Source organism: Squalius cephalus (assembly GCF_949319135.1).
Source record: "Squalius cephalus genome assembly, chromosome: 12".
Classification (NCBI taxonomy): Eukaryota; Metazoa; Chordata; class Actinopteri; order Cypriniformes; family Leuciscidae; genus Squalius; species Squalius cephalus.
In genome coordinates this window covers 18,608,472-18,752,650 of record NC_137133.1, presented here as the reverse complement: position 1 = coordinate 18,752,650, position 144,179 = coordinate 18,608,472, and the positions used below count along the sequence as shown (strand labels likewise).

The 144,179-nt window shown below is 38.7% G+C and overlaps 9 protein-coding genes across 12 annotated transcripts in view; 4 read left to right on the top strand and 5 right to left on the bottom strand.

Moving 5' to 3' along the window:
- The window catches only part of ttc13 (tetratricopeptide repeat domain 13), a 25,580-nt gene extending 12,882 nt beyond the window's left edge, over positions 1-12,698 (bottom strand). For both annotated transcript variants that reach the window (XM_079888930.1, XM_079888931.1), the window contains exons 1-12: positions 12,491-12,698; positions 11,409-11,503; positions 10,223-10,298; positions 10,041-10,111; positions 9,517-9,582; positions 8,130-8,222; positions 7,914-8,030; positions 7,087-7,197; positions 6,814-6,896; positions 6,587-6,728; positions 1,466-1,640; positions 1-54 (exon numbers count right to left, since the gene is read on the bottom strand). The exon at positions 1-54 is cut by the window's left edge and continues 103 nt beyond it. In XM_079888930.1, coding sequence (XP_079745056.1) covers positions 1-54; positions 1,466-1,640; positions 6,587-6,728; positions 6,814-6,896; positions 7,087-7,197; positions 7,914-8,030; positions 8,130-8,222; positions 9,517-9,582; positions 10,041-10,111; positions 10,223-10,298; positions 11,409-11,503; positions 12,491-12,659 — 1,252 coding nt within the window. In that variant the 5' untranslated portion in view covers positions 12,660-12,698. The remainder of the gene's footprint in view (positions 55-1,465; positions 1,641-6,586; positions 6,729-6,813; positions 6,897-7,086; positions 7,198-7,913; positions 8,031-8,129; positions 8,223-9,516; positions 9,583-10,040; positions 10,112-10,222; positions 10,299-11,408; positions 11,504-12,490) is intronic.
- Positions 12,699-12,783: 85 nt separating this feature from the next.
- On the top strand, positions 12,784-18,917 carry arv1 (ARV1 homolog, fatty acid homeostasis modulator). Its single transcript, XM_079888932.1, has 5 exons — positions 12,784-12,948; positions 13,421-13,540; positions 13,982-14,135; positions 15,611-15,832; positions 18,020-18,917. The coding sequence occupies exons 1-5, from the start codon at positions 12,853-12,855 to the stop codon at positions 18,145-18,147; spliced, it is 720 nt and encodes a 239-aa protein (XP_079745058.1). The 5' UTR covers positions 12,784-12,852; the 3' UTR covers positions 18,148-18,917.
- Positions 18,918-23,214: 4,297 nt separating this feature from the next.
- On the bottom strand, positions 23,215-26,511 carry fam89a (family with sequence similarity 89 member A). The gene is made up of 2 exons (XM_079888409.1): positions 26,075-26,511; positions 23,215-24,853 (listed from the first exon to the last, which is right to left on the bottom strand). Exons 1-2 carry the CDS (start codon positions 26,324-26,326, stop codon positions 24,578-24,580), a joined length of 528 nt encoding a protein of 175 aa, XP_079744535.1. The 5' UTR covers positions 26,327-26,511; the 3' UTR covers positions 23,215-24,577.
- Positions 26,512-30,400: 3,889 nt separating this feature from the next.
- sprtn (SprT-like N-terminal domain) lies at positions 30,401-37,504 on the bottom strand. The gene is made up of 5 exons (XM_079887871.1): positions 36,949-37,504; positions 36,197-36,296; positions 34,726-34,854; positions 34,014-34,305; positions 30,401-31,671 (listed from the first exon to the last, which is right to left on the bottom strand). Exons 1-5 carry the CDS (start codon positions 37,251-37,253, stop codon positions 30,596-30,598), a joined length of 1,902 nt encoding a protein of 633 aa, XP_079743997.1. The 5' UTR covers positions 37,254-37,504; the 3' UTR covers positions 30,401-30,595.
- A 1,036-nt stretch (positions 37,505-38,540) lies between these two features.
- Positions 38,541-42,196, top strand: exoc8 (exocyst complex component 8). The gene has a single exon (XM_079887784.1). It carries the CDS (start codon positions 38,710-38,712, stop codon positions 40,762-40,764), a length of 2,055 nt encoding a protein of 684 aa, XP_079743910.1. The 5' UTR covers positions 38,541-38,709; the 3' UTR covers positions 40,765-42,196.
- Positions 42,197-43,562: 1,366 nt separating this feature from the next.
- On the top strand, positions 43,563-86,306 carry trim67 (tripartite motif containing 67). Of its 2 annotated transcripts, XM_079887790.1 has the most exons (11): positions 43,563-44,414; positions 64,558-64,653; positions 66,809-66,931; positions 70,899-71,009; positions 74,055-74,208; positions 75,104-75,172; positions 75,385-75,545; positions 76,608-76,746; positions 77,957-78,260; positions 83,466-83,628; positions 86,066-86,306. In XM_079887790.1, exons 1-11 carry the CDS (start codon positions 43,650-43,652, stop codon positions 86,108-86,110), a joined length of 2,130 nt encoding a protein of 709 aa, XP_079743916.1. In that variant the 5' UTR covers positions 43,563-43,649; the 3' UTR covers positions 86,111-86,306. The 2 variants fall into 2 exon arrangements, with proteins under 2 accessions (XP_079743916.1, XP_079743917.1); XM_079887791.1 differs by lacking the exon at positions 75,104-75,172 and having other exon boundaries at positions 43,576-44,414; positions 86,066-86,175.
- A 5,650-nt stretch (positions 86,307-91,956) lies between these two features.
- Positions 91,957-100,283, bottom strand: fsaf1 (40S small subunit processome assembly factor 1). 2 transcript variants are annotated; one of them, XM_079889476.1, is made up of 7 exons: positions 100,088-100,283; positions 99,364-99,611; positions 95,246-95,308; positions 94,135-94,230; positions 93,264-93,350; positions 93,112-93,149; positions 91,957-92,304 (listed from the first exon to the last, which is right to left on the bottom strand). In XM_079889476.1, exons 1-7 carry the CDS (start codon positions 100,173-100,175, stop codon positions 92,166-92,168), a joined length of 759 nt encoding a protein of 252 aa, XP_079745602.1. In that variant the 5' UTR covers positions 100,176-100,283; the 3' UTR covers positions 91,957-92,165. The 2 variants fall into 2 exon arrangements, with proteins under 2 accessions (XP_079745602.1, XP_079745603.1); XM_079889477.1 differs by having other exon boundaries at positions 99,475-99,611; positions 100,088-100,261.
- A 634-nt stretch (positions 100,284-100,917) lies between these two features.
- gnpat (glyceronephosphate O-acyltransferase) lies at positions 100,918-131,066 on the top strand. Its single transcript, XM_079889301.1, has 16 exons — positions 100,918-101,254; positions 102,019-102,210; positions 103,575-103,751; positions 104,712-104,841; positions 109,281-109,408; positions 111,223-111,298; positions 111,800-111,951; positions 116,719-116,849; positions 117,398-117,621; positions 118,930-119,181; positions 119,267-119,346; positions 119,531-119,671; positions 123,801-123,900; positions 124,095-124,188; positions 126,158-126,219; positions 129,382-131,066. The coding sequence occupies exons 1-16, from the start codon at positions 101,225-101,227 to the stop codon at positions 129,423-129,425; spliced, it is 2,013 nt and encodes a 670-aa protein (XP_079745427.1). The 5' UTR covers positions 100,918-101,224; the 3' UTR covers positions 129,426-131,066.
- Positions 105,680-107,568, bottom strand: LOC307168979 (zona pellucida sperm-binding protein 3-like). Its single transcript, XM_079889302.1, has 8 exons — positions 107,000-107,568; positions 106,800-106,918; positions 106,624-106,727; positions 106,376-106,553; positions 106,174-106,291; positions 106,012-106,094; positions 105,844-105,935; positions 105,680-105,776 (listed from the first exon to the last, which is right to left on the bottom strand). The coding sequence occupies exons 1-8, from the start codon at positions 107,522-107,524 to the stop codon at positions 105,724-105,726; spliced, it is 1,272 nt and encodes a 423-aa protein (XP_079745428.1). The 5' UTR covers positions 107,525-107,568; the 3' UTR covers positions 105,680-105,723.
- Positions 131,067-144,179: the final 13,113 nt, after the last annotated feature.

Here is a 144,179-nt window from a genome sequence, read left to right as displayed (position 1 = left end):
CATTATACTCCGCAACAGGTACATCCAGATGAGAGTGTAAATAACGGGAGTATTCTATCACATGACAGAGAAACGAGGCATATTTCAACTCCAAAATTATATTGAATCTGGACAAAATTTTTACCAAATTTAAATTCTGTCATCAATTACTCACCCTAATGTCATTCCAAACCCGTAAGACTTTTGTTCCTCTTTAGAACACAAATGAATAGATGAAAGATTTCTGTCCCTCCATTGACAGCTACGCAAATTTTGCCTTTAACGCTTCGAAAAGTTCCATATGAATTAATTGAGCAGATTAGTTCTGAAGAGACACAACCGTTTTATATGATGAACAGATTGAATTTAGGCTTTTATTCACATATTAACATTTATTGACACCGACATCAGTTTTGGTAAACGGAAGCTCAAGCATGTTTGCTTGATGTGTGAGAACCAATGAGGTTCATTCTCGTGTTACGCAGCACGTTTGAGCTTCAGCAAGAACTTAATTTCTCCCAAAATACAGGAAAGTAAGTGACTACAGAACTGGGAGAAGAATAGAGTAAACTATATAGTTACTTATACAATGTGTATCTGATTTGAACAAAACACGTTGTCAAATTATAATTGAAAATATTATTATTGCCATTTCCATAGACATCAGTGTGTATTTAACAAACTTTAAATGTATTTATTTTTTGCTAGTACTTATGTGTATGTAAAGCTGCAGTCCGTAACTTTTGCCGCTCTTAATAAACAGAGCTGTATGTGTCCTCCAAGCTACTTCTCTCTGTTTATGTCTATGAGTAGTGATTCAGAATAAGACAAAAACACGGTTTGGAAAATTAATTCATGATTTACTCTCTTATATAAATTTTGCACAACACAAAAAAATAATAATTACGGACTGCAGCTTTAAATGTCTGAAACCTAAAATAAACATGTGGTTGAAAACACTTAATAGTTGTGATATGTGACAAGCGCTGAGCGCGTCCATCTCTGGCTCAGCGCTAGCCAAAACATGAAAGCACATTTGAATTTAGCAGTTGATCACGTGATGTGATTGTATGCAAAGGGTTAAAAACATCTTCATTTGTGTTCGGAAGATGAACAAAAGTCTTACGGGTTTGGAACGACATGAGAGTGATGACAAGTTTTTCATTTTTGGGTGAACTATCCCTTTAAATATTTATTCCCCTACTACAGGACTCAACAATAAAGATTGACAGGAGTCAGTGTGATTTCCAGATCGTTTCAGGCCAGTTCATTAACGTTCAAGGATGATAAACATTAACTTTTCTGAGATGAAAAGACTGTATGAAAAATTGTGGTTGCAAATTCTGCAGATTTATGTCACCAAGGTAACATTATCTTGTTGGCTAACACAGATACTGAAGCTCCTGAGAACTAACTGATCTGTTAAGCACTGTGTGGTGTTTGTTAATGATATAATGAAAGTTATTAAAGAGCTCTAATTTCTCACCTCTGAGATATTTGACTTTGAGATACTCAGAACTGGCTTTCTGTCCCAAGAGAGGATCGTTGAGCATGACTTTAGTCTGAGCTTTAATGCCCTCGTAGAACTGACCCATGGCCACGTGACTGAGACCCTTCATGTACTGACACACCTCATTATAAGGCTCCAGTTGCAGACATCTCTGAAAGACAACACGATAAAGACACTTCTGAAACTAACAAACAACCACAAGACTCGTGACGACACACATCCACCTGTGAACGGTCAACATCTCACCAGAATAATTGAAAAACATGTTTGTTTTGTGATTCAAAACAAGAAATTAATAAAACAGTACAAGAAATACAAGAATGAGAAATACTGTGTTGAAATAAACAAGTGACATAATGACAATTTTAAAATCAATGTTATTGATGTTGCAATGAGGGACTTTGGAATTGCACAACTCTACACAGGTCATCCTGACTAAAGATAGTCTAGCTGATCTTCAATAAATAAGTGACGCAAGTGAATGTCCATTTAAATAAACAAAGAGAGTCTGTAAAACAACTGACAGCTCACCCAAAAATTCTGTCATCATTTACTAACCCGTTCATCTTCAGAACAAAAATGAAGATTTTTTAACTTTCTGCGAGAACAAAACGAACTGGTTCTTATGCGTCAAACAAACAACGTTTGAGCTTCAATTTAACATTTGATGAGCTCTATGTATGCGTGTTGATCAATGTTTGTGTGTGAATAAAAGCCTAAATTAAATCTGCTTATAAAATGGTCATGTCTCTTGGATTACAATCCCTTGATTCATATGGATTACCTTTAAGATCTCTTTAAGAACTTTTTGAAATGTGCAAGTTTTAGTGGAATGGACTTTCAATGGAGGGAAAACTATCTCTCAGATATAATTAAAAATATCTTCATTTGTGTTTTAAAGATGAATGATAGCCTCGTGGGTGAGTAAATGACATGAGAGTGAGTAAAGGATGGCAGAATTTTCATTTTTGGCAGAACTATCCCTTTAAACTGTAAGGAGAGCATCTATGACGTGTTGTCTTTTACCACAGAAGATAATCTTGACTTGTCCCTTAGATTATAAAAACTAAGAAATGTGAAGCTTTGAGTTTTGATTTGAAATGTGAAGCTTGTAAGATTATATGAAATTATATTCTTCTGTATATTAATTCTACTGTAATATAACATTTCCAACTAAAAGTAAATATTTACTGGGAAATAATGTACAGCAGGACTTTCATCCATCATGGGATATGTGGCCATGGTTACATCAGCAGTGAAAAAAAATGTATTTCAGAGGCATACAAATTCTACAAAATTAAATAGTCTACTTCAAATCAATTTATAGTTCATGTTGTTTTTAAAGACTAATATTGCCAATGTAAAGGTAATCACACCATGGTCTGTCTGAATACTCGACTGTGATTGGCTGGAAGGTGTGCAATAAAACGGTTTAATGCACAGATAGTTCCAGTCAGTTTAATCACGTTCTGTATTAATGCACTGCTTTCATTGAAGCGTGCACACAGAGATAGATCACGCTTCGCACAAACAGAAGATTCATGAGCACAGAAACTTATCAATGCTGCTATTAATAAAATCTCAGCAACGAGTGGGTAAAATTGCTGTTTTTGAAGTAATTAAACTCACAGCTTCAATGTTAGTAGAGAGAGAGAGAGAGAGAGACGCTAACCATCAATTTAACCCTTCCGTCAAAATTCTGTCAAATATTGTGCTGCAAACATCAATAACAGCTTTTATATGTCAATGCTGGCAAATGACCATGGTATAACCGGGATAATCCACGGCTAGCTGTGCATTAAACTATTTAAATCCATCGCGTCGGGCAGTTCTTTAAGTCCCCCTGACATCACAAACTACCTTGTAACCAATCAGGTCAACCTGTGATCGTCAACGAGTGGATCTCTGAGCTGGTGTGAGTGAGTGAGTGGAGGTGGGGCTAATTTGCATATTCATAGAACTGCGTTTACTAAATGAGGCAAGGGTGTAGAGTTACATTCAAGCTATTTTAAGGCATAAATAATTAAATTTTTTAAGGCATAAATAGTTACTTTTTTTCAATTAAAAAACTTTTAAATATGTAATTTTGGTGATCTAGATTAAAGACACATCTCTTTGACCTAGCATTCATTTAATACATAGACTTCTATAATTCAATGTTAGGCTGCATAGATTAGGTCAGCTGGAACCGGGAACACTTCCCATAAATCCTGATGTACTCGTTACATCATGAGAAGAATGGCATCTACGCTAATTTTAGTGTCTTTGTTTATCCCGAGGTTTTCCCGCAGCCTGCCGGATCCAGGCCGTATCCAGATCTGATGAAGGCCCTTCGCCTGGACCCGATGACAACGCAGTGCTGAAGTGCCAACTAGTCTCTCCCTATGGAGGATCCCTTTCCCACTCTACAGATAAAGCGTAGTCGGAAAATTCGTTTCGCGTACCTGCCCCGAAGTGATAAAATAAAATAAAATTCTGTATCAAATTTATAAGGAAAGACCAGTACTTTGTTTAGGTTTGGTTTGTAGGGAATTACAAACCTGCGCACATATATTCAAACGCACATAACTATAGAACCAATTCTTAATGCGCATGTGAACGCCATCAGCGTTTATCACAGGTTCGCATTTAAAGTCTGTGTAGAGAGAATGATGTCGTCTTAGCGGCCCCTAATTATGACCGCCGCTAGCGTAGCTAGCGAAAGCGGTCATATAGGGATTGTCAAAGTTTTTTTTTTTTTTTTTTCCCGTCACCTTACTGAATTTTTCGTCAACGATACCAGGGACACCGAAGCACCGGGGAACATGAAATTTGGTGGGCATGTAGCCCCACTAGACTTCTAAGGAAAAATTTCGTTTGGTCCCCGGGGGCCACTCCCCCCCCGCGCTGGGCCCCCCTAAACCCCAAAAAATGCAGTTTTTCCTAAATAACTACCTGAACCGTGGCACCGAGGATGAAGAAATTTTTATGGTATGTTGGTCTACTAGACTTTTACGGAAAAATTTCGTTTGGTCCCCGGGGGCCACTCCCCCCCCCGCGCTGGGGCCCCCGTAAATTTTTCGTCAACGATACCAGGGACACCGAAACACCGGGGAACATGAAATTTGGTGGGCATGTAGCCCCACTAGACTTCTAAGGAAAAATTTCGTTTGGTCCCCGGGGGCCACTCCCCCCCCGCGCTGGGCCCCCCCAAACCCCAAAAAATGCAGTTTTTCCTAAATAACTACCTGAACCGTGGCACCGAGGATGAAGACATTTTTATGGTATGTTGGTCTACTAGACTTTTACGGAAAAATTTCGTTTGGTCCCCGGGGGCCACTTCCCCCCCCGCGCTGGGGCCCCCGTAAATTTTTCGTCAACGATACCAGGGACACCGAAGCACCGGGGAACATGAAATTTGGTGGGCATGTAGCCCCACTAGACTTCTAAGGAAAAATTTCGTTTGGTCCCAGGGGGCCACTCCCCCCCCGCGCTGGGCCCCCCCAAACCCCAAAAAATGCAGTTTTTCCTAAATAACTACCTGAACCGTGGCACCGAGGATGAAGAAATTTTTATGGTATGTTGGTCTACTAGACTTTTATGGAAAAATTTCGTTTGGTCCCCGGGGGCCACTTCCCCCCCCCCTGCGCTGGGGCCCCCGTAAATTTTTCGTCAACGATACCAGGGACACCGAAACACCGGGGAACATGAAATTTGGTGAGCATGTAGCCCCACTAGACTTCTACGGAAAAATTTCCCCGGGGACCAAACGAAATTTTTCCGTAGAAGTCTAGTGGGGCTACATGCTCACCAAATTTCATGTTCCCCGGTGTTTCGGTGTCCCTGGTATCGTTGACGAAAAATTTACGGGGGCCCCAGCGCAGGGGGGGGGGGAAGTGGCCCCCGGGGACCAAACGAAATTTTTCCATAAAAGTCTAGTAGACCAACATACCATAAAAATTTCTTCATCCTCGGTGCCACGGTTCAGGTAGTTATTTAGGAAAAACTGCATTTTTTGGGGTTTGGGGGGGCGCGGGGGGGGAGTGGCCCCCGCGCTGGGCCCCCCCAAACCCAAAAAAATGCATTTGTTATTGCTTTGTAATTTGTAATTGTAAACATTTGTAATTGTTATGGTATGTTGCTCTTAAGGGCCCACATCAACCTAGCCCATAATCACTCATTTGTGATTTGCGCCCCTCCCATAAAAAATGAAAATGCAATATTATTCTGCTTTAATCGCCCCTATCTTCAGTGGAGATGTTCAGAACTGCACCATATTTCATGTGTATGATTAACTTGACATCCTCTGGGGGTATCCTCTGCTAAGTTTTGTAGAATTTCATCCATGGGGGGGTATAAAATAAATTCATTTATGTGCACATTTAGTGACTGTACACTCATCGGCCTGTAGATGGTGCTGTTGAGCGAAGGGTTGCTGGTTTAGGATGATACTGTCACACACACACATGCAGGAATACAAACAAACGCAAGCATGCACACACACTGACATCCACACGCACAGACACACACCCATACACACACATACAAATCCACATGCACAGACACACACACACAAACACACACGCGCACACATGTACGCACACATACATACACGCACAGACACACACACACACACACACAGACACACACATACACACACACACAGACAGACATGCACATACTATTACTTTTTTTAGGTATATACATAAACACGCAATACAGCCAAATTACTCCACGTCATTTATTTTTGTGGAAAGCCAGTGCAGGCCTGAGCGGCGGTCATATTTTGTACCGCGATGCGGTACATCTAGTTTAATAACAAATGATCGTTGCGACGGAAGCGAATCAATCATAACTAACTTTAGCTGGAAAATAACTTTATTAAAGAACCGCTATAAAGCCAAAACAATCTCTGTTACCCTAAATAATACGTTTGTCTCTGTAAAGCTGCTTTGAAACAATCTACATTGTTAAAAGCGCTATATAAATGAGGATGACTTGACTTGACCAAAGATGAGTTTTAAGGAATAAAATGATTGACTAAAGGGGGTTTAATGCACAGCTAGCCGTGGTTATCCCTTACATACAGCACATTTGTCACACACAAGACTGATTTACCTTAAAGTTGCCGATGGCCTCTTGCAGGCTGCCGTGGTGGTACAGCATCATTCCTCTGAGCTGGAGCGACTGGATGTGGTTCTGATCCAGTAAAAGAGCTTTCTGGAAGCTCTCCATAGCATTCTCAAAATCACCCAATTCCCTAAACAAACACACACGTAATTGGCTCCAGCTGAACATTTGCAAAGTCTGACTGTTAAAATCATCATGTGTCAGTAGAACCACACCTGTAAGCCTGGCCCAAGCTTTTGTATGCATCTATGAAGTCCGGCTTCAATTTGAGAGCTTCTTTAAACACCTCTATAGCCTCCTGCATGCAGAAAACAACATTTTAGTAGTAGCATAGACTGTAAATGTCGTCAATTACTGTAAATATAGTCTTCTGCACAGTATAAAATGGCAAATCTCTTTAAACTTTAGTCTAGATCTCACATCTAAGTTTTATGATTCAGGGCATTGTGTAGTGCAATTTCTTTTTTTGTGATATAAGGGTTTTTTACTTTAAGGAGGCCCCTGTGGAAGAAGGTCAGCCCTTTATAGAGCATAGCGATAGGCTGGTTCTTCTTCAGCTCTAGAGACTGCTGGAAATCATCCATGGCTGCCATATAATCCTGAAAAACAATGAGAGAAAGGAAGACACCTGTAAATCTTATTCATCAATGAGCTATTAAAATTATACTACCATTAAAAACTTTGGGGTCAGTAAGACTTTTTTAAAGGAATTATTTTTATTTAGCAACAACTACTTTTATTCAGCAAGGATGCATTAACCTGATCAAAAGTGACATTAAAGACTCTTAAAATGTTACAAAATCAATTGTATTTCAAATAAATGCTGTTCTTTTGAACTTTCTATTCTTTAAAGAATCTTGAAAAATGTTACGTGCAAAAAAAGGTCCATTGTCTATTGTCAGTAGCGTGGCGTATTCATTTCTGTGATGTCACAAAATCACATAAGTTAAGAAGTCATTCTAGCAGGTTGAGAGAAAGTTCTAAAAGTTTCATGTTTTCATAGTACAGTGAACTTTTATCTCAAAAGATACATTTGATTCCTTATTATAATAACAACCCTATAGTAAAAAAAAGTATCTCTTTTTATATTGCACTGTATTCATGCATCAATCATAATTACTGTGCACTTGCATGATAAAAAAAATATCTTCAAGTGCTGAAGCTGACAAACAAGTGATGTTCCTGGACTCCGTACCCACGCCACATAGATACAGTGCTATCCATGGGATGGACACTATATGAAGTGATCTATATGTTACAATAACCCTTAGATCCATTAAAGCCAAAACCAAAGAGCATCATGACAGATGTGTACCTCTGATATGAAGAGCAGTGTTCCTCTGTGCCTGTAGAGTCGGGCTGAAGGCTGCAGCTGTATGGCTTTAGTCAGGTCTGACAGAGCTTCACTGATGCGGCCCAGAGGAGACAGGATCTGAAATCACATGCTTCATCATTAACACTAAAACCATGGTCGTTTTCTTTCTGAATAAAACGTTTTTATTATGAAGAATGTCAATCCCTGGTTCCTTACCTCGGCCCTCTGCTCGTACACTTCTGGTCTGTTGGGCTCCAGTGCGATCACTCTGCTCAACTCATACAGAGCCAAGTCTGCGTTCTTTATGTCCTTTAGAGAGAGTGAGAGATACCTTAAAATTATAGTTCACTTAGTTAATTTACTCACCTTTGGCTTTGTTCTATTGCCATATGCCCGTCTTTCTTTTTCGGACCACAAAAGGAGAAATGAAAAAGAAAACTCCTGCTCGTCCATATAATGGCAGCACACATCGAGTAATGGATTTTCATGAAATAATACATTAATTTCAGTTTGTTTTTCACCAAACCCTATCGTATACGCCCAGAACACTCAGAATTTAAACGTGCCACATGGCATCTTTTTTTAGAAGCTTGATGCTGGTCGTTATTCACTGCCATGATGTGAATAAATACAAGGGGAGATATATTTTTGTTTTTGTTTTTTTCGTTTGTGGTACGAAAAAGAAAGAAGGGCATACAGCAATAGAACAACACCAGGGTGAGTAAAGTAGGCTGAACTTTTCTTTTAATTTATATGTACAGTCATCAATATATTTAGTAGTTTTTGATATGGCAACATGCATACACAACTTGTCAAAATGTTTGGGATCTTTTTTTTTTTTTAATGTTTTTGAAAGAAGTCTCATATGTTCTCCAAGGCTGCATTCATTTGATCAAAAACACAGTTTAAAAAACAAAAAAAAACAGTAAGATAATGAAATATTATTACAATAAAATAGCACTTTTTATTTGAATACATTAATTACTCCAGAAGTGTCACATGATTATTTAGAAATCATTCTAATATGATGATTTGCTGCTAAATTATTGTAAATAATTATTGGTGCATAAATTAGTAATAATGGTTATTATCAATGTTGAAAACAGTTTTCGCTGCTTAATGTTTTTGTGGAAATCATTATTTTGTTTTTCATGATTCTTTGACATATTTTGACATACAAATACAATGTATGAACAGCATTTTTCTCAAATAGAAATCTTTCATAATTTTGTTGTTGTTGTTAAGTCTTACCCCAAACAATTGAATGATACAATAAAAATACAATAAGTATTAGTAGCACAATTGTTTTGAACATTGAAAATAAGAAATGTTTATTGTGCAATAGATGATTTCTGAAGGATCATGTGACACTGAAGACAGGAGTAATGATGCTGAAAATACAGCTTTGATCACAGGAATAAATTACATTTTAAAGTATATTACAATACAAACCAGATATTCTAAATAGCAATAATATTTCACAATATTACTGATTTTACTGTATTTTTGATTAAATACATGCAGCCTTAAGAGTATAAGAGACTTCTTTCAGAAACATTAAGAGATCAAACTTTTGACCTATAGTTTAAAACAACTGACTTGCCTGCAGACTCTTTTTGCCGTATGCTATTCCCCTTCCATAGATGGCACTGACCAGTTCAGGATCTCCCTGAGGTTACAGAGGACAGTCCTTTTGTAAAAAATACTTACAATATGTCCATTATCACTGCACACAATATTCGCCGTTAACTACTACCACTCAACCTTAGTTAGAGGCCTGGTTTCACAGACAGGGCTTAGATTAAGCCAGGATTAGGCCTTTGTTCAATTAGGACATTTAAGCAGCTTTTATGACAGGCTTTAGAAAACAAAACAATGGTCTATATTTATGTCAGTGCAAGTTTCTTTCAGTTAAAACAGCTCAACATGCAATTTAATCTGGGACTAGACTTAAGCCTCGTCTGTGAAACCAGGGGAGAATGTTTCTGTTGGTATACTCGCATTCAACTGTATGCATTACTGATACAGTGATATTTCAACATTAATTGTCCTTTACAACTTTCACTTCTAGAGTATGAATTCAGGACATTCAACAAGAAAAACTAATAAAAAAAAAAAAAAACTGACCTGCAGCAGTAAGGAGAAGTGTTTGATAGCTTCATCATAGAGGCCATTTCCAATGAGAACGTAACCTATAGCTGAAATAAAAACAAAAGAGTGTTAGAGGTTCACATCACGTAAAAAAAAAATATATATATATATATGCAAACGACACAGTGTCCAAATTCAAAACAATATTTGACACACACCAAGTTCTTCATTGGTATTTTGGTTTTCCACAGCGAAAGGAAACCGTCGCTGTTCGACAAACAACTTTGCCTGATTCTGTGGTGACAGAAAGAGAGAAAGAAAGAAAAACACGTCAGGAAGTCTGTCAACCTCTTGCAATCAATCCAAACCCACCAGTGGTTAAAAACAATACAGAGATCCATAATCTATAGTTACAGACTCAGAGGATGTGTCTGAGCCAAAGAGGAAGTGTTTTGGTTTTGGCTCGACACTCTTCATTCGCGTGTCTACGTTTTTAAAGAGCAGATGTTGAAAGAATAGTTCACCTTAAAATGAGAGGTCATCATTTACTCACCCTCACATAGTTTCAAACATATATGACTTTCTTTTTTCCCATAAAGAGACAAAAGGAAACATTTTATTAATATACCAGTGGCTCTTTTTCACCCATTTACATTGAATGGGGACTGGAACTTGCAAAAAATATATATGTATAAAAAAAACACATTTTATAGTGTTTTTTTGTTGTTGTTGTCATTTTAGATATTAATACATATTTTATATACATGTACAAATCTGTGTTTGTGCTGCTGCTGATCCAGAGAAAGCAGTTAGGCTATCTAGGTATGAAATGGTATTTTCAACCACAAAGTATCATCATTTCTGTGTTACAAATATTCATATTATCATAGAAGAACTGGGATGAAAGTGTATAGCTCAGATATAAACACTGATGTCCACTGAAGCGATCACAGTGACTGTTTAAAAAATTGTGCTTGTCGTTGAATCATTCACTCAAGAGATTTGTTCAAAAAACACAGATTCATCCAGCAATGAATGGGTGATTCATTGAATCATTCATTCAAACCATTTTTTAAAAATAATTCATTCAGATTCATTAACCATTTTAAATAGACTCCAGCAATTAACATTTATCAGTACCTCTAATAAATTACATGTTATTTTGTTTAGTTGTCTGTTCAGAATCATGGGAGAATCGTGATTTTTGAAACCAAAAAAATCCTAAATTCCTATAAATCCTTAATTTATCCAGAACCGTGCAGCGGTTCTGCAGCTAAAGTTTGAAACGACACAATTAAATAAATAAATAAATAAATAAATAAATAATGACAGAATTTTCATTTTGGACAGAAGTTACTGAACTAATACTTTAACACGGTGCAATATAAAGCAAATACAACTCACAAGGATTTTCTCTGCATTGAGTGAAAAGATGGACTCGCAGGGCGGGTTGCTCCCCTCTTCACAGTCTGGATCCTCCAACTGCAGAATAGATGACTCTGAGGGACCAAAACATAAAAATAAAAAAGAAAGGTTACTAGATATGTCTCAAATGATGCACTATATACTATGCACAATGTACTCACAACTTTTCAGAGTGAACATAGGCTACTATGTGCACTATTCATACTACAAATTAGCATAGAATAGTGCAGGAAGTAACGTATGCATTCTTAAACAATCCACCAACAAAAGTATTTTAGGCATATTATGATTTCAGACACAAAAATAACATAGGCTAATGTCTTATTCTATAAGGATCAGGCCTACTGTTAGTCTAGGCAAACTGAAATGAGTACATTAGTTTCTTTCATGATGGATTACTTAGGATACCTCTGGATCAAAACAAAACCTGAAACAATCCCAAGTCCCAAGGTAACAATAGTTTGAAACAATAGCAGTTACTTCCTACAGTTATTGTTACTACTGAAAATAGTGGACCTGTGCTATTTGTGTCCCAATTTTAAACCATGGTACTAAATGCTTAACATATTCAAAGACCACAGGATTGACATATTCCTACATGTCAGTTAGGCTACATGTTAGAATACCATGATATTACCATAGTATAATTTCCAAATCACCACGCTAATGCCAGGCTGCATCTGCTGAAACTAAGCGATCATGAACTCATTGACACCCAATTAAAGTTTTCCTACAGCATGTTTATATGGCATTAAGAAGGATATGCATGAGGCACAAGAGTTTGAGATGCATTATTTGAGTTTCTAGAGGCATTTATAGAGTTATTGCTGAGTGTCTGCATGTATGATGTGAGTTTCTACATGTATGATGTGAGTTTCTACATGTATGATGTGAGTTTCTACATGTATGATGTGAGTTTCTACATGTATGATGTGAGTTTCTGCATGTATGATGTGAGTTTCTGCATGTATGATCCCGTTAGGCTCGTGTCACTGTAAGCGGAAGAGAGTGAATCACATTGAGATATGCATCAGAAAGATCAAGACGTGGCAGAAGCTCACCGCAGTCCGCCGCATACTCCTCCCACTCGGCTGGAGAGCTACAGCCGTGCTTGTGAAGGTCGCTGTTGAAGAAAGTCAAGGTGGAGAAATACTCGCTGGATAAAATAGCTCCGCATAAGTACAGCAGCGACAGAGCCGCCAGCACAACACCCCCGCCAGCAGGTGCCATGTTGCGAGTAATAATGTTATGAGCAGGTGAGAAACAGTGTAGTCTGGGTAATGTAGTTGCGTGGAACTAAATCCCCACTTCCGGCATTTGGTGATTGTGGTGAAAAAACTACATTTCCCATCAGTGGCGCTATAAGCCCCGCCTCTAATGGAGGATCAGGAAGTAGGCGTGTTTTCGTGCTGTCATACGGAGAATGGCATCGGGACTGTTCAAATGTGTCGAGTGTAACGAAGATGCAACCGAACTGTACCGAGACTACAGCCATGGCATACTGAAGCTCACCAGATGTGTGAGTACATAATCTTTTCTAGTTTAGTCTGGTTTTATCTGATCTGTTGAGGTTAGCATGCTCACAGTTTAGGGCGGCCTATTGTAATGCACAGGGAAACCCGCTGATATCTGTCGCTGTCCTTTTATATTTATTGCTGTATTTATATTTGTTTTGGCTGAAACCCCCACCTGTTGAGCACATCCAACGTTAAAGCCTGGCAAAAAAAAAGAAGAAAAAAAATACAACGAATATATGGTGAAACTGCTGTTTATTGACAAGTACCTTTAAAGAATTTAAATTAATTAAAAATGCAATATTATCTGATGCTGTAAGTCCATCTTCCACATCTCTGCATTTGAAATACATTATAGGCTATTTAATGCCTTAAAAAAGACATAATACAATTATGAAATTTATGTTTTGTCTAATATTGTCACTAATATCTGTAGATATGTTTTTTGTAAATTAAATTTTTTATTCCCTTTTGCAGAGCTCATGCAAGAAGCCGGTTGACAAATACATAGAATATGATCCAGTTATTATTCTGATAGATGCCACTCTATGCAAAATCCAGGCCTTTAGACATATACTCTTCAACACTGAGATCAATGTGAGTAAAACGTATTTTTACTTTTATTTTGGAAAAAAAATATGTGTACAGAAAGTTACCCTGATAGCACAAGTAAATCTCCGAGACAACTATTTGATGTCTGCATTTACATCTGCAAGATGTATTTTTTAGTGTTTGCTCATCTGCAATACGTCTCTAGTTTCCTGTTAGATGTCATATAGACATTTAGAATATGTCTTTAAGATGTTTAAGATTTAGAATATGTGCAAAACTGCTTTCTAAGACGTTATTTTAGATGTTTCAGATGTTTTTACACAGCAGATGCTTTCCAGATTAACAGATCTTTAGCAGAGACATCTTACAGACGTACCTGTGATTTCTACCAATTGTCACACTGTGCACAGAATACAGACTGCATATTGCATAAATAGTAAGCATAGTATTCCACTGTAAACACAGCCTCTGTTACTCTCTCTCTAGATCCACTGGAAACTGTGTGTGTTCTGTCTGCTGTGTGAGGCGTATCTGCGCTGGTCCCTCCAGCAGGGGTCCCAGCCCAGCAATGACCCCGCTGACATCATTCGTTACACCAAAGAATGGGAGTTTTATTGCATGTTTGCACTGGCTGCACTGGGTAAATCAGTGTGTTTGGCTCTGACTAATTGGATGGAATTATTGAGAAGCACTAATTGAGTTGTTGGGTAACACGAAGTAGTGTACAAGTTCTGCATATTTTGAAGGTATTATGAAATACAGTATTTAAGGGTGTATAGTCAATGTAACTATAAACAGTAAACAGTAATATTGTGAAATATTATTTCAATTTAAAATAACTGTTTGCTATTGTAATATATTTTAAAATGTAATTTATCCCTGTGATGCAAAGCTGAATTTTCAGTATCATTACTCCAGAAGACAGTTGTGCGGCACGGTCCAAAGATCGATTAGAATCAAAGAATAAAATAAGATGTTAAATGTCATCAGCATGTTAAGATGAATCCGGTGTACCAAGTTTTATTTTTCTAGAACGAAGGGTTCAAAAGTTATAACCGTTTCAAATGTGAATTTTTGAACTGGTAATGGCACAATAGAGTTGGTCCTAGAGACTTCAAAATTGTTCAGATTACCATTCATTACCATCACTACAAGTGTGCCCATTTTCATAATTCTCCCACCTACAGTTCATAGGGATGCCATAGACTCCCATTTGGGAAAATATTAATAAAATAAACAATTCCTAAAGGGGCTACAGTCCTTTCGGGGCTTGGCCCCTAATAATATACGTTATAAAGGTATTTATAATGTACATTATAATTCATTATATCTATATACATAATCGGAGCCAAAGTTAAAATGCATTGTAATATTTGCAGATTTCTTGTTACATCTGAAATTGGTTGTGTGTCATGTGTTTTAATGCATTATACTTTCTAAAGGTGTAACAAGAAATAGATAAGTATTGTAATGTATTATAACTGTGGTTACAATTATTCTTAAGGACATACAATGCATTGTAAGGTGCATTACAAGGCATAGTTAATGCATAAAAATACTTTTATAATGCAATTTATTATAATACATAAAAAACAACTTCATGCCTTAAAATAGAATTACACTGCTCTACACCCTTGCCTCATTTAGTATACACGATTCTATGAATATGCAAATTAGCCCCGCCTCCGCTCACTCACACCAGCTCAGAGATCCACTAGTTGACGATCACTCGTTGATCTGATTGGTTACAAGTTAGTTTGTGACGTCAGAAACACCAGCGATTTTAAAACCGTGTTTTTGAGACTGTCTTTGGTTCCCTGCAGTTTTAAGAAGAAAATACTCAGCAATGGTGTTGACTTATGAATTTACACATGGTTTGTCTTAAAGCATATTAAAAACACCACATAGACATATAAACAACATTTAAAAGCTTGATTTTCACCACAGGGAGAAGTAAAGTGTTACCTACTATTCGTATTCTTATTACTGTAATGTAAAAGATTGCATTACAGTAATTAGAATATTGTTTGAGTGGAAAATGTGCTTAATTATCATGAAAATAATGTGCTAATGCAGCGATTCACCCTAACAGCCTGTGCTTTGTTTGGTTTCTAGAATTGACCGTGTTCTGCACAGGTGTGTTGGTCATTCTCTGGACGGCGAAGCTCTTCTCTGGTGCTTCTTTTGAATTCACTCCGCTGTTAAAAGCACTTCTGCTGTCCGGCTACGGCAAAGTGCTGTTGATCCCGGCTGTCATCTGGGAGCACGATTTCTCCCCGCTCTGCTTCGGCCTCATACGACTGTTCGTTCTGACCTCAAATTCACAAGCCATAAGAGGTAAAGATCAACAAACACCTATATTCATGGAACACATACAAGTTAAACGCACTCACTGGCAGCACAAGATAAGCATACACTCTCTTTCATTCACGTAAACACCCAGAGGCAAAGCGAAATGTGCGCATAACACTCACAGAACCAAAGTAAATACTTTCTCTCCCTCCCACGGGCTCAGTTTCCCACACACATGCGTTCACACGGAGGGTTAGATTGTTTGCGTAAGGTCCTGGAGGTACAGGTCACTCCCAGAAGTTCCTGTGGTCTGAACAGATGTTTCACCAACACTGTTATATATAGGGATATCAAATGTATCAGTGTATTAGTTCTAAATTGAAACAAGCTTTTGTATCATAACAAACCAACATGAATACTAACAGTCAGTGTTGGGGAAAGTTACTTTTAAAAGTAATGTGTTACAATATTGCGTTACTCCCAAAAAAAGTAACTAATTGCGTTACTTTGTTATTTTTTATGAAAAACAATGCGTTACATTACTTTTGGTTACTTTTTCTCACCTGGGCTGGGCTTGCTTGTTTGTTTTTTAATAACAACAAAAAAATTATATTTTTGGCAAATGTAAAGGCCCTTTCACACCAAAAGTGAAATAAATAAGCCTCAGGCTGAAGGAAATGCATATTTACGTCTGTACAGCAGAGGGCGCCGTTCAAACAAACCTTTCAGCTGTGCTGCTGTTCTGGATTAAAAAACAAATAGGATACAGGAGAAGGAAGTTCAACGCTCTTATTTTTAAATTTAATCTAAAGTCATTTTTGCTTATTAGAATGGTTGAATTAGATCATTGAAGGTCAGCAGAAAAGACATTGGTTAATAAAGTGAGATTAAATACATAAAGTATATTTGTGTAATTTAATATAATTAATTATAAGTTTTGCGTAAAATTCAGAGATTGCATTTTCTGTTTTTATTCATTTTGAGGAATACTGAGGGCCCTATCTTACACCCGGCGCAATGCAGCGCCAAGCGCAACGCAAGTGTTTTTTGCTAGTGTCAGTCCGACGTAGTTATGATTTTCACGTCCTGCACCACGTTGTTTAAATAGCAGATGCATTTGCGCCCATTTGTGCGCCCATGGGCGAGCTGGTCTAAAAACGAGGTGTGTTCAGGCGCATTGTTGGCGCGTTGCTATTTTGAGGCAACAGAAATAGACTGCGCCATTGACCAACTTAATCCTGGTCTAAAGTCAATGGCGCAATATTTTTTTGTTATTTAATGAGCGCCTATAGGTGGGTCCACAATGCGCGTACACTCTGCTTATTAAACACACAAACATGCCAAATATTTAAAATAAAAGGATTACAATGTAAAATATTATTATTGTGTACATAAAGATATGGTGGAATCCGGCTTGTCCCGTAGATGGTCTGCTTGCGCACATTTACCTCACGAACGAGCAGATCCGTTTACGCTCTGGAGACGCGTTCGGTCTTTCCACTATCAAATTCTGTCATGTACATAGCGAATCTGCCATGGCGCGAGCGCAACTGGCATTTAAAGGGAATGGGAGATGAGACTCTGATTGGTTTAAGGCATGTAAATCCAAAAACACACCCATTACTCATTAAGAGAATAGGGACAACCCTTTTAGAGCATGCGCCGGGAGTGCCGACCATTTTTCCTGTCGTTAAACTAGCAAAAGTGGATTCGGACACGCCTTATTATACGGTTATCTCTGTAAAGCTGCTTTGAAACAATCTACATTGTTAAAAGTGCTATATAAATGAAGATGACTTGACTTGACTTGACTTGACTTAAGTGAACTTGCGCCGTGGGCTTTAGACCATGCGCTTAGATCCTTAAAATAGGGCCCTGAATGTTTTTGTGCAAGTGAGATGAGTAAATGCATGTGCACATTTAATCTAGAACATAAATAACCATCATGTTTACACAGCGCACACAACACCTCCTCACTTTATTTATCTCAACATGAGGACAAGAGCTGTCAGTCAATAAATGTCAAAAAGTAACTAGCGTTACTTATTTGAAAAAGTAAATTAGATATTTTGTTGTAAATTGAAAAAGTAATGCGTCACTTTACTAGTTACTTGAAAAAGTAATCTGATTACAAGTTACTTGTAATGAGTTACCCCCAACACTGCAAACAATACATATTTACTGGCACGTTTTAATCTAGATTTTTTTTAAGATACATTCTCCATGTTCCAGTGATTCTGAACTGCAGTCGGCGTCTGTCTCTCCTGGCTGTGTGTGGAGGCTTGCTGTTGGAGATGTGGGTCGCCCAGGCTTTTAAAACACTGCAAGTCTGTTCACAGGACTATCTGTCGATGCTCTAGATTAGAAGAACATGAGGACTTCACCATCAGGATCGTCTCAAACCTTTGACCGGATGTATCTAACAGTCCTGTCTTAATATAAATGGATGCTCTGAATTGATCCAAAACATTTTTCGTGAAAGATTCAAGAGTCAGTGAGACAGAAGGTTTGATTCATGAAACTGTTTACCTTGTTAAATCTCAGATGTGGATGTAGAGACATTCTTGTCATTACTTCAGAGATGTTGTTTGATCAAGATGTTTTGTATAAAGGAATTTATTGTGAAACTAAATGAGGTCATCGAGAGCAAATTTTTCATCTTTACTATGGTTACCACATAGTTATGAGTTTGTACATGCATATGGTATGTACTAAGCTAACCCCTTTGAAGACCGGTGACTTGTTTTCACTTGAGAGTTCTCCTTATACACAGAAACTAGTCTATATAGGCAGAAAAGGAGCAGGCCTGCAGTTTCCACGAAATCCTGTATGTTTATGAAGACTTTGAAGGCACAGCTTCACATTCCTGAGGTCATTTGTCAAATTCCTCCATTAGCTGTGCTGACAGAAGACGTTGACTCAGATATACTGCAGATGGCTGTTGACATGATGTGTTTAAATACTGTAATGATCTGAATGTCTGTTTTATATTGCCAGGTTTATGTATGGACTTGTGTAATTTATCTATGTTACATAAATGTGGAGTGTGGACTTTCAGTATGAACTTGTGCAACTTGTTCTGAACAAACTCAGGGAATAAATCTTGCATTTCTTTGTGAAACCGGTGCTTAATGTTTTGTAACGGTTTAGTGTTTCTGAGGCAGTGCTGAGGGGGATTGTGGGTATTATAGGGTATGTTAAAAAATAATATATTAACTGAATATACAGTATATTATAATATTTATTACACATGATGCAGTGGAATTGAAAAATATAATTACAATGAATTAGATAGACGCACAGACAGACAGACAGACAGGTAAACATAGATAGATAGACAGACAGACAGATCAAACTGCATTTTTTTACACCTGTAGATTGTTATGACTAAACACAGGTCAGTGTTGAATGTCCACAAGTCAGAACAGGTTTTTTAATATCTTTGCTGAACGATCATACTCTGGTATCTTGTTGTACTACAATCACAGTGTGCAAGTCTGAAGGATCTCTGTGTGTCCACTTCACGGGTCAGTATTGTTTAGGAGTCAGATGGCAGGCTAAATTAATCCTGAAATGAAGTTATCCAATAAGAAGAGAATGCAAGGTTGGGCTCCACTCTAAATTCAAGTCAATTACTTTCAGTCATTCTTTGAATACTTGTGTTGTGTTTTTCAGATGCTATCTGGGTACATTTAAAAATTCAACATCATTTTCAGTAGTGAGTACAAGAAAACTTAAAATATGGCTACATTCAATCCCACTGATATAAAATATTATTATTATTATTATTATTTTTTTTATGCATAGTTCCTTTACTGGATGATGATTGGTCAATACAGCGTTCCAGTCATGCTAGAATGCACATGAAATGATGTAAAAGAGTCAGTCTCACTATTACATTCTTAAATTATTTTATTTATTTGAATAATTTTCAAGAAATTTTACATTTATTATATGTAATGTATTTATATTATACTGTATATTAAGAGGACAACTACTAAACAATACAGGGCTGGTATTTTCTAACAATAAAAAATAAGATGTACAAAATAGCCGAGATTTTGATACGAGTTGTAAATCATTTAAATAACTCAATTGATTGTGGTTCCTGTAATGTGATAACCACAGTTCTGTGCACAAGGATATGATTCACTTAAAACAAAATTTAAACTTGCTATGAACAATGACAAAGAGTATGGAAATGCTTGTCAGACAGTTATTGAACAATGCGAGAGGCTCACATTGTGAGCGGACCTTTAGAACTCAAATGATGTTTTGTTTAAGATGTTCAAATGATGTCATGTTTAAGATGTTTTGTATATATTGTGAAACTAAATGAGGTCATCGAGAGCAAATTTTTCATCTTTACTATGGTTACCACATAGTTATGAGTTTGTACATGCTTGTCAGACAGTTATTGAACTTATAGAATTCAAATGTCAAAAATATTTGACCACAAAAACCAAACCAAACAACATGGATTATAAGAGTACACTTATTTCACATAAAGTATGTAATACTGCACCATTAATGTCACAAAACTGCAACAGTAATAATCATTGTTTTCAAACAGTTTTTCAAACACTCCCCCTATATTCCATTGGTCAACCAAGCGGATAGACCCGCCTCAAACTCACACCATAGGTTGAGCCCATGTTGCTCTTTAGACATCAAAATATTTTGTGGCCTGAATGTCATTTAAAATTAAAGGGATAGTTCACCCAAAAATGAACAGTCAGTCATTACAAACCAATGAGGTTCATTCTTGAAAGCACATTGAGCTTCTGTTTACCATATTTAATGAGCTCTATGTGTGTGCGTTGATCAATGTTTACATATGAATAAAAGACTAAATTAAATCTGTTTATCATATAAACCGATTATCTACAAGACTGATTAAACTGCTTGATTCATATGGATTACTTTCACAATGTCTTTATGAACTTTATGATGCTTGAAAGTTTTTGTGGAATGGACTTTCAACGGAAGGACAACAATCTCTCAGGTTGCATTAAAAAATGTCTTAATTTGTGTTTCGAAGATATGTGAAAGTCTTATGAGTTTGGAACGACATGAGGGTTTCATTTTTGAGTGAACTATCACTTTAAATCCTTGATTTCTTTAGAGAAATTTCCAATAGTTCCAAAAGGTCTACATTATTTGTTTCAAGCTAACAACAGACATATGGCTTCTTTACCACGTTCTCTGCTGCATGGGCAACACATCTTTCCCTTGTTGCATTTTGAGCAGGAAAATCCCTGGTCAACGTGACGCGGACGCATTCAATAAAGATTACAGTAATCCGACTCAATCTCCTGAACAGGTGCTTAGGCCCAAACTCAGGTGTGGATTTCCATTTAGAGATTTAGCGCACAGCAATAAAACACCCTCACTTGGAAACAATAAAAACCCACATCTAGCCTCCCTATTGCTGAAGAACTGTAATTGTATAAGTATTGACACAATATCTATTAAATGTACTGAGATATCAAGTTCAAGAAAGTACAGTTAGACCTGTGAGCAGTGGAATATCATAATATAATCACTCAGACTCGCAACTTATTCATCTCCTCAATATATGGCATGGTTTTGTGACTTTTAATCTCGTTGTCATTTTGTTTCTGCCAGATCATATAACTATAATAACTTACTTTAGCTACAACATAAAGCCTATATGTTTATGTAGCATAGCATCTTGATTTTTCATCTTGAGGTCCTATTATATGCACATTTACAGGTTCATAATTTTGTTTTTGGGGTCTACTAAAATAGGTTTACATCATTTAATGTTCAAAAAACTCAATTTCCTTATAATTTACATTGTTGCAGCACCTGCTTTCACCCTATGTCTGACTCTGAACGCTTTAAAACCTGCCTTCCAAAAAGCACAAGCGGCTCTGATTGGTCAGCCGGCCCCGGTCTGTTGTGGCTGGTCGACCGCACATAGCATGTGTCGGAAATGTAATGCCCCTTAAAGGGTTATTTCACCCAAAAATTCAAATTATCCCATAATTTACTCAGCCTCATGCCATTCTAGGTATAACTTTCTTCTTTCAGCCAGCTTTATATATATATAAAAAAAAATCCCTTACTCCTTAAACCTACCTATACCTTACCCTTATCACACCACAATATAAGCAAAAGTCATCAACAAAATAAGTACATTGTACCTAACAATACTTTTTTTTATTTAAGTATATAGTAGTTAAAGACACCTAGTATAAAGTGTTACCAGTAAGGGAAACCAGCATTATTCAAACAGTAATATTCTACATGTATACTCATTATGCTGCATGTTTAAATGGAATCAAGTTATAATCTTGGAAATAAAATGGTAATTTTGCATTTTTATCCCGATCTGTGTATAAATGCCTTAACATTTAGCAGGTAAATCAAATAAAAAAAGGATATAGAAGGCTGTATGGAGTGCATTGCATTATAGGAGACGATAATCCACACAGTAAGCTAATGTTCATTTATGCATGTAGGTCAACCTGATATTATATGCATACAGAAAATTTGCATACTGTGCTGCACAGTAAACATAATATACTACAGTATAAGCACAATATGCACATTTTCTCCATATAATAAATAAATCGAGATGAATGACCCAAAATATTACTTTTTTCAAAGTAGTATAAAATAATTGAATGTGTGAAATACTCTATCCAACAATGCAATGCACTGAATCTGACTATCCATTTCCAGTGTGATGGATGAAATTAGAGCAAATCAGCCACAATTTTTAACATCCTGATCCATTATTAAACAGGCTCCCGGAAGTTACGATATTTGTATACAAAACTGCATTAAGATGCAAATTCAATAAGATAACCAGACAACTGAATTAAGCAATCTGAAACGTTTATTGAGGTATATATATATATATATATATACTGTATGTATATATATATATATATATACACATATATGTATATATATGTGTATATATATGTATATGTATATATATATATACAGTATATGTATATACATATATATAAAATTCTAAAGTGACAGAAAAGTAGCAACAAAAACAGAAGGACAATACATTATATTTATTTTATATAGCTAACACACACAATAAAACATACAAATTGTATAATTCCTGTATCAATTATTAATTCAAACACATCTGACAACTTTGAAAAACACATTCGAGAACATGGACTGACCAAAAACATCAAAGCCAAACACACAAAAGCCATCTAACAGAATAATGTAGCATCTTTGTATACAAAACAACTGCAGAAATCATTTCAATGCCAACCACAGAGATCAAAGGGGCCAACAATTACTTTTACCGACTTCTATGCAAATTACAAAAACCGAGCGGGAATTTCCGAGCAGGATCACAGTAATATAGCACCGCGGGGTAGAAGATAATGGGGAGACATTTTTAGGGTGGAACGTTCGGCTGTTAATGAGAGGGACTGAAATGAAGATGCTGGATGTAGATATGAAATTATACGATAACAAAAGGGCCAGCAATGGCAAAAAAAACACCTGGATTCAAAGCCGAGGTGCGTCAAGGCACGACGTGTGAAGTTCAGTGCTGCTTTTGGTCAAAGCACCTAAAGCCTTGTGGTTGCATAACAAGATCCTTGTTTTGTTTTTCTCCCTCTCAGAATTGAGCCAAATAAGCAGATTATAAAATAGAAGAGTGTTAAAGTTTAATCAGAAATGCTGGGAATTATAAAGCGGCTTGATTGTGTCTGCTGGTGCAAGAAAAAAAAAAAAAAAACATTTCAGAGCTCAAACACACAAGAGGTAGAACAGATTCTCTCTCTGCTGATATTAATATTTTTGTAGATGAAACATCTCTGAAGATTCTCAGTCAGAATTAGATGATCCATAATGATGCACTTTTTGAATTCCAGGCATTCGATTCACCCACACATCAAGAAAATGCATACATTATGGCATGCTGCATACCATTCACAATATGCATAACGTTTGGTGGATTGATGGCCATATGCACTTGCTAAAACAGTTTATTACACATTTTGATTACAGGTGACCTCATGTACGTCACATGACATTTATGCAAAAGGAGACACGATGATTCTCCAATGATATGCACTGAAAGTGCAATGGAAGACTGAATCCAAGCAGCAATCATAAGGAAATAAATAAAACATCTACAATACATGATCTAGCATAGGTTTACATAAATTGGGAGGGAAACGCTATGGAAATGTTATGGAGCTGGTTATCGATTTACTTATGCAGTATATAAATATGTTCATAATGAGTTAATATGTTTGTAACGCAATACAATAGTAACCTGGAAGATTTGAGTTTTGTTTTGGTGATGCTGTCACAAGCTCTTAGTGCTGGTTATATCCTGGATTACATTTCAGCGAAGAATAGGTAGCACTTCCAGTATATTATTCAGAATTCATATTTTTAATAAAAACAAACCCCTGTTTCCTGTTAGCACCCAGCGAGCGACTGCTCAGCGAGAAATAAGACTTTTATAAATCCGGAGGGGTGAAGCGCCAAACCGACAGCTATAAAACCACCAACAGAAGCTCAAACATGATTTACTGTAAACATCATTATGAAATGATATGCTTCTCCCCTTATAAAATGATCGTATAAAATTTCCAATGTTGATTAAATCAGGAGAGAAAAAAAATACTATGTTGTATATTATACAATAAATAATAATCCTCATTTATATTTCCTATAGAAAGAGTCTGCTGTGAAACTAAATGCCAGCAAACTAAATTATGGCACAGCTTGTTTTCATCAAAGAAAAAAAATAAAAAATAACAGTCAAGCGTTTTATATTGTGATATGGAACGAGTCATGTATCCAGCTGTCCTTGGATGTCCCGTTTTTAGGAGACGTGTCATTTCCATCTGGCGTTTCGGTTGGCGTCAGACCGGATTCAGTGTAATATTCCTCATCTTCATCGAAATAGCCATTCTCCATCCCGTACGGGCCATCGGCACTGGACACAGCGGAGAGGTCCTGGCAGCTGCCTTTGTACTCCTGGATGGACTCGTGAAGGGACCAGAGCTGACAGAGCAGGGACATGTCCTGCTGCCGCAAACCCACCTGCGCAAACACACACTGGAATGAGTACTTGCAGAGATCAAAGGGACAACAAATTGCATACTAGAACAAACATTTACTTTGAAATCTACCTGTGGTATTTAGCAGAGTCATATAATGTATATTTTGAGCTTGCATTCCAAATCTTATGTTACCTTTGTTCTGACATTGTAATGGTAAACAGCACAGAGTTCAGAACATGGGAACCGAACATTTTTGTTCATCAAAGGCGCATTTTAATTCGAACTGAACATTTTTAGGCATAAAGGAAAGTTATTAATGTACGAACCGAACAGTGTTGGATATCACAAAAGTGTTCAAAACATTCAAATCAAACGTTTTTAAACATTACTGTCTTGTTCAAAGCAAAAAAAAATTGGGCATCGCAGACTAGTTCCGAACATTCGAATCGGACATTTTGGGCATTAGAGGGAAGTTAAAAACGTACGAACCAAAGTTGTTTGTTCATCACAGGCGCAATCGGAACATACGGATCGAGTTCGAAACATTCGAATAAAAAAATATCAGGGAGATGTTCAAAACATTTGAAGCAAAGCTTTTTGAGCATATGTAAGTTAAGAACCGAACATTTGTGTTCAACACAGAAACATTTAAATGAAACATAGCTGGGAATCACAGGATGTTCAAAACATTCAATATGTGTGTATGTATAATGATTTGAATGTTTTGAACATCCTGTGATTCACAGCTATGTTTATGTGTCAAACACAAATGTTCCATTCATCAAAAAAAGAAATTAATAATTATATATATATATATATATATATATATATATATATATATATATGCTAACATTTTTGGGGGCATTTTTTAAAAACATTTATATCGATAATTTTTGGGCATCACAAGCAAGTTCTGAATGTACGATCCAGCCATGATTCGAATCGAACATGGTAGGAAATGAGTGTTCGAATCTTTAGTCAAACATTTGAAGAAAACGTTTTGTTTTTTTGCCATCAATCACAGACTAGTTCCGAACATTCGAAACGAAAAATCACAGGCGCGTTCAAATATTTCAAAATGAACATCAAGTTCGTTAACGAACTTTTGACACCAATGGCGTTCCATAATATGTTCGATTCTCTCCTATGATGTCCAAAACAAGCTGTCTCGAGTCTCGTAAGCTCACAAGCACTGACAAGTTAAATGAACGCCTGCAGTCAGAGGAGAACAGCTGTTGCTTACGATTCCGTACACACTCACCATCTCTTTTCTAAGCAAAGCCAGGGCGGCATCCAGGTTAGCTGGTTTACTCGCCAGCAGACTGTCCGTGTTATTCCTTCCTCGACTCAGGTCGTCCTGAATCATGGTCTTCTTCACATACATCCTCTCCATGTCCCTCCACGAGCCGCCGCTGGAGTTGAGGAGTCCGCTCAGGCTCTTGGGCAGAGGCGGCAGACCCTCAATACAGGCCAGCACACCGCCCGCTGCTCCATTCCCAACCTTACCATTCATACTAACATTCACCAATAACAAGCTCTGCTTACAGTCGACGGTACAGTAACGGCATATGATGGTTTTCTTAAAGACCTTTACACCTTGACGTCGAAAAACCCATGTAACAGCCACCGCTCCGAACAACACCTATAATCTGTCGGGCTGGAACTCGCACTTCCGTTCGCTTTAAAGAGACCCAGCGCAGACTGGGCGTGGCCAATGACGGAGAGGAGGGTCACTGAATATTCATGAGCATTAAGTTCTGATTTAATCTTTTCTTCTGATCAAAGCGCAGCCGGAGCTATTGTGTGGTAACCTACATTTTCATCACATGTATATTGTTTTGATTTGTTACTGACGTGTTTTAAAATAATAATAATAATAACACACACACACACATATATATATATATATATATATATATATATATATGTGTGTGTGTGTGTGTGTGTGTGTGTGTGTGTGTGTGTGTTATTATTATTATTATATATATATACTGTTCTAAAAAAGAGATACTTATATATTATATTCACTTTAAGAAGTGTTAAAAATAAACATAATTTTATAAATATTCACATTTGTATAGCGCTTTTAACAATACACATCATTTCAAAGCAGCTTTACAGAAAATGCAGTCCACATTACACTTTAGAGTGATCTATTATCAGAGGTAACTGTCTAAGTTATGTATTTCAGAAATGTACTTATAAAAAATCAGTTAGCTAAAAATGTATTAATTTAAACAATGTAATAATTTAAGGCAGAAACAATGAGCTCATTGAAGTAATGAATACTTGTTTGTTAACAAATGATTATGACATTTAGAAAAATGTAGCATCGGTGCATGTTGATATAATATAAATGTGTTGCGTGCATGTATGCGTGTTATATTCTAATTTAGCATTGTAATTGTGATTACAGGGTGAAATCCTCTAATGGCAGCTCAGACCTTGGCTTGAAGAACACATGGGCAGGAAATGGCCAGATGACTGAGGGTGAGGTCAGGGCCGGGATCCCAACACGGAACAAAGGTGTCAGTGGCGGGCAGATGGTGACCGCGATCGGCCATGGATCCGCCCCTCTGACACACACAAACACACACACCCTGCTGCAGCTGGACACAAAGCATTGACATGAGGCCATTACAATGACAGCATGTGCACACAGACACACAAAGACAGCTCAGATGCTGCTAAACTTCCCTGCCTTCTTTACCAATGAACTGAATATCTACAACCTGGCTGAAACTTGTTATCTGTGTGACTCAGTGAGTTGGGATAAAGATCCGACCAGTGACCACAAGGTCGTTTTGTCATGTTCAAAAACAACAATGTAAAACAATTAGCTAAAAATTAACAATTAGCCAAACAATTCCAAAGTATCCTTTCTTTATCGGTCATTTCTCTGTTCTGTTCCACATCAACACATGTTGTCCACACTAAGTGCCTTACAGTGAATGCTATCACTTTGATTCATTCATTATGTACATTATACATTTTGCCCTTATCATATATCTTAACGTAATTCAATCATCCTCCAGGAAGTGACACTAATATGAGGAAAAACAGCACAGACATGCGATTACTTGTGGTATTAGCTGATGTGTCAAACTAAAACATTCCATCCTGTTGGACAAAAATACAAAGATTAAATTAACACCTATATTTAGTGGTTAATAGCTAAAAAACTTTAGCTATTACTTCGAGAGGCTGCCAATGGGCGGAGCTTGACGTCCGACCACACTTTAACTCTATCCCCAAACCTAACTGTTAAGCTCCACCCCTTTGATCCACTTTAATCCTGTTAATTATTTACACTATGACATGTCATTTTAATTAATAATAAAGTAATTAACAGCTATTAAAATGTCAAAGCTTATTTTGTAAGGGGCCGTTCACACAGAATATGTTTTGGTATTTCACTGTGCCGTTTTTCCATTGTTTCTCTATACAAGCGCACTAAATGGGAATGTTTGACCGTGTCTTTGCATTCCACTGCACTGCTTTTCCATTGTTTTTCTTTGTAAACATCTGTTAGATGGACGTCTTTGATCGCAGTGTTTGCGTCTTTTGCGTCTCACGCACAACATGCTGTTCTTAATTGCAACACTAAAGTTAAAATTAGTACTGTCAAATTGATTAATCTAACATAAACGTTTGTATGCGTGTATATAAACTTTTATGTTAGACGTGATTAATCGATTTGACAGCACTAGTTCAAAATGTTCTTTTTATTCCACTGCTTGTGTCTCACGTATTTTCTCGCCGTCAGTGTCTAGTGGACTTTGTTTTCAAGTGCTCAATTATGCGCAAGACCCTCCTGATGACGAAATTAACGTCACGGACAATGCGCGGACCATCACTAAACGCAGACGACTGAAGTATGCTTTGGGCTTTAGGGTGTGGGTTAGGTGCTAGTTTCTGTTGTAGCAATTCACCTTTCGGCACGCCCATTTCTTTGACCTGCAGCTACCCGTTTGATTTTTTTTGTAGAAAAACGCGAGACGCAAGCAGTGGAATAAAATAAAAAACCTTTGTGAATGGCTCCTAAGTCTACTTTATCCTATAAAAATGCTTGCTTCATTAAGTTACAAACAAGTCTATTCTTTTTTTAAATGTTACAGTTCAAAAGGTACCAAAATTGTCCACATGTAAAATTAGGTATGAATGAAAATAAATACCACCTAGACTGTTTAAAGAAGACAAAGGGATACCAAATTAATTAATTGAACATTTATTTCAACAACAAAGTGAAAGGCAACAGTCAAACATAAATCAGGCACGATTTTGAGGTTTTAAACACGATAGAAAATCCACTTAACATTTTAATAACGAAACATTAACATTTAAAACACACAAACATTTGAAACCACCTGAAGGGATTGTTCCACCCCAAAATGAAAATTCTGTCATCATTTCCTCATGTTGTTCCAAACTCGTATAAGTTTCTTTCTTCTGTTGAACACAAATTACGAATGTTAGTAACCAGACAGTTGACGGAAGCCATTGACTTCCCTTATGTATATTCTTTTCCTTCTATAGAAGTCAATGGCTACCGTCAACTGTTTGATTACCAACATTCTTCAAAAATAGAAAGAAAGAAACTCGTAGAGGTTTGGAACAACATGAGGGTGAGTAAATGATGACAGAATTTTCATTTTGGGGTGGAACTATCCCTTTAACAAACTTCTCAATTTTTTATTAAAACAGAGTATGAATCAATATAAAACCATTTTTAAAACAAAACGTCTGGTCCTAAATTGGCCAACAGTAAATTGTGCAAAGTTTTCAGTCCCAACAGAGAATGATGCATCACCATCACAGTTTTGCCTTTATCAGAACCTGTAGTGCATGTTAAAACCACATGCACAGATTATAAGTTACGTCACTGCCTGGAGCATGACAAACACTAAACAAATCACTGCGTCATGCAGGTAAATCAAAATGATGTGCTTGGGCCTATAAGTGAACCACGCCAAAATTAACATCTGCGTGTTCTAGGTGTAACATGAGCAGCGTGACCTCGTCATCAGCCATTGTTTACCGAGGCGTGCCGCTGGATTTGAAACACAACAATACATCATGACTCTAATCACATGGTGTTATCCTGCACGCCTTAATAAATTCCCATCTGGGTGGGGTTCATTTTTTAAATGTGTGCATTCCTCTAAGGCACAAAGCATATGCAAAATTATTATGCAGAAGGCAGCACAAGCTCCGCCCCCCACTCATGGGACAACCTAACAGAGCTGTTATTGATGACACCGAGATGAAAACGACCTTGCAAAGCCTGATCCGGCAGAAAAGCTAATCACATCTAAATCCCACAGCGGACAGCCAACACGAGCGAAATTCAGTACTGCTGAATCGGCATGAACCGCGGACATCAACCCACACAAGGACAGTGACGTCTCTTCAAACAACTCACTCGGTTTCAACTAAGCTGTCAATCAGTCCTGCTGACCACACCCAATATTCTTCCCATGATGCAAAGAATCTTTTTTTTTACAAAATTGAGGTAGAATAAGTCAGTAATTGGAGAAGTACAAAAGGAAATGTGGTACTTTTTGTGGGCTATTGCGCTGCTAACGACTTCTAAATGTATTTTAAAAGCCGTGACTTACACAGTTATTGCATTGGAAGTAATGTTTCTCACCACTATGATATTAAATAATATGTAATCTTTCTATTTACAGCTATACCTGAGTTTTGAGCACAGGAATCCCATAGAAAACACCTCTCCTAGCTTTAGTAAAGCGCTATGGCCTGTACTTGATGTTTTCAGAGATTACAACAGACAGGAATCTAAATGTTCATTGACTGCAGACTCGGGTACTTTGATCTGGCACACAGGGCAGTGGACGGTGATCTGGAATGGAGGATTGTTTGGAACGCCGTCTCCGACCTCCTCTCTCTTCTGCACTGCGGACGTGGCGGACTCACCGACTGTCCGCTGGAAGTAATCAAAGATATGTTCGGAGTTATGCTCGTCCCGTGATCTTTTCTTGGCTCCTGAAGGCGTAGTCCCTGATGTCCGGGGGCTGCCAATTTTTCTAGGACTCGGAAAGTTGGATTCATGCTTTCCGGAGTGCTTGGAACTGGACCCTGAAGTAGTTGAAATGTGTGAACTTTGGGGAGTGCCAGTGTTTCCGAATCTTGAGCTTGCAGCATCTGACCCTAGTTTTTGGTTACTTCCGAAGAGCGTAGAAACGTAACCTGATGTGCTAGTTGAAGACTTTTGAGGGCTTCCGAAAGCTTTCGACTTTGAATCTGGGAATTCAGTTTTAGCACTGTTTCCAAAATATTTGGAGAGATACGACTCTATAGAGTCAGGCTTTGGCCCTGTGGTGGTGGATGAATGATGGTTATTGATCAGGCTTGTTTTCCCAAAAGGTTTTGTGTCTAAGGCACTAGATGAAGATGCTCCATTACATTTAGCAGGGTTTGCTGTCGTGGCATCTGTGGCAGGCTTGGAGGAACTGGGAGAACTGGCTGCTCTCTCCGGAGATTTGAGGACTATGGCCTGGAAGAGATCTTGCACTGACCTCTGCTTGCCTCTTAAGTCTTTGACTTTGGAAATCCTCACAGGTGAGCCGTTGACGTTGATAAAGGCATTAGTGTTGCTAACAGACTTCCTGCGGGGAACATTCGATGCATCTTTGCTGACTCTTTTGGGCAAGTTTGTCTCAATGGGCCATAGTCTTGGAAGGAGCGGAGAGTCAGGGTCGGAGTCAGAGTCAGAGTCAGGTTGCGCTTTAGGAGGACTCTGAGTCAGCTTGTTTGTGGAAGTCTGCGTGTTCCCTCCAAGAATAAACCCTCTCCCACTGAATGGAATGACATTTCTGATGTCTTGTAAGCCAGAGCCTGAAACACAATACATATAATATAATTGTCCAGAAAAGCAATGTGGCAGTATCAAACCAGTGCTCTTTGTTTGTGCAAGTGGCCTGACATAGCATCACTGGCTCAACCAATGCCATTTGTGACGGATCTACCGAATTGTGACTCATCTGTGTTGGAGTCGGCCATTTTATTAGAACCAGGAAGTTATATTGGGGTAGGACCATCTGTAAGTTTGACCAAACAAGGGCAGTTTTTAGGAAACCTGAGGTGCCCTAAATAAGACTTGCTCCTTTTAACAAGATTCTGACTTGTTAAAAGCATTTATGTCCTCGAAGAGCTTGTAATTACAACTTATAAACTTGTACCATCTGACCGCTGCAACATCACGTGGAAACACTGTAGTAAAATGTAGTTAAGCCATTGATCAATGGCGTGCATTGGATTTAGTTGTAATACATTTTTGCACCACCAGAGACCGCTAGAGCGCTCCCAGACATTTGTAATGTCCACAAGAAGTAGTCATGACCAGTTTTCTAATATGAAGCGGGCAAAGAAAGCGCGCGTCCGAGAGTGAAGGCTGTGCGCGAGCCAGAAACAAACATAGTATCCGCGCCACAGCTTTACCCCAGCAGTTTCACCCCGCGCATGCGCAGTTTCATCACAACAGTTTTACCCGCAGAGTCCGTTTACCGTTACATTAACCCATACAATTTGTATTATGCATTTCCTAAACATGTACTTGCTAATCAAACACTTTATATGAACAAACTACTAATCTATAAAACACAATCGGTCTTCCGACCTTTTACTATTGTGTTGATATGCGCGAGGGAGAGAGAGCAATACAGCGCTCGTGTTGTTTGAAGGCGGTGAGAGTGCGCGCGCGCGCGGCCGGGGCTCTCTCTCTCTGTTTGTTCTTATGCGCCCTGTCCACTGATCTAAATAATTAGTTGTTACGACGACTTATTTGTTCACTCGTTTTAATAAATCGTGGACACGTACTAATTCCCTCCCTCATTTTGATTTAACGAATTACAACGTGGCCAAAAACAGTTTGATACTATTAATTAGTGAATGCTAAAGACCTATTTTTGTGAATTGGTGAATATTCAGGTGAATTATTTCGTGGCCACGAATTAATAATAATTATTAAACTGTTTTTCTTACCTGTGAAGATAGCTCTTCAGTGAAGGCCGACTATTCTCGTACAGTTTTTTTTATTCCTAGATCGCCTCTTATTTAAAAAACGAACGAATGAATGCTCTGCTAGTTAACTGGAGATGTTTTGTTTATTTGTATTGGTACATTCGTGCCGCGAGATGTTTCAAAAGTGGTGGGGACATGTCCCACCCGCAAATTACGCCTATCTCGGGGTTGCGGCGCGCACACTATGGTTAACCGAGTATTAACCGCTAAGGGCCTCGGTTAACGGTTAATGAAAAACTTGAAAACGTGCAGCCCTAGTTAAAATACCTTTGTTTAATAATTAGGAATTAAGGCTCAGTTATACTTAAAGGTGCAGTCTGTAAGAATGACAAAATAGGTACTGCAGTCCAATTCAAAATATTAGAGATTGTCGTTTCTCCCGCCACCTGCTTCTCAGACTGGACGGCGCTCACACGGGTTGCCAGTTTAAGCACACGCAACAGGAACGAGCACAATGGACAATAAAATTTTGCAAATTGGCAACATGCAGCATCACAGACCAAAACAAAAAAAAAACATTCCAGCCGGGAAACGCACATTTCAAAGTAAAATAACTGGCTGTGTTTTTCAGAGAAAGGAGTATATGAACTTAGCATGTTTCCTCAATATATCCAAACATATTATGGTATTGTTATGCTTTAGTAGAGTGAAAAAGTTACATACAGCACCTTTAATTTTCTTTGTTCCACTCTGTATGGCGCAATTTAGTAAATTTTGACAGCAAATTTTGATTTAGTTTTAGTCATAGTCTTTTGGCTAAAAGGCCAAGTAGTGTTCATGTAAACCTAGTTATTGTGATTGAATCTCTTCCCAAATCAACCCTATCTAACATTTTCATTTCATTCTTATTCATTGATGAAAAGGTCAATAGATTTTCCTCAATTCAACACAGATTCATTTTTCCAATAATAGTGTTGCCATAGAGTACCATACTCTATTTGAACCAATTTTGAATCCTATTTGAAAAATCATTATTCTAGCAGAAGTGGTATAGAAAGTTCAGACCTTTTTTTTTCTATTTATGTTTTCTATTTAGCATTTGCTCTTAAAGCTAGTCTAATTTACTTTTCAGTGTTATTTTTAAAACTATGCACATTTGTATGAATAAAAGTCAATTTATACATTGTTTAATAATGTGGTAATAGCGAATGGATCACCTGTTGTGCTGCTGGGAGGCTTTGAACTCTTGGAAATCTCACTGGAAGGATTTTTGTCTTTCTTTTTGTCACTTTTGCCTGTTTTCCCATAATTCTCTGGCTCTTTGATTTTGGTGTATGTTCCACCGCAGGTCCTTTGGTGCTCAGCCCACCAGAGATCTCTGGCCGAGGGAGGTCTGTTCATCGCACGCTTTACGTAGCCAAAGAACGGTCTGCGATTCTGACAGGGTCCATTACAGCGCCACCAGTGCTGCCTGTACACGTCAACCTCATCGTGAAACGAGTGATATATCTGTGAAAAGAGAAGCAATACAGCATGGAGATTGGTGTCATAATGTTCTGCTAGTTAAGTCATGACGTATTGAATACCGTTTCTGGGTCCAAACCTCTTCTCCATTTCAACTGAGAATACTTTCTCAACAATCATTTATGAGCACTATTCATTTATAACAGATCTATAAGCTAAGTTTACATTACAGTCTTCAGGCTCATGACATCTCCAATATTTTAACAATTCATAAAAGACGAATCACTGTCTGGTCAACAGAGATTTCGGTATAGAGATAAAGGTTAGATCACGGTGAGTGTATATCGGCACCGTTTGTTGTTTGCTTTTGGGATCTGATAGAGAATTTGGACCAGGAAACTGACACGTGACGTCAGACTTAACAACTGGATATTGTTTAATAATCTGATCTGTTCACAGTCTTACAGTGATTTTGGTGCCGCTTGCTTGGTTGATTCTGTCCATGTGTTTGCAGAACTCTGGTCCGTGACCATCTCGATCTCTGTTGTTTTGAGTCACAAAGAGAAGAGCGTGGATCATCTCATGAAGAAGAGTCTGTGGAAAGAAACAGTAAAATTAAAATCAAGCTGCAACTGATCATGAAATACATTTAGGGCACTTCATTTTCAATTTTCCTCACATAAATGTATAAGATGGAACATGTTATTGTAACATATAACATATATATGATTAATGGTATAGAATACAAAAATGAACTTTTTTTCTTTAGAATAGGGTGCATTGTTGAATTGTGCACAGTAAGACCAAAAGCCTGTGCTAACCCTGTAATGCCTGACATATGAAATAATTTAAATCTATTTATTTATTTGTTTTAAATGGAAGAGTTTATTGAACCTTTACACAAAATATAAAAAAACTTATGTGTTTTATGTTGAGTATCACATTTGATACAATATGGCTTTTATGACTCATACCCAGACAGCAACATAGTGTCAGCTCAGATCCAGCCCACATCTGGTAAGATCCACGTGTACCAGATGTGGGCCGGATCTGGGCCGACACTATGTTGCTGTCTGGGTATAATACAATATAGCTAGTGAGTATACAGAGTTCACACTCGATTCAAGGAAAATAATACCTCAATTTTATTCAGAGGCTCAAACTAAGCAAAAATTTGCAATTTGTCATTAGCAATTATGAAAGCTTGTAAGGTAAATAGATGAGATTTGTATAACTGTATGGCAGAATACTTGCATAAAATGCATATAAATATCAGTTGTCACTCTTTATCTCCCAATACCATGAAATATGATGTTTAAATGCTTAGTTTTACAGCCAAAGCTCTTTAGTTTTTTACATTTTCACATGATTTTTCTTATATATATGAAGAGTTCAGATGCAAAAGCCTCTAAGTGCTAATTTTTATCAAGCTTGTATATTTAAATTCAGTAATTTCACTTAAATGGCAATGAAAATTACCTATTTTCATTGTCATTTAAGTGAAATTACTGAATTTAAATATATGAGCTTGATAAAAATGATCATTCTAGAAGAAAATTTCAGATGGAACTCTTCATATATGTATAAATATATATATATATATAAATAATCAAGTAATCTAAGTTGCTTAATCTAGTAAATATTCATCTTGAAATATTATGATTACAATATTGAAGTTATTCTTACGTTATTGTATAAATATCATCAAAGATTCAATTTCACAGCACAAAGACTTGAAGGATGACATTTTTATAATACCTTTTTGTAAAAGGTCTTTTTCTTGCTGAAAAGTATAAACTATCAATCGGATGACATGTAGAAGATTGTGCACAACGGGTTTGCCAGTAAAGTAAAGTTTAGAGGCTTTAGAAATTACGATACAGTAGGCTTAGGTTAAGGAATTTTCATTTTGACTTTAAAGTCACATTTAACCAACCTGTACGAGATCTCTGCGGGGTCTGAGCTTCAGGAGAGGTTCACTGAGTCGAATAGAACACAAGCCTCCTCTTCCCTCATAAGAGCAAACACCAGCACACCTGAGGAAACAGACATTAGACAGTGATTACACACGTCAAAGTCATCTATCTATCTATCTATCTATCTATCTATCTATCTATCTATCTATCTATCTATCTATCTATCTATCTATCCGTCTATCTGTCTATCTATCCATCGTCTGTCTATCTATCTAGGCCTAACTTTATCTATCTATCTGTCTATCTACCTATCTATATATCTGTCTATCTATCTATCTATCTATCTATCTATCTATCTATCTCTCTCTCTCTCTCTCTCTCTCTCTATATATATATATATGTCTGTCTGTCTGTCTATCTATCTATCTATCCAATTCAATTCAAATTGCTTTATTGGCATGACTGTAAAATTTAAATAATACAATATTGCCAAAGCTTAGAATACATAGAATATTAAAAACATCAATATTATAGAAGAAATTATTACAACATAACTTAAATTTAAATAAACAGTGTAACTAGGTAATAATATATACACAAATAATATTCTACTAACTATCTATGTATCTGCCTGTCAGTCTATCTATCTATCTGCCAATCTATCTATAGGCCTATGTCTATATATGTCTGTCTGAGTATATATCTATCTGTCTATGTATTTGTTTTGCTGAGCATTAGACAGAATCCTGTCCGTTGGGTTTGTGACTCTTACAGTGTCATCCTCGGGCTCCACTTCACCTCCACCCCGCTGAGTTTCCCCCAGAAGAAGCTGTCGTTAAACTGCAGGAACATGGCTCTCACGTCCGGACTGGGGTCCAGCGTCTCCCACGACTCATCCACGATAGACAGCGATCTCTCAGGTCTGGGGCTGGGCTGAGAGAAGGGAATCACACCAGATGATTCGATCTTACGCTTTTTACTGGCCGGACAGTCTTCATCACTCCATCCAGCAGCCGATGTCTCCTGATCAAACTGCTCTTGTAAACGAAGAGCGAGTAAAAAGTCTTCATCCTCCATCTTCAGTCTTCTTTAGTGCGAATAACGTTAGATCAACTGGATGACACCGTCAGCCAGCACAAAAACTCCACATATAAGTTAAACATTAATCAAAACCAACGAAACTCCCACCTCATACATTAAAGGGTTTAGTATAAAGTTCGGGCTAATCGAAGGTTTTCACGATACTGATTAACGTCTCAATTTTTGGAAGGAATACTGTCAGAGCACTTCCACTAGAGACCTTTGAAAAAAATAATCGTTGGCCAATCAGAAAGTCGCACAGTGTAATGGAATGCTGGGAAATGTATTTCTATTTTTAAATTTGATAATATACATGAACAGCGAAACACGGGGAATATGTGGATATTACGCCGTGCAATGCCCAAACAGATTAAATAGATTTACAAAAATAGAATAAAAAATAACAATGCTGTGTTACGTTATTCTTACGTAAAATGTTGACCGATCAAAACAGTTGCATGGAGTTGATGTAGCTGATCAAACAAAAACAAATAGTAGAATTAGTCATTTCAATTAGAATTCCAGTCATTTTAAGCCAAAATGGGGGTCAACCTTGAACAAATTGCAACAGAAGCAAACTCAACTGATTTTGTATCCTCAGTATGTCCTGAGTAAAGAAAAAAAAAAGTCCCGAAGAATCCCATTAGGGGGAAGTTACGATAAAGACCCAAATATATTTTACCCTATTCACGTAAGAAAAAGAATGAATAGACATATGAATAGGCTATATTTGGGTCTTTTTCGAAACTTTCCCCTAATGGGATTCTTCGGGACTTTTTTTTCCTAACTCAGGACATATTGAGGATAAAAAATCAGTTGACTTTGCTTTTGTTGCAATTTGTTCAACCTTTTAAATGACTGGACTAAATTAGTCTTTTGATATTTAATTATTCACCCCGATATTAAAGTGTGGTCTACAAATATTTTCCTTATAAACACGGGGTAATTTATTCATTTTACTCTGTTAAAACACTTCCTACAAAGGAGGTGGTGCTGATTTTTGGTCTTGCTGTTTTACTCAAATTGGCACAATGACATATTTAAAAATATCTGTATACTTTATATTTGTGAGCTATGTAATGAAGTGTATGAATTAAAACATATGTGAATATGTATGTTTTTTAATCAAACTATTTATTTGTTAAATCTCATTATAGGCATATTAACATGGACAACAACAACAAAATGCATGTAAAATACACCGAATGCATAAATTCGAATTTTTAAATTATTCAAATATATAAGTGCGTGAATCTATGTTGTTGTGTATTTTGAAACGTTCGCTCTTCACGTGATGTGAGTGACGTCACGGGGAGGTGTCGCGAGTGTCCTGTTGAGGAAGCGCTCTCTGCAGCTAAACTGCAATGACTAGCACTGCTAGCTGATTTACACAGAATTAAATTCTCATTTGTGTTTCTTTTATACATCTTATTTCGCCGTGACATCCAACAAAATGGCAGACACTGGAAACCGTTTGCGTAAGTTGCTGGAATCCCCTAATTTTGACCCTCAGTCGTACGTGAAGCAGCTCTCGCAGCAGTCCGACGGGGACCGAGATTTACAGGAACACCGTCAGAAAATACAAACACTCGCCGACGAAACCGCACAAAACCTGAAGAAAAATGTTTATAAAAACTACAGGCAGTTTATTGAGACTGCCAAGGAGATTTCATACCTGGAAAGTGAGATGTATCAGCTCAGTCACATTCTTACTGAGCAGAAGAGCATAATGGAGAGCATTACACAGTCTCTCCTGTCCACGGACAAAGACGAAACAGCCAAAGAAATGCTCACAGCCTTCCCAAAGGAAACAGAAGAGGTCAAACAAAGAACCCTAACCACGCTTTTGGAAAAAGTGGAGGGATGCAAGAACATCATGGAAACCCCCGGCAGATATCTGGTCTACAATGGAGATCTTTTGGAGTATGATGCGGACAACATGTCGCAGATCCAAAAGGTCCATGCGTTTCTGATGAACGATTGCTTGTTAATTGCAACCTGGTTGGCGAACAGACGCGGCGCTGTGAAATACAAGTACAGTGCGTTGTATGACCTGGAAAGCTTTGCGGTTGTAAACGTAAAAGACAACCCTCCAATTAAAGACATGTTCAAAATCCTCATGTTCCCAGATAGCCGCATCTTCAAAGCTGAGAACAGCAAGATCAAGAAAGAGTGGCTGGAGATCCTGGAGGAAACGAAGAAAAACAAAGTGGCGAAAGACAAGCACGTAAAGGAAGAGGAGGTGCCGAAGTCGCCGGTCAGGCAGGACGTCTCCACGAACCCATTTGAAGATGATGAACCACTAGATTCAGAGGAACTGGTGGATCTGAGTCCCGAATGGATCCAGGAGCTTCCGGAAGACCTTGACGTTTGCATCGCTCAGAGAGACTTCGAGGGCGCTGTTGATCTTCTAGACAAGCTAAACGAATATCTGAAGGAGCAACCGGTGAGCCCGCGGGTGAAGGATCTCAGGGGGAAGGTGGAGGAGCGCGTTCGACAGCTGACGGAGGTTCTGGTGTTCGAGCTCTCGCCCGATCGCTCTCTCCGCGGAGGACCTAAAGCCACACGGCGAGCCGTATCCCAGCTCGTCCGCCTGGGCCAGTCCACGAAAGCCTGCGAGCTCTTTCTGAAGAACCGAGCCGCGGCCGTCCAAACCGCCATCCGCCAGCTTCGCATCGAAGGAGCCACGCTGCTATACATCCAGAAGCTCTGCAACATCTTCTTCACGAGCCTGCTGGAAACCGCCAGGGAGTTCGAGACGGATTTTGCGGGGAACACCGGCTGCTACTCCGCCTTTGTGGTCTGGTCTCGTTCGGTGATGAAGATGTTCGTAGACGCCTTCAGCAAGCAGGTGTTCGACAGCAAAGAGAGCTTGTCCACCGCCGCCGAATGCGTGAAGTTCGCGAGCGAGCACTGCAAGCAGCTGAGCGACATCGGCTTGGACCTGACCTTCATTTTACAGTCTTTGCTCGTGAAAGACATCAGGGCGGCGTTGCAAAGCCAGAAAGACATCATCATAGAAGCGACCAAGCATCGCAACTCTGAGGAGATGTGGCGCAGGATGAACCTGATGACTCCTGAAGCCCTAGCCAAACTCAAGGAGGAAATGCGGAGCTGCGGGATCGGCGGGTTCGACCAGTATACGGGAGAAGACTGCTGGGTCAACCTGAGCTACACCATCGTGGCCTTCACCAAGCAGATGATGGCGTTCCTGGAGGAAGGGCTGAAGCTGTACTTTCCAGAGCTGCACATGGTGTTTCTGGAGAGCCTGCGGGAGATCATACTGGTGGCGGTTCAGCACGTGGACTACAGCCTGCGCTGCGAGCAGGAGAGCGAGAAGAAGGCCTTCATTCTGCAGAACGCTTCCTTCCTGCACGAGACGGTGCTTCCCGTTGTGGAGAGGAGGTTTGAGGAGGGAGTGGGGAAACCAGCCAAACAGCTCCAGGATCTGAGGAAGAGCTCTCGGCCTGTCAGAGTCAATCCCGACAGCACCATGTCCGTTGTTTAGATGTGGATCAATGAGACTGCTGATGCACTACCAATGAGGGCTTAAAATCTCAATGCATTTCATGAAGTACTCTCATATGACTCGTTTTTGGTGTCGTGATGCACTCCTAACTCTCACTGGAAATACGAATTGTGTCATTATTTACTTGCCTTCATGTCAAACCTTTGTTGTTGTACATGGAAAACAATATGAGAATTAAAAAAATTCGAATGGGCGTCAAGCTTAAAAAAAATCCACCTACATATTTTTTTAAATTTCATCTAAAAATCAATGTTAATGGCACTGAATCAATGTTACAATGTGATGTTGGTTCAACAAAAGGAGAATTAAAAAAAACTTAGAATTTTCAAATGGGTGTCAAGCTTCAAAAAATGGCAATAAAGCACTATTGAAAAATTAGTCCATAAAGTCTTAAAACAACAGCATATGGGTTTGAAATAAAATGAGGGTGTGTAAATAATCACAAATAGCAACTTTATAACACATTCATTTCATAATTGCATTAATTGTGCTTTATGTTGTTTAATCATTTATAATAAACTGTATATTATTAAAGTAAATGGAAATTAATATTGCCATACAATGAAAAAAATATTTTCATCCACCCTATTAAAAAATGTACACCGAAAAAATGTTTTCATTCATCCAATAAAAAAAAAAAAATTGGTTCACATCTATATTTTATAACTTAAACCAATGAAAAATACAATGAAGTACTCTCATATGACTCAAATTTGGTGTTGTGATGCACTCCCAACTCTCATTGGAAATAAAACATTCTGTCATTATGTACTTGCCTTCATATCAGACCTTCATGTTATTATGTATGAAACACAAAAGGAGAATTAAGAAAAATCTTACAATTTTCAAATGGTTGTTAAGCTTCAAAAATGGCCTTAAAAAAACTATTGAAAATTAGTCCATAGAGTCTTAAGACAACAGCATATGGTTTTGAAATAAACGAGGGTGAGTAAATAATCACAAATAGCAACTGTATAACACTTACATTTTATAATTGTATTAATTGTGCTTTTTTTTGTTTTTTAATCATTTACAATAACGTATATTATTAAACTAAATGGAAATTAATATCGCCCTACATGTTAAAATATAAAGAATATACCACTTCATTTGCCATTTCAGTCAAGCAAAAAAATTCAATAAAAAATTGAGGTAGACATGAAAACACTTATTTTTACTGCTCTCTTTTGACAGTTTATAAACTTGTAAATACATTATTTTGCTTTAAAAAGCAAGGTGCGTAAAACCCGCTTAACATGAATATGTTGTGTTGATTTGATCCTGTGCTCCAGATGCCTGAGCTTGTAAATGTAGTGCCCCCTGCTGTACAGGGAATTGTTCAATAAAAGTAAGGCTCAGTTCAAAATCCCAAAGCCACAGTCTTGACAACAACCCAGAGTTATTAAAAATATTCCCCTTTCATCTGTTTCTCTTTCACACTGCTGTTTCTGTTCTCTGTCAGACTGCATATGCTTGATCATATATTCACAAGACCTTTTTGTATTATGTTTCTGTTGTTTTTGAAACCCTCCTGACACATAGACAGGATGATAATATGAGGAGAAGGTTTGATGTATATGAGACTTCGATGGATTTAAAACAAGAACTTTAATGCATCAGTAAAATCTAACCTGGTTATTTGATCCAGTAGGCTATGCATCAGCCTCTGGGTTATGACAGGAGATGATTTTTCCTTTGGCAAACCTCCAGCATAATCTCATGGATCAGTCTCGCGCCTCTGAACAACACGACAGGCGTGTGTGAAAGAACAATAACGTCTGCTGTCGCTGCCCTGATTGTCAAACCAAATACTCTGCACTGTTCTACTATTAGATTAGATTACACTGGACATTAGTTTATTGAAAATTATTTAGTGATTTATGCATTTGATATCTTTTCTCTCAATTTTCAATTATCTCTCTTTATGTGTGTGTGTGTGTGTATATATATACATATATATTTGTATTAATATATATTTATGTATCATGTATATACAGTAGACACGGAGAGACATAAAACATACAGGCCTATGTACACATATATAAAGACAAACCTTTATGTTAGGCGTTAATCGGTTTGACAGGAGTAATATGTGTGTGTATACTGAAAATGTTATACATATTCAATCATAATGTAAACTATTTTAATCTAAAATTTTAAATAATAAAATCAAATATAAAATAATACAGTGAAAATGGGTTATATATATCTAAAGTGTAAGATATATCTTCCACTTTAACTTACCTTTTTGCCTATTTCAAGAAAAAATATGCTTACTATAACTGCTTCTATAAATACACAATAGCCTATTTATTTTTATATGAACGCAGTAGCCTAATTTCCCCATTACCATTCAACCCTCATATAAGGTGTGTGTAGGATTATGGTGACGTGTGCGCGCTGAAGTGCTCATTAATTGTGTGCTGTAATTAGACTGTGTGGGCAGAAGCAGCTCGATGCTCGCTGTGATACATTCCTTGCACTGATTATTTACGGCCTCTCTCAGAATCAGGCGACTGGTCAGCCCTCTCTCAGATGCCTTCACAATTACAACGCCTGTCCTCCTTTGACGGGGTTGTTTACACACGGGCTTCTTTAAATTGCAAATTAGGCTTTTTTCCCCCCTCAAACCGATGACCCTGGAATACGGGACGATAATACAAATTCTTCTCGCCGCATTTAATTAGCGGCATTAAGGGAGTTGTAGTTTTTAAGAGCTCAACTGAAACGGCGGGTGTGGGCAGAGTGACTACAACTACCACAACCGTTCTCTTAGTGCGCATGCGCGGAGCGCGTAACGGAGCTGTCCGCGTCTAGTAGTGCTGCTCTGATTTCATTCAACGGCTGCGCGTGTGAGCGGGTTTATGGACGCGATGGAAGAAGAACTGAAATGCCCGGTTTGCGGTTCTCTCTTTAAGGAGCCTATTATTTTACCGTGCTCGCACAATGTCTGCCTGGCGTGTGCCCGGAATATCATCGTGCAGACCCCGGAGGGAGAGACCCCTCCGCAGAACCGAAGCTCCGGCACCTCGGACTATGATTATCTGGACATGGACAAGATGAGCATGTACAGCGAGACGGACAGCGGCTACGGCTCATACACACCGTGCCTGAAGTCCCCCAACGGGGTGCGAGTGTTCCCGCCGGCTCTGCTGCACCGGCACTGCTCCATCACCTGCCCGCTGTGCCACCGCAGCGTGTCGCTGGACGAGCGCGGGCTCCGGGGACTCCAGCGCAACCGGCTCCTGGAGGCTATCGTGTCCCGCTACCAGCAAAACCGCGCCGCCTCTGTCAAGTGCCAGCTGTGCGACCGCAACCCGGTGGACGCCACGGTGATGTGCGAGCAGTGCGATGTGTTTTACTGTGCGCCGTGCCAGCAGCGCTGCCACCCGTCCCGCGGACCGTTGGCCAAACACCGGCTGCTGCCGCCGACTCACGCGCAGGCGGGCATCGCGCAACCGGCCGCAGCCTCCGCGCGCAAACAGGCGACGTGCGTGGATCACGAGTCGGAGAACTACAGCATGTACTGCGCCAGCTGCAGGAGCCCCGTGTGCTACCAGTGTCTGGAGGAGGGCAAACACGGAAAACATGATGTGAAGCCGCTGGCCGCCATGTGGAAACAACACAAGGTAAATGACACATTGTGCCACTGTGACTGTAGTACAGTAAAACCATGATAGCTACTGAAATTCATGTTACTCCAAGGCACTTCTATGAATACCACGGTACTATCATGGTACGTGTCTTCCAAAAAAACAAGAGAGAAAAAAAAAAAAAAAAAAAACCTTGGTACAGTAGCAAAAAAAAGTTCCAAAAGAAATGTTGTTATATTGAACTAAGGATTCATATTTAGAGCCCCTTATAATGGGAGTGAATGGTACCTGAGATTTTGAAGCCCAAAAAAGCACATCCATCCATTATAAAAGTAATCCATATGACTCCAGGGGGTAAAGGCTTTATTAGAAGGCTTTAAATTTATAAATAATAGAGGCTTCAACGTTATAAACTATAATCACTGGCTTCCAGTAATGGCTGTACATGAGTCTAGTTCCAGTGGTGATTATAGTTTATCAAGTTATAAATACACAAGCTATAAAAAATAGATATTTTTCTTACAAAAACGCATTGCTTCGCTTCAGAAGGCCTTTATTAAACCATGGAGTCGTATGGATTACTTTTATGATGGATGAATGCACTTTTTTGGGCTTCAAAATCTCAGGCTTTATTTACTCTCATTTTAAAGCTTGGGAGAGCCAGGATATTTTTTAATATAACACTGATTGTGTATGGCTCAAAGAAGAAAGTCATACACACATAGGATGGCTTGAGGGTCAGTAAATTATGGGATTATTTTCATTTTTGGGTGAACTATCCGTTATCATTTTTTGAAAAAACGTTTGTGTAATGGAAAGTTCCCATGAATGTTAAAGTTTTCTTCATGGAACAATCAATATCAATAAAGAACTTTTATTTTCAATAGTGTAAGTGAAAAGATTGTATATTGAACCTTTTCAGGATTCCAAACATGAGATCATATTTTGGCCTAAACCTGTATTTCTAAAAGTGTAGTGATATTTATATTACCTTGGCATGCAATATGGTGATCATTCATACCAAAAGTACCATTGTATTTCCACCTTATACTATCACTATATCATTGTACCACCACAATACTTTTAGGGTTTGCTCTTCCCAAAAAGACAAGACAAGACACTGATCTCATACTTAGTGTAGCCTAGTTCAATACATATAGCTGTGATTTCATGCGAACAAATGCACGTGCTGCAGGAGATTCTTCACATTTTGGTTTTGACTTCTTAACCATCTTCCAAAACACTAACACAACCTTAAGTTAGATTGAATCTAAGACACACACACACACACACACACAGAGTGTCCACTCTGGGATTCTACTCGTGCTTGTCTCTCTCAGACTCTCTATGTGTGTGTGTGTATGCGTGTGTGTGTGTGAGAGTAGGTCAGTGTAAGTGACTTATGCTGTTGTACAGTGTGTGTGCGCGCTTCTGTGATGTGGCAGGAGGAAATTGAGGAAAGCTTATGTGTGAGAATCACAGTGTGTGTGTGCAGTTTTATTGTAGGCGGGGAGGAACTGTGTGAGTGTGTATGAGTCAGTCTAAATTCTACCCTCCCGCTGGGCCTTTTTTTCTTCCTCATGCACTTTAATGGATTCAGATGGAGCCGGAAGAACAGATAATTTGACACATTTTGCATGAAGCTGTCAGATTGATCAATGAAATGAGAGCACACCTTTAGCCCTGAGTTTAGCCTGGATCTCTCTAATCCCCAGGATGGTGCGCTCCGGGGTCTTTATCGTTTAAGTGGTGTTTGTGGCATTCTGCTGTCATTACGAACCAAAAATGGGCTGTAAATTATGAGGATGAGATATATGTTGATTTTAGTGAATAAAACATCAGGTTGGAGATTTAAGTATTGAATGATTCCCATCCATTATGCTATTTCAGAAGAGAGAGATTAAACATAATAACTTGCTGTGCTCGGGACACATACTGAACAAAGAGAGATGTAAAGATACAGATATATACATAGAAATATTCTCTGGTAGGTTGTATAGATGCCTCTTTCAACCTTAGAGTAAAACATAAAACAGGTGATTTTGAGACTGTTTAAAATAAGAAGTGAATGTGAGATACATAGTCACAATTACAATTAATAAAGTCACATTGTGAGATATAAATCCTCAATTGGGAGATATAGCCTAAAGTCACAATTACAAAAAATACAGTCACAATTATGAGTAATAAAGTCACAGTTTGAAAATATAAGGTCAAAACCCAGAGAGCAACATAGTGTTGGCCCAGATCCGGCCCACATCTGGTACATGTGGATTCAACGTGTACCATTTGTGGGCCGGATCTGGGCCGACACTATGTTGCTCTCTGGGAATTAGGCTGAAGGTGCAATTATGAAAGAAAAAGTGACATTGTAAGATCTAAAGTTACAATTACCAGAAATAATTACAAGATATAAATTGCAATTACAAAAATTAAGTTACTGTTTAGATATATAAATTCACAATTATGCTAAATAAAGTCACAGTTGTGAAAGATAAAGTGACATATAATGTGAGATATAATGTTATAATTACAAACAAAACTTGCAATTACAAGATATAAAGTCACAATTATGAAAAACAAAGTCACAATTTGGAACCATAATGTCACATTGTGAAATATAGTTACAATTATGTTGAATGAAGTCATAATTGTGAAACATAAAGGGACATTGTGAGAAACATATTACAATTACAAGAAATAAAATGCATAAAATTTGGAAAAGTGAAGTCACATTGGGAAATATAATATAAAGGCACAATCTAGAGATATGTCACAAGTTTGCTAAATAAAGTCACAATTGTGAAAATAATGAGACATTGCAAGATATAATATACTTATTATTTTTTTTACTGTGGAATATTTGGAATATTGCCATGTCTGAATATTTGCCACATCGTATTTTATTTATTTTTTTACTTGTCTTCACCTGTCACCACTTCAATTTGTCTACAGTGTATTGATTAGATATTGACTTATTTATTTCCCTGTGCAGTGTATTTGTGTTGTGTTACTCTGGAACTCTGTTGATGTCTGTACACACACTCTTATAGTAGATTACTATTAGCTGACCCTTAACTCCTGAACCCTGACCTCTTCCCTAAACACTAGCCATCACCCTGACCCTGACCGGGAGAGAGACATCTGTCCCCTAAATAGTGCTGAGAGTCAAGAGTATTCAGAAATGTTCATGTCGCTCTATATGTGTGGTGCAAGCAGATGGCTTTATATATGTGTGTGTGTGTGTGTGTAAATATATGGGGAGGCCGGGGCTAGTTGTCACCCTTTTGTACACCCGTGAGTACTAAAAATCCTAGACACCTTGAAGTCTTGGCTAAAAAGCTGCTGTTGCACACAAAGAGACAAAAAGGTCACATGATGACCTTACACTAAAGAACAACAACATAAATTACTGTAATTTATTAGTTTTTCACAAATTATATTTATGCTTTGGGTTTAAACCTTAGACCAACATTTTGATGTAATATTAATCGAAATTATTTATTTTCCCACAGACATTTTTTCTATGAAGACCATGTACCATGCTTAATATATTTTTAGACATAAGCCAAATTGTTACTTACTAGGTTAATACTTTTAATTTCATAAACAAAAGCTATACTATTAAAGTAGAATTTTAATTTGAGATAAAACTCATTGTTTATTTGAGTTAATTTACCATAGATAGTTACTTACTATAACATAAATGTGATGTCTTTTGCTTCATATTTTCAGTTATGTACTAAATAAATAAATAAAATCCAACAATTATTTCTACTGTCATTCACAGATACAGAATATAAATATATATATACTATATGTAGTCTCTTGTCTGTGGAAATACCAATGGACGTCACTAAAATAAAGTATAAACGAAGTAAAAATGACTAACACACCGACACGTAATGCAGGAATGCCGTCTCTTTCCGCACATATTCATAAAGCCAATGTGTGGGCATAGCTGTGACCTCCTCCTCCACACACACATTTATGACACGCAAGGATGGTTTTGCCTCACACACACACACACACACACACACACACACACACACACACACACACACACACACACACACACACACACACACACACACACACACACACACACACACACAGCAGATCGAATGTAGGTTAGATGTTTCAGACTGAAATATGCAGTACCACTCCTCCATATGCCATCACTGTGTGTGTGTGTGTGTGTGTGTGTGTGTGTGTGTGTGTGTGTGTGTGTGTGTGTGTGTGTGTGTGTGTGTGTGTGTGTGTGTGTGTGTGTGTGTGTGTGTATGTAAGGAGTCTTTTTCACGGTTTTTCCTGCCGGCTATCTGTGACCAAGGAAACAGCTCAGTAAACTCAGGCCACTGACTCAATCTTACAAACCAGACTTTCAGCAAATAAGACACGCACAGTGAGGCTGTAACGTTTCTTAAAAGAAAATTAAACTATCAAATAAAGAAACTTTTTTTTTTTTGTAGAAATCATACAAAATCACAGAATTAGCAGTATACATTTATCTTTTGCTGGCTTTTCCTGTATTTTTTATGAATAGGTGCACATCAAAAGAGTAAAAAAAAAAATGATCAGCTTTTCTGAATACTGCTAATTCCCCCCCAAATATTGACTCTTTTGATGTGCATCTATTCATAAAAAAGACAGGAAAAGCCAGCAAGTGAGAAATATATATATATATATATATATATATATATATATATATATATATATATATATATATATATATATATATATATCTTGCTGGCTTTTCCTGTCTTTTTTTATGAATAGATGCACATCAAAAGAGTCAATTTTATATATATATATATATAGAGAGAGAGAGAGAGAGAGAGAGACAGACAGAGAGAGTGAGAGAGAGAGCTCCACACACCCTCCTACAAACATGACCCGTCCTGTTCAACGCCTTACAGAATCCTGTAATCTAGCGAGTTTCCATGGTTACACATGAATATTACGGCAGTGTTTCATTTTCCCTCACAACTGGGAAAAGAACCATCACTGACTGTGGTTTCTTCAAACTTGCTGAACAGACAACCTCTCACCTCTCCTTTTGCTTCATATAAACGCAGAATGAATTTCACTTTGTAAACAAAAAAATGTCCAGGTCACATTTAATCACGCACACACACACACACACACACACACACACACACACACACACACACACACACACGCGCGCGCACGCACGCACATTGTGCTCAAAATTCTGTAATGTATTAACATATATTTACTTTTTGTATTTATTCTAAATGTTAGTAAAACATTACCATAGTTCATTATAAACAATATAAATAAACATGAATTAAAACAGTTCAAGACTATAAGTGTAAACTATAAATACTTTTTAATTTATAATTTAAATAATATATAATTACTGTTAGCACTACAATAAAAAATTGTCATGAAAAACATATGGCTTGGAACAACGTGAGGATGATGGCAGCATTTTAATTGCTAGTTCCACTTAATTTGTACGTATTTCAGATCTATTTTCATACTTACTTCTTTAAATATATTAGAGTGATGAGGATAAACAAACCTCAGGGCTTCCCTTACTGTCTTCAGCATATTACACACATTCCCGATTCCCTCTGACTGCAGTTAATGTCCAGCATCATGAGGAAAAAAAGCGGGAAAATGGCCAAAGAATCGACATGCCACCTTCATTTCAATGTTTAGAGGAAGATTTGCTCCACACTTCTTAGGATGATTAGCCTACAATGTTCTGTCAATTATTCATTTAAAAAAAAAATGATGATGCCAATGACTTTCTCTCTTTCTATTTCAAACATCAAAGCAGGGAGATAAATGGAAGAGAGCGGCAGAGAGAGGGATGGTGTCATCAGTAGGGAGATTTGTGTGAGCCGGGTGGGTCAGATGGGTGATTGGTTCTGCTGACCTCCAGATGTACAGCATTAATCACTCAGTGGCCCGCAGAGACAGAGACAAAGACAGAGACAGAGACTCCAGAGCCTAATGAGCTGCTCACGCTGCAAAAATCATTTTCTTAATCAGTCATTTTTTCCCGTTTTCCATTCAAAAATATCAAAAGATTCTTAAAACAAAATACATTTACTTGAAGAATTAAAAATGGTGTAAGATATTAAAATATTTTTTCAGAGAATATGTCTTGATTTAATTCATTTCCTATTTAAATCCTAATATCTTACTTTATTTTTCTTCTGAAGTAAATCAATCTTGTTTTAAGATGTTCAAGCCTCGTTGTCGGTCCAAATCCGTGTGCATGTCCGATTGAAATCCGAGCAGATTTTGCAAGTGTGAACGGCAACATTCGAGCAACATTCATTATGTGGTTTGTATAAAAGCAATTGGTAATTGCAATTCTGACTTTATAACTTGCAATTTCGGATTTGTTTATCTCGTAATTCTGACTTTATAACTCAAAATTGTGAGGTTATATCACGCAATTCTGACTTTTCTTGCAATTGCAAATTTATATCTTGCATTTCTGACTTTCTAACTTGCAATTTCAGATTTGTTTATCTTGCAATTCTGACTTTATAACTCACAATTGCGAGTTTATATCTTCCAATTCTGACTTTTCTCGCAATTGCAAATTTATATCTCGTAATTCTGACTTTATAACTCGTTTATGAAAAAAAATTTTTTTCTGGAAATCAGTTTCAGTCTGACTGATCTGATCAGATTTCACGTGGTTTATGTGACTTTCTCACGCCACGTAAATGTTGCATGAAACATGCAGAAAGTCGCTTCTGAAAGAAGTGTTGGACGATAAATAAAGTGCTTTGCACCATGCTAACACCAAACTCCTCTGTCCTCTATAGTTTTGTATGTGCATGAGGAGCACTAATTTGCAACCATTTTACGTTTTGACAAATTGGTGGCAAATTTGTATGATCTGTTTATGTTCCACTGAAGGTTAAAATTTGGTCACTGTAATGAAGTTCAAGCTCAGGGAAGAAGGAGGTGGAAACCAGCGAACATTCAATGTAAAGTTTCATGATAAAATAAACAAGTAAGAATCAGGGGTGGTGATGGCGCAGTGGATAAGACACAAGCCTTTGGTGTGAGAGACCCGGGTTCGAATCCACTGTGAGACACAATGTGTCCCTGAGCAAGACACTTAACCCCTAGTAGGCTTGGGCGGTATTCGAATTTTGATACCGTCAAACCCCCTCCCTATTTTACCGGGGTATACGGTATTACCGTGACTAATTAAAAATTATGACATAATGGGCTCAGACGGCGTCACCAAACTGTTGGTTTGTGCCTACACAGTTCAGAAACTGAATGCCAGATCGGGCAAAAAAAACAAATCAAGCCGTGCACGTTGTGTCTGAGTCCGGTCGACGGCATTAACTGTTATTATGAGCCCGAGCCCACCATTATTCAACATAATACTGTGTGCGTGCAACAAGCAAGAAGTGCCTTTGTAATCCGGTGACGCGTGTCCATTTGATTTTTATTAATAAAGCTTTTCTGCAAAGGTGGAAGTTGACGATCGCCATCTCTGTAGTGAGCGCGCATATAGAGAGAAATGCACATCATTGATTAATCAGACTATATTTCTTTTCGTTTTGAATTGTTTCGTTTAAAGAAATTGACGATCACCATCTCCATAGTGAACGATAGAGAGAAATGCGGTTTGTATGGTTTCGTTTGCTGAAATTGATGATCACATCTCCGTATGAACGCGCCTAGAGAGAAATGCACATCATGGATTAAATAATCAGAGTGGCCTTTGTCTTTTCGTTTTGAGAAATTGACGATCGCCATCTCTGTGAACGCCATAGAGAGAAATGCACATCATGGATTAATCAGAGAGTAGGCTACCCTATATTTCTTTTCGTTTTGAATTGTTTTGTTTAAAGAAATTGACGATCGCCATCTCCAAGTTTCGGTTAATTTATGAGATTTCAATGCAAGTGACCGCGGCATGCCATCGCCCATCATGTCATGATTATATTAAATATATAGGCAATTGGTTGATGAAAAATTTATTAAAATTAAGATACAATTTATACAAAACGAAATTCGTTTTAAAGAGGCCTTTTACAAAACTAAATTTATTGAAGTGGTCAAATCGTCTGACTCCCGATGCATCCCATCTTATTTGTGCTGTTCACTTTTCATAATCAAGAAAGATGGAAAAAATAACATAATAATATTTTAACAAATACGAAACTTAATGCGCTTATTTAATGAACTCGAGAACAAAATGCATCCTGGCAGCAGTGAGTGGGTGGTAGTTTCGGAGATGCGACATTAGGTTAGAGGTGTTTACATCTCTCGCTGTCACCTTTTTATGGAACAGTTTACAAATTGCCTCGTCAGTATTTACCGCCTCTCTCTTCTCATTCGGTTGGAACCAGAAATATTGCCAAACTGCAACCACACATAAGCATTTTTTAGGCAATAAATAAATTATATATATTATATGCTATATATAAGTGCCGGTAATGACGGTATTGAAACTGATACCGGTGCTATTTTAAGATCCCGCGGTATCCGATATTACCATAATACCGCCCAACCCTAACCCCTAGTTGCTCCAGAGGCGTGCGACCTCTGACATGTATAGCAATTGTAAGTCGCTTTGGATAAAAGCGTCAGCTAAATGAATAAATGTAAATGTAAGAATCAGCCCCTCCCGGATGACTGCTGCATATAAACACAACATAGAATGTCCCAGGCCTTCACAGATGTCATTCACAGTTGTCACTGCTCCTTTTATCCTTGTGGAGCTCCTCCGTGGGACTCGAGACCGGTGTGTGGCACAGATGACGCGCTTATTAAAGGGATAGTTCACCCAAAAAAGAAAATTGTCATGATTCTGCCTTCTAGTCTTTGATTTTCCCTGGTCTTGAGGCAGGATCATGACATACCCATGTTTTATGTTCACACACATGGCCTTTTGCTGGGCCATGTGCTTGTGTTGTCTCGTTCCTCGCCCCGCCCCCTTGTTATCCTCGTTTAGTCATCATTGTTTTACCCTTGTCACCTGTTTCCCACATTAGTTTCTCCCTATTTAATCCCCTTGTGTTTGCTGTCCTGTGCCGATTCATTGTGTGAAACAATCCATGAGTAACCTGTTGAAAGTCTTGTCTAGAAAGAAGAGTTTGATCCTGTCTTAGCTGTTAGTTTTTTGTCTGATTCCTAGTCTAGTCTTGTCAGTCTGGAATAGTCTATCCTGTCTTGTTTTGCCCCCTCGTGGGTTTTGTTTTCTGTTTTTGTCATTAATAAACCTTGTGTGAAGTATTTACTGTCTGCGATTGGGTTCATCTCCGCATCATAACAAAAATTCTGTCATTTGCTCACTCTCAAGTTGTTCTAAACCCGTACGAGTTTTTTTCTTCTGCTGAACACACAAGAAGATATTTTGAAGAATGTTGATAATCAAACAGTTGATGGACACCATTGACTTCCATAGTATTTTTGTTTGCATACTATGGAAGTCAATGAGGACCAGAAACTGTCTGGTTACCAACATTCTTCAAAATATCTTCTTTTGTGTTCAGCTGAAGAAAAAACCTCATATGGGTTTAGAACAACTTGAGGGTGAGCAAATGATGACATAAAATTCATTTCCCTTTAACATTAGCTCCACTGCGGCTCTTGGCCCGCTCTGCCTCATGAGTCAAATCCAGTCATTTTAACAAGAATCCAAGCAATCAGGAATTTCGTATGAGAGCGAAAGATTTCCCTATGCACATTTCACAACAGGTTCAGTTGGTCACATGAATTACCCACGCTGACCAACAGAAAGCGGCTTGATTTGAAAGTCACTTCTGTGTGAGCTGTAATTCATACATCACTACTGACAACAGACACTTGAACGTTTTTGCCAACAAAATGGCACAATGTAATACAAATCAAATATTAAATATGAAAATGCCAACTCACATGACATAATTTAACATAACGACATAATATCTAACATCCAAACAACTGAAGACTGCTCAGTATTTATTGCATTCTAATCTGTTTAGCATGTACAGTAAGTATCAGTCTCAGAAAGGACAGATTGCAGTGGAAAACAAAGATGGACGTGAAAGAATCAAACCTTTTGTGTGAGTTGTGTGAGTTGTATGAGAGCCCTGACAAACAGACTACATTTGACAGCAGGGGAAGGATCAAGGAGGATCAAGCTAGCATCAGCTGACTTATATTTGTTTGCTTCAGTTTCAAACAGTCAGTTTCTAATTCATTTCATTGGTACACATTTGTTTCACTATATTTCTTACTAAGCTAATTACAATATCTAAACCACAAAGTTGAATTCCCAGACAACAACATAGTGTCAGCCCAGATCTGGCCCACATCTGGTACACATGGATTCCACACGGCTCAGATTCTGGACTGACACTATGTTGTTGTCTGGGTTGTTAGTCTGTCCAAATCTTCAAATATTTATGTACTGTCAATATCTCATTATTTGCATTGGTGTGACGTTTTAAATGTGTTTATTTTTAAAAACCAAGGCATTGAAGTTGTATGCCAGTGAGACAAAGTCAAAGTGATTGCATATCAAGTGCATTTCGCACTTACTTCTGTCAAGTAGTGATTGTCCTTTTTATAGCTACGCATACATAGCTGCAGGCGTACACTGACTTTGCATCACATTTCTTTTTTGTTTGCAGTTGGGTCAATAGTTACTGAAATCTCAAATAATATAAGCTAATGGAGAACGTCCCTCCCGGTAAAAGTATGTGACCCAATTTCTGGGTGTCTATATCAGTTAGGATGCTGCCTTAAAAAGGTCTCAGCCTATCAAGAGGTACCTCACTACATTTCGGAACAGAGTCAGAAAGGGAGGTAGGTTTGGATGTGTGTATGGTGAAAACGACCCACTCTTTAGTGCGTACTCCCCGAGGACTCACTATCAAGGTCACTACTACATCAGCACAGATTTGTATTGTCTTCTATCACTCACTCACTCACTCACTCACTCACTCACTCACTCACTCACTCACTCACTCACACACACACACACACACACACACACACACACACACACACACACACACACACACACACACACACACACACACACACACACACGTTAAACAAACAGCCAGCCTCAGTCCAGAAAACATGCTGATAAGCTAAGTGCCCAATTGCCTTGTCAGAAAAATCAACCAGCAAGTTATTGAAATGTCCCTGTGATGTCACACGCACGCACGCACGCACACACACACACACACACACACACACACACACACAAACACACAAAGTGCTCATCTTCCACTGTCTATAAATTTAATTTAATTCATGTCTCATCATCTCTTCATCCCGTTGCTCTGCTGAAGTAGATAATGGGATAATAGCGCTCCACTTTTCCATGCGATTTCATATTAGCAAAGCTTTTTTCTCCGAGCTCTCCACATTATCACAGAATCGCTGTTTCAATGTATTAATGCAGTGTTTTTCTATTTCTACATTTGCACGTATTCTTTTAGCAGACACCTTTTATCCCAAAGTGTATTGTCCAGCTTTTCATTGAGATTGAAATGATACAGTGACCCCTAAAAGATATTTGTACACCTACGCCACATTTCAGAATGAATGTCACTGAGTTAGATAACAAAATATCAAACCAATTATTGGCATTCACAAACAGAATTTTAAATCAAAACATTTCACAAAAATGAGTTTGGATTTTAAATATTGTATGTACAGTACCTTTTAAATATTGTATATACAGTTTGGGGTCAGTGCATTTCTTTGGTCAAAAAGATTGTGTAATATTGTGAAATATTATTACAATTTAAAATAACTGTTTTCAATTCTAATATATTTTAAAATGTAATTTATTCCTGTAATGCAAAGCTGAATTTTCAGCATCATTACCCTAGTCTTCAGTGTCACATGATCCTTCAGAAATCATTATAATATGCTGATGCTTTTATTATTATTATCAATGTTGAAATCAGAGCTGAATATTTTTTGGGATTTTTTTTTTAATGAATATAAAGTTCAATAGAACAGCATTTACTTGAAATAGAAAACTTTTGTAAGATTATAAATGTTTTTACTTTAAATTTTCAGCAATTTTACACATCCTTGCTGAATAAAAGTATTCATTTCTTTCATCTGTGTAAGTGACTCTGACCACATGACCTTTGCGCTGACTGTGGTCAGTAAACTACAACTATATCTGTGACATTTTGCACTTTAAAGTCTGTTAACACTATTTTAACAAAGCAAGGGAAGAAAATCAGGCCCATTTCTTTGTTTGATTCTTTGGCTGAAATTAGTTTGAGTAGTGTGAAGGAGAGGCAGATTGTGCAGGGTCTATGGACACAAAAGCAGGGGTGAGACAGTGACCCCTATGCATCATTGACCCCAGCAGTGTCCGGGTGTCTTCTTCTCGAACACAGGCACACCTACTGGGAGAAGTGGGCCATGAGAGGGGTATCTGTCAGGGTCTTGTTAGCAGGCTTGGACAGCTTTCCCTGGCAGATGGCACATTAATAGAGCGAGGAGATACGTCTGTGTGTGCTGCTTGAGTTTGTTTATGTGTGTGTGTTTCTTTCGTGATTTAAGACCCAGTGATCGAAGAAGGCCAGGGAAGGCCCAGAGGAAGGAGCAGGTGGGAAGGAAATGTGTGTGTGTATGTATGGACTGGTGCCAGGGTCTTTTCCACAGACTTGAGTGATCATTAGTCAAGCCAGAGTCCCATTCTCGGATGATTTTCACCCTTTATTGTGTGCATTATGAAAGCATTGTTTAAAAACAATGTTTGAATCCATTTTCTTGCATACAATAGACATTTTCTAAAGTTTAGAAATTATCATTTGAAATTCAACAGATTTGTTTCGGATTCCTCTTAACAATTAACACTTTTATTAATAGTTATCTTAGAACTTAGAAATGTTTTGAAAAAAAGGTAACACTTTATTTTAAGTTGACACAGTTACACGTTACTACATGTACTTACTATATTAATAGCAGTAAATGATGCATAATTACAAGTAACTAACCCTAAACCAAACCCTAACTATAACTGTAACTCTATAGTAAGCACATGTAGTTAATTAATATTACTCATTACTTATGCAATTAAGTACAATGTAACTACGTCACTTTCAAATAAGGTGTAACCAAAAAAAGAAATTCTGAATACTTTGAAAGTCATTTTAGAGGCAACATAAATACAATATAATAATTGCCCTTTATTTAATATTAAAGTGCCCCTATTATGTTTTTTTTTTCAGATTTTACCTTTCATGTAATGTCATATAGCTATTTGCGAATGTAAAAGGTGTGCAAAGTTTTGAAGATTGAAGTGCACAACGTCTTACTTCCTTCACCATTCTATGTAGGTTTGTAATCAATTTGCCTAATGCCAGCCTGTGGTCTTCATTGGCAAACGTCTTTGACCCTTAAATGTGCATACATATTTTTGACTGCGTTAAAGCACAAAAATACCATAATATGTTATAGGAAACATGCTTGTTTCTCTGAAAAACAATGCTACAGCCAGTTATTTTACTTTGAAATGCGTGTTTCTGTGTCGAAATGTTTTTATTTTGGTCTGTGCGATCCCACCCGCTGCCACTTTACCCAATAGTATTTCGACACCCCTAAGCATCCATCTAAAAACGTTTATTAAAACACGGATAAATCAACTCATCAACTTAAAGTGTAAGACTTGTCACCTTCTATTGTCCATTGCGCTCATTCCTCTTGTGTGTTCTCAAACTGGCAACCAGTGTGAGCGTCGAGTCTGAGCAGGAGGGGACAGGGAAAACAACTCTTTCCAATATTTTGAATTTGGACTGCAGTACCCATTTCAACCACTAGCTGACAATTTTACATACTGGACCTTAAACACTGTAGTTGTAGCTGAGGCCTGGAAGAGATTGGTTCTTGTAGACATGTTGAGAAGATGCTGTTTTCAGCGCTGCGAATCCACTTTGCTGCACTTCAAAAGGACGAGGACTCACGTAGGAATTGGTACGGAAAACCAACGCCATTGTTCGTATCACTGTGTATCAAGTGCTGATGAAACCTCTGGAGCTGAAAATCAGATATGGTAATAGGCATTTAGTTTCAGACATGCTCTGTAAGCGTTAGACCAATCACAACAGACTGGGCCATCTGACCAATCAGAGCAGACAGGCTCTCAGAAATTAGGGTTTTAGAGAGACTGAGGCGAATCCTTTATTAAAATGCTTCAGACACTGTGAGAAAAGAAGTGATGCTACAATTATGAGAAAAAAAAAAAAAAATTTAATCTTGGATGCATGTAACCCTTTTGTACAAGACCTACAAAACCAGAAACCTTTAAAATAGCATAATTGGGACACTTTAAATAATGATACAAAAGAAACCAAAATGTGGTAACATACGGTATTTCATTAATGCATTCATTCATTTATTTTTTATAAAATACAAAAAAATTAAAAGATAAGTTTGAACTTTGTATTCTTACAATGTCAGTAGTAATATTACAATGTGTTCTCTGTTACCTGCACCCAGATATCAACGTTTTCATATAAATCATATAAATCATGTCATGGAAACTGAAGAAACATTGTACAATAGGTGTTTATGACAAAAACAAGGTTTCTTAATAAAACAGCAGTCTGCTATGCCTTCCAGTAGCCATTGCACTATTTATTAGTATTTCCATACTTTGCATTAATCCGCTTGTTAAGTCTGACGTTACTGTTTCCAGATCCAAATGCTCTAACAATAAACGGTACTAATATACACTGATGTATATTACTGTAATACTACAAAATAATCATGGTTCTATCTCCTAATATAGACTTGGACTTGGAAATGACTTGAAAGTCAATAACCTTGTTAATAGAATTTTTTTTGAATAGAACATATTAGCCTATTTACTGATCTTGTCACACGTTTTCCCCCTGATTTCCTGATCTAGTGATGAGTGCTATTTCAGTTTTCCTACTAAAGATGGATTACTGAGTTGTGCATCTTGATTTAGGTTCTCACACCAACTGTTGTCAAATGTCGGCCAGACTTGAGCTCAAGTTGAGGGTTTTATTAGAGCTCAGAGTCAGATCAGAATTAGATAGTTGGCACACACAATAGAGTAGGCTAACGTTTTAACAATAAAGAAACCATAATGCAAAGCTTTTGTTTGCTTTGAGATGATCAAGTACAAATTATCCTAATTCTGCTGCCTATGGATTATGGAGGTCTGGTAAACCTCTGGGCAGAGCTTATCGTGACTGAGTATTAAGTTGGCATGTTTCAATAATCTGCACAGACCCGATGTGATACATGTTATATTGCATTAGTGAATGTGTTAGGACTAGTTTAATCGGTAGTTATGTTGAGTATTTTAGGGTTGGTGTTAGTTGTTGGGAATGTTGTGTGGTATTTCAGAATGTTTTGTGGGGCTTTGTGGGTCTTTGAGAAGTGTTTGAGGATATTGGGATTGTGGGGTGTGTTTAAGAATTCTGGGGAAAGGGTAAAGTTGGATTGCTGGACTGGATCATAATCCTTTGATCCAGGATATTTGGTGGTGTTTGAGGATTTTTTAAAGATGTTGGGTGTGTTGAATGGTGGTTGAAGATGCTGGGTGTGTTGAGCGGTGGTTGAAGATGTTGGGTGTGTTGAGCGGTGGTTGAAGATGTTGGGTGTGTTGAGTGGTGGTTGAAGATGTTGGGTGTGTTGAGTGGTGGTTGAAGATGTTGGGTGTGTTGAGTGGTGGTTGAAGATGTTGGGTGTGTTGAGTGGTGGTTGAAGATGTTGGGTGTGTTGAGCGGTGGTTGAAGATGTTGGGTGTGTTGAGTGGTGGTTGAAGATGTTGGGTGTGTTGAGTGGTGGTTGAAGATGTTGGGTGTATTGAGCGTTGGTTGAAGATGTTGGGTGTGTTGAGCGGTGGTTGAAGATGTTGGGTGTGTTGAGCGGTGGTTGAAGATGTTGGGTGTGTTGAGCGGTGGTTGAAGATGTTGGTTGTGTTGAGCGGTGGTTGAAGATGTTGGGTGTGTTGAGCGGTGGTTGGGTGTGTTGAGTGGTGGTTGAAGATGTTGGGTGTGTTGAGTGGTGGTTGAAGATGTTGGGTGTGTTAAGCGGTGGTTGAAGATGTTGGGTGTGTTGAGCGGTGGTTGAAGATGCTGGGTGTGTTGAGCGGTGGTTGAAGATGCTGGGTGTGTTGAAGATGCTGGGTGTGTTGAGCGGTGGTTGAAGATGTTGGGTGTGTTGAGTGGTGGTTGAAGATTTTGGGTGTGTTGAGCGTAGGGCTGGGTACCGAGTTTAGATACTTTTTATGTACTCAATGAGACGCGAGCACACACACACAAACTCTCCGCGCACATATTCATGAGACGCGAGCACACACACATAATACCTTAAAGATGTGGAAAAGTCGATCCAAAAGTGTGGGTACATTTCTCCAGGCTCGATGCCAACAGCGCCCGATGCAGTATTTGCGGTAAAATAATTGCTGCAAAGACCGGTACCACGACAAATATGATGAAGACCTTGACAGTGCACGGCCACGGAGTAAACATAATAGCAGAAAGTTGCTTCGCCTTCGACTGGTAAATGAAGAGATACCTTGTTGATCACTCTGACAGTGTTTATATTGCAATAATGACCTTCTGAGTGTACACAGCCGTTCAAAAATGTGTTGGTTAGTCAGAATTTTTTTTTCAGTAAGGATGCATTAAAGTTATCAAAAGTGACATTAAAACGTGTAATGTTACAAAATATTTCATTTTTAAATAAATGCTGTTCTTTTGACATTTTTATTCATCAAAGAATCATGAAAAAAATGTATCATAGTTTCCAAAATATTAAGCAGCAAACTGTTTTCATATTTCTGAAGGATCATGTGACACTGAAGTAATGATTTTGAAAATTCAGCTTTGACATCACAGGAATAAATTACATTTTGAAATATATTCAAATAAGATTTTAAATTGTAATACTATTTCACAATATTACAAGTTTTACTGTATTATTTTTTTTTTTTTTAAATCAGCTTTGGAGAGCATGAGCTCTTTATAAAACATTTTTTGTTCCTTTGTGCTTTTTTGTTCCTTTGTGCACTGGCTAAGGAGCATGAGTCAAACAGAAAAAATAAAACCAACATTTTCTGAGGTAATGTGTTATGTAATCTTGTTAAAATGGATTTCATAAAATTGGTATCGAAAAAAGTATCGTTAGGAACCGGTATCGAAACTGAGGTATCGAAAATGGCACCGGATCGAAAGATTTTGAACGATACCCAGCCCTAGTTGAGCGGTGGTTGAAGATGCTGGGTGTGTTGAGTGGTGGTTGAAGATGCTGGGTGTGTTGAGCAGTGGTTGGTTGTGTTAAGCAGTGGTTGAAGATGCTGGGTGTGTTGAGCGGTGGTTGAAGATGTTGGGTGTGTTGAGCGGTGGTTGAAGATGTTGGGTGTGTTGAGCGGTGGTTGAAGATGTTGGGTGTGTTGAGCGGTTTTTGAAGATGTTGGGTGTGTTGAGCGGTGGTTGAAGATGTTGGGTGTGTTGAGCGGTGGTCGAAGATGCTGGGTGTGTTGAGCGGTGGTTGAAGATGTTGGGTGTGTTGAGTGGTGGTTGGTTGTGTTGAGCAGTGGTTGAAGATTCTGGGTGTGTTGAGCGGTGGTTGGTTGTGTTGAGCGGTGGTTGAAGATGCTGGGTGTGTTGAGTGGTGGTTGGTTGTGTTGAGCAGTGGTTGAAGATTCTGGGTGTGTTGAGCGGTGGTTGGGTGTGTTGAGCGGTGGTTGAAGATGTTGGCTGTGTTGAGCGGTGGTTGAGCGGTGGTTGAAGATGTTGGGTGTGTTGAGCGGTGGTTGAAGATGCTGGGTGTGTTGCGCGGTGGTTGAAGATGCTGGGTGTGTTGAGCGGTGGTTGAAGATGCTGGGTGTGTTGAAGATGTTGGGTGTGTTGAGTGGTGGTTGAAGATGCTGGGTGTGTTGCGCGGTGGTTGAAGATGCTGGGTGTGTTGAGCGGTGGTTGAAGATGCTGGGTGTGTTGAAGATGTTGGGTGTGTTGAGCGGTGGTTGAAGATGTTGGGTGTGTTGAGTGGTGGTTGAAGATGTTGGCTGTTGAGCGATGGTTGAAGATGTTGGGTGTGTTGCGCGGTGGTTGAAGATGCTGGGTGTGTTGCGCGGTGGTTGAAGATGCTGGGTGTGTTGAGCGGTGGTTGAAGATGCTGGGTGTGTTGAAGATGTTGGGTGTGTTGAGCGGTGGTTGAAGATGTTGGGTGTGTTGAGTGGTGGTTGAAGATGTTGGCTGTTGAGCGATGGTTGAAGATGCTGGGTGTGTTGCGCGGTGGTTGAAGATGTTGGGTGTGTTGAGTGGTGGTTGAAGATGCTGGGTGTGTTGAGCGATGGTTGAAGATGTTGGGTGTGTTGAGCGGTGGTTGAAGAAGTTGGGTGTGTTGCTGGGTGGTGTTTTTAAGATGCTGGGAATGCTTGGTGGTGTTTTATAATTATGGGAATGTTGGGTGGTGTTTGCGGATGCTCAAGCTCTGCCCAAGTGATCTTCTGCTCTTCTGTGGTCACCACTTTGGTCCCCTCATAGGCCTGGCCCTCCAGCCCGTTCCTCCTCAGCCCTTTGCTGCAAGTCTTTGCTGCACCTCCCCTCATGAATCCTTGAACTGCATGTTTCCAGCCTGTTTTTGGAGCATCTGGAACCCATTCCTCAAATGGGGGAGGGACTCTGTCATATGTTCTGTTTTATGTTTGGACTTTTATGTTGAATTTCTTGTTTCTTTGTTCCCTGTGATTTTTTTGTGTGTCCTTAGTAGTTTTATTTAGAATTGTTTCCCTGTGATTGTCTCCCCTGGTGTTTTCTTGTTCTCTCATTAACCCTCATGTATTTAAGATCTGGTTTCCCTATGTTTCATTGTCAGCTGTTGTTTGTGTTGTACAAATTCTCGTTCCTTGGAATCGGTTCATGTTTTGGATTCTTTGTTTTTCTTGTTCTTTATTAAATATCTGCATTTGGATTAATTGTTTTCTCTTGCTTTCTTGGACCTGCTTGTTACAAGAATGCTCATTTATGTTCGATCTTTTGAGGATTTTGGGATTGTTTGGGATTGATGAGTAATTTTGGATTGGCATGACCAGATCAAGTTCATGTGAGGCCCCAGGCAGTGGGTCTTTATCTTTATTTTGGTGTTATTTCATTAGAATATAAGGCTGTTTTTGAATGGCTGTCAAAAGTGAAACACACTTCTTGCCCGCGTAATGTTTTAGCTATGGCATGTACCAACAGGGACTGCCTATTATAACTAGCCAAAACTTGACCTCCTGAGTTGGACGATTTTGGGAATCTGGGGTATGTTTAAGAATGGTGGTAATGTTGGGAGATATTTGAGGATGCCATGTAACGTTGTAAGCGTTGATAAGGACTCTAAATAATGGTTGCATTTTAGGATGCATGAAATGTTAGGTAGTGTTTAATGATGCTTGTTGGACAGTGTTGGAGAATGCTGGGAATGTTCAGTGAGATGTAGTTGGTGAATGTGCAATAGCTACATAAATTTGTGCAGGCCTGTGAGGATGGTGTCTAGTGGTCATGTATGATTCAATTTGTGTAATGTGATGTTAGTGTGCAAAATAGATATAAGGTGTACTACAATTTTTCAACTGTTTTATGTATCATGAATAGATTAAAGTCCCCCTGTGGTGAAAATCAAGCTTTTAATGTTGTTTATATGTCTATGCAGTGTTTTTAATATGCTTTAAGACAAACCATGTGCAAATTCATAAGTCAACACCATAGCTGAGTATTTTCTCCTTAAAACTGCAGTGAACCAAAGACAGTCTCAAAAACGCGGTTTGAAATCGCTGGTGTTTCTGACGTCACAAACTACCTTGTAACCAATCAGGTCAACGTGTGATCGTCAATGAGTGGATCTCTGAGCTGGTGTGAGTGAGTGGAGGCGGGGCTAATTTATATATTCATAGAACCGCGAATACTAAATGAGGCAAGGATGTAGAGTTACATTCAAGCTATTTTAAGGCATGAAGATTTTTTTTTAAGGAAAATCGTTTTGATGATCAAAGATGAGTTTTAAGGGATAAAAAATTCATTTTAGGGATCAAAGATGAGTTTGAAGGGTTAAAATGATTGACTACAGGGGGACTTTAATTAAATTGAATTTACATAACATATATTCACTTACAGCTATATCAACAAATGTTTTTAGATGAAAATATTTTGAAGCATGTGACCCGTGTTTTTGTGTGCAGTGTCAGCTGTCCCAGGCGTTGAATGGAGTGTCTGACAAAGCCAAGGAGGCCAAGGAGTTCCTGGTGCAACTGAAAAATTTGCTTCAGCAGATACAGGTAAACTCTTCAAAAGGCTTTGTTATGTGTTATAATGTATGAGAAATATAAAAATGATGTAAACTCATAAAATATTAAATGCTTACATAGGAGTATCACTATGTTTTGAACACTTATGAATAAAAAATTGCCTTCACATCAGAGCAAAAATAATAACATACCGGTAATCAAAACAGCCATGCTAGCAGCACTCAAATATTAGCTTGTCCTCTTTGATTTGCGAGTGTTCATTAAAGATGCAAATGAATATCTCGTTAAAAATGAAGTGGGGTAATTATGATGTTCAGCATGTATCCAACAAACACTCCATATGTCGGATGTTAACATGAATTTTGTTAGCATGTTTTTGCATTGAACATGAAAGGTTTTCAACCAGGGTTCCATGGGGGTCTGTGCAAGGGAGTCTGTAGGCAGAGAAAACAAAGGAATACAAATATAAATATAGTTTAAACGTGACAAGTTTGGAACCTTATCTCTTAAGCATAATAGAATGTAATGTAATGTAATGTTGAAATACAATGTTATTGGAGAAATTTTACATTATACTGGGAATCCCTGGAGCATGGTTGGACAAACCCTGTCTAATCTAGAGAAATTATGAAACTGATGTAGCTTAACATTCATTTGTATTGAATGCTGTGTGAATTGCTGCACACAATCCATACATGCATTTAATGTCACAAGTTTTCAAGTGTATTCTGCCTGGAGACTACCAGGATTATGAGCTCTGAGCTATTTTTACTTTAGTGGAGAGTTTAATGCCTTTTCATACTGACCAGCAGCAGAGGGAAGAGAGAGAGAGAGAGAGAGAGAGAGAGAGAGAGAGAGAGAGAGAGAGAGAGAGAGAGAGAGAGAGAGAGAGATTGTCTTTGAAAGCCTCTGTAAGTAGACTTTGAACTAAAGTGCTGGAGTGATCAGTGATTTTCAATGTAATGTGACATTCAAGCATACACAGAGACAAGTCCTGCAGAAGGACTATAGTCTTATAGCCTGACCTCTTATTTTAAAATACAAGTCACACATACTCTTATCAAACATCTTCGTCTTCGTCTTCATTTTCATGTAGAAGATGAAATGACTCAGTCCCATCAGCCCTAGTGTCAGTGTGTGGGTGTATGTCTCACATCTGAGTCACATCCATACTCAAAGTGAATGAACGATTGGTTCAGTTCGTAACTCCTACACCACAGACGATCTCAAACTGATCTTTGCCAGTTTAACAAAATTAACTTTAAAGCTGAAGTGTGTCATTTCTGTGGCACTAGGGGTACAAAACAGAATAGCAAAAGATTCAAATAATCAACACTGTCTTTCATTGCTTGCAAACTCCAGCACCAAACTCGCACGATTGGTTGTTTCCATAGTCCAGTTTGCCTCTTCTGGTGGATGCCGTATTTGAGTATTTTTATCTGTTTCCTGAAGCCTCGATCCATTTCTGACATACTCCCTGTGGGGCTGTCAAAATGGCTGAAAAACTGAATTAGAATTTTATACTTAGATATTACTAATATTCAGATTATATTTAAATTTAAAAGACATCATTTCAGTTAGGGGGGAAAAGATTTCGGCTTGTCTCCTGAGGCCACAATAGGGCGCAATGAGCAAAATATGAATGCTTTGCATTAAATTGTTTATTCAAAACAATGAAATAACATGACTGTATGTATAAAAAAAGTGCATAATGTTTAAAACAACATTTATAATTTTGTAAATTGCATACACGATTAAGAACAAAAGCATCTTGTATTAATGCATAGTTAATGCAATTAATTATCTAAGTTGATTTGACAAAAAAAAAAAGTCAAAACATGATTTGTTATCGCAACTTTTTTCTTTTGTCAAATCAACTTAGATAATTAATGTGGTTCAGATAACAAAATATTTTGAGTTTCTACTTATTAAACCAATCCCTTTCATTGTATTAAACATTTTCAATTTCAATGAACTCAAAGTTAAGGCAACCAACTTACTTTTTTAAGTTAAACCAACACATTTATTTTCAGTGTAGGGTTAGGGGATAGAACATACAGTTTGTACAGTATAATGGAAGGCACTATGGAGAGTCCCCATAAAACATGGAAACCCAATGTGTGTGTGTGTGTGTGTGTGCGTGTGTGTGTGTGTGTGTGTGTGTGTGTGTGTGTGTGTGTAACAGGAGAACGGGGTTGAGTTTGAGGCATGTCTGGTCGCTCAGTGTGACTCTCTGATTGAAGCGCTCACTCGGCAGAAGGCCAAACTGCTCACCAAGGTCACAAAGGAGAAAGAGAGCAAACTGAAGGTAGGTCAACACACACACACACACACACACACACACACACACACACACACACACACACACACACACACACACACACACACACACACACACACACACACACACACACATCTCTTTTCACTCATTTCTATTCTAAACACCTTTTGACAAGGGTCCACAAACCTTTTTTGTGGTTGTAGTAGTAATTTTAGCATCATCTTAAAATCATTCAAAAGTTCAACTTTGACTACTTTTACATTTTGCAGCAGCAAGTTTATTTCCTTAATCAGTCACATGATAATATAGCCTGCTGCTTCACCACACAGATGGGATAAAGGTAGAAAGAGCTTCTGTAATACTGTAATAATACATTGTAAGTGTCGTAACCTTACGGAAAGCAGATTGAGTTTTTGTGTCATCTGTGTGACTCCATATGGACAAAATAAAGTGAGATTTATTTAATCTAACTGTATGTAAGGAATTAAACATTATTTACAGGGTAATATAAACATTATTAGTGCATGATCAAAAAATTTCACTAGTAGCATATCTGAATGCTTTTAAATCAGGGTTTCTCAAACTCGGTCCTGGAGGGCCACTGTCCTGCACAGTTTAGCTCCAACCCTGATCAAACACACCTGAGCAAGCTAATCAGTGTCTTCAGGATCACAAGAAACCCACAGCTAGGTGTGTTTGATCAGGGTTGGAGCTAAACTGTGCAGGACAGTGGCCCTCCTGGACCGAGTTTGAGAAATCCTGTTTTAAATGATTTGTTTTTCAATCATTCATTTATTTTTTTAGCTTAATGTATTTTTTGGGAAGTTGCACAAGACAATGCTTATATTAGCATGATGTTTCTGGTGCCATTGTCATCAGCTCCGCAATCCAGTCTATAAGTAGTTATACTATTGGCCACAAATATTTTTAGTGATAGATGTTTTTTGTTCCTGCATTTTCCAGGGTCTGTGTGCAGTTAATCAGATGAAGTGTTCTTGTGTTTATAGCGACATGAGATGTAATTTTCTACTCTAATTCTTTACTTCCACGCCAGTAGTCTGACAACCGAGCTTTACGCATGCCCTCTTTCACCACAATGAACAGAGGATGACGGGGGTGGGGGTGTGGAAAGGAAACCCGCACAAGTTATTTGTGGTTCTTACAGTATGTTACGGAGTTAATCCATACAATGCTCTATAGATTACAGAGATGCAAGATTATATTGTGCTTTAAGAGCACTGACATGAACTCTGGTTAGAAAGGAGAGCAGAAGAATTTAGGTTACCCTGGTACATCTATCGCTCTTTTCACATTAAACATCAGTTCATTTGATACAGATTAGAGACAGAAGGCTTACTCTGTGATTTTTAATCACAAAGAGGCTGAAAAAAAAAGAGAGAAATTAAAAATAAAGGGCATCTATTTTTCTTCATATTTCCATATTCACGACCTCACATTAACAATGTCTTTAAGCATGTATTTTTAATGTATTAATGTATAATTATTCAGTCATTTATACCTTAAATGGTTAATGCTGGTTATGTCAGTTATAATTATACAGCCATTCGTTTCATTCCAGAGAACGCTTGACAAGTGAATCATTAAATAATTATGCATTATAATTAATGTAATATTAATAAAGAGTGATTTAAAGAGTGATTTGATCAGATTATCTGCACAATTAGACATGGATGGATAAATGAATGTTTGATAAATTAAATCAAACATTCAGTTCTTTGTATTTCAAAAACAAATATTAATAGAATTCATGCAGTATTATTCATCATAGCTTATTATTTCAGTATTTAAAGGTAGGGTAGGTAGGAATTGTCTAAAAAACTTCTTTTCCAAATTTGTTTAAACTTTATTTATATATCAATACATAATTAAAATGTAAGTACTCTGAAAAAGAAAGTATAAAAATCGAGTGTCTGTAGACCTCTCACGACTGTTTTAAAGACAGCTCATTATTTCCATTCACTCCACCCCCTCCATTTTGGGCTCCTTCCAAAGCCACGCCCCCAAAACACATGAACGCACGACTCCGACCGCTGAGCTGGATGCATTATTTACCTGAGACGAGTGGAGAGGAAGGAGCACCGTGCATGTAGTGACATTATGTCAGAATCACATGTAATAAAAAAATCTAACTTTATCATTATGAATATAAACAAATAAGATGTATTTTAGTACTCACTATCAAGCTAGCATATCGATATTGGTAAAGTTTAAAATATATTTTTTTTGATTCGCTAACGAGCTAGTTATATCTATAAGGCAAAGCTAAAAACAGTTTGCATTGATACCCGTTTTTCCATTACCATCAGTTACACTGTGATGAAGATGAATTTCGTGTAAGATTCATAACATATATGGTGTTCTGCATGTAAGAGTTTCCATAATGAAAACATTGTTGACTCTGATGAGGACTACACTCCAGAGACAAGTACCGCATCGTCAGCTCGAGGATAGGTCCGGGGTCGAGGGCGAAGCAGAGGAGGTCGTGCAAGAGGCCGTGCAACTAGGTCCGAGGAAGTAGAGGCCGAGGACGGGGTGGTCGAAGTGCAGGGCAAGGAGCACTTCTTGGACAAGAGGACCTGCGTCGAGTTTTGCATCTCCTATTCCTAGGTTCTGTGCCTCTTGAATTCCTCAAATCAAACGGCCGGTTGCGCGCAAGTGGGCAGATCCTTTAGCTAAAGGGTGGTTGCCATGGTTGCGAGAGAGAGTGACAGTCCTAAGCCAATCCTTTGTTTCGTCCCAAATGGAAATAATGAGCTGTGTTTAATGCAGATTAAACGGTCTACTCTAGAGTCACTCGATTTTTATACTCTTTTTTTCAGAGTACTTACATTTTAATTATGTATTGATATATATAGAACGTTTAAACAAATTTGGAAAAAAGTTTTTTATAAAATTCCTACCTACCCTACCTTTAAAAGGAATTAACGTTTAATACTACACTAAAACAGATGACTATATTTACACGCATGGCCTTAGGTTAGTTCACTTAAAAATTAAACTTCTGTCATCATTTCCCCTCATGTCGTTCCAAACCTGAATGACTTTATTTATTCTATGGACCATACAAATATATATTTTGAGGAATGTCTCCTACTGTTTTTTTTTTTTTCTCTTTAAGTGCCTTATAGCTTTTATACTGTACAACACACACACACACACACACACACACACACACACACACACACACACACACACACACACACACACACACACACACACACACACACACACACACACACACACACACACACACACACACACACACACACACACACACACACACTTTTTATAGTCTATATACACACATATTATAGTTTAGTCTAAGATTTTGTGTTATCACACTCTCATATTAACATGTGTAAGGTTTTTCTTATGTCTGTATTAACATGCATTATATAATGTTTATTTTAGTGCAATGCCTTGCTCCATTAAAAGTGAATTATTATATAAAATTATTTTCTGTTGAAATGATTTTCTGTGATAATCTATTGAGTTTAACTTGTATTGAACCCGGAACATTCCCTTAATTTGCTGAGACTGAAGATCTTTGACAACCATACAAATCTTGGACCATATGCGGAAACATAGCCTCTTAAGAACTAGTCTGTCCAACTAGCAATTAGTCTTTGTTTTCAGATTCAAATTGACCAATAGACCAATCTACCTTTTTGTGTAACTGACTTTAAAAAAATTATGACCAGTATTGAATTTCTTTTTTTTTTTTTTACAACTAACTTTTCTAGTTTTAGCAGTTTATGCAACCAGCCACTGGTCTTGGAACTCTCTGACAGTAGATGTACTGTATGTGAGTTTGTGTGATGCAGATATTGGTTATGTGACTCCATATCTCTTTTGTAGCATCTATCTGATGTGACACTCACCACTATGAGCTTGTCTCGTGAGAATGTATCTTATGTGACTCCTGAGACTGTATGTGTGTGATTAGAATTTAACCATGGCCTTTCTGTTTCAGACTGTAAAGGATCAGATAACTCACTGCACCATGAAGCTCCGGCAGACCACGGGAATGATGGAATTCTGTCTGGAGGTTATTAAAGAGAACGACCCCAGTGGATTCCTACAGGTACAGAAAAAGCTGAAACACAAGATCAAAGGTCAAAGATCTAAATGAATAATAATAATGATGGTGATTAACTAACATACAGTGGGTGTGTTACTGGCTGGTTTTAATCTACTTACATCAAATGCAAAACACATTTCTATGGACGTTTTGGATTTTTTCATTGACGCACCAAAATGTCTCAATTTCAGTGTTTTCGACCATCAATACTGCATTATATTCATGTTGCGCAATGTTGTTAACTCCGTTTCATCAGCACCCCCAAAATGAAATGCCTTCTTTACTGCTATGTTTACGAATCTGCACGTGTGGAATAGATGCGATTAAAGTGTTTACATGCATGTTTATTGTGATTCAGATTGGCATACACCCCATATATTACTACGATTATGGTTACAACCAGGGCCTAAAACTAACTTTTTGCCATACCTGCCAATGAAACTGCCATTAAACTTTTTTTTTGCAAAAAACAGCAATTTATGACACCAAAATTTTAGATACCAGTGAAAATTCACAATCCTCTATTCCAATTTCGATACCACAGCTAAAACTGGATAGTATTCACTGTATAAATTAAACGTTGATTAATCCTTATTAAAGTTTGTTATTTATTCAAGAGCAGTGAGTGATTTTTGTTTTGTCCTTTTTTATTTGAATAACATTAAAAACACAGACAGCAGCAGATATATTAGGCTGCTGTCACTTTAAGAGCGAATGCACGGATCTAATATACGGATACATATGCATTTACTTTCTGAACTGTTTACATTCAAGCCATAACCGACTGTGTTTACTAGTATACTCACCGAGACTGGCATTTTTGACAATTTTCTGTGAATATGTCCATTTAAACGCAAGAAGATGTGAAAGAGAGCTCCTTTCAGTATTGTGAGACGCGGATTTCTGGGCGCACACTTCGGATGTTTAAACTTCCCACACAGCGTGCGAACAGCATGTTGATGTTCTCACAACCTTGTATTGTTAGAATTCATAAAAATGTTACCGGCCAACTGGCGATTGACACCGTTTAATATACCTGCCAACACTTATTTTTAGTCACATTTGGCGCTTGGCAAATGTTAATTTTCGGCCCTGGTTACAATGATGATAGTAAGTTTAATCTGCATACATTTGATTGAAGTATTGTTTACATGAGGTAAAGTTTAATCATAGTATTGCCTAAATCTCATTATAATCGCATTATAAGGGTTCATGTAAAATCGTCATTGTGACAGGAGTACTGGTACCATACCTAATTTCTGTCTATGCTAATTCAAAAGTTTTAATGAAACTCAGTAAAATTTAAGATGTAAACTTGCAATTGTGAGCTTACATCCCACAATTCAGAATTTTTTCCTCAGAATTGTGTTATAAATGAAAAAAAATAATAAAAAAATGGAGTTGCAAGATATAAACTTGCAATTGTGAAAAAAAAGTCAGAATTGTGAGATAAAAAGTTGCAATTTTTTTATTCCATAGCGGAAGCAAGCTTTCATAGGTATCTGATGGTTTCCTCTGAAAGCGTTTGCCTGCTGTTTAGACTGGCCCTCAGCAATTAAACTCTTTCAATAATTGATATTTCATTGCAGCGAGTGTATAATCGAGAGAGAGGACTGCTCCAGAGGAGCAACGCTGCCTCTTTACTGAATGTTTTATGAAGTATCAATTGTTATGTTTGTTTGAGTGCCTTCACAAAGCATGTAATGTGAGTTAGAGATGCCTGTCCAGCAGAGATTTCTGATAAAGACAGATACAGTTAGCAGACAGTACTGTATATTGGTTTGTCTTGATCCCCAAAATACAAAGAGTGAAATTTTGCACACAGTGCAAAATTTGATGGACTAAATATATTATACTGTAATATATATCTAACACAGTACCAAAATGATTGTTTATTGTGATAATTTTAATTAATAATAATTAAAAAATAATTATTCAATGATTATAATAAATAATATTTCAAACAATATAATAAAAATAACAAATTAAAATAAATAATATTAATTTTATTTTTGTTACGAGTATGTGCAGTCAGGAAGAGGAGGACACAGAAGAATAAGTTTCCAACACGAAGTTTACTAAATATAATCCAAAAGGTAGTGATCCAAACAGGCAAGGGCAAATACACACACATGTAGGTGTAACGTGACCGGACAGGGAACGTGACTAAAGATAAAGTTGATAAACTAGACACAGCTGAACCAAACTAACTAATGACAGTAACCATAGAAACTAATGAGTGGTGGGAAATCTGAACAAAGAAGAACAAACTGAAAGTCCATGAAAACGAAACTAAACTTAACTGAATGGTGACAATTTTCTAAAGGCTGGCCCACACTAAAAGATTTTTAAAATATTATCAGAATTTCAAAATGTGAGAGACCACAAACATGACGATAAAAAAAAAAATAGATTTAAGAGTTTTGTTACTCTAGTGTGTGGAGTGTCACGATGTGATCAAGACAGCACACACTAACAGATTCCATTCACAAACAACCAGAGTCCCGACTGTGAAGACCAGAAATCTCGCAAAAATTGCTCACATCAAACGTGACTTTGGAGTAAACAAACAAAGCGGACGACGTGCAAGAAGAAATGGCGATAATAGTGTTTGGACTGCTTTTTACTGAAAATTTGCAGAAAAATAGAAAAGGGTTTGGATGAAGTCGTCTTATGCTTCCGTCTTCCTTCAGCTCACTTTCTGATTGGGTATCGTTTCGTTCCACATGACAATCTACAGCGTGTTTATCCTGGGGTTCCCCCCACACAACAGCATTTCTGATCGTAAATATTCCACATGTTGGATATTTACTATCGGCCCTGATGTTCTTCTGAGCAGATTCAGTCACTCTTAACACACCTCAACCCACAGAAAAATCTGATAAAATAATCCGTAGAACCATCAAGATAATCTGGACTTTACCTAGGATTGTCGGAATGGGAGAATTGGGCCCAAAATCGGGCCGATTATCTTGTGTGTGGACATTGTACTGCCTTAAGACATAACAGTTGATCATTATTGTTTCTCTTCTCATTCTCTTCTTCCAGATCTCAGATGCATTGATAAAGCGTGTTCAGGGCTCTCAGGACCAGTGGGTAAAAGGTGCATTGGAGCCAAAGGTCTGCCCAGAATTTGCCTTGACCGTCAACACAGACCCTCTGATGCAGTCAATTCTCCAGCTGGACTTCACCCAGAATAAAGGTAACATGTGACACGACATTTAACAAATGAGATTTAACGTTCGCTGTTTGTGGTCACCAGTGTTTGGGAAATACCATTACAAGCAGTGCACGTTACATGATAAGGTTATGTTTTGGAAGTAATGATTTTGAGATTTGGCATGTTCATGCATTAAAATAGATAGATAGAACAGTGGAATTTAACAGAATATACAATACCATTCAAAATTTTGGAGTTGGAAAGTTGGTTTTGAAATCAATTAATTCAACTTTTCAAATTCCTATTTCAAATAATTGCTGTTCTTTTGAACTTTCTACTTCATCAAATAATCGTAAAAAAATGGATCAAATATTAAGCAGCATAACTGTTTTCAACATTGATTCAACATTACTCCTTGAGTTATTGCATATCTCACGGTATTGGCCGTTCTGCTTCTAATTAAAAAAAGAAAAAATATATTGTTTCTTCAGTAGGGATGGTTCAGAAATATTTGATGAAATGTATGTAGATTTCAATAAAAAAATTATTACAATTGCGCAACATAATTTGCTCAATTATCACAAAGTACTTGTTTATGAGTAGTTTAAAAAAATAAAATTTCCCAACACTGGTGGTCACTTTTGTAAGGCTAATAATATATTGTTTTATATATTTGTTGCAATGAGATTCTTGTTTTCCATTTAGAATTTGATTCTAGGATCCAAGGACTAGCAAACATACTCTTAAAAATTGGCAATGATACCAATATACAGTATCTTGCAAATTCAAATTCATCATGGTCTCGAAGAATAGTTGGGCAGCTCTTTAAATCCAAACATGAATTCCATCATTCCAAGTTTCAGAGGCAAATGATCCCCCCAGTTTTACCTCTAGATTCATACATGCAACACCTGCTTTGTCCGATATCATCTTTCAGATGGTCAGGAGGCTGCATCATTGAAACAAATGCATGCAGGTGACCAGAAAGAGGAGGAGAACACAGGAGGTATTTCAGAGTTGCTACAAATGTTCCCCTATAATACTCAACCCCACCCCAAACCACAGCCCCTTGTCCTCCGTATGTTTTTTTTAGAGGCACCAGTGACTTTCAGGAAGTTCTTACTCCCATGCATGTCAATCCACATTTACCCGTTTAAACTTTGATGCCTCGGTGGATGATATTCGATGCTTAAATGTGTACTTTGTACTCTCTTTTAGCGGAGACCCCCACAGTGCCTCCCGCACCACTGTTGCAGTTGGAGAAATGCTGCATGCGGAACAACAGTGCCACTCTGGCCTGGAGGATAACTACAGTCCAAGCCCTGCCTGTAGAGGGTTACGTGCTGGAGCTGGATGACGGGAATGGCGGGCCTTACCGGGTACTGGGTCAACATTTTATTTTCACACTGAGATCATTCAACAGTCAGGAAAACAAATCGATCACTTGGTTATTTTGTACTCTGAATGCTAAATGAATTGGTACCAAGCTTAGATGGTAGTAAGTCCATCCAGCATTTAATGTCTTGAAGACAGGCAAACAGATTAGACAGAGAACAGGTGTTATTTTTAACGGGAAGATAAAGCTGAGTGTCATCGGCATAGAAATGATACGATTGTGTTTCTGAATAATATAACCAAGTGGAAGCATATCTAAAGCAAAAAGAAGATTACCTAAAATAGAGCCCTGTGGCACACCAAAGGAGATTTGAGCACGAGATGAGAAACATTTCCCCAGGTTAACAGAAAAAGTTCTATCCTTGAGGTAAGATGCAAACCACTCCAGCACAGATCCCTAAAACCCAGCTACATGATCAAGTCTTTGTAAAATGTTGTCATAATATACTGTGTCAAATGCTGCACTTAAGTCAAGCAGGACTAAAATACAAAAAGAACCAGAATCAAGAGAAAGTAAAATATGATGCAAGTACGTCCAATTACATTTGTTCCTGCTAATCAGATGGATGACCTCAAAGCTAACAGACATGGACTAGAAGCCACAAATGTTAATTGCAAATATTAAAACACATAATCATTGTGCATTTAGAATAGCGGTGTACATTCCTGCTACTGGAAGGCACAAATTAATGAAAATGAGGAAACAAATTGGTCCAGAGTGGTGCAATGTAACTAAAACGTGGAAACAAATCAAGTTGTGTGAACGAATTTATCATCCATCCATCCATCCATCCATCCATCCATCCTCTTTTCCTATGTAGGATTGAATGATGCCTTTTTGTTTTGTAGCTTTTTTTATGTTTCAGTGCTTGCAAAATCATACATTATCTACTTCTCTTTGAAACATCTACAGCTTATTTTATAATTCATGATAAACATGCAGCATCGTCTTGTATCTTATCTTAAGCAAGATTCTCCAGATGCTTTCCATTTTTAACTTTACTTCCTGTCTGCCTTTTTTTCTTTGTTTCCTGTCCATGTTCCAGGAGGTATACGTGGGTAAAGAGACAGTCTGTACAGTGGATGGCCTTCATTTCAACAGTTCGTACAACGCTCGAGTCAAAGCTTACAACACTGCTGGAGTGGGAGCGTACAGCAAGGTTGTTGTTCTGAAGACGTCCGATGGTGGGTGTTTTAGTTGTCTACTTCACACATCTTCTTTCATTCACCTTTAATAGTGTCTTTGAGAGTTCTTAAACCTTATTTTCTATTTATGAAACAGATAAAAAAATGTGTGATATAGATAAAACACACACACACACACACACACACACACAAAAAATTGTGTGTGTGTATTATGCATTCCGTTTCCTAGTGGATCCCTGCTGTGGATGCTTCTCTTTAATGAGTGTCTTAGGGAAACTCCTTTCATCACTCTTTAGCTACTCTACAGAGATCAAACATCTAACTGTAGACATAGAGACTTTAACTTTAACTTCTGGTACATAGAGACTCCAACTGGTTTTTGAGTTTGTTTCGGTCTTTGAATTCATTTGACTGAGCAGTGTTTCAAAAAGTGCTGATATTTATATCAACTCCAGTTTGTATCACTCCACTTCTGCAGGTTACAATGTTGAACCAGTAGAGTGACTGTCTTTATGAGGGAGGGAGTGAATCATTCAAGCAACTGATTTGTTCAAAAACACTATCATAATAATTAGGTGTACATATTTTAATCAGCCCAAGACCATTAGAATTCAGACAAAACCCCAGGTATAGTAATTTTGGCAGGACCTGGATGTGAACATGAGTAGGTGTTTGCATGTCTACATAAACCAATGGTCCCAGAGGAGATGTTTAATTAACACAGAACATGCAAGGATTTTGCTGCCGAAACACATCTAAGAGAGCTTACCAGCTTTAATATTTCATCCCTTTAACTCTTTTAATAATTCATGTGTCACTGAAGGAGTGAATATGTGTAGATACTGTAGATGCGTGGATGATCAGCAAATTATGATTAATATACTTACACTCTTTTAAATTAGTCTTTTTTCACACAATATCAATATCACACATAAAATAACTGTCCTAAAAAATACTGGGCTCTGTAAACAGCAAAAAAGGGGACCAGTCAAAGCCAGTCTTTTATGTCATGAAGAAATAGTTGGATCACAAATTTGGTTCTATTACCTACACTTTATACACTGTCTCCGTAACATCATTAATTATTGTCATACAGTAACGGTATATCAATTGCCAGTCGACCACTGTGAGATGCTATTTTGATTGATTTTTTGATTGGTTAACCTCTTAATATCTGTGAAATATGCATTTTTTTAACCACACTGAATTACTTTGTCTATTATATTTTGGTTTTATCTTTCCTCTGCAGTGGCATGGTTCACCTTTGACCCTACGTCAGCTCACAGAGACATTGTCCTGTCCAACGAACACCAGACTGTGACGTGTAACAGTTACGATGATCGCGTGGTGCTCGGGACAGCTGCCTTCTCCAAGGGTGTGCATTACTGGGAACTTAGTGTGGATCGCTATGACAACCACCCCGACCCCGCATTCGGTGTGGCACGGATTAATACGATGAAGGACATGATGCTAGGGAAGGATGATAAGGCCTGGGCCATGTATGTGGACAACAATCGCTCCTGGTTCATGCACAACAACTCCCACACCAACAGGTACGCACCTTAATTTGCTAGTTTTGTGATTTTCATGGTTGCGCCTTGAAAACTTGTTTCTCCAAATGTCATGCATTCTAGTATTCAGAAACATAATATGGAAGTAGTATAAACAACACAAAAGAAATATAGTGTGAATGATAAACACAAATAACTACATCTGAATTCAAAATGATGAAAAATATCCATTTCCATCACTTATTTATTTAAGGTATCACAACTGAATGTGAAAGTTTATTAAAGGGATCCTATTATGCATTTTTACTTTTTTTACTTTCTGTTGTGGGTAATGTTGCTGTTTGAGCAATGCACAATGATACTCAGAAGAGAGTTATTCTCTATTTCAGTGTCACTGTTTCTGAACTCCCTGAAACGCCTCCATTGTAGTCTTGAGTTTTCTTCCAGGAACAAACACATCCATTATTCCTCATTTAAATAAGGCATATGCAACAAAAGTGGCGAGGCCTGGGGTGCATTTCCCGAAAGCATTGTTAGCCAACTATGGTCGCAAGTTCCATTGTTATCAGCATAGTTCAACGAGTCTGTGTTTCCCGAAACATAGTTCCAATGAACATTCGCAAACAGCATCGCAAAGTTGTGTGGTTGGAGCGACAGCTCTCCACCTGTGGTTAGAAGCATAGTTTCTGGTTTGCATGACATGTGGACTCAATAAATCTTTATCTTGAGCCAAATAAGCAAGCTGACATTCAGTACAATATATGTCTTTTATTTAGAATACATACAAATGTAATTTACGTCTTTTAGTTTGTCGAGAGATTTAAAGCACCGTTTTTGAAGAGTGCGCATGTGCGGACGTGGATAGTACATAATAACGAGCCTGTGATTGAATCTGGAAATAAAGCAAAATAACTGAGAAAAATGAGAAATAGTCCTCAGATGCCATGTTCGTAATTTATAGCAAAACATCTAGCATTATTTCGATATCAAACAGATTCATTAAAAGAAGTTATTACTCCACCACATGCGTGGCATCATTAACCAACGTAGTTGAATGACCACTTTGCTAGTTGATTTCTTCAATGATACATCGTACTATGGTAGTAAAGCAGCGAGTCACGTCATTGTACGGGAAAAGCACCCCTGGTTGACTTGCGTTAGTAGTGTGTTGAAACTTGTGGTTATGGTAAATGCCGTGACATTTGCGAAACACACTTAAAGTGGTTGACCAATCACACTGGTCCACTCAACCGATCAGAGAATATTGTGCTTTTCAGAAGTAGGGGCTTCATAGAGATGGGAACTAAACAGAGAGTTACTGACAGACTGGGAAAAGAGGAGCTGCAACAATGTAATATATGTGAAAAATGTTTCCAAGCATAAAAACCTATTCTAGTAGACCAAAAAACAAAATGGTACTTCACACATCTTCTTTTATTCACCTTTAATGGTGTCTTTGAGAGTTCTTAAAACTTATTTTCTATTTATGAAACAGATAAAAAAAAAAAAGTGATATAGATAAAAACACACACACACATACACACACACACACACACACACACACACACACACACACACACACACACACACACACACACACACACACACACACACACACACACACACACACACACACACAGCTTCCTGTGGATGCTTCTCTTTAATGAGTGTCTTAGGGAAACTCCTTTCATCACTCTTTATCTACTCTACAGAGATCAAACATCTAACTGTAGACATAGAGACTTTAACTTTAACTTCTGGTACATAGAGACTCCAACTGGTTTTTGAGTTCGTTTCGGTCTTTGAATTAATTTGACTGAGCAGTGTTTCAAAAAGTGCTGATATTTATATCAACGGCACTGGGACTATTCACTGTTTGTATCACTCCACCTCTGCAGGTTACAATGTTGAACCAGTAGAGTGACTGTATTATGAGGGAGTGAGTGAATCATTCACGCAACTGATTTGTTCAAAAACACTATCATAATTAGTTGTACATATTTTAATCAGCCCAAGACCATTAGAATTTAGTGAAAAACATAATATGGTTTCAACACCATTCGCTAAAGACTTGCTTTTTCACTCACTGATCTCTTTATATAGGTTGCATAATAATAATAATATTATTAGTATTTGTATAATAGGTCAGTGTCTTCACCATGTTTCAGTTCAACAAGTATCTTCCAATGCCACAACTCAGCAACTCTTCACATCTTGTGGAGCATTATAACCATTGTTTCAGTTCCGGAACATAAAGCTTAATTGAAACATGTGGTGCATGTAAATGTGGTGTATGTCACACTTATGCTGATGCAGTGCCCTCAGGTGAGTATCAAGGACGGACTGACTATAACACTTGAATACTAATGCAACCATTTAAAATTCTGTTTCTGGATACTGAGGTGACTGAGAGGACACGCTAACAGTACTGCTGACGTTACACTTAATCCCTGAAATCTGTGCCTTTTGTATGTTAACCCACTTAATGTAGCCTGAAGCCAAACTTGTTCTTCTGTACTTCTTTGTCAGTCTTGGATCCATGCATCTCATTTCATATTATCCATTTTTAATAATATTTTATATATTCCCCTATGCACATTTTTCTTTTATTCTTTTGTCCCTCCGTCACCCAGGGACTCTAAGCAGGTAAAGCATTCAAGTGAAAGTAGTTTATAGTCCCTCCAGTACAGCTAGTAATAGTTGTAGTTCTGTTATTAGGTCTGTGATGGTTGTTAGATGAGAGAATGTTCCAGAAACACAGTGCTCCTGTTTGCAGTAATATGCATTTTTGGTGATCCGCACTAAATACAGGTGGAAGCCGGGACGAAAATCAGATCACTGGCCCTGTTTCCACCTGGCATTAAGATGCGTTTTCGAGAATCCGATCACAAGTGGTCAACCGAGAATATTACCTTTTCCTCCTGCTATTAACGTGCATTTCAAATGCATCTCCTGTGACCGATTGTGTTCGGATTTCATTGAGACATTCCCCTTTTGTTTGGCAACACTTTGAAAAAAAGCCTATGGGAAAATCCGATTGGGTTTTTGTCGAGGGAACCAGTGTGATGCGAACTGCTGGTTGGCCTACAAAGTGACGTCATACCTGCACCTCTCTATAACGTTAACTATGAAGTTTTAATAATCGTTTTAATTCTTAAGAATAGAGAATTCCAGACTGCAGCTACAACAAAAGGTAAGATATGATTAGAATCACTTTCAGAACAATATTTTTTCCAGCTGATGAGCAATAAAAACATTGACAGACAATCAGAATCCACCCGACTTTAAAGAGTTAGAGCATTTAAAGCAGCAGACGTCAAAACTGCTGTGTCTGTTCATAACAACATTATTGCTGGTGTGGACACTAATATAGTTATTGTGATAGTTATTTTATAGTTATCCTCCTTGGTGTGAACAGACCTTTATGCGATTCGCAACCGAGCGGGAAAGGAAGCGAATGAAAAGCATAAGGAGGCCAGATGCAAATTTTGACCATGATCCATTTTTCTTTTTCTTACAATCTTACAAACGTCCCAGAGCAAACACATTATAGATATTCGGGATGCATTCAGGACGGATAGCATTTCTAATAAAAATGTGTTTTTGACTACCTCCTTATGTGTTTCAGTAATCTGATCACAAAACTTTTAGAACCTGTTTCCACCTGTATTTAGAGCTGACCACTTGTAATTTTATGACGAAAAACAGAACTTAATACAAGATGGAATCAGGTCCACTGAAACCTCATACATTGGGTGTTAAAAATGCATGCGACCACATCGCATTTGTAGTGTAAATGCTCAACCGTCCCAGACTGCAGTGAAGCACCGCCAACTCATCTAACACACAAACATTATTATAGGATGTGTTGTGAGGGAGCAAACCAAAGCAGGTGATTCAAACTGCTCTGCGTTATAACCAGAACACACAGATTACCGTCATTGTCGTTGCTTCCCTCCTTATCCTTTTTATTTACTTTACTCATTTTATTTATGACGAAATGAGAGAGGAGTGTCTTGAAGAACTCCGAACACAAGACGTCACAAGAGATGCATTTGAAATCCATGTTAGAAAAATTCTGTCATCATTTACTCTCCATTATGTGTCATACCCTTAAGTTTTCCATTCATCTTCGAGACACAAATGAAGATATTTTTTATATTCTCTTATCATTTTTGTACATCCACACAACCAAAAATTTAAAGCTTCAAAAAGGTCATAAAGACATCGTAAATATGAAATGAGCAGTTCAATCCAAGCAATCAAAAAGGTCACATCATATGATTAACAGATTTAATTTAGACTTTTATTCACATATATAAACGTTGATCAATGCACATCAAAATGGTGAAAAGAAGCTCAACTGTGCCTGCTTATCACGTGAGAACAAACCTCACTGGTTCTTGCGCATCAAGCATGCTTGAGCTTCCATTCACCATATTTGATGTATGAAATCTTCATTAGTGTTCTAAAGATGAACTGATGTCTTATGGATTTGGAAGAGCATGAGGGCGAGTAAATGACTGAGTTTGAATTTTTTGGGTGAACCAACCCTATAACACCAGATGGAACCATGGCCAATGTTTAGAAATACATGATATGTAAAACTTCCTCAACATGTTTCTTCTTTTAAAACTTTTGAGCCACTGGTTTCACCACTCTTTAAATATAAGTAGGTGATATCACACTTGCAGTCATCCTGCAATATTAAAATGAGCTCTGCTGTGATTCGGAAGTACATTCAGACTGGAGTGGAGCCACAGCAGTTCCCCCTCCCTGGGTTTATGTGCTCTGCTCCAGCTCCAGCTCCACTACAAATTTTCCTTTGCCTGCATTCTTTGCCTTTTGATCTTGGATCAAAAGAAAACTCAAAAGGCTCTGACTTTTTCAAAATCTTGCTCCTTGTTCCAAGCAAAATGACACAATTCTGCTCCCCACTTTGTATCACACACATACTCTGGTTCAGAACAACACAAACAGAGACAAGCGGAGTGATGCCAGCAGTGAAACATTCCAGTGCTGTTCTACTAAATATCAGAACTGCAATCAGATTAGAAGAAGTTGCATAATATTGTATAGAACAAAAGTAAGTTGTTGAAATGAAGTGGAAACTAGATCACATGCAATTAGTATCATGCCAGTTTTTTCTCTATGATACAGCTGTGTTTAGATTTGAATACTTTTGCGATATATTGTGTCACTGATTACCTTCTTTCGTCTCCTTCCTCTTCTGTCTGATTCTTGCAGGGCTGAGGGTGGCATCTCAAAGGGTTCGACTGTAGGAATCCTGTTAGACCTTACAAAACACACACTGACCTTCTTCATCAATAAACAGCAGCACGGACCAATGGCTTTCGAGAACCTGGAGGGTGTGTTCATGCCCGCCGTTAGCCTCAACCGCAACGTCCAGGTGAGCAGCAGATCTACACTGACCTTTAACCTTTATCCCACTCAGTGATTGGTAGCATTGGAAATCGAGAACTGTTTATTAATCTTCATCATTCTCATGCCGTTTAGGTTTCTTGACTAAACTCTGGATCCTTTTGGTTTGTTTTGTTGTAATAAAAGGTACTTTAAGGGTGTTTTCACACTTGGGATGTTTGGTTCGATTAAAATGAACCCTGGTGCGATTGCTCTGTTAGTGCGGCTCACTTGAATAAGTGTGAACACCATCTGAACCCTGGTGAGCACCAAACAAGCAGACCGAGATGCTGAAAAGATGGAAAAGATGAAAATGCATAACGGACCAAAGACATGTAAACAAACCAAAAACGGGACATGAGGGGCTTTCGCACCGGTAAACCTTCACCGGAGGAATAGTTCCTAGAACTATTGGCGGAAGTACCCGGATTTTGGCGTGTTCGCACCGCAAGAACTGGGAACTATTTTAGTTCTAGGAACTCCTTTTGGAGGAACTAATTGAGCTCCTACTTCAGAGTAGAGTCTAGCCCAGCACTATAGGAACTACCAGTGACGTTAGTGTACGCTGATTGGCCGAACGCACGCGAAACATCAGCACCCACCATCTGTGTAAACACACAGATTATAGCCTATATATTTACTACAGAAACTAACTCTATGAACCTGGAAAACAGTGATAGATGGGCATCTTAAAGGGGGGGTGAAATGCTCATTTTCACTCAATCTCCTGTTAATCTTGAGTACCTATAGAGTAATATTGCATCCTTCATATCTCCAAAAAGTCTTTTGTTTTATTAAATTTTTAACAGAAAGATAGGGTGTACCGAGTCTTTCCGGAAAAAACCGAGCGGCTGGGGGCGGGCCCTGTGGGCGAAGCTTAGCTGTGCTAACGCGCCGAGCTAGTGACAACACACAGAGACATTTGTTCAACAAACAGTTTTATTCACCGTCCGGTTCCAACGCACGACCGCGAACCTTTATCATTGTGACTGCTCGATCCTTAAGCATTAGACGATCTGCAAATCCGTCGATCTGGGCTTTGAAAACAATCATCGTCGAAATGCAGGGAACAACAGTCTTACACAACTCCGTTTATGCTCTGAAAAAACAAACTCCATCCACGGGTTCCTTAACGCTGGGTTCTTTGGGAATCTGTGCAGGGTTGTCTTGCCCTGGCAACCAAAAACACACTTCTTTGGTGGCATTGACTTCCCAAAAGCCGGGCAGGGCGCTTTGATGGCGAACTGCTTTCACTCTCTTGCTCTGGTCTACGAGTGCGCGCGCGGCCGCGATCTTACCGGAGAAGTGCCCTTAGGACCCATATAAGGAAATTCCGCCCTATCTTACGTAAGACAGAGCCATACTCAAAAAAAACTTTCCGAAACTTGTGACAAACCGGAAGGAGTATTTTTGGAACAAAAATACTCCTTCAAACGTACAACTTAGTTTTTGAAACTTTGTCCATGTTTAGCATGGGAATCCAACTCTTTACCAGTGTAAAAAACTCAGTATGCATGAAATAGCATTTCACCCCCCCTTTAACCTTTACGCTGAGGAGAAAATCCAACGCAACTTTGAGGGGACCAAGCGAAACATGATTATGTATTTCTGCTCAGCTAGCAACACTGGACGTCAACTACACGGCATATGCTAATACCTTTTCATATACTGTCTACTTTCTATGCATAACAGTTCTATCTAATAACATATTAGACAGGACTGTTACAGATCGTAAACTAATAAACACTGAGAATGCGAGCAGTGTGAGCTCAGGCTCTGGCGTTCTCAGCACCGTAAAATAAAAGTCACAACAACAAGCGCGGCTCACGTCACTTCAGATTTCCTACTGGTGGTGCGAATGCAACCAGGAAAACGTTCCTAGGGGAACATTTAGTTCTCGGGGAACTACCCTGGTGGCTAGTTCCTAGAACTACCTGGTGTGAAAGCCCCTATGATTCCTTCTGCTTTTTGACTCCTTTACACATTTCATAAGCCCTTCAGTAGTTCTCAGCTGGTCAAAATACCATCATATGGAGCTACGCACATACAATGAGTGCATTAGCCCAGCACACAGCATTGTTTTGGATGTTCGGTAAGTTCTGTTGTGAAATATGCTTAATAAAAGCCGACCAATCAGGTTGTGAACATGCTATCTCATAACCCTACCTAGGTTCAGTGTTAAAATGGCAATGCCCATGTGAATGCTAAGCGGACCAGGACTAAATGTTTTTTTTTTTTTTTTTTTTTTGGTCCGGACCAAACGAACCAAGTGAACCAAACTGCAAGTGTAAACACACCCTAAATCCTTCCTCAAAAGTACTAAGAATTGTTAATGGATGGAACTAGAAATCATAAATCAGAATCATTCCTCATGATTCCCATCCCTAGTGATCAGCATTAATGATTGAAATGTGTATTTTTCACAGGTGACTCTGATCACAGGTCTGGAAGTCCCAAAGAGCATCATGTGATCATCTTTGACCAATGAGAACGAGCCAGATCTTTCTTATCAAACGAATCAGTGCTCTCATTCTGCACTAACATATAAAAGCTGATAAAACTTTGAGGGGAAAAATTATGAATATTTGAGATTAGTTAATATTGTTTTCCCTTATGGTCATCTGGGTGATTTGCATTTCAGTGTTTACAAATCATTCCCATGTTTACAGAAAAAAAACCCACTGGATATCCCCACGGGGGCCGAAGCTGGAGTCGAACCCCAAAGCACTTTGAAGTAGAGTTCAGTCTCTTTTTCATAGCTCCAATGAAAATTTAGCACAGTTCCAAAAATGTAATGTGATTAAAAAAATTCAAACATATCAAGCATTTGATATGTTAGCAACGGAGTAAAGCAACCATAATCAGACAACTCCGAGACTAAAAGTGAATTTGAAATAATTTCAGGTTAATTTCACATGATACACGAATCTCAGGTTTACTCACCTTTAATCTGCTGTGTGATCACAGCACAGACTTCAAAAGGCCTCAACAAATTCATCACTCCGACGGTACTGTAAATCTGGGTTGCTAGGATTGAAAAAGTCCCAGTCAAGCCAAAGGCCCTGCGTCAGAGAGTGACGTGACGTGACTAGAGTGAGTTTACAATCTCTTTACTTCAACAAATTCCAATCCTTATATTTGATGCAGATCTTTCTTGTATAATAAGAAATAGATAGTCGTATGGAGGATAGAGTGATTTGGGTGGTTTTTAGGGCGTTGCTATGCAGTTGCGGTGTGTTCTGAATGGCTTAAACCGGGTTGTTTTAAAGTTTCTAATGTGTTCTGTGTAGTTTCTTGGAGGTTACTTAGTTTTCACCTCATGGACTACAAAATAGCACACTTGCTGAATTAGCTGCACAATTTGAGGTATCATTCATGATCGTAGCACAAACTGTGGGATGAGTTACGTGCTGGTGTAATACTTATCGAATGCACAGTTGTGATACTTGTCAGCGCTAACACACACACACACACACACACACACACACACACACACACACACACACACACACACACACACACGAGTTCTGGTTTACCAAAATGAAATAATAGCTGCCATTAGAGATGGATTGTACCCTGGATGTGAATATTTAGCCAGAATCTCAACTCTCCTTACACTGTGACACACGTGTTCCTCAAGAGTCTTGAAGATGAAGTGTGTGTTTTTTCTCCTATGCCAGCTTAATATGCTGAGGCAACTGTAAGTAAGCCATTTTAGCCTAGTCAAGACAAGTCGAGTCACATTTATTTATATAGCGCTTTAAACAATACAGATTGTTTCAAAGCAGCTTTACACAGATGACAGGAAAATCATGCAAAAAAGTTTGTTTTCAGAAGAAAATAGCGTCACAGTCCAGCTTAAGTAAGTTCAGTGATGTTTCATTTTTGTTTAAAAAAAGTTATTTAGTTCATTTATATATATATATATATATAGCCGCTCTGGAGTAAACCGTGATGTCATCGTCCAGCTCAGTTCAGTTCTTGTATAATAGTGTCAATGCAGGCAGATCAATATTATTACATTGCCTAGGTTGATCCAGAGAAAAGACACTGTGCCTCTGTGGGACTTTCAAAACATTGCTCGGGGTTCGTTTGATCTAGCCTTAGCAACAAAGACTCAACCAATGGTGATAGTTTGGGGCGGGGCTATCTGTATTTCCGACCAACAAGAGTAGAGTGCTCGAGAAACCCTTTTGAAAACAGTCACTATTTTTGTAAATGGAGAGGTGCAGGTATGAAGTCACTTTGTTGGCCAACCAGCGAAAAGTTTAAAGTTTACCTGTTCGGCGTGATGACGTTTAATCTCGACAGCCTCTGTAGCCACGTTTAGACACTGGTTAGCAACCGCCTTTTTCAAGACATGTAACAGCTTTTTAAAAAAATCACGAGTGGGGTAATACTGATGTATTTTATGTCATAGAATAAAACGTGAAGGTGTCTTGAGCTTGTGTTCACCACAGGCCTTATTTCAACCATTTAACCAATCCACATTCCAAAAAACCCATTGACTTCGGGACGATGGAACCGGAAGTGCTAAAATGCTAACTCACTTCTGTGTTTTGGCCTACAAATTGATGTCATACCTGCTCTATTATTTTAGTTACACTAGTAGTGACGTGGAAATTACACACTTTGACATTAAATAAATGACAGACTCAAGATTCATACACCTCAGTAACATGTAAATGAGCACCTCATGGTTCAATTTATCAGCATCATTTCCACGCTGCGCCCTTTAACGGTTTCTGTGCTTTTTTTTAGACAATGCCAGAATAGCAAGTCATACCACGTTGTCGGGAGAGATGATTGCATTTGCATGTTGTATAGGCTGTAAATATGGTCAAAGCAGTGAAGCGTGCATGAGTTACGTATTCATTATATTGAATTTGTGTTGCACAGTGATGACACGGATAAAACAGAAATACAGTATAGATGCAGAGTTGCAGTCTGCCCCCTAGTGTTTGTTGTGTGGAATTATTTTCTGATAATGTAGCCTTGAGTTAAACCTCCATGAAGCCATTTACCTACATACAATTCTCATAAATCTGGTGTCACAATAAACGCTATGAAGAGCCACTTATGGACCTCACAATAGGAGATACAAGCCTATGTTCAGCTTATACAGTACCTCTGTTCAAATTATAATGGTTTCAGGGAGAAATGAGAGATAAATGGAAAGATATTATATTTATGTTTATTATCCTGTCCAGATATTAATTTGCCGGATTATGGGAGCAGATAATGACCCATTGGAGATGTAAAGCATGGGATGTTGTTGATATTCAAAACACATTTCTATGAAGTTTAATTAATGTAAATAGCTTGTTCTGATGCTTTTATCGGGGGTGAGTATTTTGCTGTCAGGAGCACCAAAATAAAAATAGGGTACGCCAAAAAAAAAAAAAAAAGAGAGAGCAGTAAAATGTGAAAAGCTACGCTTAAAGGAATGTTCCGGGTTCAGTCAAGGCTGTCGTCTGGTTGTGTTGTCCCATGTCTGGGAATGTTGTCCCGGGTCATTTGCATCTTTACAGTACTAAGTGTATGTCAGTTTAATACAAGTTAAGCTTTATCAACATTTAAAGCATATGGTGTTTTACCAATTTAAAAAAAAAAAAAAAAAGTAGTTATAGTAATGCATCTTTAAAGGAAGCACAAGGCCAGTCAATATATTAAAATACACACTGTCTACAGTCACAAGACTGAAATATTAAACATATAGATCTGAGTAAGTTGAGTCCGAGTCAAAAACAAGACCAGAAGAGGGTCTAGTCCGAGTCAAGACCGAATCCAAATTATCCATGAAAATATGCATTTGAACTCGGACTCCATTGACCTCAATTGTGGAGTAATTGGCAAGTTTAAATTATTATCTGTTGTAATTGCCATATGTGCCACGTGCATCTTGCTCAGTCATGTGACTTTTCGCCTCATCCACCAGCAAGGCAAAGTAAGAGATGAACCTGAACCTCGGACATTCCTTTAAATTTCTTTGTATTAAAGTATATTTAAAGGTTTATGTCAATATAGATAGTAGAATCACTGGCCACGTACTGAATATGAAAGAAAGCGCACTCCTGAAAGTTTTCTGAGACAGGAATGACCCTGACGTGAGAACTTCTGTGTACACTGTATATGTATGATAATAAAGCAACTGTACAGGAATGGAGAATTAATGTGTAAAGTGAAATACTGTATGGATATGACCCTAAGAATCCTGGGAGGAGGGATGTGTACTATAAGGATAGTTGACAAATTCAGTTAGGCAAGAGTTACTTTGTGAATTATGTTTACTTATTTAACCAATATCCCTATTGACCTGAAATATCCAGATCTCAGACAGGAATAGTGTCCCCTACTTTTCCCAATTTGAATATTCGAAGTTAACCTCGTGCTGTGCCTCATTCACACAAATCTGCCAAAATTAGCGACGTTTCTTGGGAATGTGGTGTGCTTTCACCCAGGCTGGAAACCGACAAACTACATCCTCATATGCGGGTGTTTCTTCAACATTGGCGACTTTTTGCCTCGTAAACTTTTAGAAAATAAACTCTCATAAATTGTCCCAATTAACAATGTCCAACAGTGGATCTTGCTAAGGCTAATTTGATAACTAGCTATCATTTTATGTATCCTAAATACAGTTAATTGAAGATATTTTCATACTTTTTTTTTTGCATTATTGCTCCAAAAACACACAATAACAATCTTTTTCTTGGAAAATAATTATTTTATGTAATTTTTAATATTATTATAATTATTATTCTTTTTATAATTAAAAATAAAGTTTGAAAGTCTGCGTCTTTGACAAAGGTAAAACAATACAATCTATGTATAAATGGCATTTTGACCTAACATAAAAAGTGGCCAAAGTTGAAGAAACTCCCATCAACAGAAAGCACAGATGAATTCCATTGTATTTTTCCAAAATAGAGGAATCCCATCTCTTTATGATTCTTTTGAAAACGCACAAAATGAAATGGTCTTGGGCTGTTTGTTATACAGGCGAATGCTTAATATGAGTGTGACCATCATCAGAAAACGTCCTGTAGTCCCATGAATTAACAGAAAATCTGTCACTGTATCAAGCGTTTAAGGATCTATTTTTATATATACAGCATATTGCTTGTGTGGATGTACATTAGTCTGGTGTTTGGCCCTCAGCTTATCTCATTGTGAAGAGTTTGAAAAGGAAAGACAAGCTGTTTCCCGAATGCATCTTTCCACTGATCCTCAGACACAGGCCACACACATGAACACAGCCCTGGTGTTGTGTGACGACATCATCATCATCCTCGACGAAAACTAACGTGTGGGTGTGTGTGAGTCTGAGTCTTCGCTGCTCTTCTTCTGTGTGTGATCTTGAGCTCTCGTTTCCTCTTACTAATGTGATATTTTGTACGTCTTTGTGGTTTGGATATCAAATACATTGTATATGACATTCTTTTCTTACTACTTAGTGTGGAAGAAAAACAGCGTCTTTCCCTTTTAATAAACAATAAAACTGTGATGACAGATCCACGTGTCTTTATTCAGAGTCTCTCATCTGGGATTTTGTTTCTTTTTCACTTAAAATTGTCTTACAGCCATCAGGTCATGTTTTTGCCACACAGATGGATTAAACTCCAAAAATCAGTGTTTCAGCATTATTTATTATTAATAAAACTACATTTTTACATTTCCCTATGATGCTAGGCTGTTGAGGGTGATTGCAAAGGTGTTTAACTCTTTTCCCACCAGTTTTTGAAAAAAGTTGCCAGCCACCGCCAGAATTTTTGATAATTTTCACAAAAGTTTCATGGCCCCCTTAATATTTTGTTGTAGTAATATCTAAACATGCAACATATCAAAAGAAATAACAGACCCTCTGCATTTGTTAAGACGTCTGCTTTAAACATTACATTCCTCTTGATAACTTTCGTTAACTTTACATTAAGTAAATCCTATTCAAAAGCTAATTACTCCTGGACAGCAATGCCATAGAAATATACAGAGCGACCGCAAAAACGGAAGTTAAAAGACAATATTCTAAAGATGGCGGCGCCCTCGTTTCTCTGGCGCATAAGGTCTATAATGATATCGCTTGTTACTGCTTCTTCGCCTGTGTTTTGATCAGGAGATTCAGTACTCTTTCAGACGTTGTGTAATAGCGCCCCCTACCGTATAACAGTGAAAACAAGGAAAGTTGGAAATTTTTGTCAATGGCGGGGAAAGAGTTAACATGTTGCCAAGGTATTCTGGATGGTTTGGGTCTATAGATAAGGCTCACATCCCAAAAATTGTCTAATCATGTAGAAATGTAAAAGTACACTTCAAAAAGCTGCAGAAGTAGCGCCATTTATGTCCTTAGCACAAACAGTGAAAGATGAGTTACACAAAAGTGAAGAGACCAGAAAATAAACAACAAGGACATGCAAATGTGTGCGTATAATGACTGGGGTAAAGTAAGGCACATTCAATTCCAGTTCAGTCAAAGTGTGATATTCCATACAAATATAAATGCTCTTGCATTTCAAATGTTTTCTGTTGCTAATCATCAGCTGTTACTTTTTTGACTTTAACTTTATATTTCTGAATGTCTTTGGAGCTCAAGACCAGCATTCCATTTTTGAAGCGTCCGACTTGTCCACCGAGCTCTCCGCTAGAGGAGGATTTACTTCTCTCAGTCCTGGGAAGTCAAAAAGAAAAGAAAAAAAATGAGCAACACTAATCTTGACACAGTTACCAGTGCTCTGCAAAGGTTTGTGGGGAAAATCCAGTCACTTATATAGGAATTGTCAAATTTTTGAGTTTTACAAGGTGGCGAAAAAGTTCCCCACGTGGATTCCACTCGCGTTCATGTTGGTGACGCAAATTCGCCGGCGCCGCATTGACCAACAGAAAGATGCTTGGTTTTAAAGTGACTTTGGTGCTTCATACATAACTACACTATAGAAACTTTTTGCCTGCAAAATATTGCTAATGTGCACCACAGTCTTGGGTTGTCTAGTTCTTTTGACACTAGCTTGGCTTCACGGCCTTAAAGGGATAGTTCACCCAAAAATGGAAATTCTGTCATCATTTACTCTCCCTCAAGTTGTTCCAAACCTGTATGATTTCCTCTCTTCTGCTAAACACAAAAGAAGATATTTTAAAGAAGGTTGGTAAGTAAACAGTTGCTGGTCCCCATTGACATCCATAGTATTTTTTTGTCCTACTATGGAAGTTAATGGGGTCCATCAGTCGTTTGGTTACAGACTTTCTTCAAAATATCTTCTTTTGTGTTCAGCAGAAGAAAGAAAGTCATACAGGTTTGGAACAACTTGAGGGAGAGTAAATGATGACAGAATTTTCATTTTTGGGTGAACTATCCCTTTAAGCCTGTGCTAATACAATCAAGCATAAACAAACTAGAACCAATATAACTTAAATGACAACTCTCAAAGAACAACAAATGAAACTTGTTACGGTCATTGTGCTCAAAACAAACACAAACCTTGGTTGTCCTTCTTTTCTTCTTTTGTTCTGCGATTCCTGTCAAAAGACCCACAGAAGAAAAGTTAGCAGAACGATTGTACACGCTGCAGAAGTCAAGTGTTTTAAAAAGTAATCATATAACAACCATTCAAATTGAAATTTTGAACTTACGGATTTTGCTTCCTCTTTCTCTTTCATCTTCCGTTCTTTTATGTTTTGTTGATACACTTTGTAGTTAACATACTGCCTTTTAGGGGGCTATAGGAGAAAAAAAACACGTTTACACCAAAAATGAAAATTCATCTACTCACCCTCATGTTGTTCCAAACCTGTATGAATTTCTTTCTTCTGTTGAACACAAAAGAAGATATTTTGAAGAATATGGGTAAACAAACAGTTGATGGACAACGTAGTATGGGGGAAAAATACTATGGAAGTCAATGGGATCCATCAACTCTTTGAACAAACATTCTTCAAAATATCTTCTTTTGTGTTCAACAGAAGAAAAAAACTCATACAGGTTTGGAACAACATGAGGGTGAGCGGAAAAGTCTTAGGAAATAATACGTTTTTGCACCATATTTAAAGGTCAGAAAAACATTGAGTTGGAGCCTTCGTCCTCCAAAAAGAGTCATGTGATCGCGGTTGGGGTCATTCTCCAACGTTGCTTTTTCAATGATGTATGACTCACATTGACGGGAATATCCGATCTGTCCGCTTACATGGCAGACGCAAATACATGTATCCCATTCATATAAGATTTATTTCCACATTTGAATGAGGCCTGCAACCGATCTGAGAATATCGTATTCCATGTGCTATTTTCCTGCTTACACATTTGTGGGTTATATCTGATTGTTGCCACATTTAAGGAAAAAAATAAATAATCAGAATTGGGTCACTTGTAATGTAAAAGCAGCCTAAGGTTCTCTGTGAGATTCTGTTGGCCTGCTATAGCACCCCTTGTGGCAATGCAGACACAAAGCAGATAAAAGGGCTTAAAGTATGTTTCAGGCCTGATTATTGGATGTGTTGAACTCACTCTGGCTCCCAGCATGATGGCTCTGTCCTGCTCAAAGACCCTCTGCTGCTGCCTCTCGTACCCTGACAGTCCAAACCTGTGAACCTCAAGCCGGGTCTGTGGACGACACGCATGACACGAATTCATGGCACATTGAAGAAATAACTGGCTCATCATACTGCAAATGAGAAGTTACTGACTTGGAGCCATATACAGAATATCACTCTGTACACGGAGAACAAATAGTTTAAAAATGGTTTTAAACTATTTGTTGATACTTTTCAGTATCAAATGAGTTCTAACTATCTATATATATATATATATATATATATTTTTTTTTTTTTCTACATTTCACTAATTCTTTTCACACAATTTTGAAAATTGTGTTGTGTGTTATATAGGGCCTAATGAAAAGACATTTAGTAAAGTTTGAAGTGCAAAATATTGTAAATAAAATGTGTAAATAATATGATGTGTCTCTCATCGGTTAACCAAAAGTTCTACACACTTTCAGACTTCAAGCCCACTAGAACACTTGGGCCAAATACAGGAAATACGTCATGCAAGTAGACAACTGGTCAAGTGAAAAGACCACAAATGTGGGTATTGGGACAGACCCATTGACTTCAGTGAAATGCCAAAGGGACTGCATTGTCTGTGCAGGATTCATGAAGGAAATTTCCCTATTTGAAGCATCTTACTCAGCAAGATAATTAAGTTGCCTATTTTTTGGTACCATGATGCCTTGAAGTCGTGATGAAACGGACATAGTTACAGATATTTTCTTCCATATTGTGACACAACCAAGCGAAATAAAAAAGACGTTATTATCAAGAAATGGTGGAGACTTGGTTCAATCCATCCAGTCGATCGTAAGAAAGGGGCGGGGTTTAAGCGGACAAAATGATTGGAGGAGTCCGGTATCGTCACCAAGTCTGTCGTTTTACTAAGTTATGACATTGAGATCAATATAAAAAAAATATATATATGCATGGATAAGTTGTTCACATTAAGATCAACAACATTATGCACTTCAAAATATATATAGGGTGAATTTTTCATTTCATGCTAATTTTTAAATGCTGACTACATAACCATCTCACTAAGTTTAGAAAAATAGAAAAAATCTCACCTTTTCTATCGTTAGTTTCTCATCTGGGACTTTTTTCTTCTTTTCTTTGACATCAGGAGGACCCTGAGGATAAACATGGATGAAAACAGATAAGAAGTGAATGCAGTTGCAGTCAGCTGTTACTTTTTGTAGAGTTCATTCACTCTTTCATGCACAAGACTTTGAATTCCTATAGACTTTGAATTCCCATGAGCACTAGACATTGATTTACCCAGAAGATCAAGGTTCGACAGCAGTTAGCTCCTACGTAACTTATGGAAGCTTGTTTCCGCCACAGAATAAAAAAAATTATAATTAAAAAAAAGGTGTGACTCATAATTGCAAGCTTAAATTCGTGATCAAGTTTAGTCGTGACCTCGCAATTCTAAGTTTTTTATATGCATACATACATATATATACACACACACATATAGATATATATATAAATTAAAAATAATCCCCCACAGTCACCAGATCTCAACCCAATAGAGCATCTTTGGGATGTGGTGGAACGGGAGCTTCGTGCCCTGGATGTGCATCCCACAAATCTCCATCAACTGCAAGATGCTATCCTATCAATATGGGCCAACATTTCTAAAGAATGCTTTCAGCACCTTGTTGAATCAATGCCACGTAGAATTAAGGCACTTCTGAAGGCGAAACGGGATCAAACACAGTATTAGTATGGTGTTCCTAATAATCCTTTAGGTGAGTGTGTGTATATATATATATACACTGCTCAAAAAAATAAAGGGAACACTTTTTAATCAGAGAATAGCATCAAGTCAGTTAAACTCCTGGGATATAGAGCTGGTAAGTCCCGCCCCTTCCGTAAAACCCCGCTGGACCTCAAAGTTGAAAAATCGTCAATGCAAGTGAATGGGAGAAAATAATTATTTTCTGGTCCCGTTTGAATTGTGCCATGAATGTGAACATATGTTGTCTGTGAATTTTTTATATAACTCTCCATGTTACGAGTTTGACAGTATATGGTATGATTCTTCAGCTAGCAGTTGTGGAAAAGACATAACGAGAAAGACTACATGTCGCCTATGTGACGTCACCCCATAAAGTTGACTTACCCGTGGTTTTCACCAACTTCAACGATTTTGTCCTCTCCCTGAAAGAAGGCGGTGAAGTGCACCAAAGACACAGCCATGTTTAGCGGGATCCGTGAGCTAATCCGTGTGCTAGTGGTGTTGACGTTTCAAACGCGTCGAGAGTTGTAGTCCACAAAGTGCTCTCACACAAAGTCTAACCGTATCAAACTTCTACCCGCTAAATTGTATCATTCTTTACACGAAAAGTTATATAAAAAATTCACAGACAACATATGTTCACATTCATGACACAATTCAAACGGGACCAGAAAATAATTATTTTCTCCCATTCACTTGCATTGACGGTTTTTCAACTTTGAGGTCCAGCAGGGTTTTGCGGAAGGGGCGGGACTTACCAGCTCTATTGATCTGGTCAGTTAAGTAACAGAGGGGGTTGGTAATCAGTTTCAGCTGCTTTAGTGTTAATGACATTAACAGCAGGTGCACTAGATGGGCAACAGTGAGACAACCCCCAAAACAGGAATGGTTTTACAGGTGGAGGCCACTAACATTTTTTCCCTACTCATCTTTTCGGACTGTTTTTCACCAGTTTTGCATTTGGCTAGGGTCAGTGTCACTACTGGTAGCATGAGGCGATACCTGGACCCTACAGAGGTTGCGCAGGCAGTCCAGCTCCTTCAGGATGGCTCATCAATACGTGCCATTGCCAGAAGGTTTGCTGTGTCTCCCAGCACAGTCTCAAGAGCATGGAGGAGATTCCAGGAAGACAGACAGCTACTCTAGGAGAGCTGGACAGGGCCGTAGAAGGTCCTTAACCCATCAGCAGGACCGGTATCTGCTGGTCACCCTATGCTGGTGCAGTGGGTCCTGGGTTCCTCCTGGTGCACAACAATGCCCGGCCTCATGTGGCGAGAGCATGCAGGCAGTTCCTGGAGGATGAAGGAATGATACCATTGAAGGGCCACCACGCTCACCTGACCTACGTCCAATAGAACACCTCTGGGACATTGTGTTTCGGTCCATCTGACATCACCTGGTTGCACCTCAGACTGTCCAGGAGCTCAGTGATGCGCTGGTCCAGATCTGGGAGGAAATACCCCAGGACACCATCCGCCGTCTCATTAGGAGCATGCCCCGACGTTGTCAGGCATGCATACAAGCACGTGGGGGCCATACAAACTACTGAGTACCATTTTGAGTTGCTGCAATGAAATTTCAGCAAAATTGACAAGCCTGCTGCATCATTTTTTCACTTAGATTTCCAGGGTGTCTTTGAATTCAGTCCTCTGTAGGTTGATCATTTTCATTTCCATCAAACGATGTGGCATCCTTTCATTCATAACACATTACCCAGTCCATATTAGTATAGATATCCAGCATGATATTTTTCCCCATTGAGATCTGATGTGTTTTCAAAGTGTTCCTTTAATTTTTTTGAGCAGTGTATATATATATATATAATATGTATGAAGAGTTCAGATGCAAAAGATTTATATATTCTCGTTTCACATTTTATTCTATGACAGTATTTTGTCATAGAATAAAATGTGAAACGAGAATATTGTGTGTTCACCAAATACCTTATTTTAGGCATTTAAGCAAAAAACCCATTCAAAATTCCCTTTGACTTTTGTCAGTAATTCCCCGTCGTGATTTTTGAAAGCTTTTACTTGTCTTGTAAAAGGCAGTTGCTAACAAGTGGCTAAAGGCTAAATGGGACTACAGAGGTTGATAGGGACATTAAACTTCTTCACGCCGAACAGGTAAACTTGAAAAACCTTGTGGCATTTTTATTTGCACTTTTGCAAACTATTATAACTCAAACTTTCGGGGAAAATATTTTGTAAATAAAGTTGTTGGAAACTTAATTGAGTTGGTGATAATGTTAAAGACATGTGACTGTGGCATAGGCCTAGTTCGTTTATAGCCTACGTATTAGCTTTTTCCTTTAGGTGATTGTATTTAGGCTTAAAAATTCATACGTGTTGTGTTCATTTGTGAAGATAATCTTGATTAACCAAAGTGTAAAAATCATAAACTTTTGTTGGTCACAGAGCTTATTTTCAGCAATAATCCAAAAGCCAATGGACAAAATCCTATTGGCATTTTATCAAGGGAAAAAGAGTAATGCAAATGCTGCCTTCACAATCACATGCTATCGGAATTATCATAAAAATGACTTTCCTCGTTTAAAATCGGACATGAATGGCCTCTCAAGTCGTATTTACCACTGTGAAGCTTAGGAATAATTTTGATCCCCAAGTTCCTGAGTTGGGCAGGCCATAAACGATTGCTGCTGTTCTGTGACTGGCAATGTTTATTAGTTTTTTTCACAACAGCTACATCGCCTTGTCTTGTCATTAAAGTAGTGCATATTATTTACACATATGAATAATCATTTGAAGCATATTGTATGTTTTACACAGTGAAAACAGCCTGTATTTGACCAAAATTCCAAAATCGTCAACAGGATGACTACTGATAGCGTGGTGAATGTTTTTATGATTGTCAATGAATGTAATTTTGGCTTTAATAAGATTTTCCCAATAAATAGACTAGAATAAACCCAATATCCTCCATTTTTCCTGTTCTTTCCAAAAATAAAGCACTAGAATGCGAAGAGCTTGTAATTATAACTTCAGAAGTGGGAAGTAGGAAATTTCTGGTATCTTGTGAAGGAAGGATGATAACTTCACTATGGCTGCATCCGATATCACATTCATCCCTACTATATAGTAGGTGAAAAACAGTATGTTACTAAAGAAGTATGTCTGAATTCACAGTACTCATAAAAGAATAGGAAAAAGTACCCAGATGACCTGCTACTTCCAGATTCTGAAGTATGTATTTGATGGACACTTTACTATCCCATGAGGCCACGGGAGAGGATTTATGAATGGCAGCGAAGCTGCCTAACTGACACTGGTAGGTCACGTGATAATGACAACATGGCGAATGTAGTACGTCCAGATTACATTCAATATATCTAGCAAATAGAGTCATCAGTCGGATGGCATTTAGGGCTCAGATGAAGCACAGATGCAGATCATGTAGCCTACTTCTTCATGTTTCTCTTACCTTCTTCACTAGTTCAAAAGCTTTTGATAATTTGTTCTTCCTCCGAGGATCAACAAATGTAACAACCTCCACATTAGATTGTTTGGCTCCAGATGGTAAACTTTCACATACTGTTGAGTTTGTCATGGGCTGCTCTTTGTCCGTGTCATGTTTGACAGTATCCGTGTTTTCCTCTGCATCTTCCTCATCTTTAGCAAAGTTCTTCTTCCTTTTCTGAGACTTCTTCAGTCGTTTGTGTTGTCCATCACCTAAACATGAAAAATTACATCAAATACAATAATCAGTATTTAGAAACTTCATAGACTGTCGTTTGCATACTTTGATTGTATGACTATATTATGCAGTGTGTAATACCGTGTCCCACAATGCAATGCATTTCTAAACTAGTTGGAATTAATAACAATGAACCGTTTATTTCTGTAAATTCTTTACACAAAATAAGGGTCTTTTTTTTTTTTAATTGCCACTTGGTGAAGGCAATATACTGTTAGTTTTACTATTGTTTGAAATGTTTATCGTTGGAAACTAAGTACTGTTTCAGCATATTTTTGGGATATACGGTGTAGGTACATACATTGAATGCACTAGTATTAAATGTAAATGTAAACACATTACTACACAACATAGGGTGACGTATACAATTTTCGCGGTATTAATGGTGTTAATCAGCATTTGCTGTAAATGTGTTAGTATGTTAGCCTGTTACTAAAACATTCACTATTACCGAAATCATACAACTTGTCCAGAACTTGGTCAAGGAAAAAACGATCATCATCCACCTCTCCGCCGTGTTGATCTCTTGCTACGCTCATTTTTATGCAAAATAAACACGTTTTTAACAGAACACCTTGCTTTCGTGTGTTTCACGTGTGTGCATCATACTCGCGAAATGTCCTTCTTTGCTTTCCGTCAATCCGTTCTTCGTCCCGGAAGTACCACAATCTGACACCGCCCATTAGAATATTAGAAGGAGGAAAATCTAACAGCTGTCGAAATGAAACCCGCAGTTTTCCTCCAGGAGGCGCGTTGAGGTTCAGAGAGACAGACCTCCATTCAACCGCATTATAATCTCTCGGCGGTTTTGTCATAATGGAGACAGTTGTACGATTCGAAGTATACTCTTTTAAATCTATTAATTTCAGAAAATTGCTTCATGTAATAAAAATTCGTGCAGATTGTTTAAATAAAGTGATTAAATGAAAACAGCAATCTAGTAACGTTAATCACAAACGTCAGTGATTGGTCAATACGGATAGCGCTGGGAAAAGTAAACGGTACCACGTGTTATCATACAATTATACTGCGAAATGTTACAGATGTAAAATATTTCATCCATTTAGCAAATTTCAGCCATATTTATTTACCAAATCTCCCTATCTCTAAAAAGCTCGCCCTCCAAAAACTGATCAGTTAACCGCAATCCGGCAAACTCAAACTCACAAAATGATTGACAGGTAGAAAGTCGTTCCTGATTGGCTGAATCCGTTAGTTTAGCCAATCAGGTTTCGATTCGTTTTTGTTTCTGTTTACATCAAGGTGTTATTAGGACACCTCAGTAAAGTCTGTGGCGTAATAGGGAAATCTCACGAATGGCATTAAACAACTAGCTTAGAGCAGCAAAAATGATAATAATAGTAATAATTATAAATAAAATTATTATTTTGACCAATCCCAATCTGTCAGCCGTTCCGCCAAACCCCGCCCACCCAGTAACGACTGTTTCATACCATTCCAGCTGTTTGTTCTTGTATTTCTATGACAGGAATGAGGAGTTTCTGTGACACGAGCGATCAACCTTGATACAAACTTTCTCACACAGAACTCATTTGATCTACTACACTCATGCTTTGATAGACACTGAATGGAAATGGCGTCTAGAACACTGTATTCGGTAAGTGTTTTAGAGCATTTTTTTCTTTGCATGCTTTCTGACAAAGTAGTACATGCTTGCAACACTTGCAGTGTGAATCTTATCATAAGGCTTCCTGTAATGTTTTCCTTAAAGGATACTTTAAGTTCGTCCAGCGCATTGGATTTTTAAAATGATAGCCCTACACTATAAGAAAATATCCAACTTAAGTATGGCGGAATTGTATTAATTATAACATTAATAATTATATGTATATTTTAAGATAAAGATATTTTAATCTATTCATTTTCATATTCATATCTATTCATATGTCCATTCTTTGTTTACAAATAAATGGACATACCTATTAATTAATTACTAATGAACTGTATTTTGGAAAGTCATTAAACCAATGAAATAACACAAATGATTAAAAAGGAATTTTGTACAAATCCAAATTATCTCATGAATTATAATTTATTTTCATATAAATTAGAAACAGTTTCGGACAGATTACAGATATGCACACTCTGGGCATTCTGAAAATTAATTAATATGTGCAATTTGAATGGAGTTATTTTTAGTTTACAGTTCTTTTGAGCAAACATATTTATTAATTGTTTAAGCATAAGCAAATCAAAAGGTTTTGAAGAACATGAGAATACAAGAATATCGGTCCTTGAAATGTTATTCTTCAGTTTTTTTAAATGTAATTGTAATAAAAAAGCCCTTAAACTTTATATAAATGATCACCATCATCTTATCACTTAGCCTAATAAACAAACATGTTTTCTGTCTCCATACAGTCTAGGCAGCGGATGCTGAAGAAGCGGGATGATTTTGAAGACGTCCTGGAGGAGAGGCGGCGTTCCAGCGATCTGAGATACGCACTGAAATGTTACACTCCCTCACTTTATAAAGGACTAGTGCCCTGCGAAGCCAGCATGTTGAAAACTATAGTCCTGCAGTCGAACCACCTGCAGTATGTCATTAAACAGGTACAGAGCACCACCATTCCCTCAATGCCATATTTTCATGCAATAACTTACTTATGCTTTTAAAGAGGACCCTTTTACAAAGTCTTGGTTTTGTTATTGGGGTCTAGTTGAATAGGTTTTCATGTTTGAATGTTCAAAACACACTATTTTTCACGTTGCTGCACCGCTATCTTCCCAGTCTTGTCAGTAACGCTCTGGGTTTCGTTTTTCTAATGCATTGTTAGCCAACTATGGTCGTGAGTTCCGTCGTTACCAACATAGTTTAACGTTTTGCCGTTTCCTGAAACCATAGTTCCAACAAACATTTGCAAACAGCATCACAAACTTGCGTAGTTGGAACTGCAGCTCTTGTGCTGTGGTTAGCAGCAGAGTTTATTGTTAAATGACATGTGGACTTGAATAGATCTGCTCTCGGGCACAATAAGCAAGCTTACATCTTTCATTCTATTTAACCGTCAAAAATTACAGATTTTTAAATTTATTCCAATGAAATGATTGCACTATACTTTAGTTCAATAATGTTTTTTATTTAATATTAGCATTTTTAGGGGATTTATGGTACTACATTTTTTTTAATGCAGTAGTTATTGGCAGATTATTGATGAAGTGAAAAAAGTGTTAAAAAAAAGTGTAATTTAAAAAAAAAAAATTATTGACATTTATTGTTATAGAAAAATGCATAAAAATTAAATTTTAAATTTTAAATTAAATATATATTTTCCAAAACATATGTTACTCTAAAACTGCCATAAATCTAAACGAGCTGCATCCAAATTTGAGGTTGATGTCTCAAAAAATGAGCTTTCAGTAAGACTTTGTCTGTACGCAGTATCAAACGTTCCCACCAGATTAAATTTGTCATTTTTGACCGTGAACAATACAAGTGTAACTATATTTTTTCAGGACCATTTAACCTTTTTATGATTGTTTTTGTGTCCACACAGCAAGTGCCAAAACCTTTACCAAGTTTCGTACCATTTTGATGAAGAAGTAAAAAAAATAAAAAAAATATTCGTTAAATATATGCACATTTTAATCTCTATATTTTGGCTTGCCAACAATCAGTGCCGTATTTGAGTGCGCATGTGCCTAAATGCGAAAGGGAACCCCGGAGTATGACGTATAAGGGAACCCGCGATGAATCAAACATCAAGTAAAGCAAAATGACAGGGACCAGAAACAGTAAAGTAGTCAGTGCCATGTTCATTACAGCAGCATCTCAAAGATCTCAAATAGATTAATTAGCTGAAGTCATTTTCTTCCACCTGCGCGGGACGTCATTAACGACAGTCCTGTATCGTTTAACCAATGTTTAAAAATACAGATCAATTGATTTTAATGGCTACTGAATTGTGTGTGTGTAGGTTTCATCAGAATCAGGAGACAGTAGTGAGTGTGTGACGGAGGAAGCGTCTCTGATTCTGGATGAGATGGCTCACCGACTTCAGCTCAGCACCGTACGTTTCTTCGCCTTCACGCTCAGCAAAGCCTTCAAGAGACTCTTCCGCGGCGTGTGTGTCAATGAGGAGGGCATCCAGAGAGTGAGCGACTCTTTACTGTCCCCAACACACATGTGTGAAACATTCCTGCTGAAACACCTGGCTTATACACTATCAGCTGAATACTAGAGTCAGTAATGATACTGAAACATGTTCATCATCAGCGTTAATGCTTTAAGGTTACAGGGATTTAGAGGGGCTTAAATTCTTTATGACACTCTCATTAGTATGATGATCTCTTATTTGTCTGTTTAAATGTGCTTATTATCATATAGGTCAGTTTAGCTGATGGCTTCCTTCACAGGGTATTATATAAATATCACAGTTCAGAAGTTTGGAATTTTTTCTTTCTTTCAAGAAGTCTCTTATGTTTGCCATGGCTGCATTTATTTGATGAAAAATACTGTAAAAACAGTAATATTGTAAAAGATTATTAGACTTTTAAATACTGTTTTATATTTGAATATAATTTTAAAAATAAAATGTATTCCTGTGATCAAAGCTTTATTTTCAGCATCATTACTCTAGTCTTCAGTGTCACATGATCCTTCAGTAATCCGTTTAATATGCTGATTTAATGCTCTTATTATTATTATCACAGTTGAAAATTGTTCTGCTTGATATTTTTGTGGAAACCATGGTACTTTTTTTCAAGATTCTTTGAAATAGAAATCTTTTTAGAATAAACTATTATTGTTATATATATATATATATATATATATATATATATATATATAATATAATTATCTTGTGAATGGTAGTGAATCACAATTTCCACAAAAATATTATGCAATTTTCAACATTAATAAGAATAATAATAAATATTTCTTGAGCTGCCAATCAGTATATTAGAATGATTTCTTTGTAATCACACAAATAAATGAAGCCTTGGTGAGCATTTCATAAAAAAACAAACAAACAATATGTCCTGCCATTTGTTTTAATGAATATACCATGTAAATAGAGTTGATTTGTCATGTTGATTAGGTTCTCTCTCTCCAGCTCCAGCAGGCTGTACAGGAGCACCCGGTGGTTCTTCTGCCCAGCCACCGTAGTTACATGGACTTCCTGATGATGTCATACTTACTCTACATGTACGACCTCCCCCTGCCCGTGATTGCAGCTGGAATGGGTGGGTGTGAACAGCGTATTCATCAAAATTGCAATGATGCAATTAATTGTATCCTCCAAATCCATGTTGAACAACAGTATCTTCAGAGTTGTTTGAGGTCACACTGCTGCATTGTACCAGTCTGAAAACTATATTTAGTCTAGCTGTTAGATGTTGACAAGTAGACATGCTTTCCAAAATTTAGACCTGTTCTCTTTTTTTACCTGATTTGGTCAAAAAGTTCTTACCACAAAATGTTGGTCTTATAACTTTATGCCAGCCTCCTAAACAGTCCACACCTATTTGATTTGCTTGAGATGAGTGTTTGGATTCAACAGTTTTAATCCCACAAGGTTTCTTGTTCTCTCTGGGAGTTTTGAGGGGTGACCTTGTCTAAACAGTTTCAGGTTGATTTGATGTTTAGTTTCCTTTAGAACTAAGCAAAGAATGCTAGCTGGAGCTTTCTGTCATGTCTGACAAGTACATAAAGTAGATGAATTTGAGTAACACACTGTACTTCTCACTTGTACAGTCACAATTGTAAAACCACTTGATATTTGGAATTCACTTTCTGCACAGAAGGCATCACTTGTGCATAAATCAACCACGGATTACTTCTGTCCCAAGTGCTGTGCACGGTTTGGTCTCTTTCCCAAACATATGTAAAAGGTAGGGCACGCAGGCTTTTGACTCAAGTATGCTTACAGCTGCAAGTGTGCACACCAGTTCCTAGTCAGTGAAAATGACTGCATTCCTGCACTTGGCACACTGAAAAAGTGTAGGAAAATTAACTATAGTAAAGCAATTTTCTGGTGGTCCAAAATGCCTTTACAATACAAAAACACAAGTAAAGTCACTAATATATGAAGACTTTTATTGCCACTTCTTGCCATTCACAAGACATCAGTTAGCAATCACAATGGGGCCGATGGTTGCTTTCCCTTCTGATACCAGGCCTGAAAAAGACAGACTAGATGAGAAATTGAAAGTCCTTCTGCAAGAGCAATAGACTTCATGCGTTACCTGAATCAGGTAGTTCTCGTCCTTTTCTGCTGGAACCACATGTGGAGTCACAGCACATGCACACTTGGTCATTGTCATCTACAGAAGTCCATCTATAGACAGGAAAGGAAACTGGTTACCCATTTTTAACAACTCAAATCATTAGAGGTTGCAAATGGTATGCAATACCCATTATTGAAGGAGCAAGCCTTGTTCTCTGGACTTGTCGGGGTTGAGGCCATGACAGCCTTTAGAGCACAGGTGATGTACACCTTTAAAAAAAAAAAAAAAGACAGTTAAACGTGACCAGTAAGAGAACTCACCCACAGAACTACAGCCCAAAATGCATACCAAGCCACTATCAGCTTGCAGGAACCTGAAAGTCTCCAACTGAAACTGCAGCTCGTCATTCTGAACCCTGCGCATGAAACTGGAATTGGAGCCTGTGAGCTTTCCATCAACCAGGCACCTGAAAGAAGAGAAGGAGCGAAGGAGAGAAATCACTTTAGGCACTATTTGCAAATGGGTGTTTAAGGAGAGATTCCCTACTAACCCATAGTTCTCAATAAAGGAATATCTTGGAGAAGAGTTCACGTCAGGAACTGCAGTAGCCACACAGTCTCCCACAAAGATACGCAGAGGGACGTGGTTGTACTGCTTCACAGAAGCTTCAAGGTTCAGGAACTGCCCTAGGAAGTACTGATTGGATGGCCTCTCAAACATCCAGTCATCTGAAATTAAACTCATGTTGGCAACATTCCCTAGCCACTTCTGAAATTCTAACATTGCATACAGTATTACCAGTCATGAGCTTCAAGGAAAACACCAGAACTTCCTCTCCAACTTTTGTAGCAGCAAAAGGAACCCAGCTGGGCATCAGCACATTGCTGCTTACATTTTGCAACCTAGTGGAAGCAGTAAAACAAGATTAAGAATGTACCCTTTGGCAAAATTGCTTTGATAAGTTTTTTTTTTACCTTGAATAGTGACACTCAATTCCAACAGCTGCTGAATTAGACCTTACAATGGGAGTTCCTACTAAAGCCTCAGGAGTGTAGAGGAGGGTGAAGGTGTAAACAAGCTCATCATTAGTCATCTGAAAGCAGCACAAGTAGCAGGTTACTGGACAGACCTGACTTTTGCAGTTTCTAGGGTTAATCCATTAGCAGAAACTTACCATCAGAGAGCTGCCACATGTCTGGAGCTCATATTCAAAGATAAGGACTTGAGCTTCTGGATCCTCCCCTACAGCTGCACAGCCTCCTAAAGTGAGGAATGAAGGATTCACCAGCTGACCAGTCCCAAATAAGTCCTCCTTAACCTCCACATGCACAAAGTTCTCTCCACATTGTGCTGCAATACTCGCAGTAGCTGTAGGTACACGTAGTTCAAAAGGCACATCTGGCTGTTGGGGTTCTTCTGGCAATACTGGAAAACGCCACGTCAAAGGCACAACAGGACCCTGCATTAGTTGTTTGGACTGCGTATTTGCAGGCTCTTGAAGATTCCATGGATCAGCCTCAACAGAATTCACTGCAGGCCTTGCAGGCCTAAAAGATGTTGATACATGTGGGCCTTGGAGAGCTTGCTGAGACACTAAATCTGGTGGCTGTTGCTGTTGAAATCCTGACCTCTGTGCAAAACACAAGTCAATTGCTGTAAGCAGCAACAATCCAGAAAAACTGAAAACCACCAGTCCCATTGCTGAAAAACTTCTGAAACCTCCAGAATACCTGTTGGTCTTCTGCTGTGCCTTTTTCAAGAGCAGGAAATTAAAGAGACTCCACCCCTTTTGACAAGCTTAATGATTTTCCAGACTTGCTTCATTAAAAGCATTGTACACTCCAAAAGAGTACAACCTAGATCCAGGTGGCTCACTTGTTTTGTAACTGTCCATTGGACGTCAAGCAGTGAACCAACACAGTAGAAAAATGGTTTCCCCTGGTTTCACAGACAAGGCTTAAGGCGGGAATACACTGCGATTTCAGCAAGGTTACCAACTCACACTGTATGAGTAGATCGCTTAAAAACCTTAAGTCATGTAAGGTTGTTGCTTGAATGCTGAAAAAAGAAAACAATTTTATTCTTGTTGTATTGTCAGACAAAGATGATACAATTTTGATGTAATGAAAGTGGAGACATATATTTTCTTGCATATAGTAAATCTGAATGGAAATGTAATTTTATTGATTCATTTTTTTTAATTATTGAAAAAAAAATGTAGGCTAGAATCTTGGTTCAATCCATGAGTTGTCATTCGACAGATCTGAATGCGAGCTTTCAGTCCATTGTCAAGTCAAGTCACCTTTATTTATATAGCGCTTTTTGCAATACAGATTGTTTCAGCTTTACAGCGATAACAGGAAAATAATGCAACAAAGTTTGTTTCTGCTTTACAGCAGATCTAGAAGAAAATAGCATCATAGTCCAGCTTAAGTAAGTTCAGTGATGGTTAATTTTTGTTCAATTTAGTTTGTTTATACATACAGCTTCTCTGGAGAAAACAGTATTATCTTTGAATTTGCTTTACTTTATCTCTATAGTCATCTCAATTTTGCAGCTTTGGCTCAGATTCATAATCTGAATAAATGCAAGCCCTTAACTGTGGCAGTTTAGTTTTATATATTGCACGGCTCTGTGAAATACTTGATTCTGATTGCTCAATAGCGCCATCCAGCGGTAAATTATTCCCAGATAACAACCGCTGAAAACAGAAACACAGGCTCATCCGGGTTACTGAAGTCAGCAGCGCTATACGCTTGCTAGGAATGGTTTTTCTTCGTGGAAATTTTGCGTTTGGTGAGCTAATAAAATATTAAAACTCAGTCGAATCAATATTTTGTGTATATTTATTTAATTATGCCATCCAGCATCGTGGACTCACTCTCACTTGTTTCATACAAGCGCAGCTGCTGCCGTTTTGTGACTATTGTTTTACACTGTTGGATTATGAGATACAAAAAGGTACGATTTCAAAACAGTTTAATCTGAAAAAAAAATATTTTATCCCCATAATTATTTATGTGGCGAAATGCTGTGTAATAAGTGATATGAATGACTGTATACCGTATCTCTTAAATGTAGAGCCGTGAGCCGATAAATGTATCTATACTATGGTAAAATCATGGTATTTTTGTAGTACTCTGGAGTACTGTAAACACAATGTTAAATTAAAATGTAAATAAAATTGTAACATGATTGCACAGATTTTTTTATAAGAATGCAAACAGATTTTTTTTTTAAAAGTTAAAAGTTATAATATTTAACTTATATTACTTATATATTACTTATAATGAATAAAATGTTATTAAACATAACAACTTAATAATTAAAGTTTAAAGTTATTTAATATTTTCATCTAACATGGTTTTTACAGTAAAATGATTAAAACTGTTGATTTCATATTACTATATGTTTGTTACATGTAGTGTTCACTAATGTCATGATGTTTCCTGCAGATTTTATGAGCATGAAGTTTATTGGTGAGATGCTGCGTATGTCGGGAGCGTTTTTCATCCGTCGGTCGTTTGGAGGAGATAAACTTTACTGGGCTGTGTTTTCTGAGTATGTGAAGACCATGCTGAGGGTAAGACCCTTCATCCAAACAACTGAACAAATGAGCAAATCAGGGAATTAGACTGTCCTTAATATATAGGATGAAATGCAGGCTTCATATTGTGGATTTAAGGCTTTTAACTTGGCCTGCTCGATTATGGCAAAAATCATAATCATGATTATTTTGGTCAATATTGTAATCAAGATTATTTGACACGATTATGAGTGGGCTATATGTCCATAACCTTATATGAGTAATTTATTTAATGATAGCAATATTTGCAATAAGTGTTTATGCTGGAAATGTACATTTTAGACAACAGTGGAATTTTACAATTCTCGATTCCAATTGCGATACCACAGCAGATTGTTAACTAATGTAAGTAAAAAAAAGTCCTCAAAAATTATTGAAAATAATTAAACAGTCAGAAAAGTTTTTTATGCAAGTCTATGTGTATTCAGCTAACAGCCTAGTACAGAAATTGAATAATAAAATGTAAAATAAAACACAGCATAGTCTTCATTACTTAAACTTGCTTTGGTTCTTATTAAAGCTACAAAAGTTATTCAGTCAAGTGCAGTGAGTAATTTTTTTTGTGTGTCTTTTGTTGTTTGATTGAAATTAGACTGCAGCAGGAATATTAGGCTGCTGTCTCTTTAAGAATGAATGCACAGATCTAATATACTGATACACATTCAATTTTCTCTCACTTAAGACATAAATGACTGGGTTTGAGTGATAGCTCACCAAGCCGGTCATTTTGACTTATTTTTGTGTGAAGGCCGTTTTGACTGCTTGGACGCGCACCCGAAGCTCAAAGTTCACTTAGCGTGTCTGTGCTCTTTTAATAACTTTTTAATATCAAGCACGTCCTATTTTATGAAAGTTGCATTACATTACTTTACTAATTTGCATGAAATTTGGGCTTTTAAGGAGGTGAAAAAGTGCACCTCTGCAGTTGGGCACAATAATTGTTTTACCTCTATTATCATATATTCATAATCGTTGGAAGCCGAAATATAAACTCAATTTTGATTAATCGCACAGCCCTACTTTTCACACTGCTCTTAACCCTCTTATAAACATGTAACTGGAAGGGCATTTTACCTTTGATCAAGAAGCAGTTCAAACAGGTCGAAACTATTAGTAGGTTTGGAACTGACTATTTAAAGGGATAGTTCACCCAAAAATAATCCCATTATTTACTCACCCTCAAGCAATCCTAGGTGTATATGACTTTCTTCTTTCAGCCAAACACAATCTGAGTTATATTAAAAAACAACCTGTCTCTTCCAAGCTTTATAATGGGAGTGAATACAGCCTCAGGTTTAGAAGTCCAAAAAAGTGGATCCATCCAATATAAAAGTGCTCCATACGGCTCCATTGGGTTAATAAAGGCCTTCAGAAGCAAAGGGATGGGTTTTTGTAATAAACATATCCATATTTATAACTTCATAAACTGTAATCACTGGCTTCCGGTAACGGCCGTACACGAGTCTAGTTCTGGCGGAAGAGTGACCTCTGACCCTCAACTAAAGCCTTTATTAACCCCTTGGAGCCGTATGGATTACTTTTATGATGGATGGATGCACTTTTTGGCTTCAAAATCTCAGGCTCTATTCACTCCCATTATAAAGCTTGAAAGAGACAGGATATTTTTTAATATAACTCTGATTGTCTTTGGCTCAAAGTCATATACACCAAGTGTGGCTTGAGCGTGAGTAAATTATGGGAAAATTTTCAGTCTTGGATGAAATAACCCTTTAATGTATATACTTCCATTCTTGACAGTTGAAAATATACATTGTTGAAAATTATTAACCTGTTATTTGTTGTTTATTCAGAATGGTTATGCCCCAATTGAGTTCTTCTTGGAAGGAACTAGAAGCAGGACGTGCAAATCTCTTACACCAAAGACGGGTAATTATACATCGATTATCGATTTGTAAAATTTTTATACAATTTCAAAAACAGGCTGTGCTGCTGTGACATTTTTTTGTGCGTTTCATTTTGATAAAAGCTCTTTGCTGACTTCTGCATGTATTGTGCAGCGTCAAGGCTTTTCCCCACTTTTCTGCCTTTTTTATTGCTGCACAAATAAATTCAAGGTGACAGGAAACATTTTTTTTGGGGTCTGCATTGCTTGTTCACAGAAAGTGAGATGCCAGCTAAATGAAATTTCACAGGATTTTCTCAATTGAATCATAGTCCCAGAATGAAATGGCGCCCCTGACTAATTTATGGCACAAAGGTTCAAAACGACAGCTTGAAACCCGGAGAGCCCGACGGTGGCAGCTCATCAATCAAACCGAACAAAAGCAAATTTAGATGAATGAGAGAAACAAAATGGTCCACCTCTTTTGAGCACCGTTTTGTGTCAGCTTCATCTCCCACACTCTTTCATTTCTTCTTCTCCCTCAGGGTTGTTGAATATTGTGATGGAGCCTTTTTTTAAAGGAGAGCTATTTGACGTGAACCTGGTTCCTGTCAGCATCAGCTACGAGAGAATTCTGGAAGAATCTCTGTACGCCCGTGAGCTGCTTGGCGTCCCGAAGCCCAAAGAGTCGACCTCGGTATGCGTGGCCTTCTTCTACGCATTCCATCATTTTTTAGCCGACATACTGTATATGAACAAAATATATGCAGCAAGAAATATTCTCTTAATCAGTGTCTTGTTTTCCAGTAAGAAAAAAAACAACAACAAACATTCAACAACAACACATACACCATTGTTCATTGTTCACCATTGATCGGTTAAGACTTGTAAGGGGTTTTACTGTCAAAGACCCAGAACCAGTTTTGATGAATGAAGACCCAGAGTCAGAATTATAATAAATTGAAGAAAATATTTACTGAAGATAGTTTGCAGTTTCATCAGCAGAAGTCAGCTTCAAGACTCACACAGGAATTTGTAGGCTGCCCTGCTTACAGTTACACAGATCACAGCAGTTATACCCTTCACCAAGGTCTAAGCTACATCCTTGCTTCAGGTTGCAGTTTCTGATTGGCTAAGAAATAGATAAACATAGTAATTTTCCAAACATATGGAAGCATATCTCCAACGATTATGCAGCTGACACTCGGACCCTGAAGTTAGGCACGTCGTGACCTTCCAGGTCGCAGATTTGGGTTGATGGGCGCCAGCCTGTCCCGAACAACAACTCAGTCAATCCCCAATAATGCCAGTGGTACCTTAACCTGCAACCAAAAAGACTAACACACACACCGACACAGCTTTTCCAAGGTTGGATTTGGTTAGGCTCTTACTATAAACAGGAGAGTCCTCTCAAAACATCAAGATAATGCGTTCTTTCTCTCAAGGAGATCTACACTTTAGTCTAACTGGAAAGTAAGGCTTTAACAAAGAAATGGTCCCTTAAACTATTGGCTTCAGTGACCCCTGAGACCATTGCTGTCAGAGTACCCTAGAAAAACGTCTCAGGTTACAACTGTAACCTATTTTCCCTGAGAACAGGGAATGAAACACTGCGGTTGAGCGCTATGGGGAACCCCTTTGCGTGAACCGGTGTCTGAAACACTTATCTAATCACGGCAATCCTATTGGCTGGCGACAGCCTATGACATCATCACTAGTGCGACCCGGAAGTATAAAAGGGGAGCCTGGAGAACATGTCAACAACTTATCGTCTGAGGGGACTGTTCAGCAGGCATCCCCAAAGCATGTTCTCTCATTCCCTGTTCTCAGGGAACAGAGGTTACAGTCATAACCTGAGACGTTCCCTTTCGAAATGGAACTCGCACTGCGTCAGAGCACTATGGGGAACGATCTACCCACGCCGCCATGCTGAGGGGAGTGCATGCCAAATTATGGCTGTGACAAAAAACGTCAAAAACGGCAGTTTCACTGAAATGCCAAAAACAATCCCCCTTTGGGTCACATACAGGCTGTCAGTGACTGTATTCCCTACAGCCACTGCCCGAGCTTCATGCTAAGCAAGGAAGTAACTTTGTGCTTTCACACAAAGGACTTGACCCAGAGCCAGGTCAAGGGCATGGAGACCACAGCCCGACTTTTAGAGGGAGGTTCCTTTAAGGGAATATGGCCAGGTGGTCCAAAGGAGTCCCGTCCAGTCACTTTATGAGGGGGACGTGAAGTCAACCCCACATGCCACCAGGGAGGCTGACCTGGTCTAATTTAATGACCTAGTCTTGCCAACAACCTGTCTGTTTCCTAAACAGAGTCTCTGACATATTTTGCCTCCCTTGTAGAGGCATCCAATAGGGAGGACTGCAGATAGTGGCAGTGATCGCTGACAGACCGGATCATAGAGACGGGCATCCTGGAGAGTAGAACTCAGCATAGCGCTTTCTAACCCTTGCGAACGAGTGGAGTAACTCTACTCGATCCTGGATCTACACAGTGCTTCAGAGCCCTGTGGAGGCTGGGCACTCTGAAAGGGACCCTAATCAGAGGAGCGCCTCCAGCTCTAAGGCTGATCTAACAGGGAGGCCTCGTGAGAGTTCTTCGACCTGACGACCACATTTAGGGAGCCAAGTATTCCTACAGAACGATCCTCAGATAGATTCTGGAACACTATACTCATAACCTGATAAGTATTGGCCAGGCTCTTGGCTAGGTTTTACCCTTGCAATGCTAAGCATCCAACTCGTTGGGGAGCCGCCTTCAAGGAGGCCTGTCAAGGCCTAACTACTTGATAGAGGGATTGTTAGCAGAGCTAGTCACAGTGGTCAGGTGCTCTCACAGACATGTCTGTGGGCCTGGTTATACTTATTTCACATTGCCAACAGGCAGTGTACTCAGCAAAAGTGCTGTCGACCCTTAAAGCAAGGGGAGTACAATCTTACGCTACCGGATTATCAAGGAGGCCTACAGTAAGGCCTACTGCTTCTACTTTCACAGACGTCAGCCAGGACATTGCTTTGTTCCTTAAACAGAGTCTCTAACACTATTTGCCTCACTAGTGGAGGCATCCGATAGGGAGGACTGCAGATAGTGGCAGTAAGCACTCACAGGCCGGATCATAGAGACGGGCATCCTGGAGAGTAGAACTCAGCATAGCGCTTCCTAACCCTTGCAAACAAGGGGAGTGACTCTACTCGATCTTGGATCTACACAGTGCTTCAGAGCCCTGTGGAGGCTGGGCACTCTGAAAGGGACCCTAATAAGGGGAGCACCTCCAGCTCTAAGGTTTACATTGCCAACAGGCAGTGTACTCAGCAGAAGGCCTATCAACCCTTTAAAGCAAGGGGAGTACAATCTTACGCTACCGGACTATCGAGGAGGCCTATTGTAAGGCCTACAGCTTCGAATGTCACGGGCGTCAGCCCAGACAGTGTTTCGGCTCTAAGGGAGCATACTCAACCATCGCAAGTGGGAGGGAGTAACTAATCTGTCTCTACCTGAGCCTTGGTGGTGAAGGGTGATATCATACGAGCTATGGGTAGCAAAGTACTCCAAATAAAGACCCTAACAAGGGGTGTACTATCAGCATGACGCTGAGGAATGTATCAGGGTCGAGGCCTATTGTTTTGTATTTTTTACAAGACAGATTTTACATACTCTACTAAACCCAAGGAAATGGAGGCCACAGTAAGCGGCCAACGACATTCAACCTTAAGACTTGAATTATTTTATTCAAGAGGCTCAGCGGAAATTTTTTTTTTTTTTCAATTTTAAGGCCTTCCTGGATAAGCAATACAATAAGCTACAATACTTAGCTCTAAAGGGCGGGGGCCTGAGCATACTGCTTCTTACTTTCTAGAAAGAAAAGGCCTAACAACGCCCATGATATATCTGCATGGGAGGCTTTTTGAAGATAGCCTGCTACCTTTGCTGCTATCTACCCTGTAACACCACTAGCATTCTTACGCCTAGTGCAAAAGGCGGGCCTTGGCTAGGCGACTCTTGTAGTAAGAGGAGGCCAGTACTAGGAACAACTAGATTTACAGGAAAAATGATCCTGATGAGCTCTAGCTCTAAGGAGCCTACACTCAGATACTGAGAGGCTTGAGGCGAGAATGCTCAGCAAACCGCCACCAATTTCCTAGTTATTAAGCCTAAGCCAGAAATCGAGGCGGCCCCATGAATATAAAGTGACTGAAGTTCAGAGCTATAATCTCAGCGACTCTCTAAAGTAAGAGGAGAACTGCTGCTCTAGTATAAGGTGGCTATCAAGGTGGCCCAAAGAGGGCCAACGCTTGGCTTTGTAGTTCTATCTGGAGCTTGACAGAGTATTGGCCTCAGTAGAATAACTCCCAATAGGGAGGAAGCCATCTCACACAAAAAATGTCTATTTGGTGCTCGGATGAACGGTGGCCTCACTGGAGAATTATTCCAAACAGCCAACCTGTTCACTACTACAGATTGGCACTACCCGTTATATAAGCCTGATGACTCTAACATAAGAGGAGGCCTATGAGAAGGGTATGCATAGCCTACCTACAGTACATTGAAGCAGCAGTGCATTCCAGAACCCACACCCTTCAGACTTTTACATTTTTTTGAAAGAAGACTTTTATGCTTACCAAGCCTGCATTTATTTGTTAAAAAGTGATAAATACAGTAAAAACAGTAATTTTGTCAAATATTGTTACAATTTAAAATAAAAAGTTTTAATATATTTTAAAATGTGATTTATTCCTGTGATCAAAGATGAATTTTCATCATCATTACTCCAGTCTTCACTGTCACATGATTCTTCAGAAATAATACTAATATCCTGATTTTCTGCTCAAGAATCATTTCTTATTATTACGTTGAAAACGATTGTGCTGCTTAATATTTTTGTGGAAATCTTGACACATTTTGTTTTAGATTCGTCGATGAATGGAAAGTAAAAAAAAAAAAAAAAAAAAATTGTAACAATGTAAGTCTTTTGATCAATTTAATGCATACTTGAATAAATGTATTGAGTATTCATTTATTTAAATTCCAAACTTTTGAATGGTGTGTAAAAATTGTATGTACCTAGAAAGAATAAATAATTGTAATATTTTTCATATTGTGTACAAATGGATATATATATATATATATATATTACTCAAAAAATACTAAAATATATAAGCAATATAAGCAAATGTATATATATTTATATATGTATATATTTAAATATCTATGTATCTATATTTAAGCAAAAAGAGAAGTCTTTTTGTAAAATATGTATAAGGTTTATTTCTATTCTCACCACTTTGCCAAATATTCTTTCCGTGTTTCAGGCATAAATCCCCACTCAATGTTTGTAAATATATGCTTGTTTTGTACTGGGATATTTTTTTTTTGGAACATCCAGACATTTTATTGGAAAGACAGACCTCAGAGTTTTAATTGTTCTGTTTTTATTGACATCAATTTCTCTCAGGGTCTGTTGAAGGCCCGACAGGTCTTGAGTGAGGACTATGGCAGTATGCATGTGTACTTTGGTCATCCTGTATCTTTGCGCAGTCTGGCAGAGGGAAAAATAAACCGCTCTCAGTACAACCTGCTGCCAAGGTATGACACCTGCAATCAGCCAAAGTTTTTCACTAAAGGTCATTATTCACACAAAGCATTTTGGGTCCCACTTTATATTAGGTGTCTTTTACTACTATGTACAAACATTTAAAACTAACCATTTGATACAATGCACTTATTATGTACATACATGTACACATACATACATGTTTACATTTGTACTTCTATTTAAAAAAATTTTTTGCATGTAATTACAGCTGTAATGAATTTCTGTAATTACATCTGTAATTTCACTGTTGACCCTTATCTTACATCTTAAAAGAGACTTTAAAAATCTAACCGACCCCAAACTTTTGAATGGTAGTGAATGTCTATATTTATACATTTACATTCAATATTATGTTTATGTGTAGTTTATGTGTAGTAGATTAATCTTTATCTAATTTATTGCTAATTTATTACTTTTATTTTCTACAATCAGAGTTCAGCCACAGCATGTGTTTAGTTGTTAACCCTGTTCTGTACAAAGTGAAATATCATGTTGAACCTCCCGACTGACTTTAGTGTTTTTTAAAAAATTTTATCAGGTACATTCCTCAGAAACCCAGCACAGACAATCATGAATTTTTGAACGACGCTGCATTCCGTCTGGTCCGCATGCAGGAGGAGAACATGGTTCTAAAACCCTGGGTTCTCATTGCCACACTGCTGCTGCAGAACCCTGATGGCATGGACCTCTCCTCTCTCACGGAGCAGACCGACTGGCTTAGGCACCTGGCTCTGGCGTTTGGAGCGTTCTTGGACTGGCCTGGTAAGAGACTAATCACTGGATTTTTCAAAGCTAGTGTGAGAGTTTCATGGCATGTTTGAAAGCGATTCAGAGTTTTGAGTCTGAGACACTTAGGGGCCCTATCATACATCCGGTGCAATGCAGCGCCAGGCACGACGCAAGAGTTTTGTTTCAGCCCGTTGGCGTTATCATTTTCACGTCCTGCACCACGTTGTTTAAAGAGCAAATGCATTTGCGCCCATTTGTGCGCCCATGGGCTGGTCTGAAAACAAGGTGTGTTCTGGCGCATTGTTGGCGCGTTGCTATTTTGTAGAAACTGGCGCAATTAGTATTTTGTTATTTAAAGAGCGCATCAGTAATATGCGCCTATAGGCGGGTCCACAGTGTGCGTACACTTTGTCCCATAGATGGTCTGCTTGCGCGTTTTACCCTCGCGCACAACTGATCCGTTTCCTCTCTAGAGAAGCTTTCAGTTTTTCCGCTTGCAAATTCTGCCATGTAAATAGCAATCCGCCATGGCACGAGCACAACTGGCTTTTAAAGGGAATGGGAGATGAGACTCTGATTGGTTTATTGCACGTCACGCCCAAAACACACCCATTACTTATTAAGAGAATAGAAACAACCCTTTTAGACCATGCTCCGGGTGCGCCGACCATTTTTCCGTCGTTAAACTAGCAAAAGTGGATTCGGACACGCCATAACTGCACTTGTGCCGTGTGCTTTAGACCATGCGCTCAGATCGTTAAAATAGGGCCCTTAAAGGGATAGTTCACCCAAAAATGCACCATTGACTTCCATAGTATTATTATTATTTTTTTCATATTATGGAAGTCAGTGGTGCCCCACAACTGTTTAGTCACCAACATTCTTCAAAATATCTTCTTTTATGTTCAACAGAACAAAGAAATTCATACATGTTATAAACGAACATTAGCTATTGCATTCTAAACAAACACGAATTAACAATCAACAACAGTATATACAAATTGCATTGAATAAATGTTCTCTCTGATTGTTAACCAAAAGTCCTAAATGAAATCATTTCAAATTACATACAGGCAAACTTTTTGCATCATTGAATAAAGATCTCTAAATTTGAAAGTTTAGCCTTCTGAAATTGTATCCAATTATCATATCATATTCTTCAGATTTTCTCAGAATGGCAAAAATGATCATGCATATCTCCAGGATATGCAGAATCTGCTTAGATAAAGGAAATGCGCTCGATGAATAATTCATTGCAGAGAAATCCAATAGCTTTATGGTAGCTTACTTGACCTTAATTTGAACAATCCTCAATAATATGATCTCTCTGTCTCTCTGTAGACCACGCGTCCTGCAGTGAAGTCATCGGCTGTAGTTTAGCTCTGCACAGACACCTGTTGACTGTGTCCGCGGGACACGTTCAGCTGAGCATCACGGAGGCGCTGGGGGTCGAGACCACACCAGAGGAAGCCGTGTTTCACCGAGCCGTCGTTGTGCTCTCTTGTGCCTCCTACAGGAACCAGATCCTCCACGTGTTTCTGAGACCGGCTCTGTTAGCAGTGGCCATGCAAAGCACAAACTCCAATAGAAAAGGTGTGAGAGATATCAATTGCATACATGTTTTTACTTGTTTTACTCTTGATTAGTGTTACCAATCATAGAGTAATTTCTGTTCTAGATGACATCTACAACTGTTTCAGCTTCCTGAGGAATATGTTCTCCAATGAATTTATTCTTTGCCCTGGGGACTCGGTTCAGGTTCGGGCACATTCACAACCTTTTTTTTTTTAGTTGTTGCAGTTTGAACATTAAGAATCCTTTAAAACCAAATTGTGGCTCTCTGATGTGAAACAAAATCAAATTACGTACGTCTCACCTCTAGTCTAGTTAGAAAAGTGTTTCTAAGACATATTATTGTATTTATGTGTGTGTGTTTTTGTAGGACTTTGAGGAAGCGTGTTATTTGCTCATAAAGCGTGGAGTGTTGCAGGTATTGGAGCATGAGATTGTGATGTCAGCGAGCGGTCACAGCACCCTTGCTTTCCTGTGTGCAGCTCTGGACCCCTTCCTGCAAGGATACCAGGTGACACCTTACACACAATGTGCAAATATACACTACATTTAAAGTTTTGCGGTCTGTAAAAAAAGAAAAAATCAGCAAGGGTGAATTCAGTTGAACAAAAGAAAGTTACATATTAAACAGACCTGCAAACTTGTCGCTTTTCGGCGACAATCGCCGTTTTCTTGGTCAATTGGGTCATTTACGTGAATCGCATAGAACCGGAGAGTTTTTTTTGTGTGTGTGTGGGGGGGGGGGGGGGGGGGGTATTGTTTCTCACAGTAACTGCCATGCAGGCTAGAATTGCGAAACATTATTGGATAATTCTTATAATTGACATTTCTCTGGGCCAATTGGAATCTTAGCACTTTTTCTCTTGGCCAATTGGAATCTTAGCACTTGCGTCAGAATCTTGAAGCACACAGCGTCAAATGAGACGCCTGGCTATCGTGGGAGTCTAATGGAAACTCACGCATGAATTTTCCTGCATTGAACTTGTTTTAGCGCCCGCCAAAGTGAATTTTTGTCCCGCCAAAGTCTTATTTGATCGGTGAGTAATGTAGATGAACGGATGCGTTTGTGACAGGGCGTATGTTTAACTGAAAGAACGAGAGAGAGAGAGAGAGAGCCGGTCGCGCGCGCGCGCACTCTCTGTGTAAACGACTTCACCGTCTCCAAACTAAGTGCTGTGTTGCTCTCTCCCTCGCACATATTAATAAAAATAAATCGACACGGTGGTAAAAGGTCGGAAGACCAAAGTTTCATGTGGAGCATTCAGAGATTTTTTTTTTTTTTTTCCTGAATTACTGCTGGGTGTAAATTGTGCTAAATAAGTTTCCTTATCTTCTCTGAAAAGCGTTCCGGACATTCAGCTGACATAAAACAACACTTTAATTAAACGAAATAAAACTATACAGTGATGAAATGTTTTCTGTGTTGACACAAATCTTGGATGTCCATGTCCTAACTGCTGGGATAATCACACAACGCGCACGACACGTCCAATTCGCGAACTAATGACTCCTTTGAACCGATTCATTTTAATGAATGGTTAAAGGGTTAGTTCACCCAAAAATGAAAATTCTGTCAGTAATTACTCACCCTCATGTTGTTCCAACCGCGTAAGTCCTTCGTTCATCTTCGGAACATAAATTAAGATATTTTTGATGAAATCTGAGAGCTGTATCACTCCTCCATAGGCTGCTAGGTGACCGAAACTTGCTGGCCCAGAAAAGTTATTAAAGAGATCGTTAATATAGTCCAAGTGACTACAGTGGCTTAATCTTAAGTATATCAAGCGACGAGAATACTTTTTGTGGGCAAAAACAAACAAAAATAACGACTTTATTCCACTTTTCATTTCCTTCTCTCTGGGCCTCTAGTTGGTTCACGTAGTGTTTTTGCGTAGCGCGTCTGTGTTACACGTCACCACGTAGGCTCACAATTGGCCGAAGCTGGTCATGTGTGTGATGCGTGTTGACGTGCAACACAGACGCGCAGCGCAAAAACACTATGAGGCCCAGAGAGAAGGACATGAATAGTGGAATAAAGTCATTATTTTTGTTTGTTTTTGCGCACAAAAAGTATTCTCGTCGCTTGATATACTTAAGATTAAGCCACTGGAGTCACTTGGACTATATTAACGATCTCTTTAATAACTTTTCTGAGCCAGCAAGTTTCGGTCATCTAGCAGCCTATGGAGGAGTGATCCAGCTCTCAGATTTCATCAAAAATATCTTAATTTGTGTTCCGAAGATGAACGAAGGTCTTACGCCGTTGGAACAACATGAGGGTGAGTAATTACTGACAGAATTTTCATTTTTGGGTGAACTAACCCTTTAAAACAACTGATCTTTCCAACACTGAACTCAGGAGACGTCTGAATCGGTGTATAACTAATCAGTAACACTTTACAATAAGGTTCTATTTATTACATAAATTATATAAAAAGTACAGTTTGCTAACTCAAGCTTAAACTTTAAAATAAATAAAACCACTTGTTTTGTTTTTTTAAAAGCATATGACTACATTTTTCCACACAGTGCTATCAAGAATCGATAAGAGAATCGTTAAAGAATTGGATCGATAATCAGAATCGTCAGTGGCATTATTATTGATAAAATCTTATCAATTCCCATCCCTATGTGAAGACAGTAAAATTACAATCAAACATTAAAGAACATACATGTTTTTTTTAATAGTTTTTTTTTTAAGAGTTAAAATATTAAAACATTTTGCTAACATTAGGTCTTATTGTGTCACTGTCAGTCTTTTTACATCAGTGCAAAACTAGGGTATGCAGATTAATTATTATTATTATTACACATCATTCATCAGCATGCATTGATTAATCCCATGGCATGTAGCAAAAATAAAAAGTTAGTCTGCACAACGTTATCACGTGGATGAATAATCATATGCAAATTCTATAAACGGTACAAGAAACATTACATTAATACAAATCAAGTAGTTGTCTATCCTTGCCTTGTTTTTGAATAGCCTACATAAATCAAATAGTGTAAAATACATTTCAGAGAAAGTTTTTCTCAATCTTTTCCACTTGCCGAATTGTATTTTTAATTGATTTATATTTTTAATGGAAACAGATAGGCCTTGGGCATTATTTGCACGAAACTATTTTCTCAGACAATCTGGTATTATCATGATAAGCAATTATCTCTGTGGTTAAAACATTAAAGCACGCCACAGGAAAAGTGTTCAAAAACAATCGCATCCACAACAAATATTTCTAATGATTGAATTTAAAAAAATGTTGTAACTTCAGTAATGATTTCATGTTTAAGTGTTTAACTCCATTAATTTGAATGGCATATTTAATATAAATGTTTATATCAGAAGTATTTTATTTATTTAAACTGTTATTTGCGTCAGTTTCACTAAACGGCTCAACACGCTCGCTGCCGCGGACATTTAAGAAGGAATGGATATTTGCTTCAAGTGACAGGCTTGGTGATTGAAATTGTATTTGTATAATCTTTCTGTATATGTTTCATTTTCTTTAGATTTTCTGTATAAAAGTGACCAAAAATACATTTAACTCCAGCTCACCATCGGTGTCGCCAAAGTGCTCCATCTCCAAAACGTTCGTACGCATGGGTCCGAGTTTGCGTGCAGGTGCGCAAATTTTCCCGTCAAGTTTTTCTTTATGAATCCCACCTTTTGCGCAGGAACTGCCGTACGCATGTTTTCAGCCCCGTTTTGTGTGTACGCAAGCTTTATAAATGAGGCCCCTGTAATGAAAATGTAAGTTGCTGCAATCGAGGAAGCCAATATGGCTCTTTTTTTCCTACATCATGTAGGGCCCTATGATTTCCGCAATACGAAAAAATGTGGACGGAATAACGGAATTCAGTCATAAAAATGGAATTTTATGTATAACGCGGAATCTTGGATGAATAAATCAAAGTAGGTCAGGACACTTCAATCAAATTGCGATATGGACTGATGTCTGTGAATATTAAGCTGCAAGAAGACCATTTAAATATGAGTCCTGCATTCTGTGTGTCTCTGTGTGAATCAGTGGTGCAGAGACGCTGTAAGCACTTGTGCCGTCTCCAGAGCTGCTCAGAGTCATTTCATGAGCATTTTACCGTTTCATTTAATAAAATGTATCATAAACATACTGAAACTTTAAGTTCATCACAGCAACCTGTCAAAATATTGCAATAAATGCTGTCACGTTCAGCGTTTGGTGGCGGATGCCTGATGCTTGATGATGCAATCGTGTGAGATGGTTCTGGGAGGTCATTATACCCAAGCATATTGATGACAGATTTTGCAGAAGTTGTGCTTGGTCATTCTGAAATGCCTGAGCCAATGAAAGTGGTCCACTGGTTAGTCCAGTTCTCTAATCGCATCCTCTGTTGAGGCAAAGTTTATTGTTGCGCTTTGAGAGATTTATTCGGTAAATGTGTTTCCATTATAGTTTCCATGCAGCTTTTTTAATGCAATATCCCAAAATTTGCATACATATAGGTGGATGGAAACAGCTGGCGAGTTGTCTGTGGGAATAGTTACCTAGTTGTTCCTGTAAAATTTTGCTTATTTTTTAAGGGGTTTTCACATAGAACACCAATCTTGGGTTCAGAAATTGCTATTGCAGTTCATATTAAGTTTGTGTGTTTTTGTGCAGGTGGTGTGTCGCTATCTGTGTGAGGAGACTAATGAGAACCTGACAGAGAAGGAGTTTGTTCCCGCTGTGAGGAACTTTGCACTGAAGCTCATTTTAGCAGGTAACACAGGGTTGACAGTGTTTTGGCTGTTTACATATCAGGTCCTGTTTACACTTGGTATTGACATCCATCGCAGGTGATCTGATTATGCATCTCCTGTGCTGTGTATGCTTGTGATTAGATTTCGTAGATGTGAAATTGTCTCAGAGTTTAAATCTTCTGTTTTCTCTCTGTGTTTGTCTCCGTGGAATCAGGCCGTCTGAAGTGTTATGAAGCTTTATCCTCAGACCTGCAGAAGAACACTCTAGCAGCTCTCTTGAGGCTCAAAGCCGTGCGGAAGGTCAAAGTGTAAGTCCATCTTCATATAGTCTTTAGGGCTGGGTGAAAATATTGATGTCTCGATTTTAGATTTTTCACACCACGGTTATTGTGGCCAAAAGAATTCACGATATCGATATATCGCGATACCTATAGAATGGGGGGGGTGGGGGGGGGTGTAGTTATCAGTCAAATTAATTTTTACTTTGTTTATATAGTTTTTCTTTTTTACCCAACAAACATAAGGATACTGATAAACACAAGGCACATGCATTTTTACTTATTGCGTACTCAATCTATGGCAATCTATGTGAAGTTTATCTGGTTTCAAACTGAAGCCAAACACTGTCTGAAGGTTTCCTGAAGAACTGAAAAGCTCTTTAACCTGTTGTTGCACTGGCGCCAATAAAGTCATGCAGATAGCAGATTTGAATAAAGAAAATCAAGTGCAAATACAAATACAAAAATAAGATGAGTAAAGAAAACGGGGTTCTTAATTTTAATAATCACCCTTTATTTGTGTTGCAATATATGAACACAGAAACCCCCTGTTAACAGTTAATGTCACGTTTCCCATTCCATGATGACTAGTAAAATAATAGCCGCGTCGCGTCTATGACAACTCGAGGTATTGCACACCGGACACGCACTTTCTCAGTTTATGGCCAGCAATATCATTATAAGGACATTATGGAATTGAGATAATGTACTATGTTATGATTATACTGTACAATTAAATACAATAGTTGCTGAGTCTGTGATCTGAACACTTTTTTCTGCGCTCTGTGTCGCGGCAGGATTTTGAACACGGTCCTGAGCCGTTGCTGGGCGCCGCGGACAGACGCGGAATAGAACCGCGCTGTGCTTCTCGTCCGGTGCTGTTTTCTTTGAAGCCGAAGAACTCTGTTGTTAATACTGGCGAGCTCAGCTTACTTTTTTCGGGTGTGGACAGAGTGTTTCACTCTAGCTGCGCGGGCGCGGACGAGCGCTGCGTCTAGAAAACGCCAATATCGCCAATACCGGTATATTGTATTGCTCTAAATTAACACGATGTCGATATTTCATGCTTTGAATATCACGATTATCGTCAATACCGGTATATTGCGACACCCCTAGTACTAATACACACATTGTCATGCACAATATGCATGTTCATTAATAGAAAAGTTCATTGAATTAATTGAGAGAAGTCCTTTTTATGGGCATTACAGACGTATATGAGTTTCAATAGGGTATGAGGTGCTACATTTGGGGTTAGCTGCAGTTCGGGGGAAGTTACATAAAACTCCACCTCATGGTTTGCTTGATGGGTGAGGGGTATTGTGGATTATGTGTTAAATGTAACAAATAATTGTGTCCGATCTGTCTCAGGGGCCGTTTACATGACGCCGTTTTTAATTAAAAACGGAAACCTTTATTCATTTGCACAACAACAGCGTTTTGGCGGACGTTGTCGTCTGTACACAAAAAATCGCAAAGGTACATCGTTGTCGTGTCTATAGCTCGATAGTTAGCGAGAAAAATTAACTCCTGAGAGGAGCATTTTGCGAAGTATATGCACTATTGTACAAATTCATACTTTTTTTTTCTTTACATGTCTGTCAATATTTAATTAGTTTAAATAAATCCATTATGAAAACAAGTTATGACAACCACCGTTTAAATGTTTTAAAAATAATTTTGTTACTAAAAAGTTATTATTATAATGTTATTACTATAAAAACTGCCTTATATGCAACCTATATGTTTCTATACAAATCAGTTGTTAATTTTAACCTGTAATATTATAGTAATGTACCTACTGACAGGGTTCCCTGTGTAGTTTACAGCATTAGTAAAATTTGACATGTGTACCTGATATATATCCAAATGTATCAAAATCAAATTGAATTGTGAATTTTGTGTCAATGCCCAGCCCTAATAGTGTTTATTTAATTAGATATGTTATGGGCTTTTGAAATGTTATGGTTGTTAAACTGAACTGAACTGTCTCTCACAGAGGAGATCAGGTGACGTTGAAGGTGAACAAGATTGCAGTGAACTCACTGGAGGATACGCTGGGTAAGAGTGATGTCATCAAAATAGCTTGTGTTCAAGTTTGGCAATGTTTGAACATTCACATTCTAACATAATAATCTAAATATATCTGCAGTATATAGTATGATCAGTATACTGTGCATAGTAAGTTGCGTGGATCATGTACGGTGCTACGTTTGGCAATAACAAGTATGCATACTAATGCATTATCCCATAATGCAATGTGGTCGATATCCAGTGTGATGAATGGATGGGAAGTAAATTCAGTAGTGACTTTTGAAATCTCTTTCTTGACTTATTTATGTGTCATTTTATCACACTGTTGTTTACACCAAATAAAAAAATGATAAGAAACGGTTATTTTATATTTTTGAGATAAGTGTACAGCACTTTAACATCCATGTCATGAAGTCATTTGACAACAAATGTAGCATACCAATGTTTAAAATGTTTATCGTGAAATACTTTCTTGTTGTACCGTCATGTTGTTTTTATTAACTAAACCTAAAACTAATAAAAAAAAATGTTTTTAGTAATTAAAATATGAGCTACAATAAAATAGAATACTAGGATTTCTATTTTGAACAAAGTCTCAGTATATCAGCTCAATTTATACCCATGAATGTGAATTTCCAAAATATTTTTAGAACCAATTTACTAAAAGTAAAAATGTTCTTAAAATGTTTTAAGAACTGCATTACAGACAGTTTACAGATTACACTTGCATTTGTTTAGAAATAAAACATGATTTTAAACAGTTAGCCAGAAACCAGAAACATCATAAGATTTTTTTTTTAATATTTGAAATAAAATAAATGTATAACAGTTAAACTTTTTTAATAAGATGGACCCAGGAAAACTTTTATCAATTTTGTATCACAAGTACAATTAAAGAATCTTTTATAAGAGATGTCATGTATATTAAAAAAAGTTTAGTCTTTTTTTCTCAAAATTGAACTTTATTAAATGTTTGTAATAATTATGTTGTTTGAATAGCATGCGAATTTGATATGGAAATACATTTAAATACATCCACATCTAAATATATAACAGGTAAAATGTAAACCAGTCAACACACGCATTTATTTACAAATTAAATAATTACAAAGCAATTACAGACAAAGTAAATTATAGTAAATCGAGAGACTTTCTTTTTAGAGAGGATTTATAGAGCTGGTAAGTCCCGCCCATCCGTAAAACCCCAAGTGGACCTCTAGGTTGAAAAATCGTCAATGCAAGTGAATGTGAGCAAATAATTATTTTCTGGTCCCGTTTGAATTGTGCCATGAATGTGAACATATGTTGTCTGTGAATTTTTAATATAATTGTTCATGTTACGAGTTTGACAGTATATTGTACGATTCTTTGGCTAGCAGTTGTGGAAAAGACATAACGAGAAAGACTACATGTCGCCTATGTGACGTCACCCCATAACACATTTTCCCTCCACTTGTCAAATCACAGTGCTAATGCTGCGATAATATATGGAGACAGATCGAGATGCCTGTGTGTTTTGTACCCAAATGTCACCATTCAAACCAAATGGGCTGTTCTTTCTTCAGATTCCCGTCTGATGTCAAAACTAGGAATCGCTGGATAAAACGGATGTTGTAGTCCACAAAGTACTCTCACACAAGGTCTAACCATATCAAACTTCTACCTGCTAAATTGTAGCATTCTTCACACGAAAAATTATATTAAAAATTCACAGACAACATATGTTCACATTCATGGCAAAATTCAAACGGGACCAGAAAATAATTATTTTCTCACATTCACTTGCATTGATGATTTTTCAAACTAGAGGTCCAGTGGGGTTAGCGGAAGGGGCGGGACTTACCAGCTCTATATGAATGGAAGTAAAGCTGTGCAACTGACGCTGGTAGGTCACATGACCGTAACAACATGGCGGATTTAGACCGTCCGTATTTCATTCATACTATATAGAACGTGCTTTTTTATCCGTTGTTAAGTCCAAATTCAAATGTAGTTCCTACTCAGACCGTACTGATTTCAAAATTCCGTCAATAGGGATCTCCCAGTCACGTGACCCCTAGCCGCGTGTCAGCCATTTTGACGGAATACATCCGTCAGCTATGGCAATGGATCTATTATTAGGGGTGGGCAATATATTAGGGAGTATATTATTATACTAATAATATAATTATTAGTATAATTATTTTATAATTAGCCTAAATATTGCAATACTTTGCACTACAGTATTGATATAATTGCGTGCGCAAAATATCTCGATACTGAACAGAATCGATTTTTCCCCCACCACTGTTATTAGTGCAGCGGCCGTCAGCTAACTCTTCACGTCATGTCATCGCACTTATTAGCATCACAAAAAGATATATATACAAGTATATATACAAGAGGAAGATAAAGGAATTAGGAATCATAGATCCATATGAAGCACCACAAGTTCTTTTTACAGGCATTTAATGTGTAGAAAAACTTCCTGACATTGAGTTCGGTGACATTTACAGCTACCTTATTCACTTCCCATCACGCTACACCGGAGCTTCATTAAAAGCATACAAAAGCTTAGCAGGCTATCGGTTGTCATGGACATGTTACAAAAACTGAATAGACGTAAAAAGTCAAGTAACCTTGTATAATTTCATCTAAACTTTATTGTATATTTTACATGCGCTTTTATAATTTGTTTACATTTTACTTCTTGTACCTTATATCACAAACAGTTGGAAGCCAAACACCACCATCAGCGTTTTGCCTGTTTATTACCGCCAACGTTGTTTCTCCGTTTTGTTTCTTTTGGGATACGGTATAAAGATATTCCTTTTGTATGATCACGTATCTGATGGCATCCAACTGCACAGCATCGCTCGGGCATGACAGGAATATTTCGCGACGAGCTGTAGTATCACTGTAGTTTATATACTGTCTATGAGTATCACCGGCGGTTTAGCATTTTCTATTCCGTCAAGATGGCTGCTCCAAATGGCGTGACGTCACGCGGGATGTCCCTATAGCGAGTAAAGAGTTAAGAAGTAAAGTTTTACATTTTCAGTCACAGAATTCATTTGTGTTCCTGGTTTTACACTGTGACCCAGTTCTTGTTGTGTTGCTGTGCCGTACTGCCATGACCTCCAGCTTCTCCGTTTGATTTTACAGCTCCGCTCATCTTAACTTGTTTACTTGTCTTTTTCTCTGTCACAGGAGGTAAAATTCCTTCCCAGAAGCCCGTCCTCGCTCGACTGTAGTCGTACACGTACAAGTCTCTGGAGGGCCGAACCAAACTAAACTGCCTTCATTAGCATAATGCCAAATTTTGCAAGGTGGCACGGCTTCGCTGACTACAAAGGTTACCTGTCATCGAGCTTTAAAGGGACGTCACAGGTTTGCCATCTGGGACGCTAGAAGCACTCTTTTTATCTCTCTCCCTCTTCCACAAACTCGACAGCAGGTTTCCATGTCTGTGATCGGCCGACATCTTTTATGTCTTTATCAGACGAGGTTTAAACTGCTCTGATGTTGCCATGCATATGAAGACAGCGACACTTTTTATGTTTTTTTATTCCCGTTTGAACATCCTGTTACTGCCGTTTGCGCTCGTTTTAATCCATGTCAGCACTAAAGAGCCATCGCTTTGATTCGAAACACTGTTACTGTTTATTCTCACTAGATTTTTGTCGGCTCGGTTTTCTTTTCTCCGTGGCTTGTTTGATTTGAATTATTTTCTTTTGCTCTCTAGATATGGCTGGGGTTTTTTTTGTTGTTGTTTTTTTTTTGCCTTTGCTATGGATTGAGTTTTTTAGGGATCATGTTATAAAAATAGGTCAATAAAAAGTGTGTTAACTCATTCAGAGCTAAAGAAAAAATGTGAAAGTGAGTGTCTGCTCTCATAAGGGAAGCTGTTAGTGTTCTAATGAGCCAAGTATGGAGACTTTTCATTGCCATAACAGTGTTTACGTGCCTCTTGTAAACTAAACCACTTTTCTGCTAATACAAAATAATGCATAATGAAGCGATATGTTTTTAGACATATCACTGCATTGTTTGCATATTTCACACTGTCTTTCAGTAATTCTTATGATAAAATATATATATATTAAAAAGGATCAGATGATACAGAGGCATGTCGCACTTGACACCAGGAATGGCGTCAAACTGCTGAATCTCTGTTCGCTCTATTCTGAAAACCCCTGTAATGTTTTATTTTGAAGTATTACATCCATTTTTCAGAATTAATGAATTAAGAATTAAGTCGTACTGACCCAGATCACAAAGATAAGCTTTTAAAATGGTGTGAAGTTGACGCATGTCAGTTTTGGTTTCCTGCCTTTGAATTTTCACACTGCGACCTAAAACTGAACTATATACAAAGTTTAGATACATTTATGTGCTGCACAGCAGGCTTTCTAGAAAAAAAAAAAAAAAACATATGTGCCCATTGTGGGGATTTGAATGGAAATTCAGGTATATTTTCTATCCCATATTTTGGACTGATCATCAGACATTATCTGTCTGTGGTCACCGCATGGATGATGCAACTATAAAACTCAAGCCATATAAAGCCATAGCGCTTATCCGCCCTGGGTTTGGGTTGATTCTTGCACAATTCATCAAATTAAGTAAAAAAAGAAGAAACTGAAACCATATTTATGTTTACATTGACAAGCAGCTTTTTACATAATTAGATGAATTTGTCTTTGTGGATTGAAAGGGCATTGATTGACAGAATCTGTAGAAATCACTCCTTTGACTTTTGGACATTTTATATCTATATTGATTGTGTGTCTTTCTAATAATGTTAATATTGTGATTGAACAGTGATTGTGTCTGATAAATTTAGAAGAAATGGCACTAAAGACTAAATATGCATTAAAGCTGAGTAAAACGTGAATGCTGACTGTGTTGTGTGTTTTTATAATCTGTATGATTAATAATTTGGGTTCTCTAGTCGTTTTATTTTATTTTTAAAGTCCCCCTGAGGTGAAAATCACATTTTTAATGTTGTTTATATGTGTATGTGTTGTTTTTAATATGCTTTAAGACAAACCATGTGCGAATTCGTAAATCAACACCATTGAGTATTTTCTCTTTAAAACTGCAGTTTAACCAAAGACAGTCTCAAAATCATTGTTTGAAATTGCTGGTGTTTCTGACGTCACAAACTACCTTGTAACCAATCACGTCAAAGTGTGATCGTCAACGAGTGGATCTCTGAGCTGGTGTGAGTGAGTGGAGGCGGGGCTAATTTGCATATTCATAGAACTGCACATTCTAAATGAGGCAAGGGTGTAGAGTTACATTCAATCTATTTTAAGGCATGAAGGATTTTTTTCAAGGAAAAAACGTTTAAATATGTATCAACGATGAGTTTTAAGGAATAAAATGGTTGACTACAGGGGGGCAGAAGATTTTTTTTAATGTTTTTTGAAAGAAGTCACAGAGACTGCATTTATTTGATCAAAAATACCCTAAAACAGAAAGAGCATAAAATATTGTTACAATTTAAAAGAACTTTTCTATTGTAATATATTTTTGTATGCAATTTATCCCTGTGATGGCAAAGCAATATAAAATGTCTAAACAAATTTTCAAATAAGCGCTATGTTTATATACAAATCAAGGTCTAAACAGCTACATTCTCGCCTAAAAAATTTAAAACTCGTGAAACTACATTCCGTGACACAATAACATTAGTATTTGTAAAGTTTTGCTCTTCCGCCATTGATGCTCACTGTGAGAAATGCTGCCACTGCAAGTAGATCCGGCAGAAACAAGCAGAGTGATACAAATTTTTAATCGGTTTCCATGTGATATTGGGATATTGGTAGCCTGGAAATCCAGACCTAAATCTAAAAGATTAATGGTCTGGCGTCGACCTATGAAAATCGGCCAGCTCGAGGGGAGGCACCAAGCATGCATTTGAAAATCTCACTGCACGCAATTGGATAACACTATGACCAATCACAACAATACACGGGGTTACGTTTCCAGAGCCCCATACGCTTAGCTACCAGCGGAGCTAACTGGTAGATTAGACTCTTGCCGTATCCGGTCAGTAAAACAGCAAAAACGCCCTTCTTGCAAGGGAACGATTCGAGCGTCGTCTTCTCTTCCTCTTTTAGAGAAAAAGGCAAGTCTAAATCTTTAATTGTAGCGGCCAAAGCCGTTTCAAACAACTGGTGTTCATCCATAGTCAAACAACTGCTGTTCATCCATAGCCATCTTGCAATGTTTACTTAGGCTATAGGTGTGTTCGACATCGGCTGCGGCTGGATGTAACCGATCGGCGAGAGTAGCCGCGTGCAGGCGGGGAGGAGCTGCAAACGGAGACGTGAAGTCGGACACTTTCTGATTCCCGTGGTGACCGCTCACGTGGTGTTTGTATACTTTACCACAGCTGAAGTGAAATAAATGCAATATTTGCCAAATAATAGATGTTTCAGAGACATTTTCATTCAATACTTTATGTACTGCTTCATACAGCGTCTGTTTGAACAAGAATAAAGTTAAACATAAGCTACTATCAATAAAGTGGAGTCTACGTTTTTTAATCAGTTTTAATTTGATAAACATGACACAATATAACATCGCAACGACATGAAAAGAGTGTTTACTGTTATAAAAAAACTGATTTGAGAGCTTTAGAGGAACTAAAGGTGTTCGAATCGGTTCGAATAAACACGAAACACACGTGATCGTTGTCATGCAATGAATCCGGCCAATCGTGGAACAGCTGTGTCGTCATCAGCCCTCGTGCAGCCCAGTGCAGCCGCTCTGGAGAAGCTGCGCTGGCTGAGTTCTCCGGCTACTCTCGAATCGCTCTCGCGGTACTTTGATGGTATACGTCACAGTCACGTGGTGTCGGCGCTGTATCAAGTCGGACAAAATTTCTAACCGGCATGCACTGCTTTAAGTCAGCCGCCGATCGGTCTGCGCAGAGCTGCATGAAGTCGAACAAGCCTATTACTGGACACCAGAGTAACTCGCTGAGCAAATTCAATGTGTGCTTTCGCGAGAATTCTGGATTACCAGGGTAGGATATTGGTAGAATAACACATCTCTGGAAAAGGCTCTCATCCAATCAGATTTGAGAACCAGAACGAACTGTTTTATCTATCAGCATCATTACTCCAATATTCAGTGTCACACGATCTTTCAAACATAATTCTAATATGCCGATTTGCTGCTCAAGAAACATTATCTTATTATTTTTGCTGCTTAATATTTTTGTGGAAACCATTTTTTTTCTTTGATGAACCACAACCATTTAAAACCATACAGTTGATTATTTGATGAACAGAAAGGTCAAAAGAAATACATTTTTTGTATCACACTATAAATGTATTCACTGTCACTTTTGATCAATTTAATGTCTCCTTGTTGAAAAAAGTATTCATTTATTTAAAAACAATGCAGAATCTTTCCTTTAGTCAACATGTATTCCATCCTCATCACTTACAGAAAGCCTCAACGTTGTTGTAGTTTTATCAGTGTTGTCCTCTAGATGGCAGTCTTGGATTTGGATTTACCAGATCACATTAAGCAGCCTGTGTATTCCAGTTTGATACTTTCTCCAAATTTGTGCAGCCAAGCAAAACCTTTTACTCATATTTCCTTCCCATTTCATTCGTCTTGTCAACCGGATATCAATCAATATGCCAGCAATCTCTTCCACTGAGCACACAGGGTACAGGACACGTCCACTGCTCATTCTCTTGACATTTCCAGTGTTAATGTTCTAGCTACAGTTCAGTATTTTGTAATTGTATCTGTTTGAACAACTGTGTGTTTCTTTTCTTATTCATATATCCTAGTTTTATTTGATTGATCAGTCTCATTTAGCAGAAGACATTCCACAGATGAACATTAAGAAGTGAACTCTTACTGTTTATTCTGCCGTGTGTCACTGGGAATATTTGGTGATTTATTATCTTATATAATTATTATCTTATCAGAGGGAGGAAATTCATTGGTTAAGCTCAGGCTAATATCACCTAATGATCCTCCTGACCAAATATTTCACGTGTTGTAGGAAAATTGTCCACTCTGTTAACTTCTAGCCAAGTCATGTGATTTAAAGCATTTGCTTAAGATTTTAAAGGCCAAGTAGCACCAGTGTAACAGGGTGGACTGGAGTTTGAGAGACAATTGAATGGTTTTATACTTACAAAATATGTAACGTGATAAATTGTATTTTCTGTCAAAAAGAATATAAGTAAATGTAAATGTTTACACTAATAAGCATAGCCAAGATTGCTAATTTTGAAATCTACTGTATGTAACCTTTATTTTAAAGTAATGTTGAGAAAACATTACGTGGGAATTTGTCAAGTGCTTCTGTTTTTTATTCTTTTTTTTTTTCACTAGTCCAAATTATGTTTTGTTAACAGGGTACATCTATGCATGGAAAACTAGGCTATGTGGCATGAAAGTTGATTAACATTTTATGTAAAACATGCAGTATTGTTTCATGGAGATATAAAATCCACCAAACTGTAGGAATGACTCATAACTGGAAATGCTCTAGTTTACGCTGAATAAACTGATTTTCTTTGGTAATAAGTTTTGCGCCTTACAACTAATCTTCAGCATGTTTAGCATGCCAAATTGGGAATGAGCTATATTTGGAATCTGCTTCAAAAATAGCTGTTTTATAAGAGAAATAGCAAATTTGCAAGAGAGATACATTTACGGCACTGGCTGCAGTGGCTAACAGGCAGGGGTGACTTTTACAAAACGTTGAAATTATGTCATGCCCTATAAATGATTGATTTTTAAAGCTCATTCAACTTGACCAACTTTTTCCAATGATACACACTCAGGGTTTGCCATCTCCAGCTTTAGCAGAAAATCAAGACTGTGAGGTCTGTTCAGTGTCATATTGCCTTAGGGTCACATCCAATTGCCACAACCCAGACTTTTTGTCCAGTGGAGATTTTTCAGAAAGACATATTTCCAATGTTTCATTGTCTGATGATGTCGAACACATTAGCTGTGCCTGAAAGCATCACATTCGTCACATATTTAAAAAAGCGGTGCAGACAGTGGGGGTTCACACACATGCTGGGTGTGAAGTCGGGAAATGGCATTGGCTAAGCTCATGAATATTTAAAAGGTTAAAAACAAATAATTGAACATGATTTACTGTGCAGATAGATAAATATTTGAAGAATTAATGTGCAAATCAGGTCTGTATGAAGTATTTGCTCTCAGCCCTGTGCATATGGTTGGATGGATACAAACTAGTATCTAAAATACACATAATATGGTAGAATAGACGACATAGTGCAGAGTTTAAGTGTGTTTTCAGTTAGCTTGTAGTTAGCTTACAGCAAACTAGCTTAGCATAGCGCTAACTGCTTAAGAAGAGCTCCTTTGATTGTTTAAGTGTGTTTTCAGTTAGCCTTTTGTCAGCTTACAGCAAACTAGCTTAGCATAGCGCTAACTGCTTAAGAAGAGCTCATTTGATTAGCAAGAAGAAGATCATGTTAGCGTACCTTGTTATTGATCAGGCAGAAGTGGGGAATAATGAACTACTTGTTAAGTCGTGACATAACAAATGCTGTGTCCTCTACTCCGTTTTATGTGACAATACTATCTCAAAAGCCATTTATGAGCACAATAAATTTATAGCACAGCTAACCTTTTAAAAACTAATGATATACACTACAGTTATTTCAGGCTCATGGTGTCCTGGACACCAATATTTTAACGATTCAGAAAATATAGAGATAGTAATCATGATTTTTAAGTAGTACTACAGCACACTGGGAGTGTATATTAGCAAAGCTGCTTTAAGCCTCCAAGGTTAGCACAAAAAACAACAACAAAAAAAACATCATTAGATGTTTGCTCTTGGGATCCGATTGAGCGTTTGGACCTGGAAAATGTGACGCGTGACATCAGACTTAACAACCAGATTGGAATCATACTACACACATGCTTGCTATAGATCTTATGTAGCCCCACCCCTTTTTAGCGCTGCGCTTGTTGTCTTTTGTCTTCCGGTTTGTATTTCCACAGCGATCTTACGTATTTATGAATGAACTGCCCGTTTTAAAATCTTCCCGGTCTACTTACATTTGTTAAGACATCTGCTTTAAACATTACAATGCTCGTGATAACTTTCGTTAAATCTACAATAAGTAAATCCATTTCACCAGCTAATTACTCTTCGACAACAAACGCCATAGAAATATACAGAGCGACCGCTAAACCGGAAGTTTAAAGATGATTTTCTAAAGATGGCTGCGCGCTTGTTTCTCTGGCACATAAGGTCTATAGAATGGTTCTTCAATGAAAGGCTCTTCATGACATGCCTTAGGGTACATACTTGAAGAAAAAATCAAACGCTTTTGACTGACTGGCAAATGAGTGTAGACATTAATGGCAATGTATTTCTATCCATCACATTTTCATTCACGCCAAATCAAATGTAATCTAGATGACTAAAGTCCATTCTCTGCCTTAGACCATGTGCACTACTCTCCATAGTTTGAATAGGTGTGAATAGGTCCATAGGAACTTGTTATATCAATTTCTTGGCCTTTATGTTTCATATTCACAGTTAAAAATTGAAACAGAAAAAAAATAATAATTGGTTTTTGCTTTGCATTTGAATACTGAGGAAATGAGAGGATTTGTTAAAGCAGTCGGCACCAGCAGTCACATAATCTTCAGGGGATAATTCATCGGCCCCCCGTCGCTGGATGCGCTGTTTCCTCTTCCATCGGGAAGCGGCTCCGTCAGATGAGTGTTCAGGAGTGTCAGCGCCGTGGGAATCTCCGTCAGTGCGCTTCTGACAGTGATATACATAATGATTCTCACATGGCAACCGCAACGAAGTGATAACCTGCAGATAATTTAATAAATTTCAGTACAATCTAACTGAAGTTGTGAGTGAAAGCCTCTTGAGAGCGATCCCTTTCTGGATTTGTCACAACCCTTGATGTGAGCATTATCCCTATGGGACAGACACATGGATAAACCGTACAGCTGGTGGTTACTGAACTTAAACTGGGTTCACACATGTTAGACCTGCCCTCAGCATAATGTATGAACTCTTTTGGATAAACTCTTTATGGACAATTTACCTTGACCACAATTATACATGTTTGGGAGTTTCATGGATTTCAGACGTCACCATACTAGAAATACCAAATCATTATTTGGAGTGCTATGTACATAACAAAACCATGATCAATACAAGAAGTATTTAGACATTTGACTACACTGGAAAATGCTGGAATACACTGAACAGATTTTAAAATGTTAGCTTGAAATGATTACAGAGAAAAAACTGGGCATCATACACTAAATGAATGAGGGTCACATCCTATCAGACTTTACCTTTACACAACAAACTCACACAAGTTCAAACATGTGCCTAGGAGATGCTTAAAATATCATATATGTTTGATAACCTTCACTGGATGGAATCGAAGTATGAAGCTAAAAAAATAAATTAAATAAAAATCGCAGTCTGTGCCCATCATACACTACACAATTTTCTGTGAAATCTGTTAACTCCGACTGCAGGCTTTCAGCAACTGGTGTTGAGTCCTCCAGACTGCAAATCTGAGCAAAAATCTGGGCAAAAGTTGTATAGCGTAATTCCAGCCTTTAAAATGTCATTGCATTCAAAACAAAATATCTAACTAAGTGCAATTTATATATATATACACTGCTCAAAAAAATTAAAGGAACACTTTGAAAACACATCAGATCTCAATGGGGAAAAATATCATGCTGGATATCTATACTAATATGGACTGGGTAATGTGTTATGAACGAAAGGATGCCACATCGTTTGATGGAAATGAAAATGATCAACCTACAGAGGATTGAATTCAAAGATCAATCTAAGTGAAAAAATGATGCAACAGGCTTGTCAATTTTGCTGAAATTTCATTGCAGCAACTCAAAATGGTACTCAGTAGTTTGTATGGCCCCCACGTGCTTGTATGCATGCCTGACAACGTCGGGGCATGCTCCTAATGAGACGACGGATGGTGTCCTGGGGTATTTCCTCCCAGATCTGGACCAGCGCATCACTGAGCTCCTGGACAGTCTGAGGTGCAACCAGGTGATGTCAGATGGACCGAAACACAATGTCCCAGAGGTGTTCTATTGGATGTAGGTCAGGTGAGCGTGGTGGCCCTTCAATGGTATCATTCCTTCATCCTCCAGGAACTGCCTGCATGCTCTCGCCACATGAGGCCGGGCATTGTTGTGCACCAGGAGGAACCCAGGACCCACTGCACCAGCATAGGGTCTGACAATGGATCCAAGGATTTCATCCCGATACCTAATGGCAGTCAGGGTGCCATTGTCTAGCCTGCAGAAGTCTGTGCGTCCCTCCATGGATATGCCTCCCCAGACCATCACTGACCCACCACCAAACCGGTCATGCTGAACGATGTTACAGGCAGCATAACATTCTCCACGGCTTCTCCAGACCCTTTCCTGTCTGTCACGTGCTCAGGGTGAACCTGCTCTCATTTGTGAAAACCACAGGGCACCAGTGGTGGACCTGCCAATTCTGGTGTTCAATGGGAAATGCCAATCGAGCTCCCTGGTGCTGGGCAGTGAGCACAGGGCCCACTAGAGGACGTCGGGCCCTCAGGCCACCCTCATGAAGTCTGTTTCTGATTGTTTGGTCAGAGACATTCACACCAGTGGCCTGCTGGAGGTCATTTTGTAGGGCTCTGGCAGTGCTCATCATGTTCCTCCTCGCACAAAAGAGCAGATACCGGTCCTGCTGATGGGTTAAGGACCTTCTACGGCCCTGTCCAGCTCTCCTAGAGTAGCTGTCTGTCTTCCTGGAATCTCCTCCATGCTCTTGAGACTGTGCTGGGAGACACAGCAAACCTTCTGGCAATGGCACGTATTGATAAGCCATCCTGAAGGAGCTGGACTGCCTGCTCAACCTCTGTAGGGTCCAGGTATCGCCTCATGCTACCAGTAGTGACACTGACCCTAGCCAAATGCAAAACTGGTGAAAAACAGTCCAAAAAGATGAGTAGGGAAAAAATGTCAGTGGCCTCCACCTGTAAAACCATTCCTGTTTTGGGGGTTGTCTCACTGTTGCCCATCTAGTGCACCTACTGTTAATGTCATTAACACTAAAGCAGCTGAAACTGATTACCAACCCCCTCTGTTACTTAACTGACCAGATCAATATCCCAGGAGTTTAACTGACTTGATGCTATTCTCTGATTAAAAAGTGTTCCCTTTATTTTTTTGAGCAGTGTATATATTGGAGGCCTGAAAACGCAAGCTTTTGAAAACGTGTTTCAAAGTGCAAGTTTTTGAAAACTATATCGTCTCCATGTAAACTACAAAAACATGAATTTGTGAAAACGGTGACGTCATACGCATGCTTATTACGTATTCAGTCTATAGGAGCGTGGTGTTCTCTTACGAGAGGTTCTCTCGTACTGCATAAGTCTTATGCTAGGGGAAAATCTCTTTTCCGCGAGATACTGAAGCCAAAAAATTATCCTTAATTTTTGAAATAATGTAAAACGTGTTGCGGCAGCATGCAGACACAGGCGAGACGGCTCGCGCGCCTATTGGCTGCCCTGCGGCAACTGCAGCAGCCTATCGATAAGGCCCTATCGCTTTATCCCGCCGAAACAGGCGTGGCCTTGGGCTATAAATATAGCTTCGAGAGGCTAGCTAACTGATTTTTTATCTCTTCAGCGGAGCATACGCATCGCTGGATCCAGAGAGAAGAAGCCGCGGCGTTAGAGAAAGCCTTTCAGCGGGACGAGCCTTGCATCTGGAGTCGCTGGCCGAGCTACTGCCTATGGCAACTCGCCTGGCATCCTTCCACGAGACTGCACTCCCCGCTGTGATGCCGCGCCGTAAGAAGCGCCGTGCTCAGCGGGTCCCTGAGCCTCCTCCCACCGAAAAAAGCTCACCAGTTCGCCCGCCAGCTTCACCGCCTGCTTCGCCTGAGTCTCTCACCCCCGGACAGTGGCCGCCGTTTGCCGCCGCTTCTGCTGGTGACGCTGAAGAAGAAGCGGCAGTTATCGAGGAGGACAGCTGCTCTATCCTGGCATCAGGCAGTGAGGATTGGTCGAGCTATGTGGATCTCGCCCCTTCTTCTGCCCGCGAGCTGTCAGGGAAAAGGGCCAATATTGAAGCTGAGCTGGCGCGTCTGCTCACACAGGCCACAGAGAGCCTCGGCCTCGAGTGGTCAGCACCCGACGAACCTGCACGCAACCGGCTGTACAGTTGTTTCCTGCAGGGGGACCGCGTTCCGACGCCTTCAAAACCTGCCCCGTTTCTTCCTGAGCTTCACGAAGAACTCGCAAAGTCTTGGAGCGCCCCCTTCTCGGCCAGGATGTGTACTTCTGCCTCAGCAGCATTCTCCATGGTGGACGATGCTAAAGGCAGAGGATACCTTTCTCTTCCTCTGGTGGAAGAAGCAGTAGCAGCCCATCTTTGCCCGCCCTCTGCTGGACGGCGCGCTAAGACGGCGCTGCCATCTAAAGCCTGCCGCACGACGTCAGCCCTGCACAGTCGCGCTTATACCGCCGCTGGACAGGCTGCATCAGCGTTGCACACTATGGCTACCCTCCAGATCTTCCAGGCCGACCTTCTCCGAAAACTGGATGAGGAAGGCGTGGAAGCTATCAGCGTGCCGGATCTGAGGAGTGCTACCGATCTCGCACTCCACGCTACAAAATCCGCTACACAGGCCATAGGGCGGAACATGGCCTCTCTCACCGTTGCTGAGAGACACCTGTGGCTAACGCTCTCTGAGATGCCGGACTCGGAGTGTGCTGCGTTCCTCGACGCCCCCATCTCTCCTGCTGGCCTCTTTGGATCGTCCGTCAAGGATTTCGCGGACAGATTCGCTGAGGTACAGAAGACGTCGCAGACCATGAAGCACTTTCTGCCGAAGCGCTCTAGCTCCGCAACAGGCCGCTCTAAACAGCCGTCTGCTCGAAGCTCGCAGCCTCCGCCTCCGCCCCCTGCCGCCGCCTCACAGCATCGACAGGCCCGGGCCCCGAGACCGCGCTCTCGCTCTACCAGCCGCCGCCCCCCTCCGCGTGGGCCCCGGCCGAAGATTGAGATAAAGCCCGAGGCCTCAAAGTCTTCCTAGCCCGCCTAGGAAAGCGACGGTGTTCAAGTCCCGCTGCGGCCAGACTTCCAGCAAAACTTCTCGCTCGTTCAGTTCCAGAAAATGCGACTGTTCCAGTGTATTCTGCAGTAAACAAGTCGGTTACACTGCCTGCTTGCCTGCACACAAACGCCGTTTTTACGGCGACCCAGATAAATCCCATAAAGAGTGTATTTTCTGGTGTTCCGGCCACGGCCGATGGTGTTATGAGTGTAGTAAAAATGCCCACTGTCCAGTGCCCATTCCTACACACAGACACAGCCCGTCCCACAGGGCTCGCACACATAAAATCGACTCATGTCGGTTGCGCACTAAATGTAGTGAACGTGCCCACATCCCAGTGCCCACAAACACTACACAATGCATGTCTCTCGGTTTCTGTAAAAACGAAACCAACACACATACAGTCAGCTCAGGCCGACGATGTTTTCAGTGCAAATGTGCTCGCTGTCCCGCGCCCACGTTCACTCACAGACATGACGAATCCCACGGGTTCCTACCCGCCGTGAGAGAGTCGAGCGCGGGCGGACTGCCCGCTGTTATCAGCGCGCCCCCCGCCTCGAATGCTGCAAGTGCGGTGTCTATATTACAGCATACCGAAGCTCTCCGGCCGCCACTATGTCACGGCCAGAGCCCAGATCTCATTCAACCCCTAGCTATCCATGCAAATGCGTGGGCAAAGCTTCCTGGGGTATCAGAATGGGTGCTGAACATTATAAAAGAGGCTATTCGCTACAGTTCGCTCGACGCCCCCGCCGTTGCGCGGCGCGAATCGAAACCACGGTAGAAAAGGAAGTAGCACATCTACTTCGTGCCGAAATTGCGAAACTGTTGAGCAAAGGGGCCATAGAGACTTTATCTCAAGGGGCTATACAGCAGATATTTTCTGGTACCGAAAAAAGACGGGGGTCTCAGACCCATTCTGGATCTAAGACAGCTGAACAAAGCGCTTTCAAAACGCCGGTTCAGAATGCTCACGACCAAGAAAATCCTCTCGCAAATTCGCCAGGGGGACTGGTTTGTGTCAATAGATCTGAAGGACGTGTATTTCCAAATACAAATAGCGTCACGTCACAGGCGATTTTTGAGATTCGCCTTCGAGGGCCAGGCATATCAATACACAGTCCTGCCGTTCAGCTTGTCCCTAGCACCCCGTACATTCACGATGTGCATGGACGCAGCCCTCGCTCCCCTAAAACTGCGGGGAATGCGAGTTTTGAACTACTTGGACTTCTAGCTCAGTCACACTCAGAGCTCATAGAACACAGGACCATTTTACTCGAGCATCTCGAGAATCTGGGTCTCGAAGTCAATTGGGCTAAAAGTTCACTGTCCCAGTCAGAGAATATCTTTTCTGGGCACAGAACTGGACTCGCTGTCTATGACAGCTCAACTATCGCCGCAGCGCAGACTGGTTATTCAGCGCATGACGGAAACCTTCCGCCGCGGCGCTATAGTCCCGCTCAAAAAGTTTCAAAGGATGCTGGGTCTCATGGCCACAGCATCAGCAGTTCTTCAGCTGGATCTGCTTCGCATGCGCCCGCTGCAGTTCTGGCTAAAAGCGCGAGTACCGTGCCGAGCGTGGATTTCTGGTCTTTTTCGCCTCAAGGTCGATCAGTAATGCATCTCAGCACTGAAACCTTGGAGAGCGACTGACTGGTACCAGTCAGGTGTAAGCCTGGGGACTTCCTCGAGTTTGAAGGTGGTGTCTACGGACTCCTCCACCTCGGGATGGGGAGCGCTGCTCGAGGGCAGACCGTTCTTCGGCCAGTGGTCAGAACGGGAAAAGCTTCTGCACATAAACTGCCTGGAAATGATGGCAGTCGACAACGCGCTGAGGCGCTTTCGTCCCCAGATAACAGGACACCACTTCTTGGTCCGCTCGGACAACATGTCAGTGGTAGCCTACATAAATCGCCAGGGAGGCATCACATCCCAAAACCTTTACAGGTTGACGGAACACCTCCTGGTATGGGCTCAGCACAACCTGCGCTCGCTCAGAGCAGCGCATGTGCCTGGCCACCTGAACGTGGGACCAGACAGACTGTCCAGGAACAATGTTCCAGCAGGGGAATGGTCTCTACACCCGCAGACAGTCCAATTGCTGTGGGAGACATTCGGCAAAGCGAAAATAGACCTGTTTGCGTCTCAAGAAAACGCTCACTGCCCGGAGTTTTTCTCCAAGAGCAGGGATGCGCTGGCCCACGTCTGGGCCCGCTGCCCGCTCTATGCTTTTCCCCCCGTCGCACTCCTACCTCAGGTGTTAGAGCGGATCAGGGAAAACGGATGCTCAGTGCTACTAGTGGCTCCGTTCTGGAAGAACCAGGCTTGGTTCCCAGTTCTGATGCAGCTGACGAGCGCTGCCCCATGGCCAATACCAGTGAGGAGGGACCTCCTCTCTCAGGCCAGGGGCTCGATCTGGCATCCTCGCCCGGAGCTTTGGTCCCTACATGCGTGGGCCATCAACGGGTACCCACTGATCTCCCACAGGGAGTGTTAAACACGATCATGCAGGCTAGAGCCCCCTCTACGAGGCGGCTCTATTCCTCAAAATGGTCTGTGTTCTCTAGCTGGTGCACAGCACGCGGCTTTTCACCCCAAGACTGTGGAGTGACGGAGGTTCTCTCCTTCCTACAAGAGCTACTGGATAAGGGAAGAGCCCCATCCACGCTCAAAGTTTATGTGGCGGCTATAGCAGCGTTTTCAAAACCAACGCTTGGCCAGTCACTTGGAAGGAACGATCTGGTCATTCGCTTCCTTAGGGGAGCTAATAGGTTAAATCCTCCCAGACCTCCCTCAGTTCCCATATGGGACCTTTCTACGGTCTTGGAGGCCATTAAAGGTGCCCCATTCGAGCCGATCCAATCAA

What these genes read in the sequence shown, in the direction of transcription:
- arv1 (XM_079888932.1), top strand. Translation starts at nt 12,853, where the DNA reads ATGGCATCGGGACTGTTCAAATGTGTCGAGTGTAACGAAGATGCAACC. An exon ending in TACTGAAGCTCACCAGATGT is followed by an intron (nt 12,949 to 13,420) that starts GTGAGTACATAA and finishes TCCCTTTTGCAG; the next exon opens with AGCTCATGCAAGAAGCCGGT. An exon ending in TCTTCAACACTGAGATCAAT is followed by an intron (nt 13,541 to 13,981) that starts GTGAGTAAAACG and finishes CTCTCTCTCTAG; the next exon opens with ATCCACTGGAAACTGTGTGT.
- fam89a (XM_079888409.1), bottom strand. Translation starts at nt 26,326, where the DNA reads ATGAATGGTAAGGTTGGGAATGGAGCAGCGGGCGGTGTGCTGGCCTGT. An exon ending in CTTTGCTTAGAAAAGAGATG is followed by an intron (nt 24,854 to 26,074) that starts GTGAGTGTGTAC and finishes GTGTTTGCGCAG; the next exon opens with GTGGGTTTGCGGCAGCAGGA.
- sprtn (XM_079887871.1), bottom strand. Translation starts at nt 37,253, where the DNA reads ATGGAGGATGAAGACTTTTTACTCGCTCTTCGTTTACAAGAGCAGTTT. An exon ending in CCCGCAGAGATCTCGTACAG is followed by an intron (nt 34,855 to 36,196) that starts GTTGGTTAAATG and finishes TTCTTTCCACAG; the next exon opens with ACTCTTCTTCATGAGATGAT. An exon ending in CAAGCGGCACCAAAATCACT is followed by an intron (nt 34,306 to 34,725) that starts GTAAGACTGTGA and finishes CTCTTTTCACAG; the next exon opens with ATATATCACTCGTTTCACGA.
- exoc8 (XM_079887784.1), top strand. Translation starts at nt 38,710, where the DNA reads ATGGCAGACACTGGAAACCGTTTGCGTAAGTTGCTGGAATCCCCTAAT.
- trim67 (XM_079887790.1), top strand. Translation starts at nt 43,650, where the DNA reads ATGGACGCGATGGAAGAAGAACTGAAATGCCCGGTTTGCGGTTCTCTC. An exon ending in CCATGTGGAAACAACACAAG is followed by an intron (nt 44,415 to 64,557) that starts GTAAATGACACA and finishes TTTTGTGTGCAG; the next exon opens with TGTCAGCTGTCCCAGGCGTT. An exon ending in ACCCCAGTGGATTCCTACAG is followed by an intron (nt 71,010 to 74,054) that starts GTACAGAAAAAG and finishes CTCTTCTTCCAG; the next exon opens with ATCTCAGATGCATTGATAAA.
- fsaf1 (XM_079889476.1), bottom strand. Translation starts at nt 100,175, where the DNA reads ATGAGCGTAGCAAGAGATCAACACGGCGGAGAGGTGGATGATGATCGT. An exon ending in AGAAACTAACGATAGAAAAG is followed by an intron (nt 94,231 to 95,245) that starts GTGAGATTTTTT and finishes TGTCGTCCACAG; the next exon opens with ACCCGGCTTGAGGTTCACAG. An exon ending in CCATCATGCTGGGAGCCAGA is followed by an intron (nt 93,351 to 94,134) that starts GTGAGTTCAACA and finishes TTTCTCCTATAG; the next exon opens with CCCCCTAAAAGGCAGTATGT.
- gnpat (XM_079889301.1), top strand. Translation starts at nt 101,225, where the DNA reads ATGGAAATGGCGTCTAGAACACTGTATTCG. An exon ending in GCCCTGGGGACTCGGTTCAG is followed by an intron (nt 119,347 to 119,530) that starts GTTCGGGCACAT and finishes GTGTTTTTGTAG; the next exon opens with GACTTTGAGGAAGCGTGTTA. An exon ending in CTCACTGGAGGATACGCTGG is followed by an intron (nt 126,220 to 129,381) that starts GTAAGAGTGATG and finishes TCTCTGTCACAG; the next exon opens with GAGGTAAAATTCCTTCCCAG.
- LOC307168979 (XM_079889302.1), bottom strand. Translation starts at nt 107,524, where the DNA reads ATGGGACTGGTGGTTTTCAGTTTTTCTGGATTGTTGCTGCTTACAGCA. An exon ending in TTCCTTGAAGCTCATGACTG is followed by an intron (nt 106,554 to 106,623) that starts GTAATACTGTAT and finishes GTTTAATTTCAG; the next exon opens with ATGACTGGATGTTTGAGAGG. An exon ending in TCCTTTATTGAGAACTATGG is followed by an intron (nt 106,292 to 106,375) that starts GTTAGTAGGGAA and finishes CTCTTCTTTCAG; the next exon opens with GTGCCTGGTTGATGGAAAGC.